Below are 144,179 nucleotides of genomic sequence, written 5' to 3' on the forward strand. Positions count from 1 at the left end.
CAAGGTGGGAAGTGCAGGTTTTGACTGCAGACAAGGGGTGTCTGGTAAGTGGAGGTAAGGGGATGTGCACAGAGCTGTGTCCCTCCTTGACATGGTCTAATTATGACCCTGTCAGGAGCTGGTAATTCTGGCACGTCATGCCACAGAGCAATTGCGCATGCAGGACCCACCACCCCGAGCCAAGGATTGGCTGACTGATATCGCACACTATAGAGCTACGGAGAAAAGTTTTTCAAATCCAGTTGTACACTCATCCAGGTCAATCGACATGTGCGTATTATACAGATACTGTATGCTGGGTTAATGGTTGGCACCACCGTCTTTTGTAGATCCTGATGAACTCTTAGATGAGGCTGTTGGGCCTGCACCTGTTGGTTTCATAGGACGCACATTTCCCCATTATTCTATGACGGCATACTACTTTTGTTGTAATGTTGCCTCTGCTTGTTGACTTAAAAATATTTATTGGTAGAATATATTTTTACACGTAATGTCAGATCAAAACTACTATTAATGGTTTTGTTTTTGTTTTGCAGGGTTACAACGAAGAGCGGTGATCAATATCTGATCCACAAAGGTTCTGATTTTGGTAGGAGCTCTAACACTGTGGTGGTTGAAGCTAACCATATGTCTGATAAATGGAAGGTTGGTCTCTAAAACATTATTTCACATAACCTAATACTGTTGGCGGCATGATTGTATTTCTTTTTTTTAAAACAAATGCATTAACAGTTGAGAAAGTTGAAGTGCATTTCAAGATTTAAATTGCATTCCTCCATTAAGTGTGAATCTTCTGGGCTCCATTCTGATAGGATCTGCTTTTCATTGGCTATTTCCGCTGGAGCAATATATCCTGTTGGAGAAATACCACAATAGAATAGGAGGGTACATCTGTGACCTTCTTTCTTTATCTGTGTCTTTGGATCGATAACTTTGATTCTGACCCAGAAGGAGACACTGTTCAGTCTAGAATTAAAGGTTATGCTGCAGTGGGTTGATGGATGTCCTAATAAGGTTATTGTGTAAAAATAGGATTTTCCCAACAGGCTATTAATGATCTAAATCCAATTTGTGTACTTTGCCAGCTGACGGACAGTGGTACTGCCATGCATAAGAGGTGTGAAAAATAACTAGGACATTGATTGAGTGCTCTCTTAGCTTCGGGAAGCAATGGAGTAATTGACAAGTGGCGAGGGTGGGGGAAGGAGGGTAGACAGTGAAGGAAGCAGATCACAAAGGATCATTGGTAGCAGGGAGGGAACAATGGGGGAGAGGGAGGGTTGGAAATTTGGCAGCAAAGTATCTAACAGCATCCAGGGGAAGAAGTAAGGGAGAGCAGATCACCCAGTCTTGGGTTAGGTGGGAAGAAAAAACATATCATTCTGAGGTGTGGGGAAGGGGTGGGCTGGGGCAAAAGTGGAATTGCTTCTGTAGGAAGAAGCCTCCAGTCCTGTGTATGAGCGAGTGGAAAATTAGAATGGGGAGTACAAGGGCGCCCTGCACTTTGGGCCATAGAGGGTTGTGATACCCATTTACTGGGAAAGGATTTTTTGATATTTTTCTAAACTATATGTATCGCATTATTATTACATATCGTATAACTACAGTCTTTTATTGCCATTAACATCCAATTCTTACTGGGAAATGTTCTAGAGGTACCAAGCATTTACATTGCTATTAGATGGTTAATAGTATAGATTTCACCACTCATTCTAGAGTAATACGGTTCCTCTTATTAAAATCTGTCTGTGGTAAGCAAAAGAACAGTTTACACGTGTCATGTCTGCAGGACCCTGGTTTTCTGTTTCTCCAGGCGTTATATGGTTTTGGTTTTATAATAATGGCAGAGGATCAGACAACATTTAGACTGCGTCTATGGTTCCTGGTTGGCTCCGCTTGGTTCTCTATCATCACAATGTGATAGTTATTTCCTTTCTGTAGTTAACCTTGATTTGGACAATAAGCTCTGTTAGGTATGAAGGTGTTGAGGTTGTATTTAGATGCGATGGTGTAGAGTGAATTCTGTACTTTTTTGGGAACGCAGGCAAGTTCAATACCCCAGTTGACTCCCTGGGTTAGTTATGGAGCCTTATTGTGGCGGCAAGATCTGCATTATCTTCTAGCAGCCTATGAATGGAAACCGAAGCACATCGGATCTTCATGTGTAGATGATTTGCCTCGGGACATTGACCAGTCTTTCAATCACGGATCAATGATAACCATGCAAAAGTTGCAGTTGTCGTAGATGGTATGTCCAGTCATTTGGACTTCACTATCGCTAATAATTTGTACCTCCAGTCGTTGTGTGCCTATTTATTGAAACCCTTTTAGACATCTAAAGTATTATAAAAGGTAAAACGAATATTAAAACCTATCCAAATAATTACATTTAAGATTGTGTCGAATAGACAACCAGACTGCAATATATTTTTTGCGATGAGATTTATTGAAGGGTAGTCCAGGCTAAGCATTAATGAGTCTTGGTGTCTCCACTATAGTCCTCTCTTTAGCCCAGTTTTCCCAAAGGGTCTGTGTGTCTTCCTTCTCCAGTCTCTCTGTCGGTTTGGTTCTCCTAATAAGCCAACTGAAGTCAGGAACTGTCTCCCGGGACGTCATTGTCCTGCAAAAGAGGAAGCGATTGTCAAACATTGAATGATTACCATCTGCTTTTACAGTGGGTTAGTCTTCCACTAATTCCCACTGTTCTTTTTTCGGAACATCCTGCAAACCGACTGTTACAGATGTCCTACCCCCTTTCCCTTCAGTCCAGTAGCGGCTGAAATCCCCCCAGGAATTACATTTTTGTTTAATAATGGATTCAAATTGTGCATTATACAGCACATTTTTCGTTAATCTGGTTCCATTAAAGGCTGTCCCTCTCCCCAGTCTCATGTCTGCTTTTCACTACTTAGCCCTGACGTCCCTAATTCCCAATGTCCTCACTAGAGATCAGTAACCCCTACGGTCCGGCTGGCTTCCAGTGAGGGGCTAGAGGCTATTGCCTTCTCTGGCTCCCTCTGGGAATTTCTAGGTGGATCCTAACTGGGCTCCCAAAAACTAAAATCTAAGAGTTGCCTTCCAATCACCCACATTTCAATTAGCCTTGTCCTTCCACGTCATTGTACTCATTGTGCTGATGATCTCTCCTTTCTTTTCCTTCCTCCTCTCCCCTTCTCATCCTCCCAGTGTCCTCCTGGGCCTCTCAAGCTCCCACTTTCCTGCCACACTGTCTCTTGCTCTCCTACTCTCCCCTCTCCACCTCACCATTATTCAATTCTTCCCTTTCTCCTAAAGTCACCCTTCTTTCACTTTCACCAGGTACACGCTCATACACCCCCTACTGTTACCCTGAATCCTATGCACGCTCTACACCCACCATACATGCACTGACATTCAAGTATCACTTTCTCTCCCCAACCAATACTTCACCTTGCACACACTCTTCATCATCCCCCTCCATGCTCTGCTGGATATATTCTTCCTCATGGTCTGTCGGTCCACCTCCTACTTAGGCCCCCCTGAACCCACACTGCCTGATTTCCCTTGGCCCCCTTTATGCCCCTCTCCCTCCTATTGGTTCCCAGGGCCAATCTCTATCCTCTCACCCAGGGACATGGCATATAGGTATGAGGCTTCAAAATACCCCTGAAGCTCCACCCCCACAAGCACAGGTCTGTGGTCTCCAAGCACGGGTTCGTCACACTTAATGCCAGATGGCCCGCAAGAAATATCATTCCCAAAGTCTTTGTGTGTCCTGGATGCCGGTCTGCGAGGCTCACCACTCTGGGGCTCTTCTATTCACTGCTGGCTCACTCCTATGTTGCTTGTCCTCTACTCCGACACAAGAACTTATTGGATGAGTATTCCTGAAAAGAGGAAAACACACACTGGCCATTATAGGACGCCGTAGACATGGGTTAATAATTGCTACTTGACACTTGTAGTCGGGCACAAGTTGAAGGAACAGACTATGGCCCTCCCACCCCCCGCCCCTGGGGCTGGACTGGCTCTGGAAGAAATCCTGGTAGGCCTCCCATCCCAGGTTGAGAGGGGTCTTCATCCCTTCTTGACAGGGTCAGGCCGCTGAACCAGTCGCATACCTTCACCCTTTCTCCCAAGTCTAATGGGTCATCGCTATACCTTTCAATTATGGGTCTGGTTAGCATGAAAGAGTGCCCCTCCCGGCCACCTGGACTGGCAGTGAGGGCCCCCTTGGCATCTCAGGCAAGGCCTTCTGTTGGAGGATTGCTCTAAAATAGTCACTTTCTGTGCTCATACTCTCATCATATTTTCAATAAGGACACCCACTGGGTTGGGTTACATGGAATCGGCAGAAAAAAACGAAGGAGAAACGACTGCATTTTTTTGGGCTGAAAATGGGAGGTATTTTGTATATATATAGTAACTAATAGGTATGGGGGTGGAGTAAGGGTGCAAGTTAGGGAAGGTGGTTGAGGGGTGTGTTTCGGTGTCTCCCCCACATTATTTCTTTAAAAAAACGAAAGTAGAAAAAGCAGAGTTCCACCTGAAACCGAGCAGGCTAGTCTCTTGGTCTCTTGGTTTTTGTGCCAGGCAGTTACTGGGAAAGGACCTGTCCTAACCGAAACTGAAAGCATGGTGGGGAGATAGATTGCATTAACTCAATGGGAACTCCTGGAGCCCTCCACAGAAACGGGGCCTCCTTGCCAGGAGATCAAACGTTCTACCTGCTGCTAGCTGACATTCTATCTAGCTTGTGTAACGGAGGAGCTATGTGCCATTTGCACAAGGATGCAAATTGATTTCTTTTGCACAGTATTTCTTTTCATATGCGAATTAGTTGTATTGTTTAAATGTATACTTTCCTGTGTTTATATTGTTTATATAGTTATTCATATTAGTCCTACTTTTATTTCAATTTCTTTTTTTGTCAATTTTATTTTTCTAGGTTGTAGAAACCAAGCCAGTTGATGGAAAAACCGTCAGTGATTTCGTGAAGAAAGGGGGATCAGACTATAGTTTTTACAATAACAATTGTCACAAGGCTGCACATGACATGATGGAATAAATATATGAAGTCAATAAGATCATGTATTTTGTCCTGAAATGTGATCTTGTCTCCTATATTCTTTTGCATTAAACGTATTCTACATCTGCATTTTATTGTCTGCATGCTAACTTTTTCATTTTTTATTAACTTGTAAATCCCAACATATAGAAATGATTGATCTTTGAACATTAAATGGAGAGTTCTTTCCAAAAAGTTTTAGAATTCGGCAACTCATTTCATGAATTTCATTAAATGAATTACCTTTTTCAAATGTACACAGATGGGCATTCAATATATTGATCATGGAATGAGGACTTCACTTAGGAAATGCAATATTAGTCGACAAAGAATTCAAAAACTAAACTTTCATTGTCAAATTAGTTACCTTTTTCAAAGAAGGACCTTGCAATAATATCACTTAGGAAATGTAATGATATTGGTGTTAAAGGAAGCAAGATAATGAAGGTGCTTATATGTCACTTGTCACCTATTCGAGGAGCCTACCCCGGAAAAAGCAGACCTTTACCGTGGATCCAGTTAGTTTCTTTGGCATTGTATAATGTGTATGTAGATCGAGGGCTCTCCACTTATTTGGGGGTCCGCGAAGGAGAGTGAGGAAGCCCTCTGACCAGAGTGTGGCCATATGCATGTGATGAGCCTCAGTTTGGAGAATCAAGGCAAATGATGGTGTGACTGCTCATCTACTGCCACCCACTTCTGCCACCCCCACACACCCGATCTCTTGCAATGCACAAGTGTGAGGCTCATTCTTGCCTCACAAATGGTTATTGCATGCGACTGTGGCAGCTATCAGGTGGTGGAAAGTTCCCATCAGTCATAGTGCGCATTCATGATGGTTTCGCTGTCTGCAGAATCCGCCATGCATGTCTAGTATTTGGATCTGGCTGCAATGTTCCTACATGTCTTAAACATTCAGTGGTTGTGTTGGTGCTCCACGGCCGGACCTGTCACACCCTGGAGTATTGCTGGAGAAGTGGGGAAACCCCTAGACATTTTGTGTGCCCTTTCCATCCATCTGCCCAGTGGGTGAGAGGGGGACTGAGGGTGTCCTAGTTTCCAGTGCTTTAGCTCTATTTTTATTTTCCTTATGACTCCTCTGGCAAATAGTCTTTTCTCTATAGTTTTAGATGAGTTTCCTCCTATAGATTAATTCTGTGATCAGAATTATTGTATTGTCTTTTAAAACTAGCTTAGCACAGAAATTAGGTGACACATGGTCCATTGGCATTATAGGTTTTGTACCTGTGTTTGCTTTGTAACACAATGGAGACATTTTAGCGAAATTTAAATAAATTGGCAATTTCAAATTATTGGTCAAAAGCAAGAAGGAAGTATTGTGAGTGGGGATTGGGAAGATATCGAGATATTTGAGACCACCTTGCCTTGGGGATGTAACATTCTGTGGGGTACTCCAGGGTTCCAGCCTTTATCCCATGTACTGTCACGTCTATCTTATAAGCTTGGATGTCCGCTTTTCCCCCCAAAGCTCAATCACGCTAAAAGTTCTTTTTCCTATCCAGCGGTAAGAGATCCTCCTGTGCAGGCCTTGCTCTCAGCTAGGGGTCTGAAAGGTTTTTCACTGACTGGTGCCATGCGCTAGATCAATGGATTTTGACATTGATTCCTATGTGGATTTTAAGTCCGTATTCCAAATACATCTCAGGTGGCATGGTATCATATCGGGTAAGCCCGTTATTCCAGAGCATAGCATTAGAGCACAGTTTGGGCATTAATTGTAATTGGTTATTTATAAGGCGCTTAATACCCAGAGGGGATCGAACCTTTGTTGCTCTGCGTCACCCTGCTTCCAAGGCGAGAATGGTGCCCCTGAGCTGTCCTCCCGAGATTAGTCTTATTGCATCAAGATGGTGGGAATGCTCTTTTGGCACATCATCAGGACACCTACCTGCTGCCACTAAAATACATGTTGCATGCTGCAGCCTGGTTAGTTTCAGGGAAGCAGAAGATTACATCCTTTGGTGGATGTCCTTACATTGGTTGCCATTAAAAGCCTGCATTCACTTTACGTTCAGTTGCCTTATTCCTAAGGCTTTCACTCTGAAAACACTGGTGTGTTACTAAATAAGCCTGTAAATGAGACTGAGGATGTAATGCACTTTCTTTTATTCTGCCCCTTATATCATTATGCTAGGACGAGATATCTCAAGCTGCTATTTAGGTGCAGATACATTGCAACTGGAAACGACGACCTAGCATTGCGTGGTAATTCAAAAGACGATTTAGCAGTGCACTCGGCTGTGAACTATTTGAGCGTACGGAGGTCAAGATTGCGTTGTATTATTGAATTCTGTCATTTGTATTCTATTGGGGGCGTAAATTGGGTGCCCCTTTGTAAAATAGTTTCTTGGAATCAAATAGCTTATGACTACATCTGACTCTTACTAACATTGAGCCTACAATAAACATCATGCACTTTAAGATACCTTTTTTTGAGGAATCTTCTGAACTATCTCAAGATGAAATTTTTACCAAGTTATCTTATCTCTGGTCCCCAACATTTGATGTATCACTTAATTTTGACTCCAGCTCACATATGATGGTGGAGATTGGGTGCTTGTTATTTATGCTAACAATGTGCCTAATATTCTTTAATACCAGGTACTTCTTGACCTTGTACCCAAGGGATTCTAAGCACCATATGTGCTTTGTATGCGTGTTTTAAAATCTGTTTATTTCTTAACTGTATTGAAGTGAAATATATTTTGTATATTATTTTGATAATGTATTGTGGAAACATTTGCTTGCAGTTGTGATTTGTATTTCCTTTGTTAGGTTTATGGTCTGTTGACCGAAACAAAGCTAAACTGACTAAATAAGCTTTGCCTATCTAGAGATAAAGGACTATATTTAGTCAGGATTTGCTCCACCTTGTGATTCAGTTGTGCAGAAGGGCAACACAACAGGCCTTTTCTATCAATGTCCAAAGACAAGGGAATGTTTTCCCTATGCCACTCTACTTAGCTCCTTAATTGCACAGCTCTATTTCATCTATCTAGCAGAAATGTGAACTTCTCCTGTATGCAGTACAAATACACCAGTACAGCTGAGAGGAGAGTGCCACATGTTGGATACAAAAGTTACAAGCCGCTTCAAAGTGACCATAAGAATTGTCCAGCAATTGGTCAAAGAGTTGAGCTGGTGGTGGGGCATTGTTTTTGCAGCACCAGTGGCCTCCTCCGGTCTTAGAGTTAGACGCTGGGCGGTGGGTCACTTTGTGCGGGGGAAGGCCTTCCCCCTTGAGAATCGGAGCGGGGAGGTGGGGGAATGGGAGGGGTTGGGCAGGGGTTCATAAGAGCAGTGCAGGGATCGGTTGTTTTTGGGCAAGCCAAAGTGCCCCTCTGGTCTGAGAGTTGGAGGGTCAGCGCTAAGCGGATGAGGCAGGCTGTGAGTTCTCTGGGACGGCAGGAAAGGGGGTTTGTAGGTGGGAGGGGGGTACACTGGGGAGGTTGGGAGAGGGTTAGGCAGTGGGCGAATCATGGTGGGCCAGAGAGCTCGTCTGGTTGGAGTTGGCGGTGAGTGGTGGTGGCGATGGGTTGGTATGTGTGTGGGGTTCGAGTGGAGGGCTTGGGTGAAAAGGTTTTGTGTGGTGTAATGCGGTTCAGAAATGAGAATGCAAGGGTGAAGGATGAAGGTCTGGTGTAATTGGGAATGTCTGAGAGCTCTGTGTGCATGAGAGTAGGGTAGTGTGGTGAGAGGTGGTGTGTATCTGAGTGATTCCGGGTGTGTGGTACTGGGTTCAGGAAAGATGGTATGAGGGTGAAGGATGATGGGCAGATGGAGTATATTCTGGAAGGTCTGAGAGCTTCTTGTGTATGTGAGTAGGGAGGTGTGTGGTGCGAGGCGAAGTGGGTATGTGCATGATTTCGGGTGAGTGTGGTACTGGGTTTGAGAGTGAGGGTGTGAGGGGGAGTGATGCAGGGCAGGTGTGCTGTATTCTGGAGTGCTTGAGAGCGGCTCTTGTATGTGGGAGAGGAGGTGTGGTGATTGGCGATGTGTGCATGAATGAGTCTGGGTGAGTGTGGTAGTGATGTATGGGAAGAGGGTGTGGAGGGTATAGATCTAGGTTGTCTGTGTGTCCAGTTTGAGTGTGTGCTGATCGCCATGGTCATGTAAGGGTGTAGCTGGGGGTGGGTGGATTGGAGGCCATGGGAGTGGCTATGGTTAGATACTACCATAGATGAGAAGGCTAAAATTGAGGTTGTCTGATCAATGTGCGAAGTCGCCAAGATTTGAGGCAACAGCAGCTGGTGTAAATAGCCTAATTAGATGCACCATCAATAAGTATAACTGTTTTGAGTAGAGGTACCTGGCTACCTGGATAGTGAGAAAGCACCTAAAACAGGGGAACAACAGTAAATGGCAGCAGCACCCACACCTGGGACACCTGGATAGAGGGGGAAAGCACCTAGAATGGGGGCACAACAGTACAGATGGCAATACCTAGATTTGGGACACCTGTAGCGAGGGGAAAAAAGGCCAAAAATGGGGGTGCAACAGTAAATGCAGTAACACCTAGATTCGGGATACCCGTAATGGGGGTATAACAGTAGACAATTGGCCTAGATGCAAATCATAAATGTACCTAAAACAATTTGCCCAAATGTGAGATATGGCTGGCTAGCAAAACCTTCCCAAATGTGAGATATGGCTGACTAGCACAATCTGCCCAAATGCGAGATATGCCTGACTAACACAATCTGCTAAATGTGAGATATAGCTGACTAACACACTATGCCATAATGCAAGATATGGCTGATTAACACAATATGCCTGAATGTGAGATATGGAGGACTAAAACAATATGCCTTAATGCAAGATATCCTTACCATACAACTGTGGGATATATGCATCAGACTACAAGCTAATTGCTAGTAACATTGGTGGGTCAGAATAATGTAGTGTAGTAAAGGTTATGCCCCCTGCCCGAACCACACTTACCATGTCAGTTGTTGCTGGTTGATGGCTGCAGGTCTCACAGGGGAACACAGGCAAGCACAACTGGAGCTGCTTCTTCAGGAGCTGCCCTTTGCCTTGGGGCCTTTAGCCGCATGGGGCTGCACGAGCAGTGGGCTGCCCAGTGTTCCTGACTTAAGTGGGGCAGCAGAGCCAATCAGGGCAGGGCACGGAGGAGAAGCAGCAGCCGGGAAGTAGGGTGGGGACCTGGAACAGGGATCACAGATGCTAGGGAAAATGCACAACACCTAGAGTGGCAAAATAGCAAACGCTGTACTATTTAAATCGGTATTGCAGGCAAAGTGAGCAAAGGCTTGCACTTGTATAAGGGCACTCACCAGCTCGAACGGCAGCAGCTCTAAATGCTGCGATGAGCAGATATGGGGATGATTACACCCGCTTTGTGTTTTGGATGGAGCTGCAGATACAATCAGGCATGGGGAGGAGTGGAAGGTGGGAAGCAGGGTGGGGAGCCAGGAGAGGGATCACAGAGGCTATGGAAAATGCACAACATGCTGAGCTGCAAAATAGCAAAATTTATACTATTTAAATCGGGATTGCAGGCTAAGTGATCAAAGGCTCACACAAGGATCAGTGTACCCACAAGCTTGAACGGCAGCCCAACAACCTTTAGGCCAAGCTGTCATGATGCCTACCCCCGGGCATCTGGACCAAGCCCATAAATCCCGGGAGCAAGCATCCAGACATTTATTAAAACCTCAGCAGCCCCGGCTAGGGGCTGTCTGGGTTCAGTCCTGGCACCTAAGGCGCCAGGCTCATAGACATTACTTGCCTCAGACAGACCATGCTGCAAATGAATCCAAGCCAACGTGAGGCCCGGATGGGACTATTTTACTACATGGACTATTTTTTACTCGGGTGTGGTTCTAGGGACTTCTTACCTGGGACTACTTTTGAGGCTATTTAAACCACGCCCGAACAGCAGCACACGCTTTGCGTTATTCTGCATCCAGCAGCGTAATGCTCACCGTGCCTGCAAGTCAGCATCCAGTCCTCTGCCATGCCTGTCCTGAATCCGGAGCTCCTAGAGAAAGAGGAAAGAAGAGGCAAGGTTGGAAAACTAACATTATTCCAGTTTCTCACCTGATTCCGGATCCATCACGTCTCTGCACCTGGAAAGGACATCAGTTCTGCACACGTCGCATCGCCAGCTGCAGCGCCGCGCCATACTCACCAGTCCTCACAGCATCTTTCGATTCAGCGCTGCCTCCATTATTTCTTCGCCGGTCTCCGGCATCTGGGGACAAAAGAAATAACAAGGTGAGCCGAGAGAGCCAACAAAGACAATCTCTCTTACCACCATAGACTTACCTGATTTACCACCGGAGGCATGATTCTTTAACTCTCCACTTCTTCATACGCCGCATCTGAAAACGGAGAGAAAAACAACACGTTACATGCATCATTTACCGGACAGCATCAGGTAATACAGACTCTTACCTGAACGCCATCAGCTGCCACGAGACCATCTTTTCTCAGACTCAGCTGCAAGATAAGAAATCAATGGGACAAGAGTGAACATCGGACATATTGAACTCTATGAACTTTATACTTACTAGTCTTCGCCAGGAACCTCAGAGTCAATTCTCGTCCGGAACTCTCCCAACGCCATCGAACCAGTGAAGCAACTGGTATCTACGCGCCCCTGCAATCCACGCAGGATGGTGAGCTCATCTTTCAAGAATATAAGGTGAGAGGATTGGAAGGGGATTTCAGAGGTGATTAGTGGGGAGAGCAGTGAGGTGCCATCACTAGAATCCACGGGTGGCTAAATCCCTCTCTCCACTTGCAGGAGAATACTTCTACGGGTCAAGCAGATGAGATTAGGAGGGCCAGTCCAGTCTGTCATCTCTGCACTACGCATCAGGTTGGTGGAGACCGCAGCAGTCCGGGTCCAACCGACACCCCTGTGAGAGTCAGGTGAGCGTAACAGAACGCGAAGCCTCTCTACAAATACCCACCCGGGCGCCATGGAAACCTCAGAAACCAACCAACTAGCCCAATTATTAGGGGAACTTAAGGCAGAAGTGCACTCCGCACGCCAAGAGACTCATGCCCTCAGGAGAGAACTCGTTGTGTCAAAGGAGCGCACTGATGATCTTGCTAGACAATTGCTGCAAAACCAAGCTGGGAAAACACCCCTACTTGGACTCGGGGGTAGCTCAACCCCTGCTTCATCGAGCAATCCGATGCAAGTAATTCAACCAGGGGCTATTCCATTAGCTCCGCCCGAACACTTTGCTGGGGACCCTAAAATGTTTGCCGTGTTTATGAACCAATGCTGCTTGCACTTTTTATGCAGACCAGGCGCTTTCCCAAACGACCAAGCCAAAGTAGCTTTTGTACTATCATATCTTAGTGGCAGCGCAGCCGATTGGTCAATTACACTAGTCAACCAGGATGACCCCCTTCTTCGGGATTTTCAGGGTTTTCAAATGAGCATGGAAAGACTATTTGCCAGACATTCACAGGGGCAGGCCCTGGATAACAAACTTTTATCCTTATGACAGGGTAACCAAGATCTGCTAACCTATATCGCAACCTTCAATAGGCTGGTGGTAGAAACCGGATGGCCCGAGGCAAAACGAATTACATTATTTCATTGTGGACTTCGGGGAGAACTCAAAGATGTTTTGGCTCAAGTTGTGAATCCACCTCAGGATTGCGCAGAATATATAGACTTAGTGGTTCAGTTGGACCACCGACTTTAAAATAGAAAGGCTGATCGAGCTAAGTTCGAGAATCGGGTATTGGTTAAACCCAACGTTACCCCCAAAGGAACAGATGCATCAGAACCTATGCAGATCGGGGGAGTTAAAGGACCCTTAACTCAAAAGGAAAGAGAAAAGAGACGGCAGATGCAATTGTGTCTGTACCGTGGAGCCTCAGGACATTTTCTACGGGACTGCCCTATAAAACCACCCAAGAAAGTGGTAGGAGTTGCGGACAAAAGCCCAAAAGAACCTGATTCGTGAAACGACCACACCCGACAAGTGTAGAGGTCCGCTTGCCGAGCTTAAAGAAGGACACTCAGATCTCGCACCTAATCATACCAATGGTCCTTATTGATCCAAGGCAGCCATCACGTATGCACGCAGTAAGGGCAGACATTGATAGTGGGGCCGTAGGAAACTACATGGACCACGAATTGGCCTCAAGGATGAATCTACCCCTTTGCAAAAAGACCACTTTGGATGTCATCACCACAGTCGATGGAACTGAAATTGCCTATGGGCCCGTAACCCATTCCACTACTGAGATGACATTGTTGGGTCAAGATGGGCATTGAGAAACTATTGTGTTTGATTTAATCAAGGCCCGGCAATTCCAAATAATTCTGGGAATGCCATGGTTGGAAACACATAATCCTTGTATAGAATAACGAGAGAAGAGAGTGACCTTCCCGGATTGTGCACACACCTGCTACCCGGAAAAAACCTTGAACAAAGGCCTGGCCACAGTCACTAATCCAGTCGTGCAGTTACCTCAGGAATATCAAGAATTTCAGGATGTTTTTCAAAAAGAACAGGCAAACACCTTACCACCTCACAGATCATACGATTGTCAAATCAACCTCATACCCGGTACACAACCTCCATGCTGTAGGATCTATGGTGTTACGGAACCTGAAAACCTTCACCTACGACAATACTTGGACCAATACCTTGCTAATGGCTTCATTCGTCCATCCATGTCCCCTGCATCCTCAGCTTTATTCTTCATGCCTAAAAAGGAAGGTGACCTTAGAACGTGCATAGACTACCGCGCATTAAATCAGATAACGGTAAAGAACCGATACCCATTACCTCTGATTCCCGAATGACTAGACCAAGTAAAGGATGCTTGTATCTGCACTAAGTTAGATCTCCGAGGGGCGTATCATCTGGTACGTGTAAAGAAAGGCAATGAATGGAAGACTGCCTTTCGCACCAAGTACGGGTTATTCGAATACCAGGTGATGCCCTTCGGGTTGTGCAATGCACCAGCAGCCTTCCAGTATTTTATGAACGATGTCCTTCGTGAAGTCATTGACGTCTGTGTTGTCGTATACATAGACGATATTCTAGTATACTCCTCCTCAGAATCAGACCATGCTAAGCACGTTCGTGCAGTCCTTGAGAAACTACGCCAGCACAAGTTGTACGCAAAATTGGAGAAATGTGTTTTTCATTCTACAGAAGTTGAATTCATTGGATTTATCCTGACTCCAAAAGGGGTTCGATTGGACTCTCGAAAGGTGGACGCAATCCTCAAGTGGCCATCACCCAGTTCATTTAAAGGTGTACAAAGCATGCTTGGATTTGCTAACTTCTATCGCAGATTCATTCCTGAATTCTCACATATTGTACACCCCATCACAGCACTTTTGTAAAAAAATAAACGCTTCTTGTGGACTGAAGAGGCTGAAAGGTCCTTCCAAGAGCTAAAATTAAAATTCACGTCTGCACCTGTTTTAAGGCATCCACGCCCTGAGCTTCCATACATAGTTGAAATTGATGCATCCAGTTTAGCCATGGGAGCTGTCCTGTCCCAGAAGGATCCTGAAACCGGTCAACTTCATCCAGTAGCATTCTGGTCAAGAAAGTTTTCAGCACCCGAATTAAACTATGCGGTTACCGATAAAGAGTTGTTAGCCATCAAATCTGCCTTCAAGGCTTGGCGGCATTACCTTCTCGGTGCCAGACATACCATCACTGTAATCACCGATCACAGGAACTTGCAGTATTTGAAAACAGCCAAGGCCCAATCATCGCATCAACTTCGATGGGCATTATTCTTTGCCGAATTCGATTTCGCAATTACTTATCGACCAGGTTGCAAAAATGGTAAGGCAGATGCCTTGTCCCGAATAGGGATGGGGGAAGCATATTCAAACCCAGAACCGGTGCCTATAATTTCAGAACAAAGAATTCTTGGTATAACTACTCTAGAGAGTTTAGAAGATATTCAGTTAAAGATCCAACAACTTTTCGACTCAACAGCCTTGCAGGACTGGGTGAAGAAAGGCCAAGATTATTCAGTCATCAATGACCTACCTTACTATCAAGGGCGTCTATTTCTACCACACAAGGAACTACAAGAACTAGTTATCTCCAATTACCATGACGCTCTGATGGAAGGACATCCAGGTATCGCAAAAACTGAAGCTAAAATTAAAAGACAGTTCTGGTGGCCCACCTGGCGAAAAGACGTAAAGTAATTTGTGCTATCTTGTGGTATCTGCGCCCAAAACAAAAGTCAGAAGAAAAAAACAGCCGGTCTTTTACAACCTTTGGATATTCCACCCACACCCTGGCACACTTTGTCTTTAGACTTTATTACAGATCTACCTCTGTGTAATGGATTTAACACCATTCTAGTTAGTGTGGATCTTTTTTCCAAGACGGCCCACTTTATTCCATTAAAGGGATTACCCTCCGCTTCAATTTTGGCCAAGAAATTTCTCGAAAACATTGTTCGAATACATGGATTTCCTTCCGTATTGGTCTCTGACCGAGGTAGTCAATTCATTTCGCAATTTTGGAAGAAATGTTGGCGCAAATCGACGTGAGGTTATCAACCAGTCACCATCCCCAGACTGATGGTCAGACGGAGAGGACCAACCAGACTCTTGAACAATACCTACGTTGCATGCTACACCAGACCGAAAACAATTGGAAGGATATTTTATGGATTTCCAAATATGCATACAATAACTCTGTACATTCAGGAACCGGACAAAGCCCCTTCTATACCATTCATGGACATCATCCTCAAACCTCAGAGCTCGATTCGCCTGAACACTTAGAAATACCTGCAGTTACTCATTTGCACTCTACTATTACACAAGCCTTTAAGGAAGCGATGGAACATTTGAAACAAGCAAAAGAGAAATACAAGAATAAAGCTGATCAACATAGAAGTGAAACTCCACAATAACAGATTGGAGATCAAGTTTGGCTGGCTACAAAACACATACCTCTAAAAGGAACTCACACTTTTAATCCTAGATATTTGGGACTTTACACCATTAAAGCCATTATCAACCCGGTGGCCGTAAAATTGGAATTACCCTCTAATATGCGGATCAATCCTGTCTTTCATGTTTCACTTCTAAAACCAGTTCAACCCGGGACAAGATTAATCAAACCACCAGACCCCATCCTAATAAATGGAGAACCTGAATTCGAGATAAAAAAATATCTTGGACTCTGAGATGGTTAAATCAAGACTTTGTTATTTAATCGACTGGAAGGGTTACGGACCACAAGAAAGGTCATGGGAGCCCAGTGACCACGTTCATGCACCTCGGTTGGCGAAGAAATTCCATCGGAACTTCCCAGACAAACCAGGGCCCAGGGGAAGAACAACTTTAGGAGGGGCCTTGGGGGGGGAGTGCTGTCATGATACCTACCCCCAGGCATCTGGGCCAAGCCCATTAGCCCCGGGAGCAAGCATCCAGACATTTATTAAAACCTCAGCAGCCCCGGCTAGGGGCTGTCTGGGTTCAGCCAGGCTCATAATAGAAATCAGTCCTGGCGCCTAAGGCGCCCAAGGCGCCAGGCTCATAGACATTACTTACCTCAGACAGACCATGCTGCAAATGAATACAAGCCAACGTGAGGCCTGGATGGGACTATTTTACTACAGGGACTATTTTTTACTCGGGTGTGGTTCTAGGGACTTCTTACCTGGGACTAATTTTGAGGCTATTTAAACCACACCCTAACAGCAGCACACGCTTCGCGTTATTCTGCATCCAGCAGCATAACGCTCACCGTGCCTGCAAGTCAGCATCCAGTCCTCTGCCACGCCTGTCCTGAATCCGGAGCTCCTAGAGAAAGAGGAAAGAAGAGGCAAGGTTAGAAAACGAACATTATTCCAGTTTCTCACCTGATTCCGGATCCATCACGTCTCCGCACCTGGAAAGGATATCAGTTCTGCACGCGTCGCATCGCCAGCTGCAGCGCCGTGCCATACTCACCAGTCCTCACAGCATCTTTAGATTCGGCACTGCCTCCATCATTTTTTCGCCGGACTCCGGCATCTGGGGACAAAAGAAATAACAAGGTGAGCCGAGAGAGCCAACAAATACAATCTCTCTTACCACAATAGACTTACCTGATTTACCACCGGAGGCATGATTCTTTAACTCTCCACTTCTTCATACGCCGCATCTGAAAACGGAGAGAAAAACAACACGTTAAATACATGCAGCATTTACCGGACAGCATCAGGTAATACAGACTCTTACCTGAACGCCAACAGCTGCCACAAGACCATCTTTTCTCGGACTCAGCTGCAAGATAAGAAAGCAATGGGACAAGAGTGAACATCGGACATAGTGAACTCTATGAACTTTAAACTTACTAGTCTTCGCCAGGAACCTCAGAGTCAATTCTCGTCCGGAATTCTCCTAACACCATCGAACCAGTGAAGCAACTGGTATCTACGCGCCCATGCAATCCACGCAGGATGGTGAGCTCATCTTTCAAGAACATAAGGTGAGAGTACTGGAAGAGGGGATTTCAGAGGTGATTAGTGGGGAGAGCAGTGAGGTGCCATCACTAGAATCCACGGGTGGCTAAATCCCTCTCTCCACTTGCAGGAGAATACTTCTATGGGTCAAGCAGACGAGATTAGGAGGGCCAGTCCAGTCTGTCATCTCTGCACTACGCATCACGTTGGTGGAGACCGCAGCAGTCCGGGTCCGACCGACGCCCCTGTGGAAGCCAGGTGAGCGTAACACAAACCCCCATCCATAACCTGAGGAATAAAATCTCCAAGAAAACCATTTTCAGTTCTAGTTTTCCTTATGATATGATATGGCTGTTATAACGCGCCTATACACAAGTGTTTCAAGGCGCGATACTTGTTGATACTTGATACCTTCATATAGAATTGATCTCCCATATGGAATCATAGAGAGGCTGCAAGAACTGCATCAAGAATCATCAATGGGCTACAATTCCCACAAAACCCTAAGTAATGAGATGAGGAGGATGAAGTGATTGATGCAGAGCAACAGGATCATCAAGCTCTGAGAGCATGCTAGTTGTTTGCTGAGAACACCTGTGTGCAAAACTGTTAAAAATGGTAACCAAACTGTGAGAAGGAGCTCAGAAGAAGACGTGGTATCCCCATTGATGGCAATCGAAGACTGGTGGCAGGAGCCAGTATGGCGAAGCAAAGGAGCTTGCCAGCAGAGAAGAAATGTAATGTGGTGAGAGCAGAGTGTGCCGTGGAGATGCCAGTAGTCATGAGAGGATTTCTGGGCATCCGGAAACTGTGAGAATTATAATTGTTATTTTATAACGCGCTTAATACCAGAGACCAGCCTCTAAGCCATGTTGTCTTCCTTCCAAAACAAACTCATTGCCCGTGAGCTATCATCCTGGCCCGAGAAACAGCGTTTTCCTAACCAGGAGCTGTAGAGAAGCAGGCGTGAACCAGCAGAGTCGTGAGAGAATCAGGGGAGACGTCAGAGCCACAGTGGGAAGGAAGAGGCAGAGGTACGCTGCACCAGAGAGAAACACCAAAGATGCTTCATAGAACCGGTGAGTCAGCCCAAGCAGAGTGGGGACCCCAGGGCATTTTGGCGATTGTGCCAAAGACAGTTTGAACATTATGAAGTTACAGAAAGTGAACTAAAGAGAGGAGTGATTGGGAATCAAAACGGCACAGAGCCAACCTGCACTCCATAAGAAACAAATACTAGAATTGTAAAAGTGGGGAAAGCTCAATAGAACAGTGAAATAAGTAGATACTTTAAATTGAGGAAGGTATATGCTACTTAGAAAAGAAGAGGAACTATAGCATATGAGAAGTCCTGGTAAGGATGTATCGGGCCAAAGAAGTTCTGGCAAAAGCATACCAGTCAGTTGAAAGTACAAGAAGAGAAATCCTGGCAGGAGAGTACAGCACGCAATTATGGGTGCAACAGACGTCCTGGCAGGAGAGTACACCAGGCAAGTGGAGGTGCATGAAGAGTCCTGGCAGGGGAGTATACCAGGCAAATTGCAAATTTACAAGGAGCGGTAAACAAAAAAGGAACCTTTTGCTAAATAGGAATTTACAAGGCTAAACTAGTTTTACCCAACAGGATTGTTGTGGGCCAAGAAAGACACACAGAACTGTTGGATAAAAAGACATTTGTGATACCAGTGAAGAATCCAGGGAAATGGAATCACCCTCTGGAACTAAGGTCTTTTCCATCTTGGAGAACATTTATGTTGGAGCTATTCTGTTTTTATTCAACCTTTTTTGCAAATATCCGGTTAAAGATACCTTTTCACTGTATTATTTTGTTTATAGTGTAAGGGTCAGGATAGAACATTTGAACACAAGGACGGCTTTTGATTTCTGACATCCTGACATAGACAGATCCTTAGTTTTTGGTTTTAGGTAGAGAAACTCCTCTTAGAGCAAGGTCAGAGAGGCATTGTCCCAAACCGTTTAAGTTAATAAAAGTCTTTAACCAAAAACATGACCACTTTGTGTCCAACTTCCATTTATGACCCCTAACAGAACTGTGTCCTACTTGGCCCACTAGGTCAGTGGTTGTACAACAATTTCCCCAGGCAAAGGTCAAGGCAGCTAAAGATTGGGACAGCTTGATGAGACCAACCTTGGTTTCATGAGTGCTATCATTTTTTTATCATTGTGAAGCAGAGGGGATATGGAATAATGTTATCACAGCCGAAGAACAATTCATTACCTTCATTAATTGATTGTTGACAAAGCGAGCAAACCCGGGCCACTGTTGAATAGTGGCACTTCCTGTTGTGGGGGTTTTCCAAACGTTGACACCATGCATCTTTGGATTTCACATCATGGTTCAGACCAGCCACAGGCCTCTCAGATCATATAATGAAATTCCCATGTTTGGACAGAGTGGTGTGAAGAATCCTACGGATCCCTTACTGAAACCCTGCCTAAAGTCTCCTCCCAGGTGGCCAGGGAGAGTCAGACACTTCCTGATCCTGACCTTGGGGGTATTGTACTGCGGGAGGATGACCTGGGAGGAGACAAGACCCAGGGTGGTGAGGGGATCCCATAGGATGAAACGCGGTATGTGTCCATTGAACAGGAACATCTTTCTAAATTTCCAAGGCAGGTATGGCTTATTGCTATTATAATTTATCTGAACCACACACATCTGTAGCTCTGGGTACAAGTACTATAATACCTGAACAAATCTTACCCACAGAAAGGCCCTTCAAAGTATTTCAAGATAAACACCCTCCTTACTGCAAAAGCTATAATGTTAAAGGGATCTAGAATGATTGCATTAAATAGACTGTTTTCCTCATTGTAATGATTTGTCCATAAATAACTTTAAGGTAACTAAATCTACCCTTAAAAATCCAAAGTTATTTAAAAGAACTAACTTTGTTGTTGGGGACTGAATGTCCCATAATCCTATTAGTACTGGGACGAGGAAGAGGGCAGAAGAGGCATGTTGTAGCAGTGGTAAGGCAATTAAGCCTAACAGCCCACACCTGAAAGAATCTGTGATGCATAAAATGCACCCTTGGGTGCAGGCACTCAGAAGGAGCTGAAAATGTGACTGGAGTGCGTACTGTATTAGCAGAAGCAGAAAGAAGAAGGCACAGAGCTGTCAAACCAAGCAGAATCGGGAGAACCAGAGGGATTCCAGAATGTGGATGCAGCAGATTTCACCTGCTTGTTCAGAGAGTCCTGTTCCCCTAAAACTCTGAAGTGCAGAGGCTGTGCAGTGGAAGACATACAGGAAGGCTGTCTTTCCCCATGTGAGCCTGATTGCTGTGGTTGCAGTGGAGAGAACGTGTCGGAGGCAACGAGCTGTTGTAAAGCTGTGGCTCTCAGGACCGAGATGGGCTCCTTAAACAAGTGGTCAGATTGGAAACACCTTCAGCGAGGAGGGGTGTGGGTCTCTGTGAAGCAAGAAGCAGTAGAAGGTGTGGCAGAGGTCATGAAACGCCCAGTGAGTAAACCTGGCAGTCTGATTCCTTAGCCGAGCACTTCTGGCAACAGTATCCAGTGTCCTATTCACTCGGGTATAGTCAGAAGCGAACTGAGGGGCGTGGCCTGGTGCTCATGGAGTGAGGAGGCTAAAACCTCGAGCTCCGGACGAGCCCGTAATCCGATCCTGCACAACGATCCTTACGACCAGTGGCGCCGAAACCAAGCTGGCTGATCCAGCTGAAGCCTGGGCGAATCTGCCCACTTTACAGCTTCACCCGACGAAAATCGGAGCTTGGGGACCGAGTGCGAAGCCTCGACTCGGCGTCCCCCTCGGCCTTGGGCGAGATACACAAGATGGCCGCCATGACCGCCTGATAAGACGGGATCGCGAGCAGTGAGGGCGGCGCTCTGTCAGCAGCAGCGGCCGACTAAGACCCTGCCTTGGCCACCGCTCGGAGGAGCACGGCGGGGCGAAGAAAGCGCTGGTCCGGCGCCGCGAGACTCAGCCGAGGTGCCCGGGGAGAGGCGGCGTTCTGCGCCCGGGCGGCCTTGGGGGAGAGACCGCCACCAGCACCTCGCACTCCGGTCCACCCGGGCAGCGGACAGCGGGCGGAGCCCCCTCTGGGGAGCCCGCGGTGGGAGCCACCCGGGGAGTCGGAGGAGACCCGGGGGCCTGGGGGACCCTTTGGAGGCAGAGCTGCCCTGGGTGACTCTGACCGGAGGCCGCCGCGCTGTGGGAGCGCGCACTACGAACTGCCTACGACTCGATGAACTGGGGGCCCGCCCGGGTGTGGCCCGATTCGCTGGGCTCAGACGGCCTGGACCCGGTGAACTGTCCCCCGAGGGCTCAAAGCTAACCGGCACACTGCGGCAATAGGCGCCAAGCGCCCCTCACCATCGGCACCGCCTACCCGGCCCACTGGGACACCTCTTCTGCCCGTCACGTACGCGGGCCCTGCACCTCCGGGGCGGATAAGCCCCCGGGACCTCACGCCTGCCGGGGGCTCTCTGGCCATAGGACCGTGGCAACCCAAGGCGGGGCTCCACCGAGGACAGCAATACACCCCACAAGCTTGGGTGGGACGCGGCCCTGGACGAGCCTATACAAAAACCCGGCCTGAAGAGGCGAGTTAGCCGCCAGCACCAACCGGAAGGCTCAAGCAACACCGCAATGTCCACCCTGAGAAACAAGGCCAAGACCGCCACGATGGACCCCTTCCTCACGACCAAGGCCCCCCCCGTCGCCCAATCCACCCCAAAAGGCGCGACGCAGCAGGCTACCCAGGAGGAAAGTCCCAAAGACAGTCAGGTACTGGAAGCAATAGCGGCCTTAAGGGAGTTTATAGACACTAAGATAGGAGAGGTAAAGGCCGACATACAGCTTATACGTCAAGACGCCCGCAACCTGACAGAGCGTGTCACCAATATAGAAACCACCCAGAAGGAAACGCTGGAAGACACGAATGACCTTAAAGCTGAGGTGGTAGACCTAAGGAGGAGGGTGGGCATCCTGGAGGCAAGGTCGGAGGAGGCGGAAGGACGCGCCAGGCGCAACAACATCAGAATCCTTGGTGTCCCTGAGGGGACAGAGACTTCCGACCCGACGGCATATGTGGAATCCTTAATTCAGCAGGAAATTGGGGCGGAGAAGCTCTCACAGGGCTTCGCCATAGAGAGAGCCCACAGATCACTACAGAAGAAGCCCCCTCCGGGTTCCCACCCCCGACCCATCATCGCGAAGGTCCTTAACTTCCGAGACAGGGAAGTGATCGTGAGATTCTCGAGAGAGAGAGGGTGGGGTGATAGACAGAAGTAACTCCAAAATCACCATATACCCGGACTACACGCAAGCGGTACAGAGAGCAAGGAACTCCTTCATCCCGATAAAGGCCAGACTGAGGCAGCTAAACTTGAAGTACATGCTGCTGTATCCCTCCAGGCTGAAAGTGATCCACAAAGGAAGAGCGATATTCCTTGAAACTCCAGATGCAGCCACCATGTGGATGGAACATAACAACCTGGCCGAGGTCCCCGAAGAACCCACCGCCGAGAACCGCGCTGTAACCCGCAAAGATAGATAACATGGCGCTGGAGCCCCTCTCTCCTGACGCGCACAATGGACTTCATCGTAAAAGGGTACAACAAACAAGCTGGAACACCACTATAATAAGAGATAGCAACAAGATTACGTGGCCCGCCGGGCCTCCCACACATGGGCACGCAACGACAACCCACGGAAGATCAGTGCAGGCCTGTTGCCAGCACAAACATGCTCGCGCCCGAAACCCTGACGGGGCCAGACTGCGCGAGAGCACCTGAGCACTGCACCTCACCGGCAGGAGCTGGGTGCACCAGTTACAGTTGTTTTTTTTCTTTTTTTCTTCTCCTTCTTTTCTTCTGTGTTCCTGTTGAGACCGTCCCTCTCCCCAGAACCACCCAAGCAATCAATGAGCACCCGACGCCGAGAAATGAGGCTGGCCGAGCCGCAAATGCAGAACAAGACATGATGCGCAGTAGCAAGAGATCTTGTGGGGGCGAGACAAGGGGCCAACCAGGACGACATCCACACCCAAGGGATGGCACCACAACTTAACATAATCACATGGAATGTCAGGGGGATGGGATCCTACATAAGGAGGAACCGTGTCCACTCATACCTGAGGCGCAAGAAGGTGTTGATCGCGCTCCTCCAGGAGACACACCTCCTGGCAGACACCACACACAAACTAGCAGACTACTGGGGGGGGCCAAGGCTGCGGCGCATCTTACTCCAAATTTGCACGGGGAGTGTATACATGGGTGAGCCCAGACACACCATTCCATCAAATGGGGACAGATGTGGATAAGGACGGAAGATACGTAGTGGTGTGGGGCATGATAGAGAACACAAGGATATGCATTGTAAACTCATACTTCCCCCAGCACGGCGTGCCTTCCCACCTGAACCAGCTATGCGCCAGAATTGCGCACCACAGAAACAACACCTTCCTATGGGGGGGAGACTTCAACTGCATCATGAACGAAGAGCTGGACAGGTCCAGGACGCCACGAGCCTCCAACAATTCCGCTTCGAGGGCACTCTGCAAAGCAGTGGATGACCTGGCACTGGTCGACATCTGGAGAGACCTACACCCAGCCGATAGATCCTACTCATACTACTCATCTCCACATGGCCTCCACACCAGGATAGACCACTTTTTCGTCAACGGCGAACTACTCCCACAGGTGCACTCCGTAAACTACCTGGGCAGGTCGATCTCGGATCACTCCCCTCTGCTCATGCAACTAAGTCTGAAAGGCCCGAGGCCCCCCATCCCGATGTGGCGTATGCCCACGGAAACTCTGGCTGACCCCTCCTTCAAGGACACCCTAGGGGAAAGGCTGGAAGAATATGTGAGGCTCAACAAGGGGTCGGTTGAGAAGTGGAGCACGCTCTGGGAGGCAATGAAGGTAGTAACCAGAGGCCAAGTGATAGCAGAAGCAGGCGGTATCAGGAGGCAACTAAAAAGGGAACTTGAGGCCATGGAAGAGGAGATTAGACGACTGGAAAACAGCCCGACCCCAACCAGCGAGAAGGAACCTAAGCTGGCAGAAATCAGGGACGGCTGCCGTCTCGCCTGGGAGAGGCTATCCAAATTCGACTTCTCCACACGCACTGCACAGGCGCACAAGGAAGCGGATAAACTGGGCAGGATATTGGCCTGGCTGTGCAGGAAGGAGCACCCAAGGCACACTCCCAAGGAAATCAAGGACGAACACGGCGCAACCCAGAGGACACAACAGGCGATCAACGATGTCTTCTCAAACTTCTATGCCAAGCTCTATGCTCATGATGAACAAGTCCCAGTAGAGGACATTTGGGACCCCCTGGCTGAAGTAGGCCTCCCCAAACTGAGCTCGGAGCAACGAGAGATGCTCGGCGAGGCCATCACGACGGAGGATATCTCAGAGGCAATCAGGTCCCTCTCCACAAGCAAGACTCCCGGAACGGATGGCCTCACACCAGAATTTTACAAAGCCTATGAGGAGATCATAGCCCCGTTACTCCACGGAGTATATGAAGAGGCATACGAAACTGGCATATTACCCGGCACCATGAGAGAGACGCTTATTATCCCAATGCTTAAACCTGGTAAACCCGTCGATGAGTGCGACTCTTATCGCCCTCTGGCAATGCTGAACTATGACAGCAAAATCTTAACAACCATACTGGCGAAAAGGCTGTCCAGGGTGATAGGGTCTATAATACACAAGGACCAAAACGGCTTTGTCCCGGGATGCAATACCACAGCCAACCTGAGGAGGCTCCAACATGTCATAGCTCAAACCGCAGAGTGTGAGGAGGAACTGTCAGTACTCTCGCTGGACGCCATCAAGGCATTTGACTCAATATTCTGGGAATGGCTGATTGAGACTCTGAGGGAGTTCGGGCTCGGCGAGCACTTCATCCGGTGGGTCAGAGTGCTCTATAATACCCCAGTGGCGAGGGTAAAGACGGGGGGCATGGTGTCAAAATCCTGGGACATTCAAAGAGGAATGAGGCAAGGATGCCCACTGTCGCCAATGCTGTACGTCCTCGGCCTAGAACCTGTAGCGATCTATTTCAGGAAGCAGCTTTTTTGATGCAGGGATCAGGACGGGCGAGACGGATAACATCATTTCGCTATATGCAGACGATGTCCTCTTGTACCTGAGTAACCCCCGAATGAATGCACCATTAGCATTAGACATTCTAGACAACTTTGCGAAATACTCCGTGATCAAGTTTAGCAGGCAGAAGTCATGCTCCTTTCCTTTGGCCGGGCTCCTGGGGAGGGGAACGGATGAACTACCTGAGATCGGGATCCAGTGGCAGACAGAAGCGTTCCGCTACCTAGGACTCACCATTACGCACACGCCTGCTTCCACACACGAAAGCAACACGGAGGCAGCAATGCGAGGGGTGCGCAAATCCACAAATTCTGGTCCAGACTCCCACTCTCTGTGATGGGCAGAGCGGCTATCACTAAAATGATAATACTACCGAGATTCCTGTACTACTTCACCAACATAACGTACTACATTCCTCTCCCCTTCTTCAGGAAATTGGAATCCCTACTCAGAGATTTCCTATGGGGCCCGGCCAGACACAGACTTTCGCTGAATACCCTCACACTTCCACACAGGGAGGGTGGAATCCAACTCCCCGATTTCCAGAAATACTACCTCGCAGCACAAATGACACACGTTGTCAAGTGGTTGTCCGATGAACCAACAGCCGAGACAGGCCTCCTTCGCCAACTGATAGCACCACTGTACCCCAAAGAAGTAATATGGAACTCACAGGTAGGGCCCCCCGATCCCCCAATGCTGGTAAAGCTGGGGAGACAAGTCTGGAACAAAGTCCGCTCATCGCTCGGCCCGAGCCCACCATATATGCCCGAAATCCCCTTGCTCGCCGGTGTCTGCAAGTCACCCACCGACCTACCGGCAATGAGGAAATGGGAGAACTCTGGGACACGTGGGGGGACATGTTTGCGGACGGAATATTCCGGGACTTCGACTCATTACAGACGGAAGAAGGGCTTGCCGCTGGCCAATTTTTATGGTATCAGAGGGTGAAACATGCTGCCAAGAAGACCTGGAGCACATGGCCCGAGGAACCGGAAACACACCCTCTAGTGCAGGAGATGCACAACCTGAGCGATGGCTGGAAACCCACGTCGAGACTATATGTCCAGGTAAATGACAGACGCAACCCGAGGAGTGAGCACCTGAAAGAAAGGTGGGAGGCAGATCTGGAGACCAACATCACAGAGAACGAGTGGGGCAGGGCCCTGATGTACCCGAAGGAAGTATCCCGCAATGCCAGGTTCAGGCTCATCCAGCTGAATGTCCTCTACAGGACCTACATGACCCCACATAGGGTGTCCACATTCAGTGATAAAGCCCCACCAGAGTGCCCCTGGTGCACCAGCGAGCCTGCAGACCTAATCCACATGTTCTGGACCTGCTCCAGAACTAAAAAACTCTGGTTGCTGTCAAGAGGACTTGCAGGGGGGCCGGAGTGGAAAGATACGAGTGGACACCCAAGGAATGCCTCCTGGGCACGTATCCCAGACTGAGCAAAATTAAGCATATAGTGAAATTAATGGACATGGCCTGCATTCTAACGAAGAGGACGATAGCAATGGCTTGGAAATCTCCCGGAGGCCCCAGATTTGGACCCTGGATCAGGGAAATGGAGAGATGGACCAGCGCAGAAACCAGGGCCTGGGAAGAAGGGAATAATCGGGGAGGCGAGGATGTGAGCACAGCACTGGAATCCTGGAAGGCCCTCCTGAGAGACATGATCTTCTCGACGGACTTCAAGCCCCCCTGAGCAGATCCATTGTCATAGACAGTTGCCATGGAAAAGACCGGTGAACCACACCCATGCTCACCCCGGCACTGCGACTCTTTGAGACAGCCAAGCGGTGCCTGGATCGCGGCCCGGAGCAGGGCTAACAAGTAACTCTATGATGGTGGGGGATGGGACGGCCAAGTTAATGTTCGTTTGTTCACTGTTATTGTTTTGCAATGTTTATTGGACAAATCTTGTAACACTCCGGATGCTAGGATGCATTCGTACTTAACTGCCTTTTTTCTATACAAAATGCCAATAAAAACTCTTTAAAATAAAAATAGTCAGAAGCGAACTGAAGTTATTCGTTGAAGCTTTAATAAGGGAACAACGGAAAGGTAGCACCCACGTGCATAGGGTAATTCCCACTTGCTCGCGTAAAACGCAAAGGCTCCGTAAACCATTGATAAACCCTTAAAAGACTGTAAACCTTATGAAGAAGTGTTCACGTGTCACTTATCACGAAGAGTAAATGTTGCAAAGGCCATTGCCAAACATTTAACGTTACTAAGACCATTCTTAAATCTTTAACCTTTCAAAACTACATGAAGAAGTGGTTGTGTGTACCTAAATTGTGCTTTTCAAAGGAAGACTGAACGCTATCCTTTATTTCATGTGAGCATTCATCTCTTATAAATAAAAGAAGTTAGGCAGTTAAATGATGTATCTACAATTGAAGAGAGGAGCAAGCATTGCCTAAGCAAAGAGTCTCACCATACCAAGATTGAAAGTAATGCTTTTCAGAGCAAAACAAAAAGCAATCTAACTATAACTGTGAACCCAATAGCAGTTCAACGCTGCCTAAGATACAAGTGTAAAAGCATTACCTGGAGCCAGGTGCGGCACCAAGGCGTATTGGTAATTACCTGGGCTAACAGTTGGCAGAGAGATGAAGGCAACATTAGGGAAGGGAATCTTGCTGTTGATGAACATTATTTGAAATTGTTGTTGTGGCAGAAAGAGAAGAGAGGCAAAGAGGCTGCTCATTTTGAAGAGATATTCAGAGAAAGAGTGCCTTGCCTACTTGAAGGTATTGAAGTGCTTTAAAGTGAATCTCGTCAAAACCTGTCTTGAATCCCAAATTACTGAAGCTGTGGTAGTAGTCCAAAGTACTGAAGCTGTGGTGGAATATCTGGTTGTCAGTAGAGCAACATTTCAGTAGCCTTAACGAAGTCGAGTACTATGAGGCAAAGGAGACTGTTCTCATGGTAAACTTGAGCAAGATGTGAAGTTGTTGAAGTGGTAGCAGCAGCACTGGGAAGTCATCCTGACAAACATCCCTACTGTGAAACCTAATCTTGTAACTAATGAAATAGTGTTAACCAAGAACTGTGTTTAACTGACAGTTGTAGAAGTTGTGTATGTTTTTGAACTGTGGCAAGTCTTCTTGGATTACTGAAAGTGGTGACATAGCATCGTACCTCGGAATACCATTGGTGCTGTTCTGAGGAAGTGGAAAGTCCATAGTTCACCAAGGAGAAAGGATTTGCTAGTGTTGGAACTTAACAAAACATTTATTTTGACATTGAAACATTAAGAAATATACTGATTTGAGACTATCTCTATCTTACATACAAGGATTTCCTTATTTGAACATTGGAGTAGAATCCTGGGGAAGGGAACTCACCTCAGGGTATTGAGAGCTTATCAAGAAACTGTGAATGTTGTTGATGCTATTTGTATTTAATTTTTAGTGTGAGGGCCAGACATCTTGTGTAAGAGTTTCCTTTTAGTTTTGATTAGGCAGGGAAATTCTCAGCCTAGTAGGGGTAGTCAGGCATTTAATTGTATTTGTACTTTAATAACGTGGCATGTTTTGAATAATCATCAAATAGTTGTCTGCCTCGCATTGGTGACCCCTTACAGTGGCAAGAGTCATGTTCCCATTCTAATGAGCTCCTGGCCCTCTCAGTTGAGTCACAGCGCAAAGAATTATAGGATGAGCTGGGCGAAGAGGGTGGGGGGGAGTAGTTGGGGAGAGACTACTGTAGAGGGGGAACACAAAGTAGAGGGCCAGATGGGAAGCTGCCAAACACCTGGAGGACAAGCAGTTGCAGTACCGAGATGCAGAGCATTTCCCAGACTGCTCAATCACCAAGAGAAAGAGGCTACAGAATATCCAGTGGATCATTCTCTTGAGGACACCTAATCCTTGACAAATTTCCAAATGCCTGTATGGAAAAACTCAGTGAGGACCGCTAGAAGGGGTGAAAAGCCTTTTCCAAACACCTCTGAGATGGTAAAGGTGTGTGATGGCCCTGAACGCCCCGCCAAGTTGAAACATTGAGAGAGGGTAAAAAGCCATAGTGATGTGGAAGAGGGAACGAGGATCTGGTACTCAAGGCCAGATGAGAACCAAAATCCTGAAAGAGGCTACTAGGAACATCAAAAGAAGTGCAAACGTAAGTAGTTTGCAGATGGCATTTACTTTTTTACAGGACAGAGAGCAAAATGGAGGAGTACATTTATTTCCAGACTCACCCCTTTCTATTTTCCAATATTTATGTAAATACATCTGGTGGTATCATTGACTGAACTGGTGAGTGAAAATGCAGTCACCATAAGTTAGAGTAGAAGATGGTCACAGGAAGGGACAGTTGTGATGAAATCACATATCCGAGGCAGGTAATTGGATTAAAGGCATCAAGGGGGACTGAGGTAAACTGTCCAATTCATGATGCTGACCCTGGAAGCAGTATATGGTGGATCCTAACTAGGGCCACCCATATCCCCAACACAGTCATTATTAGAGTAAGGGCCTTGGATGTGGGAGACCGAATAAACCAATTGTGATCCACTAGTCCATACTACAAGTATAAACAACATCCGAAAGAGTGGTTTTAAGCTAGCTTAGTCCATATGTATTACCATAGACATGATGGCAATCTTACCCAGTATTCATTACAGCATGGGCCACAGGAAGAGCAGTGGGTAGACTGACCTAGGAGACAGCGTTTTGATGACGTTGAATGACACACCCCAATCAGAGGAAACCATGGTGCAATCAGACAGCTGTCATTCCTCGGCTGCCTGAGCCAAGATGGAGTTTCCCCAATTTAAAGCTTTGGCCGGTGGAACCACAACAAACCATTCAAATACCATTAGGCACCTGGTGTGACAAGGTTACATATGTTAGGCTAGTGGTTAGTACTTGGGGAACCCTCTGGGTTTGGAACCACCACAGGCTTAATGATGTTGAGCCCCAGAAACCATACATTTGGCATCCCCAGGGCCTCTATCATTTGTAGCCGTGTGTGCCATGTCCCACATAGGTACTATAGAGCCCACCATAGCAATGCAATGTGAGATGCCGGAGAAACCTGGGGAAACAGTGGGAGGGTTTGTGGGGCTACAGGCATCCTCTGTGGGCAAAGCCACCTAGGATCATCCAATAGACCCTGGCGGTGTGGGTCCCTGGGGCCTCGGACCTCGACTCCCATGATGGCTGGCGGCAACATGCCTTACGCATGGGCCGCCAATTCCTGATAAGCACGCCTCTGCCTGTGCCAAATGCTGATTGTTTAACCTTCATGCCACAGGTAGGAAGCGGAGAGGAGACGGCAGCGTTACTCTCAGAAAACAGGGTGTGTCAGGTGTGAAGACTATGGAGTGAGAGCAGCTGCAAACCTGGATAGTACTGTGCAGGGCATTCAGTGCGTCCCATGTGGCCGCCATTAACAGAAGGATGCTCGCTGGCAACAGTGAGATCAGGGAAGCCTTGCGAGGCTCCTCGAGCCTCAGATAAATTCCATTTGAGTATAAACAATCTGCTGGATACCCTGAGCATGAACGTGTTCAACTTTCTAAACAAGCGCTTTGTGAAAAAAACAGAGTATCTCAAAACGCTAGAGACTATGGTCGCCAATTCTGCGGTGTGCAAACTATTTAATGGGTGGTGACCACCATTCTGGTCTCATGTGAAATCATTGTTTTGACCAACATTTGTTCTGTCAGTTTCATGTGTTCCCCTTTCAGGAACTTGTTTCATTCCATTTATTGTTTCATTTCATCATGTTTTCATTTCATTTGTTTAATTTATTAAGGTCGGGAGATACTTATTACAGGATGAAGGGTGGGTTATGAACACGCCACCCTATTAGAATGCATGGGCAGAAGTGTAGGCAACTGACCAGGGTAGGACAGGAAGGATAGGAATTGCTCAAGCACTAACTGGGGAGTGCTGGGCTATGCAGTATCTATCAGGACATAGGTGTGTGGAGCATTGCAAGACTTTCCCCAACTCCCCTTACCTATCCACATGTTACCATAAGCCTCTTTCCAGTGTTCCTACTTCCCCCTACCTATCCATGACCACCCTCCCCACACTGGCTGTCTCATGGTGTTCTGCAATTTAAGAAATCAGGGCCCCATGCACACCAAGGTGTGAGGGTGGTACGCCATTAGGCTTCCACGGTTAGGGAGCGGGTACGGATATCCCTCCGGGCATGACAACCAGTCACTGGCAACATCATGTGGAGGACTGTATAGAAGACAATGAAAGAAGGCCTTTCCGCAGGAGGGAGTCCCTGGGCTGGAAGGCTAAAATACTTGCTGGTTTAAGTCTGTCTTCTAGGCCAGGTGGGGCACTACTGCTTGGGAGTGATAATGTCTAAGCCTAAATCTGTACCCAAAACAACGGGAAAGAAATACTTGCTGGTAGGAGTGTGTCACACCATCTCATCATCAGCCTGTTAGGGCTATCCATGCCCAGAAGGTGATAATAAATTTGAGCCTATCTACTACCCCAAGGCATGGAGGTAGAAGCACTTGCTGGCAAATGCGCTCAAGAAGTGAGCGGGGCACCATCCAGAGGCATAGCCAGGATTGTCTAACAAGGGGGACCTTAAACTAATGTATTTGGGCCCACTGCAATGACCTTAACATCTGTAAATTCCCACAAATCGCTGCTGAGGCTATTTATAGATTTTGGATGGGCCTTGCCCGCTCAGCCCTTACCTTGTCTATGCCTCTGGCACCATCAACCTGAGAATGCAAGTAAAGCACACAAAAGCCACAGGGTGCTATAACCCTGCGTAATGCAAGAAAGCGACTGGATGCTAAAGAACTTAGACTGTGTTGTGACACAGAGAACCTGGTGTAGACCAGTACCCAGATGATAGGAATACCCTAACCACTGTTTTATTTGACCCATTCTGGCACTGTCAAGAGAGAAACTGTCCGTGACTGCCTTTTATGTTGTAAAATAACTCCAAGATCCTGTAGGCCTTCGCCCCAACCTCTTTCTACTTTTGGTCCAAAGCCAAGGCGTATGACAAGTGCTATACCCCAGAGACTGACTGATAGATCACAGAATCGGAGGGATACAATATTAAGTAAGAATGACTTTTTCACTTTCATAAAAAATAAAAAAGACTGATTTAGAAAGAACGCCCAGAGATCGCTCAGGGCGGTCTTTCAAATCTTAACTGTCATGCCCCTGCCGCTACAGGCTTACCGAGATGGGCAGAGGAACACGGGTTTCAGGTAATTGTGTATGAAAGGGGATAGTGTTTGTGGTGGGGAAGGGGCTGCGAAGGAGGAGTGTGTCTGTGTGTATGTGTGTGTGTGCTTGCATGCATTTCTATGTGAGATGGGGCTGGGGGAAAGGTGTGTGTGTTTGTGTGAGGTGGGGTTGCTAGGGCACAGGTTGAAGGGGGTTATGTGGTGAAACCCCCGATTTCAAAGGTGGGGGAAGGAATGAATGTATTTCGAATATTGACGACCGCACAAAACTGACCGAAAAAAACAAACTTTTTTGTGGGCGCCCTTTAATATTCGAGCTACTCACATAGAACCATACACATATCTCTATTGGATCAGGCAGCACAACACCCTATAGATTACCTCATCCTAACACTGCGCTCCTAAATTGTTCTCATAGAGGTATGTATGTATTTTTAAATGTATGTCAAGTATTAATTCTTGAGAACACGTCACAATCATTATCATTAATCACTCCCTCCAGCACTTCTCCCTCCTTCATCCTCTCCCTATCCCACCCCCTGTCCTCACCTGCCCCCTCCCTCCAGCACTTCTCCCTCCTTCATCCTCTCCCTACCCCCCCCCTGTCCTCACCTGCCCCCTCCCTCCAGCACCTCTCCCTCCTTCATCCTCTCCCTACCCCACCCGCCCCCTCCCTCCAGCACCTCTCCCTCCTTCATCCTCTCCCTATCCCATCCCCTGTCCTCACCTGCCCCCTCCCTCCAGCACTTCTCCCTCCTTCATCCTCTCCCTACCCCACCCCCTGTCCTCACCTGCCCCCTCCCCCTGCACTTCTCCCTCCTTCATCCTCTCCCTACCCCATCCCCTGTCCTCACCTGCCCCCTCCCCCAGCACTTCTTCCTCCTTCATCCTCTCCCTACCCCGTCCCCTGTCCTCACCTGCCCCCCCCCCTGCACTTCTACCTCCTTCATCCTCTCCCTACCCCATCCCCTGTCCTCACCTGCCCCCTCCCCCTGCACTTCTCCCTCCTTCATCCTCTCCCTACCCCATCCCCTGTCTTCACCTGCCCCCTCCCCCTGCACGTCTTCTTCCTTCATCCTCTCCCTACCCCATCCCCTGTCCTCACCTGCCCCCTCCCCCAGCACTTCTTCCTCCTTCATCCTCTCCCTACCCCGTCCCCTGTCCTCACCTGCCCCCTCCCTCCAGCACCGATCCCTCCTTCATCCTCTCCCTACCCCATCCCCTGTCCTCACTTGCCCCCTCCCCCTGCACTTCTCCCTCCTTCATCCTCTCCCTACCCCACCCCCTGTCCTCACCTGCCCCCCCTGCACTTCTCCCTCCTTCATCCTCTCCCTACCCCATCCCCTGTCCTCCCTCACCTGCCCCCTCCCCCTGCACTTCTCCCTCCTTCATCCTCTCCCTAACCCATCCCCTGTCCTCACCTGCCCCCTCCCCCTTTACTCCTCCCTCCTTCATCCTCTCCCTACCCCATCCCCTGTCCTCACCTGCCCCCTCCCCCTGCACTTCTTCCTCCTTCATCCGCTTCCTACCCCATCCCCTGTCATCACCTGCCCCCTCCCCCTGCACTTCTCCCTCCTTCATACTCTCCCTCCATCATCCCCTGGCCTCACCTGACCCCTCCCCCTGCACTTCTTCCTCCTTCATCCTCTCCCTACCCCATCCCCTATCCTCACCTGCCCCCTCCCCCTGCACTTCTTCCTCCTTCATCCTCTCCCTACCCCATCCCCTGTCCTCACCTGCCCCCTCCCCCTGCACTTCTCGCTCCTTCATCCTCTCCCTACCCCATCCCCTGTCCTCACCTGCCCCCTCCCCCTGCACTTCTTCCTCCTTCATCCTCTCCCTACCCCATCCCCTGTCCTCACCTGCCCCCTCCCCCTGCACTTCTTCCTCCTTCATCCTCTCCCTACCCCGTCCCCTGTCCTCACCTGCCCCCTGCCCCTGCACTTCTCCCTCCTTCATCCTCTCTCTACCCCATCCCCTGTCCTCACCTGCCTCATCCCCAGCACTTCTTCCTCCTTCATCCTCTCCCTACCCCATCCCCTGTCCTCACCTGGCCCCTCCCTCCAACACCTCTCCCTCCTTCATCCTCTCCCTACCCCATCCCCTGTCCTCACCTGCCCCCTCCCCCAGCACTTCTTCCTCCTTCATCCTCTCCCTACCCCATCCCCTTTCCTCAACTGCCCACTCCCTCCAGCACCTCTCCCTCCTTCATCCTCTCCCTACCCCATACCCTGTCCTCACCTGCCCCCTCCCCCTGCACTTCCTGATATTGCGCTTGGAAGATCTGAACGTCACAAGGCCTAGTAGGAACGGTATTGCTGTTTCTCATCTGTCCCCTCCCACTTTTTTGTCTTTTAGTGCCTGGAAATCCTTTCTGCTGTATAGGTGCCATACAAATGCTCAAGAAATACAATACAATAAAATAAATCAAAACAGACCATTACAATCAAGGCAGCCCATGTTAATAACAGTTAACTTTTGATAAATGAATGTCTGCTTACCAGGGCATACTTATATTTTAAGGGACAGAACTAGAAAGCAAGTAGCAAGGAATGATCACCTCTGCTATATCTGCAGAACTCGCATGTCTAGACTGGTCTGACCACCAGCTGTATGTTGCATTACCAGAGCAACAACTGCAGTCACACGATTTCCTGGAATCTCTCATTTAGAAGTGGAATTTCCCAGCAGAGCTAATGTAATTGTAACTTAATGTTTACTTTTGCTTTCACTTTTGCTTGCATTGTAAATAGCCTCTTCCTCTCTACGAGTTGAGCAATCCATCTCAGTTGGGCAACCCTGCAGAGAAAGGAAGACCATTACATACCCAATAGAAGTATGCCTGTCCGTAATACACATGCATATTATATTTAATAGGATTTAATTTGTCTGTATTCACCCTGAAGCAGTAATTCTTAAGAAGCATCTTTGTGAATGCCAAGAAGCACTGGCAAGGTTTTAACTCATGTCAAGTGCAGGGCCACATGTTCCATAATGCCCTCAAACGGCTGGTTCAGTCAGCATATGTAAGGCACAGGCTTGTAGGTGGCACCTATAGTTCGATTGCAGCCTTTAAAAGCCCATGATATGTTATATTTTGTGTATTATGTCGCAGGTGTTGCCATCAAACACCAGGTGCAACTTCAAGTGTGTTTCTTCCCATTCATCAATATGCTGTGCCGAAAAGGGAAATAAAGAAACACATTAATGTCTTGAAAAATCAGAATGTGAGCACTGGAGCCACAGAGCGAGTGACTTAATAAAATTGCTAAGCTGAGTTCACAACTTGTTACGCACACCTGTTCTCTGCGAAGGCGTTGGGGCACGGTTACAGACCTCCCAGGAATTAGATCACCCCTGTCAGGCCTCTCACTCTGGAGATAACCTGTGAGCAGCGGCAATTTGTGACACTTCTCCTGCGTGGATATGAGAGATGGTGAGTGCGCTGATCTGTGACTATTGTACCTCTTAAACTCTTCTCCCCAAGGTGTGGTGTCTGTGGGCATGTACCGGCCCATAAGGCTCACCTGTTAATTATTGATGATAAGCTCTCCGTCCTGCTACTTCTGGCAGGGGCGCTTGTCGATGGGACCTAGTTCCTTCACTGATCCCCGTTGAGTAATAGTCTAGTCCAGCTGTGACTATGCTTCTCCTGGTTGGTAGTAAGTGTCTCTCAATGTCTCTTTTCTCTTTCCCTCTCTGTTTCCTATTTGTCTCTTCTCATTTTTAATGTCTTTGTATTATTTCTCCCAATATTGTTGTCAATTCCTGAATAATGTTTCTCTTCTGTTTTCTTCCCAGTAGGTGGATATGCGGTCCAAGAGCAGGTGTGGGGCATGGGACGCAGCCTGGTGGAAGATGGATGAATCCGCAATGTCCGACAGCAGGTAAGTGATGGTGTAAGGAAAATTGCGAGGTTCGCTGGTAGGGCAACCTTAACTGAATCGGCCTCATTGCGCGGTGAGCGTTACGCTGCATAGAAGTGCAGAATAACGCGAATCGTCTGCCTTGGGGATTGGAGCAGCTTATATAGCCGTGATCGTGGGCACGCCCACTAGGCCTGGCTTGCCTGCCACACCCTGCCACACCTAGAGAGTCTGCACGTGCAAGGCAACCCAATAGCAGCAGCCACACCCAAGAGTACACGTGGGGCTGCTTTAGTGAATGGAAGTTCCCATGTTAAATGCACTTTGCACCCAAAATGAGGTGCTATGTCCATAATACAGCACTCTTATCCCAAATAAATGTTCTTGCTTGCTGTTATTCATGAGCCTGGCGCCAAAGGCGCCAGGTCTGTGTCCATCTGGGCCCCCTGTGAATGTGGCCCTTTAATGTTTGCGTTCTCGGCCCAATGACCATGACAGCACTCCCTCTCAAGGCCCCTTTCAAGGGTGGTACGCCTCCTGGTCCTGGTCAGGTGGGATTATTACGATGAAACTGCCTGATTAAACGTGGAGCATGGACGTTTTCACTGGGTTCCCATGTTCGGTCTTGAGGTCCGTAACCTTTCCAGTCTATAAGGTAATACAATTGGGACCGAACCACCTTGGAGTCCAGGATGGATTTGACTTTGTACTCTGGCTCCCCATCTAGTAATTCGGGCTCTTGTGGAGGGCCAATCCGTGTATTAGGGGTCATTGGTTTTAGAGGAGAGATATGAAATACCGGGTGAATCTTCCTGTTAGATGGTAACTCCAATTTCATGGCGGCAGGATTGATTATTCCTTTGATAGCATAGGGGCCCAAGTATCTGGGGCGGAAGGCCCTTGGCCCTTTCAGCGGTATGTATCTGGATACTAACCAAACTTTATCTTCAATCTGGTAATCGGGAGCTTCTTTTCAGTGCCGATCAGCAAACAGTTTTTGTTCTTTCTTTGGCCTTAGTCAGATGTTCTGTTGCTTCCTCAAGAACCTGAGTGATGGTTTTATGCAAGGTTTTTATTGCTGGCATTTCCAAAGTTTCAAGTGAATCACACACTGATGTCCGTGGATGTCTTCTGTGCACAGTATAGAATGGAGTTTGTCCAGTACTCGTGTGAACAGAGTTGTTGTATACATACTCGTCTACCCAGAGTATGTTTTTCCAGAGGTGTCCTTGGATTGCTGTAACATATACCTTAAATACTGTTCTAAAGTCTGATTAGTTTGTTTGGTTTGCCCATCAGTCTGAGGGTGATGGCTTCTGGACAACTGGAGGTCGATTTTGGCAATTGTACAACACCTTCTCCAAAAGGCAGAAACAAATTGAGTTCCATGATCAGATATTATTATTAATGGGAATCCATGTAATCAAAACATTTGTTCTAGAAACAGAGTAGCAAGAGTTGACGCAGTTGGGAGTCCCTTCAGAGGGATGAAATGGGCCATTTTGGAAAATAAATCCTCAATGACTAAAATGGTGTTGTGTCCATTGCAGGGAGGAATATCCGTAAGAAAGTCCATTGACAGAGTTTGCCAAGGTCCTGGCAGTACCATTAAGGGACATAGTAAGCCGGCAGGATTTTTCTTCTGAGACTTGTTTCGTGCGCAGACACCACAGGTTGCAATAAACTGGGCAATATCTTTTCTCCAAGTTGGCCATCAGTAGTTTTGCTTTATCTTAGCCTGAGTTTTGTCTATTCCTGGTGTAAGTGATTTCAATCCGTCATACACCCAAGTCAACGCCTAGCATTTAATGCACAACTGAAATCCTTATTTATTTGTCTAAAAGTTCTTTATTCTGAATGATATACCACTCATATCACGCCCTTCTTCAGGAACCACCCCCTCCCGGTGACACTGAACCAGGAATCAGGCTGGTTTGTAAAGGTAAAGATTTTTTTATGTATTTAAGATTTTATCACAAGATGTTTTAATAGGTACACAACAATCACCAATGGGGTGATGTAAAACTGAATGATCTCTTTAATACCCAAGGAGTAACCGTAAGCAAAGCAATTCAGCACAGAACATAATGCTTGTGTGTGATTTCAGACAGGATAGCACTGTGGTTAAAGGTTCCCCCTGCACACCCCTCAATCCCCCAATAGGCAATGTAAAGAAAAAGGAGGAGAGAGAAGGTATTCAGGAATGGCAGAATTCCAATAGAATATGAATCCCACTTTTCCCCTTTCAAAACCGAATTGACTGTCAAGCTGTCAGAAAGACTTTTAAAGTTATCTTTAAACTGGACTAGGCGAAAACTCCAAATATGGTAAAAATTTCTGAAATTGCTATAAATTCTTATGGGAGCCGCTTTGGATAGTTACACATATACACACGCACTGATTGAATACCAAGAAACAATTTGAAATCTTAACATTCAAGTCGGAAGCAATCAAAAGCTGTTTTACACGTTAAGAATTTCCCAAAACGAACATTTGCGGCAAACTTTTCACTGTGCGATATTCGCGATAACGGGAGAACTGTGTTGATTTGGAATGCGTTTTAGGTGCGATTTAAAGCTGTGGATGTTAGAGACAATCAGAAGTTAAAAATGTGTTTCTAGCACAAAAACTAAGGAAGTTATAGGCGTTTTAGTAGAGGTTGTTTTTTTGAGATAGGCGCAAGAATGGAAAACAGAAATGCACTTTTAAAATGACAAAAGGGTTTCTTACACTAGAGGATGATTATGAACAAAACCAATACCACACAGGAACTCAGTCACTTGATCAGAATGACTGCCTGCGGAGGAAACTCGCATTATTCAGATGGAAAAGATCAGCGCAAAGATAGTTTTAACAATACTAGTACGGGAGGAAGATAGGATGGTTTGGATAGAGAGTTCAGACAATTCAAAAATACTTCTAACAATACAGTTTCTGAATACAAGATAGGATGGGTTTAAAATAGAAATTGACTATGCAAAGTACATATGCCAGTGACACAATTCTTCCTATAGACTTCTAAGGTGCCAGGCCGGGCCCAAGTCGGGGCCCTTTGGACTTAGTCCTGGCGCCCTAGGCGCCAGGCTCATAGCGGACCCCAGTCCTGGCGCCTTAGGCGCCAGGCTCATAGAAGAGGATATGTGTTTAAGTGCTTGGGTGCACACTTACCTGATGCAGACCTTGCTGCTTCATCCAGGCCCTCTTGAGGCCTGAATGGGACTACTTAACCTGTAGGACTACTTCACCACCCGGGTGTGGTCGGGGAAGGATACATACCTGATTGGTGGAAGGATACATACCAGGAACTTCTTTCAAGGCTATTTAAACCCCACCCGAACAGCCACACATGGTTCGCGTTGTTCTGCACCTAGCAGCTGGACGCTCACCGTGTCAGCTCCTGCATCCTGACTTCAGCCACGCCTGCCAGCACCCTGGAACACCTCCAAGGGGAGAAAGGAAGAGAATAGGAGAAGAAAAGCCCTTACCTGCTAAATCTGCATCCCGGAGTCATTTCTCCAACGGCCCTGAAAAGGAAGACATCATTTTAAAGGCATTTCGTTTCGATCGCTGCAGCGCTGCATTTTACTCACCTTTGCAAGGCGCTCCCATCTTCAGCAGCGATCTTCTGGATTCAGCTACGCCCCGGCGCCTAGAGGAAAAAAGACAAGAACAAAGGTGAGAGGGAGAAAAGGAATAAGGAAAGCTCAGTTTCCTTTTAAGTCTTACCTGTTGGATTATTCCCACTGCATTTCGGGTCCTGCCGCTTCCTGGCATCTCCGGACCCCGGCCCCTATGGGGAAAAAAGACAAAGACATTGAATGAGCGAATGCAAAGACATTACCTGAGCGCTCATCCAGAGCTGTTTCGCTTCGGGTCGGCGCCATATCTCCGGCACTCCGAACCCCGGCACCTAAGGGGAAAAAGACATAAGCATTAGCGCTTGCTGCAATTAGACAACGAACATTATTATTAAGCTTGAACTTTTGAACAGAACTTTTACAGCGCCTTACCTGAACAGTCAAGCTTACCTGAACTCCCATCAATCCTCAATCCAGTGAAGTAACTGGGTTTCAACGCTCCCCTGCATCAGAAGCAGGATGGAGAGCTCATCCTTCCAAACCCTAAGGTGAGGCTTCACGGGGAATTGTGGAGGAGGTATCGTGGAGGGTTGGAAGAGAGTGGGAGGCTTGAGCATTGTTCCACAGTTGGTAATACTCCCTTTTCTCGCACAGGAGGGAATCCAACGAGCCAAGGAAGCCAGAATAGAGGGGCCCTTCCTGTCCATCTTCAGAGTTCTGCGCCTTCGATGCGGGAACCAGGTGAGCATTACAGATACTCACTGGATATATTTTTAAATGGACCGGTCAATTCAGGTCAGGGAATTGGATCTGGTTTAGGACAGACGGCTGGGCACATCGTACTGGGCAGGGTTGGCAAGGCGCTCTGGTCACAGCACGGCACAGGACTGGACTGGATCTGCAAGGCACTCTTGTCACAGCACGGCACAGGACTGGATTGGATCTGCAAGGCCCTCTAGTCACAGCATGGCACAGGACTGGATTGGATCTGCGAGGCCCTCTGGTCACAGCATGGTACAGGACTGGATTGGAGCTGCCCTTCTTGGTTATGATGATATTTATTTTCAGCAGGCAAGCAGTACAGCGCAGCCCGGCTGTCTTTTGATGCTTCCCCTTAGGTTGGTGGGGTTCTGGAATTTAAGGCCTAGCTGAAAATGGTTCAGCTATGCAATGGGTTTCTGATTTGCCAAGTTTATGGAGTCTGGAGCAAGGAAGATGTAGATTTCAGCATCAGGATAGTGAGTGAATCTGCCTGTCCTTTTGTGTGGTGAGCTGTCTCTTTATGCTATGAACAGATGTCATAAAGGGGGTGTGTGGGCCAAATTAGCCTAAGCTTGCCCCTTTTGACAGGTGATTGGGTCAGAGTCTACTCTCTGCCTTGATAGGAAGAGAGATACAGAGTGTCACCTTTATGGTGTGATTTTATGAGGCTGAGAATCCACCCCTAGCCCCTGGAACACAAAATCTACTTTTGGCACAATCCATATTTTCACATGTGCAACCTCTATAACAATCACATATACAAATTACATATTTTCCACATCAGCTACTCCTCAAAACCACACAGCTGTGGGATCTTGTCTCCGCTTTTCACAGAATTTTGCCCTTTTCACTAGGAACACAATGTCCAAGTTAAGTTAAGCACATTTCTACAAGTGTGCACGTTTAACATGGGCATGAATGTATAAAGATTTATAATTCTAGTGGTAATACAATTGGCGTAAGATCACATTTCTTGCCTTTTCTTTCCAGAACATGTCACACGGTTTTACCGCCTCTTGAAACGTGCAGCCAAAACTTAGATTCACAAATCTGTTAATTTTATATTTTTCACAATTTTGACTGGCAAGTCATAAGTTTTTTAAAACAGTGTTCTTTGTGAATGTTCAGGCACAGATGATTGTTTGGGTGTGCCTCTTTTTGTCTCCCTGCAGTCCAGGAGCAGTCTCCTCCCTGTTTGCTCCCGGCAGAGGCCATTTACAACTGTCTTCACACTTTGCATTTCCTTAGTTGCAGCTGGTCATTGTTCCTCATGCCTCTGTAGAGCAGGTTCTGTCCTACCCCCTACTTAGACCTTTTGTGTGATTTCCTGCTGGGGGGAAAGACCTTCCTTCTGTGAGACAACCTGTTACTCCAGTTTGGTAGCTTCAGCCAGGTTTATTTTAATTGTTACTTCTGTTGAATTTTTCCTTAGCTTAAAAAAAACTTGTATCAAATCACAGCTAAAATTCTCATTCAAGATTTTAAACCATGGGATCCAAACAATTATAATATGGGTTACCATCAGTAACAGGCCTCTTAAATTGAAAACATTTGATTTCAGTTTATACATGTTAAAGTTTAACCAGGCCGGCTCCTGACAGCTGTCATTCAGGCGGCCCAGGGTACTGCGGATTTTTGACAGATCCACAGACAGGCCACTTTTGCTGTGGAAATCTCTTTCTGGTCTCAGCTTTTCAGGACCTTTTAAGTTCACAATGATTTCTTAAACTAAGTTAATTGTAGCAGCCAGCAAGACATTTTTGATATTTGAGGGTGTTCTGTACCGGCTTTCTGAAGTTTCAGCAACAAAGAAAAAGGGATTTAAAGCAAGATTTTGGGGTTTCATTTAGCAAAGCACTGTTTTTTCCTTCTGTACTCCATTTTCAATTGTTGTGGAGCCAAGTGACACATTTCAGGAGTGAGAGCTCTTTTCCACCACTGACAACATGTGTGGCAGATTGGCAGCCATCCTTTTGTGTGTTGCAAAGCGTGATTTTCAGAGGTTTTGGTGTGCACAAGGGTTTTGCGGCCATTTTGCTATTTCTGGCACCATCATAGCACAGTGATGCAGCATAGCAGAGCAAAAGTGGGTCAATACATCCCACAGAGCCCCCCCTGCCGACTTGAGTTTGACCGCCCGCCAAGGGGGAGTCGGGAGATTGGGATGTTCTTTTCTTCTTTGGTCCAGGTGGAGAAATTCAGCTGCTTCTCCCATCAGTGCTGGAGGTGGCACGCTCTCCTCGCCGGCTATGGATGGGAGTATGGTGCGATACTCCGGGCTCCTTGGGTCTTTCCTCCTGGTCCCCGAGTGGTCCTCCTTGGTAATTAGAAATTCTTGGTTCCAATGCTATGAGACAGAACAGAGCATGGTTATGGACATTTCCCCACTACTACTCGTGTAGTGGGGTAGATGCATACATTGAATACAATTTACAATATTCCCCACCTGTATTTACTAATGGTTTTAACAGGTGGATTCTTCTAGGGTGCTGGAATGTCCCCCTCTAGGTTTCCAGTTGGCTCCTCTATTTTCCGCAAAGTAGGCCTGGGATGGCAACTCTTTAACTGGTTTATGTGAACCCACTTATCTTGCCCTTCTGCCAAACTGCCCTTGGGGATGCGGATTCTGTAGGCGACTAGTGAGATTCTGTCTACAATTTCAAAAGGACCCTGTCAAGTTGGGAGGAATTTGCATTGTTTGGCTTGGTTCCTTTGGAAATTGTACAAGTAAACCCGGTCTCCTAATTGGTATTCTTTTTTAGTTGTCTTAAGAACATAGTGGGTCTTCCTACTGTCTGCAGATCTTTCTAGATTCCGCTGAGCATGGGCAAAAGCATGTTGAAGGTGTTTTCTCAAATTCTCAACATACTCATGAGTTGTGGAGGCATTTATCAAGGTCTTCTCTTGGGTTCTGTGGAGCAGATGCTGGGGTAGCACCATCCTTCGCCAGTCATCAGCTCAAACGGAGACATTTTTGTTGCAGAAGAAGGGGTAGATCTGATGGCCATCAGGACAAGGGGTAATCGAATGTCCCAACTTGGCCCAGAATCTGCCACAAACTTTTTTAATATGCTCACAATAATCTTGCTGCATCTCTCAACTCCACCACTAGAGGATAGCCGGTAGGCAATGTGTAGTTTCCTTTTGAACCCCAGTATCTCCCACATCTTTGTCATCACTTCGCTAGTGAAGTGGCTACCTTGGTCTGACTCAATCCTTTGGGGTAGTCCAAAACGTGAGAAGATGTGATTGATCATCAGGGCAGCTGCTATTTCTGCCTTGCAATTTGGGGCCGGGAGACATTCCACCCATTTAGTGAACAAGCATGTTACGGTCAACATGTACTTCCGCCTAGAGGAGTGAATCACGGGCCCGATAAAATCGACTTGTAAATCTGACCAAGGCAGTGTCATCCCCCTCTTTTGGAGGGGAGCACGGTGTGTGAGTGATGTTGGCTGAAATTGTGCACACATAAGACACCGCTTCAAGTTTTGGTCGAAGTCCTGCCCCATGTGTGGCCAGTATGCAACCTCTCGCAAGATTACTAGTGTCGTATGAAACCCCTGTTGACCGGCTGTGGCCGCATCATGGTAGTGATTTAGCATCAGGCTTCAGAATGGGTAGGGACTACCCACTGGTCATGACCAGCTATGGATCTCCTTACCAGCAACCCTTCTTGGATTCGGAACATTTTTGGACATTTATCAACACTTTGAGGTCCTCTTTCCCAATGTAATCGGTATCCGTCAGGGGAAAGTTCTCAGGGTCCTCAATGTGTTGATAAAACTTACCAATTATTGGATCCCCTTTTTGAGCCGTAATCAAATCAGCATCTGGGGTCTCCTTACTCCATTGTGCAGATGAGAGTTCATTATAGATCCCCTTGGATGGCTCTGTTTTTGGTCAGCTGATCAGCTAGATAATTTCCAGTTTTGTCTGGTTGCTCTACTTCAGAATGACCCTTGATCTTTTTCCAGTAGATGGTCATCCCATTCGAGGTAACCAGATCATCAATATTTTGTATTAATTTCCCATGTTTTAAAGGTTTATTATTAGCACATAGAATGCCTTTGGTTTTCCAATTAACCAGGTGCTCCACGAACCCGTTCCATACATAATCTGAATCAGTGATTATGACCAGTTCGTGGAGTTGGTGTTGGACAGCAGTGAGGATGGCTTGATGCGCAGCCATCAGCTCTGCCACTTGACTACTTCGGGGACCGATTTTGTACCCAGCAGAGGTTTCTGGAGCATCATTCACCCATGCCTTCCCTACGCCGGCCACAAGTTCCTTTTCCCCATTGTTGTCAACATGGTAGGAGCACCCATCCACATAGACAGTGGGCATTCCCTCACACTTGTCTTCTTCATAGACCTTGTGTGGGGAATTAAGGTATGCCTCCATATTGTCCTTGATTTTAAGACTTTCGTCCTCGAGACAGTTTTCTCTGGCACAATCATGTAAATCAGCCAGACCTTGCGCGAGGGGACTATTCTTGTTTTGGCCATATCTGACCTCCACAGGAAAGTCTTGCATTGACAGAATCCAGGAAGTAATTCGGGAATTACTCACATTTCCGGCCCGGAATCTGTCACTTTGAAGATATTGCAAAGGTTCGTGTGGAGTCTCCACTATGATGTGTTCCCACTGGATAAACGGGCAGTAATTCTTCAATGCCCACACCGTTGCCAGGAGTGCCTTCTCACAATCGTTGAATTTTTCCTCCACAAAGGATAAAGTCTTACTCGCATGGGAGATTACTTTATTGACCTTGTCGTGCTTTTGATATAATACTGCAGTCAAGCATGTATTTGAGAACCCTGTCTCCAAGAAGAACTCCTTGTTTTTGACAGGGTAAGCTAGGCAAGGTGCTTGTGAGAGGCTTCTTTTGAGTTGTCTTACTGCCTTGGATTGTTCTGGACCCCACTCCCACTTAACCCCCCCCTTCAAAAGATGGATCAGGGGTCTTGTGATCTCTGCGTAATCCTCAATGAACTTTCTGCTGTAATTAGTTAGTCCAAGGAGGCTCCTTAGTTCCCGCAGAGTTGTGGGGCCTTTTATTTTCTGAAGGGCTTCTACTTTCTTTTCCCGGGGACAGAGACCCTGAGGAGTTATCTCATGCCCCAAGAAATTGACACGGGTTTTGTTCCACTGTGCCTTTTGAAAAGAGAGTTTTGCTCCGGCAGCCCTCAACTGTGTCAGGACATAACGGATCTCCGCTATGTGTTCCTCCACAGTTGAACTTTTGACTAGAACATCATCTACATAGGCCAGGTTACCCCTTTCACCCAAGTCGGGCATGGCCTTATGTAGAAAGATGTTAAATTCATTGCTGGAGTTGATGTATCCGAAGGGAGTCAGGGTCCACGTGTACTGCTGCCCCCCGAAGGTAAAGGCCAGCTTGTATTGGTCCTCCCTACTGACAAGTACAGTCCAGTACCCATTGGTCAAGTCAATGGCAGTGAATACCTAGGACTCCTGGATCTGGGCCAGCCCCTGGTCAATGTAGGGAAGAGGCCATCGGGAAGTATGGACCCATTCTTCAGCTCCCTTAGGTCAGCACAGGGTCTCCACTGGCTGTTTGGTTTCAAAATCCCCAGCACCGGATTATTGAAGGTGCTGTGGACTGGACGAAATTATCCCACGGGACTCAAGGTTCTTAATTATTTCAGTAAGGGACTCCATTGATGCGAGAGGCAAGCAATATTGCTTCACAAACACTGGAGTCATGCCAGGGTCTGTGGGAATTGTTGTTGTGTGGATTTCGGTGCGACCACAGTTATATGAGTCCACCGCAAAGTGATCTTGAAAATCTAAGAAAACTTGTTTACATTTTTGCTTTTGCTCAAGAGTCTCACAGGCATCAGCTAGGTTGACTCTCTCTTCAACCATCTGCTTGAAGCCTGGAAAGACTTCTGGTTTGGTTATCTCAGCGGCCTCCTCCAGCTGGGTGGAGAAGTCCCTGGTCAAAGTGCTGATTTGGACTAATGGCTTCAGGTGGGGGAGGCAGTCCTTGTGGACTTGAAAGATCACCTCATCCCTCCTGAAGTCAGAGGTCACATCTTCCTTACTATAAGGGCAGGAAGAGTACACCAGGAAATGACCCCCATTCCGGGTGAAGATCCTGTCTGGTGTTGTGTCGTTGTCGCTATCACTGTCAAAGCAGTCCTCAGGGATTGGTCCTAACAGTTTCTAACCTAAATCTATGGAAAAATGTCAGTCATCAACCGCCATTCCTATAATGGTGCCTGCGCCCAGAGTGATACTCTTTAGATAGCTGTTATCCACCTCTATTGGAATTGTGTTGTGTTCTATGTTGACTAGTGGTGTTGGAAATGAGCATTAAGATGAACATGGGCGTCAGGATTTTTTAGTTTCTTTCCTCTTTTAATTTTTACTTCCAGGGAGAATTGTCGGGTCCATTCTGGGATGGTGACTTCCTCTCCAATCTGAATTTCAACTGCATATGGCAGCAGTTGAGCTGACCGAAATGCTTTCTCACCAAAGTCCATGGGATTACCCGCTAATCGGGACCAAGCTTTGAAGTTTATTAGGTCTAAACTAATGGCAAAGCGATTGAGAATGTCACTGCCTAAATAAAATGCAGCAGGGACATCTTGCATGACACAACCATTATGGACTATGCTCTTGTTGCCTATGGAAATTTTGAGCATACACCTGCTAGGCAGGAGATGTCTAGAATTGGTTGTTTCCAGGTCCATTTCCCATTTGTCTAACAGTTTAAATGTGGGCATGGCTTGATCTTTTGGGAGTTTGTGGAACATGGCCTCGCTGATGAAGCTCTTACCGTTGTTCACACATACTCGAGCGAGAACAGAGTCCTTCCCCTCATTTAACTGAATAGGGATGAACAACTGCTCCCCAATTTTCTGAATATCAGCTAAGCTTTGAGCTGATTTCTCATCATTTTGGAGTATGGGAGTGGGATTTTCTGATTGTGAATTTGTATAGAATTTCAGAGTGTTTCCTTCCAGTGTGGAATGCCACCTTAGACTGGAAGGAAGGTTGATTTTCAGAAATAGAGAGGACTCCCCATCCCCAGTTTGTTGTCCTACTGCAATTACTGTCACGTCTGGGATTTGATTATTCTGGAAGTGGAACTCAATTTGGTCAGGTTTTTGTTCAACCATGTGGCATGTGCCATTTAAACCTACATGGTTGACACTCTGTTTTAATTTTATTGGTCGGTTAGTCTGGGTCCAGAGGACCTTGTTTACGCAATCTATGAGGGGAGACAATCTACGCAGGATGTCATTCCCTAGTAAACAAGGTGTGCCCTCTGGAGTCACAACTATGACTGGGTGCTTCACCTTGTGTTGCCCAATTTTAAATCCATAGTCCCCTCGACAGGAATTTCCTTCCAACCGAAGTTCTGAAGTTGCCCAGGAACAGGGGTGAGAGGGATTTGGTATTTATCCCCCGTTCCCAAATTCAGCTGAATTCAGCTGATCAAAGGCCCTTTTTGACAGAAGAGTGGCTTGGGATCCAGTGTCCATCAGTGCCAAAATTGTAGATTGCCCGTGTATTTGGACCGGGGCATAAAATCTTCCCTCCTTTTACTCAAGGGGGCAAAGATAATGCACATTTTTGGCCAATTGGTGGGTTCATTTCTTTTCTTTGGATTCTGACAGATGGGTGATTTGGGCAGGATTCTGTTTGGGATTTTGGGAACCTGTAAGAAAAAGGTGACAGCTAGATATGGGGGACGTTTTCGGCTCCCCTGGTTCTGATTCTGGGCTGCCCTCCCCTTTTTGGAGGCAGTCACCAGAATGGCTTTGAACAAGGGGATTTTCGTGCTGGTCATTCTGGGATTTGATGATGGGCGGTTTTAACTCGGTCCCCACATCTACCCAGTCTGGATTTGAATCCTTTGGAACCCATTTTTCTTTGGGAGGAGTTCCCCCATCCCTGAAGGAGAAGATCCTTTTCCCAGAATCCTCTGAGGACCCCTCTCCTTCAAACTGGAAAATGTACACCTCCTCCACAAATTGGGCCTTTTTAGTCTCTTTATTTCTCCTACCCCCCCCTCAGTTCCTTAGGTTGCAGATTTTCGGGGGCAGGAGGTTTTGGTTCTGGCTCCTGGGTTTTCAGGGGCTTTTCACAAGTGGGGAAGGAAGCTTCCTCTTGTGCCTCCTCCCTGGGAACCGGTGGGTTGTCGGGGATCTTCCCCGTCATTGTTCTGGAGCACCAGACCCTGGATTTAAGGAGTTCTGAGCCACCATGCCCATCTGAGGGTTCTGTTGAGCCCTCAGCATGCGACTCAGATCCTGTGCCATGTTCTGGACCTGGCACTCTAGTTGGGAGACCCGCTTAGGCTGGTACGGGGCCCTCGGGTCTACCCTGGGTTGATCCCGCGAAGGGTAACTATCCCTTCTTGCATAATACCCCTGGTTCGGATAGTTTGGGTACCCCTCCACCCTTGGCCTCCCCTCTCCCGGATTGGACTGTCTGGGCTCACGATAGTGGGGAAAGTAAAAAGGGTTGTTTTGTGGGTTGAAGTTTGGCGGGTATCGGAGAAAGAAACTTGGTCCGGCATTTGGAGGATTACTGCCCTCCTGGGAAAAGTGAGGAGGGAGGTTTCCTGGGTTTCCAGCTGTCTGGTTGGATCCCCCCTTGGGCTGGAGGAGTCCACACATAGCCCAGGATTCGTCTGTTGCCCTTGTAGTGTGGGCTGATGTAGTCAGGGGATTTTGGGGTCCCATTTGTGGGGTTACCTCCCTGGCTCCCTGTTTGGGATTGGCCCGAGGGCCTTCTGGGTTTGGGGTTGATCAGATTCTGCGCGGGAAGGTTTTTAGGCCCCCCCACCCCATCTCCAGATCTAAATTTGGGGCAACCATCACCTCCGCCACCTTAGCAGCAGCAGGGGTGTTGGTTGGTTTGGGACTTTTGCTAATATATATATTTTTTTAAACTTCAGCTCAGTGAGCCTGAAAGTGAACTAACAGGCCGCCAAACTTTTATTACGGCAGAACCTCATGTTGATTCATATTTCCCATACGAGCATTAGTAATTCATGAAGCGTCTTCCATCCTTCAGAGGATATTGTGTGTCATTACCATTAAGTTGACATTGGTTCATGGGTTCATATAGGAGTCATTTACTCATTTAAATGTAAAGAGTATAAAAAGTTCACGATAGCACAAGTCAACCTGATGTTGTGCCCAGCAACCGCGTAAGACCACCAATTCTAGATGTCTAGTTCAACAGGTATAAAGTCCCCTAGGTGGAGCAACCGTCGTGAAGTTATCACAGGGCATCCAGTGATTAGATGTTCGATGGATTCTATTTGAAGATTGCAAAAACGACAAAGATTGCCATTCGTTTCATTAATATGTCGAAGAAATTGTGTTTCCCTGGTGTTCAGCGTGTTTAAACACAGCCACAAAAATTGATCACGATGGTGTCGTGATGGACAAGTTACCAGGTATCGACGTTGAACATTAAGTTTATGCTCTCAGATTCCTGATCTTAAGAACGTAGGCTTCGTTTGCAACAGATCGTAGTTCTTGATCCAAAACCACGACTCAAATTTCTTTTTGACACATTGAGGTTGGCTAAGCAGATCAGCTAGATTTAAATCAGCGTTGATGAGGTCTGCTTCTAGAAACTGCCGCCAGTCTTCAAGGAGGCCCGGTCGCCCACAACCCGGGCAATGTTCAAATATTTGATATGACGGAGTCGATGGATTCAGCTTCATCTTGCGCAGCACCATCAGGGTTTTCCACATGACACAGCTATGCATTGAGTTTAATGAGAGTTCATAACGAAGAGACACCATTGAAATATAAGATGGTAGGTGCAGTACCCGACGCCAAGAAAGACCTTCAAGCTTCTGCCAGAACTGGGTGTCGATGTTCCAGCCCAATTCGGATCCCAAGGTAATGGCGGTTTGGACCTTTTGTGCATAAAAAAGTAACACTGATTCAAGCGAGAATTTTCCGTATTGCTTGTTTATTTTTGAAGCTTGAATACTGAATTGAATAATTCGGTTTACAAGGTCCAACTTCCAATGGTGTTCATTGTGTTGAATGTTATACCAAGATAACAAATGAAATTCACCAAACTCAGAGAGTTGCCATTAATTTTCCACTGAAAAGCCTTTTGTTTTTTGGTTCCACCTGCCCCAATGGTCACAATCTTGTTTTTTTCCGTATTTAATATGAGATTGTTCTTGTTGAGGTACTCATGCAGATTTGTTAGAAGACGTTGGAGACCAATCTGCGTGAGGTCTAGTAGAACAAGGTCATCTGCGTAGGTTATGCAACAAATTTCAGTATTGTTTATCTTTGACGGAAAGCATCAGACAGATTCCAGATATGTCAGGAGATCAGAGATAAACAGTTTAAAGAGTTCAGCTGCCTAGGGACAACACTGTTTAACCCCCTTATCGGTTGATATTTTCCTCGATAAGTCTCCCTGATTGTTTAAGCGAATCTGAATGGAGGTACTGGAGTGCAACGCCTTGATCGGTTGCAGCAGGTTTTGCGGGCAGTTCCAATTTAACATTTTCTGCCAAAGCTTGTCGCAATCGACACTGTCAAACGCACCCCGAAGGTCAATAAATGCCAGATGTAATTTTCTTTTTGCCCTTAGGGTTTCTGATTTCAGTACGTTTAGGATCAGTAGATGAACTTCTACTCCGACTCCTTTGGTAAAACCAGTTTGTCGGACATCGTAGATCTCTTCGCTCTTGGACCACTGCACAAGTCGTTGTCGTAAGAAAGAAGCAAACAATTTTCCTATTGTATCTAATGAGGCAATCGAGCGATAGTTGTTAGGATCTGCCCGATTGCCTTTCTTATGTATGGGCACAATGATGGCTTCACGGCAGGACTCCGGAACTTTCCTTGAAGACAGTAAAGAGAACAAGGCTTCTATGAATACTGACCATTGCGCTTCATTTTGTTTCAAATCATCTTAGATATCATGTCCAGACCGGCAGGGTGCGAGTTTTTCAGAGCACGTATTGCAATTTTGATGTCATCTTGAGAGATTTGTAGGTCCCATTGCGTCATGTTGTGGTGTGATTCAGTCGATGGTTCGCTCAAGGGAGTACTAAATATGTTCACAAAATGAGTCTCCCATGTTGTTGCTTCGATTTCATTTGACAAGGAAGGTAAGTGGCGCGAGTTTCCTGCGTTCAAAATTGCCCACATTTTGCGTGAGTTCTTTGAGAGTAGATGTTTCATCATTAATTCGGCTTTATCCTGTTCAATAATCATTTTTTGAGATTTTAACCAGGTCCTGTATGTTTGACGTTGAGCTCGAATTGCGCTTTCAAGATTGATATCACATAATCTTGTAAGAGACGACTTTTTCAATGCTCTTATGTCTCGACGCATCATCCTTTTTGCAGTTGTTGTTAATGAAGATGAAAGATGCCTGTGGGAAATGCCCATCACCCTGTCAGATATTTTAACAGTGAAGTTGGCCAAGAGTGGGGCATAATCAACCGACAAGACCTCATTCTGTTTGAAGAGTTGTTGACTCAGAGTGTGAATTTGAGAGTCGTTCATCCAAAGTCGGTTGCCCCCTGCATTCACTGATAACGGGAAAGGATATTTCTTAACAGATTGTGACCGTTCCAGCAAGCAGGAGAAGGACAGCAGATTATGATCGCTGTTTGTCATCGCGCGTACACTAGCTTCAAGTCTTGGGCAAAGAAGGTTTGAGATACCCAAAAATAGTCGATGATTGATCTTGATTTTGAGTTGGACCAAGTTGCGCACAGTGGTTGATCGCTTTTCACAATACCATTAACCATTTGGCAATTTTGATTTTGCAAGGCCAGACTCCACATATGACCTCTTACGTTTTCCTCTTCGGTTAATAGAGGAAAAAAGGTCTGTGAAGCATGATTGATTTTAAACCAGGTGCAGATTAAGTCACCACAGCATATGATAGAAATATTCGAGTACGATGTTATGACCTCGTCCATACAACGTGTGATAGAGTTTGGGAAAACCCTTGTGCTAATTGTTTCGGGATTCCAGTATCCATTTATAATTAACAGATGTTTCCTTGTGGATATGTTGTCATCACCAGTCCGCATCAAGACCACTTGAACAAAGGGATTTGGATGCGAGAGTTCACAATTGACCACTAGCGATTCATTTTTATTAATATCAAAAGGCCAGATGATGGTTACCCTTGTGCACTTTTAATGGCTGGATTAATTAGAGCGACATAACCATCCCTTGATGGAGCCTCACTTAACCAGGTTTCCTGAAGACATAGAGCAAAAACGTTTTCCAGTGAGACATCAAACCTGTTGACTAGATGGGTGAATCCTCTTGTGTTCCACGATAGGAATTTGCATGTTTGAACACATACAACCTGTCATGGCTCCTTAGATTTTTCCGTGTTCTTCCAGGTGTCATGAGTGTGGGAGAGACTCCTATGAGCATTAATATTAGTTTGGCCAAAATTGGCGGGAGCTTTCATAACTTTGCGTATCTCACAACATATGTCAATTTGAGTGTTCTAAGACTCAGGACTCGATCTCAGATTTCTTACACTTGAACGAGTGTTGGCCGGTTCCAGAGTTGGGTCAAATCCAAATACAAGCAATTCTTCTGCAGCCTTCAGAATTGTTTTGCGCACTGATGCAGATGCAATGTGGAGTAGTACTTGATCGCAACATTTCTCTGTCGCGTATTCGACTACTTTGATGTCGTCAGACGTGATGGTGCGAAGGGAGGGAATGCAGCAGAAAAGTTTCATCACGTTTCTGCAGTTCAAATTTAGATCCTCGTCCTCCAACTGGAGATTCTGTAGCCGCAGTTTACAATTAGTGGAGCCGGACCTTTCAGCTTGGTGAACACGGAAATATAATGGATTGAGTTGTTTTTCTGAACACTTGTTTGTTTTGGGTTCAGTCTTGAGATCACTGACAATTTGTACACCGGCGATCCTCTCTGTCTTACCACTTGCTTATTACACTGTTCAACCTGTTTTGTTTTTTGGTTAGTTTTGACTTTCTTTTGCGGCGCGGATAGGCGCCTGTTCACAACTTGTAGAAAGCTCAGGTGGGTCATCAGAATAGGTTGATAAGTTACAGAGGTCAGTGACAGATGACGCTTCTATAGACCTGTCAACTACAGAGTCAATTCTGCGTCGTTTATTTGAGGGTACTGTTGATCAACGTCTTTCGGCCAATGTAAGGCCCTCACAATCGATATCTGTGGGGGTCGGAGTGGTCAACGTACCTTTCCTACTGAACAACCCAGTTTAAGTTAAAGGGCCCATGTTTCTAATACATTTTCTTTGTTTCATTGATCCTTGTGCTTTTTTTGAAAATTGGATTCCTTTGGTTAGTGGTTGCTTCTGAGAAGTTTTTTTCTGTGCAGTTATTTTGAAGTCAAGAGACGTGATTGATTTAGCAGCGCCCTTAAAAATCCCAAAAGACGCCGGTAAACTGGCCAAGTTATTAGACGTACTTTTGCAAGGATTTTGTTGTGTAGCTCGACTAAGCTGGTCAAAGGAATCAACTATTGGATCTTTTTCAATCAAGGAACAATTGTCAGAGATGCTTTGCTGGGGCTCAGGAGTTGTTTGAGTGTTAGACAAGTTTTTGACGACGTTTAAGGGTCTTCCATCGGTCACGTCTTCTGAATGAATTGTTTGCTTTTCAGTGTTTGACGTGGCTTTTGACTTCACGCTCTTCATGCTCGGTCCAGAGGCATGTTGTTGATGGTCAATTTTCCGCGTGCCTCTGGACTCACCAGATGTTAGATCATGAGCTAATGAAGTTGGCACTTGTTGAGGCATCCCGGCCGAGGAATGTTGCATCCATTTGACGGCCTCAAGCAGGCCTTCTGTCAGAGTGTCATTCTGACGGTGATGTCGCGCTGCTAGATCACTCAGCCTTTCTTTCCAGCGAGTGGTTTGATCTGCTTCACGTAGGAGTTGGCTCTGCAGAAACAGGTTCACAGTTTCAAAGTTTTCAATTTTTTCTTTTAAATTTGATATTAGCGAGGTCTGATCTTTTACTGCATCAAGAAGTGATTCGTACATCTTCAAAAAAGGTAGCAACGCTGTAGAGGATGCTGCAAGGGCACTATTGTAAATTTGCAGGGCAGCTGCCGAGGAGAGGCTAGGTTTGGCACTACAGCCAGAGTTCTCATTTGTGGAAGAATGCAAGCTAGTGCCTGTGCCTGAGTGACAATCTCCTGTTATTGATCTATTTACTGATGGCGCCATACAGGGGGCACTCGTTGGGTTTAATGGTGTGGGTCGCAATCCTGTCGGACACGGAGTGCTTGAAGACACCTTGCAATTTCACAGTTGTTTAGATTTCTGACTAGTGTCCTGCTGTAAGGCATCGTCAAACATACGTACACCAGGTGCCTCAAAGCATATTTTGGGACCCTAATGACCAAGGAGCATGTTGTTGGTCGGAGCGTGTTCGGGTAATCGAGACTTGCATTTACTTGGTTGCCTCCCTGGACATTCCGACATGTGGAAGGAAAGATTTGCCGGCATCTTGTCTGTTGTCATTGTCTGATTTACGGTCACATTAGACTTTTTAGACACTGTGGTTTCAAGACTTGGACATGGATTGTGGCCATTAGAGGCCAATTGATTCTTGAATCTCGACTCAATGTCAATGGTAACAACTGTTTTTGGAGGGGATTCCATCATTACAATAGTTTTGTCTTTAGTAGGAATGCTTTTGTTGAGGTGGAACGTGATCGTGTCCTCGTCATCATCTTGAGAAGCCTCCATTAACTCTGCATCTGTACAATCAAAATGGGAAAAAAACACATGGGCTGTTTCAGGGGTAGGAATTTCTTTCTCCCTCTCGCTTGACGTGAATAGCATGGGAAAGGGAAGGGGAGATTTTAGTGGAACAATTGATAAGTCATTTAATGTGAGAGGTTTGAAATGTTGTTGCTTGTTCGCTGGTCCCACTTCCTGAGCAGCCTCGATTTGGGGTGGTACCGAGAGAGATCACCTCGCTCGAATGCATGACTGCATCAGCTTGTGATGAATCTGTTTCATTCACCGGGTTATCCGCCGTGTTGCACAGCTGTTGGGAAATTAGGAGCTCCTCTCTGCGAGGTCCCAACATTGCTGTGAATACAGTTACAATGGCGTCATCAGGCTCTCAGCACAGAGGTGTCGATGGAAATGACAGGGGCATGCTCATGCAAGGAGGCAGAAATGTCAAGAGTTATTTGCTTTGAGATGCTTACCTTCGATGTTTTAGTGACTGTGTCAGATTTCAAGGCAGTCCATGGATTCTGCATTCGGCGTTGTTGGAGCGGTGTGCGCCATGTCGCAGGACCCTCGTGGCCAGTATTTGCAGTCATTGCAGACCGCAGCAGACCACCGCGGACCGCGGCGGACTGGGGCAGACTGGGACTCTTCACCTGGACTCCCCGCCGCGCTCTGTGCGAGAATAGAGTTTTTAAACTCCTTGACAGATGAAAATAGAAACAGGACTTGCTTGTCGTGCAGCTCCTCTCACGCCAACAGAACAGGGAGACTGGGGCAGACTGGGACTCTGCACCTGGATTGCTTGTTCAATGACCCAGTCTAGTGATCTTTTCTCATGAAAGTCCCTCACTAGCTGGGTCATAATGTATTTAGGGAGGGCATGAAAGAAGGTGTTCCCAAATTCCTTACTGTCAGTGCGCACCCTTCTAATGGTCTGCGCGAAGTGACGTTCCATTCCTGATCAAATTCTTGTGGGGCCTGGTCTTCCACACATTGTAGGTTGTAGGCTGCCTTGCGGGCCACTTGAGGGTTCCTATGAATAGAAAAATGTTTCAGGATGGCCGCCTTATAGGCGGACCATCTGGAATGGTTCTGATCCTCCAGCTCCACAAAGAAGCTGGAGTACTCAGGAGAAAATATCACCTTTTTATACTGAATACAGCTTTGGCTGTCCTTCAGGTGGAAAGGCTCCATCATCTGCTCAAACAATTGAAGGTGCTCCCAAACTGAATATTTGGCATTTCTGTGGTAGGGCGTGATGACGTTCCTAATAGCTTTTATTTGCTTCAGGGGATCCTTGAGTAAAGCCCTCTTAACTTTGTTAGCCTTTTTAGTTCTTGTCACCCTGGTCCACTCATCCTCTGACCCAGAGGCACTGCTACCAGAGGAGGCTGTCTGATCTTCTAGACTCTCCCGGATTCTGCGAGCTTGGGAATGGCTAGCAGAATGTGGGGGCCTAGTCTCTTGAGACCTGTGGAGCTCAGAAGAGTCTTCTGACTCTTCCTTGCTCCCAGGATTGGTTGAGTACCCCCCACTGTCCTGGCTGGGAAGAGGTTTTTAGTATGCACTTGGTGGGCCTAGTCTCATGGAATTCCCCACCAAATTTTACTGCTTGATCTCTAGGTATGTGATATTTCTGAGGATCCAGTTCTCTGATTCTCCCCTCACTGGAGTCTCCCTGATCAGAGAAGATGGCCCTAGCATTTGGAAACCTGTACATAGATGCCCGCCCATCCATTTCTGGGAGGCGCTGACCTATTAGCCCCATACTCCCCATTGGGTTGAAGTCTACCATCCCCGTGGCCCTTTGTCCTTGTGAGCCAGTAGACATGGGGTTGGCAGAGTCCATGGAATTGAAGGGATTAAAGTCTCTGGCGAGAACAGGGTTCCTGAGGTTATGCTGAGGGATTTCCCTCTCCCATCTGACCTCATCTCTCTCAGCCCCTGCTCCCTGATGGCGTGGAAGAATCTGAGCCTTTTGTTCTTCTATTAAGGCCTTACTGGTCTCTATTAGTTGTTCCTGCATGGCTATCTGTCTATGGAGCCTGTCATTTTTTTTCACAGATTATCTGCACTGTGCAGGCTCTATTATAAATTAATTGCTGCTCTAGATTTTGTTGGCTCCGTTGTAGAGAATCCAACCTTTCTTGGCACTCTTTTTGCAGTATCAGTAATTTGGTATCTTGCTTTACCTTCTCTTGCTGCGGGGGATCCAGATCTTCCTTTACTTTTGTCAGGTACTGTCTGGTTTCTCTCTCTGATTCTTGGCTCTTTTGTAGCCTTTGCTCTGCAGAGTCCAAATCAGTTTGGGTTTTCTCTAGAGATTGTACTTGCCTCTTTGCCAGATCTAGGTTTCCGGCATATTTTTCCTGCATTACTCCGATGTGGAGGTATAGGTAAGCCGCTATTTTGGCAATCTTACATTGCTCTTCTTTTACTTTTGGGGCCATATAAAATTCACTAAGTGCCTGGTGTAATGGACCCTGGTCCTGCCATTTATCTAATTCTATGGCAGTGACTTGTTGTTTGATTTCCTGCAGCCAACATTCTCATCCTGTATTACCCATTCACCACTGACAAACAATTTGTGCAGTAGGTGTTCTTTTGTAATATTGATTTCCACTGGGGTCGCCATTCCGGAAATATTAATTTCCTTCTGACTTATCTCAGGGTTACTTTACTTTTGCAAAACATGCCCAACTCCTTTGAGTATTCCTATTGAAGGGTGTTTTTACAGTGTAGCACAGTATGGTAGCCAAGCAGGGTGTATGTACCCCGTCAGTTAGCACGCTGTGTTAGACTGTCACAAGTGTTATGTCTAATTCAGGATCTCATGACGAGCCCCCAAACTGTAAGTGATTTCAATCCAGCATACACCCAAATCAACGCCTAGCATGTAATGCACAACTGAAATCCTTATTTATTTTTGTCTAAAAGTTCTTTATTTTGAACGATATTACACTCATATCACGTCCTTCTCCTGGAACACCCCCCCCCCCGGTCACACTGAACCAGGAATCAGGCTGGTTTGTAAAGGTAAAGATTTATTTATGTATTTAAGATTTTATCACAAGATGTTTTAATAGGTACACAACAATCACCAATGGGGTGATGTAACACTAAATGATCTCTTTAATACCCAAGGAGTAACTGTGAGCAAAGCAATTCAGCACAGAAAATAATACTTGTGTGTGATTTCAGATAGGATAGCACTGTGGTTAAAGGTTCCCCCTGCACAACCCTCAATCCCCCAATAGGCAATGTAAAGAGATAGGAGGAGAGACCAGGTATTCTGGAATGGCAGAATTCAAACATAATATCAATCCTACTTTTCCCTCTTTCAAACACCAGAGAAAACGAAATTGACTGTCAAGCTGTCAGAAAGGCTCTTAAAGCAAAAATCCCAAATATGGTAAAAATGTCGGAAATTGCTATACATTCTTATGGGAGCCGCTTTGGATAGTTGCACATAAACACAAGCACTGATTTAATACCACGAAACAATTTGAAATCTTAAAATTCAAGTCGGAAGCAATCAAAAGCTGTTTTCCACGTGTAAGAATTTCCCAAAATGAAAATTTGCGTTAAACTTTTCACTGCACGATATTCACGATAACGGGAGCACCGTATTTATTTGGAATGTGTTTTAGGTGCAATTTAAAGCTGTGGATGTTATCTACAAGCAGAAGTTGAATTTCTGTTTCTAGCACAAAAACTGAGTAGGTTATAGGCGTTTTAGTAGAGGTCGTTTTTTTCGAGATAGGCGCAAGAATGGAAAACAGGAATGCACTTTTAAAATGACTAAAGGGTTTCTTACACTAGAGGATGACTATGAACAAAACTACTACCACACAGGAACAAAGTCACTTGATCAGAATGACTGCCTGCGGAGGAAGCTCTCCTTCTTCAGATGAGAAAAGATCAGCGCAAAGATAGTTTTAACAATACTAGATAGGAAGACAGGATGGTTTGGATGGAGAGTTCAGACAATTCAAAAATACTTCTAACAATACAGGTTCTGAATACAAGATAGGATGGGTTTAAAATAGGGATTGACTATGCAAAGTACAAATGCCAGTGACACAATTCTTCCTATAGATACTCACTTGATATATTTTTAAATGGACTGGTCAATTCAGGTCAGGGAATTGGATCTGGTTTAGGACAGACGGCTGGGCACATCGGACTGGGCAGGGTTGGCAAGGCACTCTGGTCACAGCACGGCACAGGACTGGACTGGATCTGCAAGGCCCTCTAGTCACAGCATGGCACAGGACTGGATTGGATCTGCGAGGCCCTCTGGTCACAGCATGGCAAAGGACTGGATTGGATCTGCAAGGCCCTGTGGTCACAGCATGGCAAAGGACGGGATTGGATCTGCCCTTTATGGTGTGATTTTATGAGGCCGAGATTCCACACCTAGCCCCTGGAACACAAAATCTACTTTTGGCACAATCCATATTTACACATGTGCAACCTCTATAACAATCACATATACAGATTACATATTTTCCATAGCAGCTACTCCTCAAAACCCCGCAGCTGTGGGATCTTGTCTCCACTTTTCACAGAATTTTGCCCTTTTCACTAGGAACACACTGTCCAATTTATGAGCAAATTTCTACAAGTGTGCACGTTTAACATGGGCATGAATGTATAAAGATTTATAATTCTAGTGGTAATACAATTGGCGTAAAATCACATTTCTTGCCTTTTCTTTCCAGAACATGTCACACGGTTTTGCCGCCTCTTGAAACGTGCAGCCAAAATTTAGATTCACAAATCTGTTAATTTTATATTTTTCACAATTTTGACTGGCAAGTCATAAGTTTTTTAAAACAGTGTTCTTTGTTAATGTTCAGCCACGGATGATTGTTTGGGTCTGCCTCTTTTTGTCTCCCTGCAGTCCAGGAGCAGTCTCCTCCCTGTTTGCTCCTGGCAGAGGCCATTTACGACTGTCTTCACACTTTGCATTTCCTTAGTTGCAGCTGGTCATTGTTCCTCATACCTCTGTAGAGCAGGTTCTGTCCTACCCCCTACTTAGACCTTTTGTGTGATTTCCCGCTGGGGGGAAAGACCTTCATTCTGTGAGACAACCTGTTATTCCAGTTTGGTAGCTTCAGCCAGGTTTATTTTAATTGTTACTTCTGTTGAATTTTTCCTTAGCTTAAAACAAACTTGTTGTATCAAATCACAGCTAAAATTCTCATTCAAGATTTTAAATCATGGGATCCAAACAATTACAATATGGGTTACTATCAGTAACAGGCCTCTTAGAGTGCATACATTTGATTTCAGTTTATACATGTTAAAGTTTAATCAGGCAGGCTCCTGACAGCTGTCATTCAGGCGGCCCAGGGTGCTGCACCCAGAGATTTTTTACAGATCCACAGACAGGCCACTTTTGCTGTGGAAATCTCTTTCTGCTCTCAGCTTTTCAGGACCTTTTAAGTTCACAATGATTTCTTAAACTAAGTTAATTGCAGCACCCAGCAAGAATTTTGGATATTTGAGGGTGTTCTGTACCGGCTTTCTGAAGTTTCAGCAACAAAGAAAAAGGCATTTAAAGCAAGATTTTGTGGTTTCATTTAGCAAAGCACTGCTTTTTCCTTCTGTACTCCATTTTCAATTGTTGTGGAGACCATTGACACATTCCAGGAGAGCTCTTTTCCACCACTGATAAAATGCGTGGCAGATTGGCAGCCATCTTTTTGTGCGTTGCAAAGTGCGATTTTCAGAGGTTTTGGCACGCACAAGGGGTTTGCGGCCATTTTGCTATTTTTGGCACCACCAGAACACAGTGATGCAGCATAGCAGAGCAAAAGTGGGTCAATACATCCCACACTGGATGTCCTTCCACTAATGAATCATGGTAGTTCGTGATGATTTGATTTTTCAGTTTTTTATCCTGAATATATAAGCGTCCTTGAAAATATGGTAGGTTGTTTTCAATGGTGTACCGGACTCCCTTTAAAAACCATTCCTGTTGTGTTGACTGATTCATCTGGAATTACAAACTGGTTTTTAAGTCATCTAAATAGATGGTGGCAGCGATCTTGGTTTGGATTCATTCTTCGGGAATGATGGCCACAGGATCGGATGTTATAAAAGCCTCTTTTTCTTCACTCATGCGTGATAGTTCGCCTGCCTTTCCATTCTGTACTCCAGGTCTATAGGTGATAATAAAGTCGTATTACATGAAAAAGAGAGCCCAAAAAAGCTGACGCAAGGATTGTGCTTTGGAGGTCTACACGTATTGTAAGTTATGGTGGTTCGTGATGATGGTGACCGTGTGTCTTGCCCCAAGAAGATAATGGGCCTCATTACGAGGTATGCCGGTAAGGTAAAAACGATGCCGGTATGTAAATGCCGGCATAGTCCATCGTCCCGTTGCATTCCGACGTGCAAACCCGGTATTAGCGGCACACTAAACAACGGTGCCGCTAATAGCGGCATAGGCACGTACACGCGCCCCTTTAGGGAGCAAATACCGGCATGCCGGTAATAGGGGGAAAATCCAACCCACGCATACATGCAAATACCGGCATCGCGTAGCCGGTAATCACGGGCAGCACAATGCTGGCCATACAGGCATCACGGACCACCCACAAACAGCAAGCAGGATACAAGGCAGCTGCCACAGGTGCACACACCACAACCCCCCCCCCCCGGTGTAGGCAATGTAGAGTGGCCCAGTACAAAAGGAGCACACCTGCACAGCACACCCCTTCCTACACCAAAATGCTACCACTAGTAGTTGCAATCATGGCGCTGGAGGACATGCCTATACTGCTACAACTACACCAACAACAGCAACAACAGCAACAACCATAACAACCACAGCAGCAAGAACAGGCAGCACAGAGGAGACGCAGGAGGAGAAGGAGGGTGAGACAGGCCCAGCAATTACCACCAGGGCAGCCACCACTGCCTCTCAGGCAACCACCAATCCCTCGCACCAGACCCAGCCCATTCAACCTAACCCCTGAGCAGATCCACACCCTATACCGGCTGGACCATGACACCATCACCACCATAGTGGACATGATACAGACCGACATTGCCAGCCACATAGAAATACGCACTGCCATCCCCCCACTACTAAAGGTGGTGTCCGTGCTACACTTCCTGGCCACAGGCACCTACCAACACACAGTGGGCCAGCTGCATGGCATTTCACAACCACTATTTTCACGCATGCTGAACCAAGTGCTGGATGCCCTCGTGAAGCACGCAAGCACCCATATATCCCTACCACAGACTGACGAGGAGATAGCCGAAACCAAAGTAGGCTTCCATGAACTGGCAGGCATGCCCAATTGTGTTGGTGCCATCGACTGCACCCATGTAGAATTGGTAGTCCCCCATGCCATAGAGGAGGTGTACCGCAATCGCAAGCAATACCACTCCATCAATGTGCAAATGGTATGTGACTCCAGCAAGATCATCACCCATTGCTGCGCTCGATTTCCTGGATCCACACATGATGCCATGGTACTGCGCAACTCCACGCTACCCTGTCACATGGAGCGACATGCTGGACCACGTGCCTGGCTGCTCGGTGAGTTGCACAACAGGCCCATGGCCATGCTGTGGGGTACAGATGTGTGCGGATGCAGAAGGGGGGGTGACCTACTGCACCAGGGTGGGAAAGGGGGGGTAAAAGGTCACCATGGTGCCAATAGCCAGTGAGTGGAGAATGCATGCAGAGCTAAACACTCCTCACCTGAACCAGCCAAACGGAACAGGACACATCACTGGGCCACATATCACAAATAATGCATATGGATGATAATAAGTAAGAGGCACAACCAGGGCACCATGCTGTTGGCAAGCAATGCATGACTGAATAGGATGGCAACTGTGCCAATGCGGCTAGTGTGACCATGCATAGCAAACAATATCCTGCATGAATTAGAGACTAAACATTGTCGCAATACCACAGCACTTCTGCCTCAGCATGCAGGAATACACCCTGCATCATCTAGTTAATCCCATCCAGTGCACCACACCTCATTACAGTATACATTGCATCTACGTGATTATTTTCTACATGTACAGGGACATGTGCATGCCCACACCAAGTAGCTGCTGCCATGACTGTGCTCCCTGAAGGTGGCAGTTCAGAGTAACACACACCGATTTGTTTCTTCTTGCAGGTGATGGAGGATATCCCTTGAGGCCTTGGCTACTTACCCCTGTGCGGAACCCGCAGAACAGCCATGAAGAGGAGTACAATTGTGTGCACACTCGCACACATGTTTTCATTGAGCAGGCCTTTGGCCTGCTGAAGGCGCGGTTCCGCTGCCTAAGCAGGTCTGGTGGGGCACTCCTATATAGGCCTGAGAAGGTTGCAAAGATCACCATGGCCTGTGTCATGCTGCACAACATGTGCGTCAGAAGGAATGTACCACTGCCACCTGACATTGACATGCATAGACCGGGTGAGGATGAAGGGGATGGAGACAGAGGCGAAGGAGCCTCCCTGCCAGTACGTGATGCACGGGATGGCCATGCTGTTCGCCAAGCACTAATTGACAAATACTTTTGAAATGCATGGACAAAATGTGAGTAATATGTCTACAACACACTGGCTGAATGTGGACATGCACACTTTTTTGTTTAGAATTGCCCCGCTGTACACCAACACACAATAAATGAACAATGTCCAACCAATGATTTGCTAGCACACAACGGTGTATTTTCAGCAGACGTGATATGGTGAACATAATCCCCTCACAACACCCAGTAAACTCCCTCACCCACCCCACAAACCCCAGAAAATACCCCTCTAAACTCCCTCACCCACCCCACAAACCCCAGAAAATACCCCTCTAAACTACCTCACCCACCCCATAGATCCCAAATATCCCCATATGTGCAACAAACAGTGTTCCCTTCACCAATGTAGTTCTTCTAAATGTCATTGCCTGTACTGTTATTTCTTGGCAATTTTTGGGTCTGGGGGTGCCATGGCCGAGCGCCGTGCACTCCTCCGCGTGAACCGCACAGGGCTCGATTGCGTCGAGGTGGAAGGGGTTGTTGTAGTGGAGGTGTCAATTGTCAGTCCCATGGCTGGCCCAAGGTGTGGCCGCTGCATTTGCGGGAGATTTGCAAGAAGGGCCTGTGTGAGTGACCCCGTGCACTCCCTGAAGGCACACGTAGATGCCTCCACAGCAGCAGTATTGGCTGCAATGGCCGTGGCAATGGCCCTCATGGCCTCATTCCCAGCGTCAACCTGTTGCCGCATGAGTTGCAGCATGGACTCTTGGCGGGCCTCTACCCTTGCCAGGCGGGCCTCGAAAGAGTTGTCGGCTGCAGTTGTACTGGTGGCTGGCAGGGTGGTGGCTGGAAGGGTGGTGGCTGGAAGGGTGGTGGAAGGCACCTGCGTGGGGCCCTCGTCCAGGGCACTGTCCTCCTCAAAGATGGCAATGTCTGATTCTCCTAGGTCCGAGTCATGGAGGCACGGATCGTCCAGGCTCTCAGACTCCGCAGGGGGGGGGGCTGGCAATGGGGCTTGGGGTGGGTGTGCCAGACATGATTCCAGCCTCATCATCCACCTCTGTGGACACAACGTCCGTGGTGGCTGGCGGAACGGCTCCCACTGTTGTGGGTGCCTGCTGCTGTTCTGTGGCTGCAGGTGTCCCCTGCAGGGTTACAGTCTTGCGTGGCACACTGGCTGTTGCTTCAGGCATTTTCTTGGGCTGGGGGTGGCGGTGGCCCTGGTCCCTTTGCGTGCACTGGATGTACTTGCACCCCTGTCCTGTGTTCCACCTTCCTCATCGGTGCCTGGGGGATAGAAGAGATGCAGGTCATCAGTGATGTTGTCAAATGGCAGCTATGATGTATTGCAGTGTGATATGTTCATACATTCAGGCATCATTTCATTTCTGGGGTGTGGCATTTGGTGTCCTGAGGGGACATGTGGCCAATCAATGCATGGCTGGTGGCATAGCATTGGTTTGGTGTCTGTGTGGTGGGTTCCATGGGCATGGTTGGGTCATGTTGCACCTCTGTTGGGATTGGGATTGTCACTGTCACTTAGCATGCATGTGGGGCAGGGTGTGGCACTCATTCTTCAATGGATATGTTGATGTAGCCTTGTGACATGCATTACCTTGCCTAGTCTCACTTCCACATCACTTGTGCAACATCATGGTTTAGTATACGTGGATGTGATGGTTCACTCACCTTCCTCTGTGGTAGATGCAGCGCCAACCTCCTGGTCTCCTATTCCCTCAATTGATTCCGGGTCAATGAATGCACTTGCGGTCTCCTCCCATGCCGTCAACTTCACAGGGGAGTGTGGGCCACCGCCTGTCGCCATTGCAGCCCTCCTGTTTTCCGCCAGGATCTTCCTCACCCGGAGGCGGAGGTCGTTCCAGCGCTTCCAACAGTCACGCACACTCCTTGGGGTGCTCCCCACTGCCGACACCCTCTGTGCGACCTCCTGCCAGACCTCTTTTTTTTAGTTTGGGCCGCATGCTTGAGGTCTGTGCTCCTGATTGTATCTGCATGCTGTTCGAGGGTGTTGACAAGCATGGTGAGTTCCGCGTCAGAATAACGCTGCTTTCTCTTCCTTTGGGAGGATTTCCTGGTGGCCTTCGACATCCTGCTTCTGTTGTGGCACACAACAACACAAGAGTAGTGGTGGTTATGGAGGATGGCAATGGATTGTGTTTTTAAAGATGGCCGCCGGCCCATTTCCCGTTCCTGCGCGATGACGTAATTTCCGGGTCCTTTTTTATGCGAACATGGTAATACCGTGCCGGTATTACCGTGCTGGTATTTAGTGGTTGTTATGACAAGGTTAGGATTAGGTGGCACCCGCAATGCCGGTATGGGGGTTGGTCGCCCGTTACCGGCATGGCGGTTTTGCCAATACCGGCATGGGGGAACACGCGTTCTCGCGCACTCATAATCACCCGCTGTTAGCGGGTTCATACGGGCACGGACTCGCACGTTCTGGCATGCCGGTATTGAACACGCTGTTACCGGGATACTCGTAATGAGGCCCAATGTCTCCATGCCTTAAATGCTGCTTTAATCGCCAGTAATTCCTTATCTATGATAGCGTAGTTAAATTCAGGGGCAGAAGATTTGCGGAGCCAGAATGCGACGGGATGGAACTGTCCTGTTTCAGCATCCCGTTGGGACAATACTGCTCCCATTGCTACGCTTGAAGCATCTGTTTCAACCACGTATGGCAGGTCTGGTTGAGGGTGTCAAAGAAGCTGTACTGTGGTAAATGCTAGTTTCAGCATCTGAAAGACTTCTTCAGCTTCTGTAGACCAATGGAATTTCTTGTTCTTTCTCAGCAGGGAGGCAATTGGATGTACGATTTGTGAGAACCCAGGTATAAAACGACGATAGAAAATGGCAAATCTGAGCACACTTTGTACTCCTTTCGTGGATGTTGGTGAGGGCCATTGGAGGATTGCGTCCACCTTTCGTGTGTCCATATGTACACCTTGTGGTGTGAGCATGAAACCGAGAAATTCGACCTTTGTCACATGGAAGAAACATTTTTCCAGCTTGGCATACAACTGGTGTTGTCGAAGCATCTGTAAGACTGCCCGGACATGACCGACAAGTTCTTCCTTGGAATTTGAGTAGATGAGAATGTCATCTGTGTAGACAAGTGCGCAATAGTCCAACAGTTCACGGAGTACAACATACATAAAGAATTGGAACGCTGCAGGGGCGTTACATAACCCGAAGTACATGACCTGGTATTCAAAGAGGCCATACTTCGTGCGGAAGGCCGTCTTCCAATTGTCTTCTTTTTTCACTCTCACAAGATGGTAGGCCCCTCGTAAATCCAGCTTTATGTAAATCTGAGCGTGTTTCACCTGATCCAGGAGCTCTTGTATAAGTGGTAAAGGATATCATTTTTTTACTGTGATCAGATTGATTGCTCTGTAGTTGATACAGGTTCTTAGGTTACCCTCCTTCTTAGGGACTAAGCAGAGGGGCGAGGAAGCAGGGGACTTGGATGGATGGATGAAACCGTTTGCCAGGTACTGATCCAGGTAAGCGTAAATCCAGCTGCAGGGGATTTGGGCTCTGGGCACGAGATCTATTTGACAATCGTAGGGTCTGTGCGGGGGCAAAACATTGGCTTGCTCTTTTTGGAAGACATCCTGGTAATCCAGGCATTCAAGTGGTAAAGAACCAGTGAGGCCCAGCACGATTCCTTTCTTGGGTTTCAGGTTGACAACGTCTTTGTTGTAGCAGGTATCGGCACAATCTTGAGGAAAGGTCAGAACTCGTTTTCGCCAGTCGATCCTAGGATTATGGGTTTCCAACCAAGGCATTCCCAATATCATCTGGAACTGAGGAGCACCGATGAGATCAAAGGTAATGTCCTCTTGATGCCCGTTCTGACACAGAAGCTTGACTTTCTCGGTGTATTGTGTCACCAGGCCCGATGATAGCTGAGAACCATCCACTGTAGTGATGTTTACCGATTTCAGCTTTTGTTGGAGAGGAAGGCCTATTTGGATAGCCAGATCTTGGTAAATGTAGTTTTCCACAGCTCCACTGTCAATGTATGCCTCCAAGGCATGTATCTTTGATGGTTGGTTGTGATTCACCAAAAGTACCGGAAGGACTAGATGTGAGGGCTGCACGGTTTTCTTTTTCTCGCTCGACAAGTGGACCCCTACCTTTGCCGGGCATTGGAGTTTCCTGAGTCCTGTACTTGTTCTTCTTCGTCATTTTTGTCCGTTGCTCCAACTATTTTCTTGGGTGGTTTTACCCGGCATTCATGGAGGAAGTGACCTGCTTTACACAATATAAGCAGAGCTGTTGATGTCTTCTTTTCTCTCTTTCCACCTTCGTAAGGGGACTCCGTAATCCACCGATTTGCATTGGTTCTGACTGTTCATCTGGTTTGGTCTGGTTCTCATGGGGTTGCACATAGACTGACCGTCCCTCTGTTCTGGCTCGATCCATTTTCCTATTCTGCAACCTATGATCGAGTTGCACTGTCAGGTCTATGTAGTCCGCACACCCCTCAGGTGGGTTCACAACTTGATCCAACACATCCTTAAATTCTCCACGTAACCCTCGATAAAAGAGCATAGTTCTCTTTTCTCCTGGCCAGTTGGTCTGGGCTATGAGACGATTGAAGGTTGCAATATAGGTTAATAGATCTTGATTCCCCTGTCTGAGTGACAACAATTCATTGTCCAGAGCTTGTCCTTGAGTATGTCGGGCAAACAATTTCTCCATCTCATGCTGAAAATCCCCAAAGTTCTGAAGCAAAGGATCACCTTGAGTTACCAATGGTATGGACCAGTCCACCACGTTGCCTCCTAGATATGAGAGTACGAATGCGACTTTGGCTTGATCGTTAGGAAAGGCTCCTGGTCTGGATAAGAAATGAAGGTGACATTGGTTCATGAATATGGCGAACTTGTTTGGATCGCCGATGAAGCATTCGGCTATAGGCACTGCCCTTGTAAGAACCACCTGAACCGGTGTTCATTGCTGTGGTGTGGAAGAATGGGCCATCCCAGGCAAGGGAACCTGTCTTCCTTGTGCCTGTAGCATCTGTCTTGCCAAGTCGTCCGTTCTTTCTTGAGTTAAATATAAGATCCCTCCTTAATGCACTGGTTTCCTGTCTTGAAGCCACAATGTACTTCATCCTGTAATTCCCCCAGTAATTGGGCTAATTGGTCTGTTTCTGAAGGTTCCATAACACCCAGGCAGAGAGTTGTAGAGGCTTCACGTTCTGTTACGCTCACCTGGTCTCTGTGGAAACGTTGGAGCACGGTTGCAGCACTCCCAGGAATTAGATCACCCCTGTCAGGCCTCTCCCTCTGCAGATAAGCTGTGATGGCGGCAATTGGTGACACTGCGCCTGCGTGGATATGTGAGAAGGGGAGTGCGCTGATCTGTGACTATTGTACCTCTCAAACTCTTCTCCCTAAGGTAAGGTGTGGTGTCTGTGAGCATGTATCGGCCCATAAGGCTCACCTATTAATTATTTATGATAAGCTCTCCGTCCTGCTACTTCTGGCAGGGGCGCCTGTCAATGGGAGCTAGTTCACTGATCCCCGGTAAGTAAGAGTCCAGTCCAGCTGCGACTATGCTTCTCCAGGTTGGTAGTAAGTGTCTCTCAATGTCTCTTATCTCCTTCCCTCTCTGTTTCCTCTTTGTCTCTTCTCGTTTTTAATGTCTTTGTATTATTGCTCCCAATATTGTTGTCAATTCCTGAATAATGTTTCTCTTCTGTTTTCTTCCCAGTAGGTGGAAATGCGGCCGAAAAGCAGCTGTGGGGCGTGGGACGCGGCCTGGTGGAAGATGGATGAATCACCAATGTCTGACAGCAGGTAAGTGATGGTTTAAGGAAAATCGCGAGGTTCGGTGGTAGCACAACTTTAAACTGAATGTCTTTTAAGTGTCTAACCTTGGCTTCCATTTTTCCTTGCAGGTGCTGCTGTGGCAGATGGAGCGTGTCGTGCTGCGGTGCCAAGATGAAGATATCAGCGTTCCGGAGAATTTGAAGATGAGCTGTGGTGCCAAGATCAAGATTTAAGCATTCCGGAAGATTTGAAGATGAGCTACGGTGCTAAGATGAAGATGTCAGCATTCTGGAAGATTTGAAGATGAATGCCAGAATCAACGAAGACGCGCACAGGTGAGAGCAGATTTCCCCAGGTGCTAAGTATGTTGGCAGGAAGCAGGATTTCCAAAGGTAAGTCTGATCCCAGATGGCGGTGAGCGTTACGCTGCATGGAAGTGCAGAATAACGCAAAGCGTCTGCCTTGGGGATCCGAGCAGCTTATATAGCCGCAATCGTAGGCACGCCCACTAGGCCTGGCTTGCCTGCCACACCCTGCCACTCCTAGAGAGTTAGCACCTGCAAGGCAACCCTATAGCAGCAGTCACACCCAAGAGTACACGTGGGGCTACTTTAGTGAATGGAAGTTCCCATGTTAAATGAACTTTGCACCCAAAATCAGGTGCTATGTCCATAATAAAGCACTCTTATCCCAAATAAATGTTCTTGCTTACTGTTATTCACAAGCCTGTCGCCAAAGGCGCCAGGCCTGTGTTCATCCAAGCCCCCTGTGAATGTGGCCCTTTAATATTTGCGTTATGACCTATGACCATAGCACAACTCAACATTGTGTTTTTCTAAAGCAGGAGTAAAGTTAATGTTTCTGCAACTAAGAGGTACTTTTCATTTCAAAATATGCATAGTTTAGTTTGACACAATTATTGCATACCTAATTTTCATCAGGCAAAATAAACTGACATTTACAAAAGCATAGGCATGGTAATTACTGTAATGCTGGAAATGCATCAGAGGGACAGGGCCTCTGAATCCTTGTCCTTTCTTGCCTTATCATGTATGTTCTGTGTTGTTTTCCGCGCAGCAGTTCATATGGGACTCCTGGCGGTGCGGCTCTTCCTGTATTTGGTTTGGTGAACAGACCCTTGGGATGCCGTTATGACAACCATGGGTGGGAGTACTTCCCTGTACTCCTAGTGTCTGTTTTTGGGCACCTGTGTGTGCCCCACAGAGCACAGTACAGGGTTGGTGGCAGCCCCATGCTGAATTGACAGGTGCCCTGAGCATCCTCCATGTTGGGATGCCGACACCCTGTCATTGGAATCAGTGGATTCCTGATAGGAAACAAGATGGCCCTTGTGGCCTCTTGCTTTCTATCACCTGTTACCTTACTTTACCCGAAGTCCTGGGAAGCCCTGACTCTGTCCCTTCCCCCTGACTGGCTGTTGGGTGGAAGTTCCATATATGGTGTTGTGGGGAAGTCCAGGCCAGACTGGCTGGTGCCTTCCCAATGACTGTATGTTGTGGGTACACCCGTGGGGTGGGACCTGGGTGAATGGAGTGTGTGACGAATACGCATTCTGTGTTATGGGTGTCTAGTATCTGGTGTTTGACACAATAACTGAGACAGCCCTGCCCGAAACTGGCATGAATCCAGTGTTTAGTGCTGAATGGCAGAGTGCTTGTCCGAATCCACATTATGGGCCTCATTAGGAGTTTGGAGGAAGCCATGCCCTTAATAAGGGCATGGCTTCCTCCAAACTAAGATCCGGGTCTGGGTTCCCTGAATGGGGAAATACTGGACCATTCCGACTTTGGAGGGCCCAGTATTTCCCCATTCAGGGAACCCGGACCCAGACTATCCCCATTCCCATTTGAGCCCCCATAGGGCTCAATGCGAATGAGGTGCATGCTCACAACGGGCCCGTTAATGACGGGCCCGTTGTTAGCATGCTGGGCCCCTCGCAGGACCTGCAAGGGACATCTGGTCCGACCGGACGTCCAGAGCAGGTCCCGCAAGGGGACCTCGTAATGAAGCGGTATGGGTTTAACGGCACCGGCAGCATTACCGGCGCCGTTAAACCCATACCGCCTCACTCGTAATGAGGCCCTATGTGTTGTGAGTGTCTGGATGGAGAAGAATGGCCTGAATGTACTGTGCGCCTGATTGGCTAACTGACTGCCTGAATGCCCTTCTGAGTGATTGGTTGCCTGAGTGTGACCCAGCAGAGTGAATGGGAGATCAACAGTATATCTGGGGGCCTCTCACTGCTAGAAATCATTCAGAAGCTGAAATTGATACTTGATGCTTACTCTCGAAGCCAAGCCGGAAGAAGAAGGTGAACCGCTGTTCCCATCCATGTAATCTGAAAGCTGCTGTGCCTCCAAGAACTGATCCAAGAGAGGACCTGATAAGGAGACTTCTCCCCGAGCTAGGAGGGACCATCGTGCACCAGCTGATATTTGCCAAAGCTCCATGGTAGACAGACCTACGAAAGGCTGCCGACCGTAGAAGGGAACTGCCGAGGAAAATGAAGAGAAGCACCGGACAGCCATCCACTGTCGACAACCGCCGTCACCGACCGGATCTGCCGTGCTCTTGTTGCCTAAGAACATTTTGATCCAAGGACTCCCTTGAGGAGAATGCGCTGGTGGGTTTCCCGCCACCAGAAGACCTCAGGGATGCAGACGAAGCTACTGAAGCCAGCCGTGGTCACGTCATATTCGCTGACGCCAGACGCCGATGACTCGAAGCCCTTGCCCGGCCAAATTTTTTCACTAACTCTTTGCGGCAACGAACCATCGTCGTCAAGGTGCACCACATGCCTCGCATGTTGCAAGACGTTTTCGATCACTCATCAACGCACACTGCAAGAACCGAAGCTGCTGTCTCCACGACAATGTTCACCCTACGGCTCCCGCTTCAGAAGGAACACCCTCAAGACAATATATGGACTGGGCTTGTACGATATATCTCTATTTACAGGTTGCCCAGGTGGGGGATCGTCATACGAAACTGCGCCTAGGGTAGGGGTCAGTATTCTGCCAATTATCTAACCAATTTATCTTCCTCCTAAATCTATGGTTGATATTGTTTTGCTATTTGAACTGAGTACAGTTGATGAATTTTAATGGAATCAGAGGAATCGTGGTACCATGTAGAACTGTATATATTTACCATTTTAGAATTGTCGGAGCGCAAAGTGTATTATCGTGATAGTGTACATAACACTGAACCTTATTTATATAAAGGCTGTGTTTTAATTAATGCAGTGTGTGGACATTCCTTTGTGGGTGCTTCGGGACTACACTGTACTTAAGAACCAGCCCGCATCACCTCCTGAAAAGCTAGGCCTTGATTTCTTGTCCCTTGCTACCGTAATAGAGAATCTTGGCTGGGGTCCTCTGTGCCTCTCCTCTACCATATATAAAGCAGGAGTACAGACACCCCCCCAGTCGCGGTTGCTTGACAGGTACCCCACAAATGTGCCCCCTAACTCTGCCAATTACATCAGCCCTAGGCACAAGGCAACAGACCCATTTTGGTGTATGTATGGACTCCCCTGGCCCAGGTGGGGTAGATCCAATCAGGTGAGTACGGCCCCAGGACACTTCCCTCCAAACTTCCATCAGGAGGGCAGTAATCTCCCAAATCCTAGTTTAAGCTTCTTCCCCAGGTACCCTAAAAAAAACCATATTTGTATTTTTGTATTTGTATTTAGAGATTTGTAGCGTGCACAAAACAGAATAAACCGTACAACGGCGCAGAGGACAACCATGTTGGTAGGTAAGGATGAATCCAAACCAGACCCCCAGAATACAAAGGTCCATCTACCAGAACAGAAAGGTCTTTAGTGCTTGGCGAAATTGAAAAAGTGAGCTCATTGTCCTTAGCTCTAGTGGCAGGGGAGTACCTCAGCCCTGGACCAAAGACAGAGAATCTTCTGTCACCTCCAGATTTGTAAACTGAATGAAGAATAACCAGAAGATGAGCATCACTGGAACGTAGCTGTCTCACAGGGTGATACGACTGAATTAGCTCTCTCAAGTACAAAGGTGCAATGCCATTTACACATTTGAAAACAGCACAGGCTGTCTTAAACTTGGTACAGTCTTCAATTGAGAGTGCAACTCACAGCAAAATGAAGACATGAGAGCAGTTTTGCTTCACTTAAATATCAATCTAACAGCTGCATTCTGTGCTTTCTGAAATTGTTGAAGTTGTTTGGAAGGAACACCCAGCAATTGACTATTGCAATAGTCTAGGTGGGCGTTAGTTAGTGCACCCACCACGGATACATGATCTTCTTTAGGTATGTAAGGAAGTACTTGACGTAGTAAGCTAAGAACAAAATAACACCGCTTTAATCTTAGCTCCCACCTGGGCTTCACTACTAATGTCCTCTTGCCATACGCAACCCACATTTTTTTTTATCTTGGATGCACATTTTAAATGTTTGCCTAAGAGTATAGGAATGGGCAGCTTCTTAGCTGTATTAAGCAAGTGCTTGGGTCCGAACAAGATAAGTTCGGTTTTAGCAGCATTAAGCTGCAAGTAGTTCTTTGACATCCAACCATTTATTTCTTCCAGACATTGGCCTTGTCTTCTAAATGCTTCCTCGAAATTGACAATTCGGATTGAAACCTCCGTATCGTCCGCATACTAGTGGAAATCCAACCCATAGCATCTCAGAATTTCCAGGAGGGGCCGAATGTACAGATTAAAGTGCACTGGGGAAAGGGAGGATCCCTGTGGGACCCCAGAATTCAACTTAATGAGGTACGGCAGGAACTCCCCCAATCTCACACGCTGTTGACGGTCGGTCAAAAAAGACCTGAACCAGTTTAGTGCGGAATCCTTACTCCCGCCGCTTTCAGGATTCCAGACCATCAAATCCGGGAGAGGGGAGGCCAAGGGTGGAGGGCTACCAGGGGAAACCCCAGTACCCAGGTTATTGTGGGAGAAGGGATAGTTACCCTTCCCGAGAGCATCCCAGAGTTCATTCAAGACCCCGGTACCAACCAGAGCGGGTGTCCCAACTGGAGAGCCAGGTCCAGAACCTAACTCAAGATCTGAGTCGCATGTTGAGGGTTCAGCAGAACCCTCAGATGAAAATGGCGGCTCAGAATAACTCCAATCAAGAGTCTGGCACCCAGGAGCAATGATGGGGAGAGAACCCTGATAACCCACCTGTTCCAGAGGAGGAGGCACGGGAGGAAGGGGATGTAAAGCCCAAGAAGAAGCTTCCTTCCTCACCCGTGAAAAGCCGCTAGACACCCCAAAACCGGAACTTGAATCTGATGCCCCCAAAGATCTGCAACCCAGGGAACAGAGAGTAGGTAGGAGAAACAAAGACTAAAAAGACCCATTTTGTGGAGGAAGTCCGTGTCCTCCAGTTTGAAGGCAAAAAATCCTTGGAGGATTCTGGGAAGAAGGTCCTCTCCTTCAAGGATGGGGAAATTCCTCCCAAAGAAAAATGGGTCCCAAAAGACCATAACCCAGACTGGGTAGGTGTGGGGACTGATTCAGAATCTCCCATCCCTGAACCCCAGAATTGTCATCCAGAGGACATAACGATAAATGAGGGATCCTCCCCGCAAACCGATTCTAGTGACTCTCTCCAGATAAAGGGGGACAGAACAGAGCTAAAGGAAAAAGGGGATTCCGAAATGCCACCTATTTCAGGATGCCAAATTTTCTTTACAGACTCCCGAACTCCGACACAGAAAACTGTCCAAATCCACACAGTGTCAGAGTCGAAAATAAAGAACGTAACCGCCTAGCTTGCCCAAAATGCCCATTTCCTTTGCCCCTTGGACGAGAAAGAAGGTAGGTTCTATGCCTCCATCCGAGTGCAGCGGCAATGTGCATTTCTGGCACTGGTAGACACTTGATCCCAAGCCACTCTTCTGTCCAAAAGAGCCCTTGAGCAGCTATATTCAAGAAGGTGGGAGGACAACAAATTCCGCTCAACCCTCCGCCTGGATAACTCCAGAACTTTGACAGAATGAAATTCCCGTCGAGGGGATTGCGGATCTGAAGATTAAAATTGGGTGACACAAGGTGAAGCACCCGGTAATAGTCGTGACTCCAGAGGGAACCCCTGTCTACTAGGAAATGACCTCCTTTGGAGGTTGTCTCCCTTGATAGACTGTGTGAACAAGGTACTCTGGACTCAGGCTAACCGGCAATAACATTAAAACAAATACTCAACTATGTCAGTTTAAATGGCACATGCCACATTGTTGAACAACTATCTGGCCAAAGCGAGTTCCATTTTCAAAACAATCAAATACCTGACATTATTGTAATTGCTGTAGGACAACACATTGGTGATGGGAACTCCTCTCCATCCCTGAAAATCAACCGTCCTTCCAGTTTTAAGTGGCATTCCACACTGGAAGGAAATACCTTTAAATGTTATACCGATCCCAATTTTGAAAGTCCTGTAGTTAAAAGTGATGAAAAACCACCTCAAAGCTTAGCTGATATTCAGAAAATGGGTGAGCAGCTGTTCCTCCCTATTCAGTTAAATTAGGGGAAGGAGCCTGTTCTCGTCAGAGTGTGCCTGTATAATGGAAAAAGCTTCATCAGCGAAGCGTTGTTCAGGAAACTCCCAAAAGTTCCGATCATTCCCACATTTAAATTAGTTGATAAGTGGGAAATGGGCCTGGAAATTCCCAATTCCAAACATCTCCTGTCTAGCAGGTGCATGCTAAACATGTCCATAGGTGATAAAAGCATCAAGCATAATTGTTGGGTTGTGCGAGATGTCCCAGCTGCATTCTATTTAGGCAGTGACATTTTCACAATCAGTTTGCAATTAATTTGGACCTTATAAATTACAAGGTCTGGTCCCGACAGGGGGGCAACCCTATGGGCTTTGATGATTCTGAAAAGGCATTTCGGTCATCTCAATTGCTGCAGTATGTGGTTGAACTTCAAATTGGAGAGGAGGTCACATCCCAGGACGGACCCGACAATTCCCACTTTACTTAAAAATCAAGAGAGAACAAAAACGCCAAAATCCAGATGCTTATGTACACCTCAATTCCCATCTCCAACAGCAGGTGTTGGGGTTGAACCCGACACCATTGGTGGACTTAGAACACAACAACATTCCAATATTGGTGGATAACAGCGACCATAGGAGTATCACTCTGGGCGCAGGCACCTTTATTGGAATGGCGGTTGAGGACCAGCATGTTTCTATGGACTGGGAGAATTAAATCATAGGACCAATCCCCAATGACTGTTATGACTGTGACGATGACATCCCGCCAGAAAAGGTCTTCACCCGGCAAGAGGGGAATTACAGGGGTTAAGAGGTGACCTGTGACAAAAGGAACGATGAGGTGATATTCCAGGTCCACAATGACTGCCTCTCCTACTTGAAACCCTCTGTCCAGGTCAACACCCTCACCAGAGATCTCTCCACACAGCTGGAGGAGGCTGCTGAGATTGCGAAACCCGAGGTCTTCCTAGGTTTCAGACAGATGGTTGGAGAACAAGCCAACCTTGCTGATGCCTAGATGTGCATTACGGAATAGTCCAAAATGTTGGTTATGTTTGATGTGTTGTTTAAAACAATAAAAATATTTATTTTTTTTAAAAACTTGCTGATGCCTGTGAGACTGAGGAACAAAAGCAAAAGTTGAAACAGGTGTTTTAGATTTTAAAGATATCTTTGCTGTGGACCTGTACGACTTTGGTCGTACCGAGATAGATTCGACCTCAATTCCCATGGACCCTGGAATGACTCCTGTATTCGTGAGGCAATATTGCTTGCCAGTCGCATCTATGGAGGAGTCCCTTACAGAAATCATAAAAAACCTGAGTCCCGTGGGATAATTTGTCCAGTCCACACACCTTTAATAATCCGGTACTGGGGATTTTAAAACCAAATGGCCAATGGAGACTTTGCGCAGACCTTCGGGAGCTGAATAAATGGGTTCACATGTCCCGATGGCCTCTTCCCAACATTGCCCAGGGTCTGGCACAGATCCAGGGGTCAAAGGTGTACACCGCCATTGACCTGATCAATGCATACTGGACAGTACCCGTAAGTAAGGAGGACCAGTACAAGCTGGCCTTCACCATCGGGGGCAGCAGTACACATGGACCTGAAGTCCCTTCGGATACATAAACTCCGGCAATTTATTCAACAGTTTCTACACAAGACCAGGCCCGACTTGGGTGAAAGAGGCAACCTGGCCTATGTGGATGATGTCCTGATGAAAAGCTCAACTGTGGAGGAACACATAGCGCAAATCCACTATGTTCTGACCCCGTTAAAGATTGCCGGACCAAAACTGTCCTTCTAGAAGGCACAGTTGTGTAGCACCCGTGTAAACTTCTTGGGACATGAAATCACCCCTGAGGGTCTCTGTCCCCAGGCGAAGAAAGTGGAAGCACTACTAAAAACTAAAAGACCCCACTACTCGGTGTGAACTAAGAAGCCTTCTTGAACTGACTAATTACAGTAGGAAGTTCATTGAGGATTACGCAGAGGTTACGAGACCCCTGGTCCATCTGTTAAAGGGGGGTCAAGTGGGAGTGGGGTCCAGAACAAGCTGAGGCAGTGAAACAACTCAAAAGAAGCCTCTCACAAGCACCTTGTATTGCTTAACCCGTCAAAAACAAGGAGTTCTTCTTGGAGACGGGGTTCTCGAATACATGCTTAACAGCAGTATTATATCAAAAGCATGACAAGGTCAATAAAGCCATCTCCTATGCAAGTAAGACTTTATCCTCTGTGTAGGAAAAGTTCAACGATTGCGAATAGGCACTGTTGGCAACGGTGTGGGCATTGAGAAATTACTGTGCGTTCATCCATGGGGAGCACATCATTGTGGAGACACTGCTGTCACCAGGTCCCAGACACTTGCTCACAATAAACTCTCAACTGCCCAGTGGAGCAGGGAGACCCCAGATGCTGACTTAATCACAGCACAAAAATGGGATCCAATTGTGGGGAAATGTTACCAACACATTGAGGAGCCTGTGAACCTTCCTGTAATGGAAATCAATTACATTGGGAAAGAGGATCTCTGGGTGCTGATGAAGTTTCCCAAAATGTTCCGAATCCAAGACGGTTTGTTGGTAAGGAGATCCATCTCTGGATGTGACCGGTGGGTGGTACCTACCTCATTCCGAAGCCTGATGCTAAATCACGCCCATGACGCGCCCACAGCCGGTCATCAGGGGTTTCATACTACTCTAGAAATCTTGCAGGAGGTTGCATAATAGCCACACATAGGGCAGGACCTCAACCAATATTTGAAGGGGTGTCTTGTGTATGCCCAATTTCAGCCAAGTTCACTCAAACACCGAGCCCCCCTCGAGAAGAGGGGGATGACACTGCCTTGGTCAGATTTACAAGTAGATTTAATCAGGCCTGTTATTCGCTCCTTTAGGAGGAATAAGTACATGTTAACAGTAACATGCTTGTTTAGCAAATGGGTGGAATGTCTCCCATTCCCAAATTGCAAGGCAGAAACAGCAGCTGCCCTGATGATCAACCACATCTTCTCACATTTTTGCCTTCCCCAAAGGATTGAGTCAGACCGAGGAAGTCACTTCACCAGCGAAGTGATGACAACGATGTGGGAGATACTTGGGGTAAAGAGAAAACTCCATATTGCACACTGCCACCTCCAGTGGGGGAGATGAAAGGTGCAATAAAACCATTGTGAGCATCCTTAAGCAGTTTGTGGCACACTCTGGGCCAAGTTGGGACATCTGATTACCGCTTGTCCTGATGGCCATCAGATCTACACTATCTTCTGTGACCAAAATGTCTCCATTTGAGCTAATGACTGGACGAAAAATTGTGCTACCTCAGCACCTGCTCTATAGAACACAAGAGCAGACACTGATTACCACCTCCACAATACATGAATATATTGAGAATCTAAAAACACATTCAGCATGCTTTTACGTACGCTCAGTGGAATCTGGAGAAATCGGCAGAGGGGATGAAAACCCACTACAAATAAAAAAACAATTAAAAAAGAATACCAAGTAGGAGGCAGAGTCTAGTTGTACAATGTTCAGAGGAAACAGACTAAGGAGCAGAAATTCCTGCCCCCCTGGTGCGGTCCCTTTGAAATTGCAGACAAAATTTCACCTGTCGCCTACAGGATCCGCATCCCCAAAGGAGAGCTATCAGAAGAGAAATGGATCCACATCAATCAGTTAAAAAGTTGTCACCCCAGACACACTCTGCAGCTGATTGATGAGCTAAAGGAAAATCAAGCAGAGGAACCATCGGAAGAATGAGAAGAAAAGCAAAGAAAAAGCAGAAAGAAGTATTTAGATGTATAGGTACATTTATATAACAAGGAGTATTTTTCTTTAGTGTTATTGTAAAAATGGAAGCAAAAAAATGTTTGAAAGTCAAGTGGTGTCCTTGTCCTGTTGAGTAAGTTGATGGATATTATTGTAAAAATGAAACCAAGGTCTAAAAATCAAGTTGTTGATCTGGTTCTGTTGAGTAATCTGTGTGATGTTATTGTCAAAATGTGAAGAAAAGATCACAGAAACATTGTAACTGTAATAATTGTTCCGCTGTTGTAAATCTTCCTGGAATAATGTCATTGTAAAATCCTAAAACTTGTTTTTATCTATCTCCTATTAGATAACTAACTCCATTACCTCCTAGCCCGGTGAGGACCTCCCCAGGGAGCTGGAAGGGAAGGAAGGAAAGAGGGTGCTGCTCCATACCCTCCAACTGAAAGACTTAAAGAAATCCTGGTGTGCCGCTCCCTGATGCAAGAGAATTCCGCCAAATGAACCCCACTGTGCCCAACTCTCCCTCAACAGAACGTCATGGCAGAGCAGGGAGGAAATCTGTGGGGTACATTTAAGGCCTAAGGCAGAACCCCCATACAACAAAAAACTGCATTGGAAATAATACCACAAAACGGCAGTGATTTTGTGAGCACTGAACACAAGAATGCCACCAAAAGAAGTGCTCTGCATTGTTTGACCGCCATTTAAATCATCTGAAAATGACCTACATGCAGAATCGCACCACATTTGCTGTTCTGTTTTCTGAATACTAAAGCTGCACACATGACATCCAAGACGGCATTGCAATTTGTCCTCCTTTCATTTTAAATACCAAAATGTTTTGCTCCATTAAACACAGCCCTGTTATGTATTTTTAATCCGATTGCCATGAAGCAAGGCAATTCCTCCCAGAATGGCATAGTTTTCATTAATAAAGTCCAGGAAGACCAATGAATGCTGTTTCAGTCCACACGGCTATGATTTCCTTTTGAAAAGAAGCAGTGCACCTGGCTCTCTCTCTTGCCTCATGTCAATTATAAAGAAACTCTTTGCAGCATCTCTCTGTGTCCAGAAACTGACTGTGTGCCTCATCATGACTTGGGTGGTAACGCCGGCGCTATTATCGCCGGCGCTATCTGCCCTACCGCCGAACCCCCCTGCGTTAATAGCGCCGGATCACGTGTTTGGCGGTAATGGTCTTCCCCATTCCCCATTCAGCCCATTCGGGAATGCCCCATTCTCCATTGGGCTCAATGGGGAAATTTTGCGCTCATACTGCCGGCGGTACGAGTGCAAATTTTCGGCTGATTTCCCCCCAGCTCAGAGCTGGGGCGAAATCTGCCGAAGCCCTAATTTGGCGGACCCCTAAATCCGGCGGTAATAGCGCTACCGCCGGATTTAAGGGTTACCGCCAAAGTCGTGATGACGCCCTGTATCTTTAAAAGCCTCCTAGAAAGTTAATTCAAAAGAAACTGTGTGCGTGTAAATCTGCTTTTGCAAAGCAGGTAAATGCCAGTTGAAAACTAAAATGTGAAATAATACTGTGGCTCGCACAGAAACACAATTATATATGTAGGTGGAGGGGCTGCAAAGCTATGTATATTATGCTCTTTCCCCGAAATTTTTTTTCACTCAGCCTGGCCGAGTTCCAGGAATTCCAGTCAAACCAGTTTGGCAGGAAAGCTTGCCTCCCAATTTCGCACTTACAAGTGAACTGATGCTGCAGGGACATGTGCTGAGATTAACAGTGTGATCATTACTGGTTCTGCCACACTGCCAGCCAGAACTGCACAAAAGGACCCAGATGTGTGTTTTCCTTCTACATCCCTTCCCAGCCCCCACTGGATGGCTTCAAAGGGAGTCATGCAAACCCTTTGTTCAGGCTGACACAGGGAAGACAATATGGTTGTGGGGGTGGCAGCACTGGCCACATCTATGGCAAATCTACCCCATTGCAGCAATGTGATATTATGACAGTTTTTGTGTGATTTTTAAACAAGCAAAATGAGACCCAGTGCATGCTGCTAGCACCTGGGGAACTGGAATGGCAGGAAAAATGCATTTCTGGGTGAAATATAAATGGCACAGACGTAAAACCTGGAGAAAATATGCCAAATACTAGTATGCATACGTGTAGCTCTTTGCAGAATTTTAAATATTATACTTCTCCTGAAAACTACAAAATTGTGCCAAATGGTGATGCAACATCACACAGAATTGGCATGTGAACAAAGCAAGTTGCATCATCCTTTCCAACGCCTTAATACTGTCAACATTGGATCCTGTAATGCCCTATCCCTAGGGGCCAACAAATATATATCCTAGATAAAATCCAAACACTACAGACCAATGCCCTTAGAATGGCCCTGAATATACCCAATAGAGAACATTTCTCTAACATTAGAAGAGAACACCACTGGCTAAAGATAAATGACAAGATCCCACTCAAAACAGTCTTGCTGACATTCGAATGCCTTAACAACGCAGCACCCCCATACCTAACAGAGAGAATGGTTAGGAGAACATCTACCTGCCCCTCCAGCGTGGTCAACTCCTTTTGCCTGGAGACACCCAGATTCAAGTTCAAAAGAAATCCGGAGGATGTTGCTTCCCGGAGAAAGCTGCTCAGGCCTGTAATGCATTACCTCCAGCTCTCAGAGCTGACCAATCCTACCTCAGTTTTAGGCGCAATACCCTAAACTGGCTGCGCTCCAATGACACATGATCCCTACTGGACCCATCCCTGATGTATATACCTATGTATCTGCTTTATGTAACCTACTGTACCTTTTTGATGTATTTCCTTGTATATTTCCTGTCGCCTTACTGTATCTATTTCATTGTGTAACCTAAGATTTAGGTATTCCTGTACCTCACTGTGCCCAGTTACCTACGGGTTTGGCACGCCCTACAGATCAATAAACAAACAAACAAACAAACAAACAAACAAAGAATTCAGTTAGCAGGTGTTTGGGGGAAGTGTTGCATGGGGAGTGCTTAACCTATGTGCCATCTGTGATTGTGAAGAAAAGTGATTTTGTTTCCATTTCTATTAAAGGTGTATGTATCTTGCGTTAGAAGTTGATGTAACAGTGTTATAAGATTTTGCATTTGTATTCTTACACCATGGTGGCTGCTGCCCAAATTTTGTTTTGCTCTGATTTGTCATTGAATTGTAAAAATAAATATTTGATTGTTACACACCGGCCTGGTTCATGGTCCATTGCGACGCAGGATATTTGTCAAGGTGGATGTGAGGCAGGTTAGGGCCTACTCAAACCAAGAATCCAGGAATCAAATAAAAATAAAAAAAAGTTTTTATTGTGCTACCACCTTTAGTGTCAGTGGAAGAAGTCCCTGGCTGCAGTGTGATATGTTATAAAATTATAACCCTGAAACACACTCACTCCACCTTACTTGAAAACATACATAAATATAGTAGTTTGCTCATGATCTCTCTCCTTCACCAGATCCCAGGCGGTTTCCCCTTACAATTCCCTCTGCTTCCATGAATTGAAATATGCAGCCAACTTTCCAAGTATGTTCAATAAATGCCTAGTCCCCTCTGCATCTTTCACTCTGCGTTGTCCAAATGAAGACACCATAGCCACAATTACCAACCAGTACTCAACCACTTTTTCTTGTCTTGTCTAGCAGAGGCTGATTAGCAAATCATGGTGGTCTACCGTCTCGATGTGAGCCCGGGCAACAGAATGTGATGAGGGGCAAGTAATGGGCTTGGTATGGTGGGCAATTAAAGGTGTTGATTGGCGAGGAATGTATTGGTGACTAAGCAAAGACGCCAGGGAAGGGGTGGGGCACAGTAAGGGAAGGAGATTGGGTTATGGTTTAACGGGTGGAGCAAATGGAGAACAGAGATCTATAAGTTAATTGTAAGGAATAGAGGGCATCAAGAATGTGGTGCAACGGAAGAACACTGGAGGGTGATGGGTAAGTCAAATAGCATAAATGAGACAGACTTGTACATCTGGAAAGATCATCAGGTGGATTGGCTTTTGCTGACATCTGTGACTGACCTGCATGCCACTTCACGTGATTATGCGACTGAAAAAACCCTTTCCTTTTCCTGATGATGTGATGTATACTTGCTTCATGAACATATGTTTCAATTAAGACTTCTCTTATATTTTTCAGGTTGCTTTATCATGTGACTTGGTCATTTTAAAATACACACATTTGTAGGATGAAAATGAGTGTGAATGTTCATTATAATCTGTGTTGTTACACAATGATTAATTTGTTTTTTAACCATTTATAAAATGTGCACTGGTGGGAGGATGGATAGCAAGTGAGGGTCTTATGTTGTGGGGGTGTAAGGTATGGGTTTTGTGTTATGGGCTGGTGAGGCAGAAATCAGTCATGGGTCTTTTGCAGTGCCAGCTCATGTTTGGCTTTCAGAGTGAGAACACTGTGATGCTGGAAATGCATTGGAGGGACAGGGCCTCCCTGTCCTTGTCCTGTAGTCCTTTTTTTCATTTGTGTTCTGTATTATTATCTGCCCAGGAGTCCATGTGGGACTCCTGGCAGTGCAGCTCTTCCTGTTTTTGGTTTGGTGTACAGACCCATGGGGTACCCTTATGGCACCCATGGGTGGGGGTACAACCCTGTGCCCCTAGTGTATGTTTTTGGGCACCTGTGGGTGGCCCACAGAGGAGGGTGTGGGCTGGTGGCAGCTCCATGCTGAATTTGACAGGTGTTCTGGGTGTCCTCCATTTTGGGATACCCAGGCCCTGCCATTGGAATCAGTTGATTCCTGATAGGGAACAAGATGGCCCCTTTGGCCTCTTGCTTTCTATTGCCTGTTACCTTGTTTTCCCAAAGTCCTGGGAAGCCCTGACTCTGTCCCTTCCCCCTGACTGGCTGTTGGGTGGAAGTTCCATATATGGTGTTGTTGTGAAGGCCCGGCCAGACTAGCTGGAGCCTTCCCAGTGACTGTAGGTTGTGGGTACCTCCTGTGGGTGGGACCTGAGTGAATGGAGTGTGTGACCAATATGCACTTCTTGATGTGGTGGTCTGGTTTCTGGCATGAGAGACAAAGACTCAGACAACCCTGCCCGAAACTGGCCTGAATGCAGTGTGTAGTGTGGAATGGCTGGGTACTTGTCCCAATCCACCTTCCTTGTTATGAGTGTCTGAGAGGGAGTAGGATGGCCTGAATGCACTGTGTGCCTGATTGACTGACTGACTGCATGAATGCCCTTCTGTATGATTGGCTGCCGAGTGTGACCCAGCAGTGTTGATGAGAGACAGAATAGTATATCTGGGGACCTCTCACCACTGGAAATTGTTCAGAAGCGTTCAGAAGCTGTGTCTACACTTTAAGAGTAACGGGAACTGCTGATCCTCGATGCCCAGCTGGAAGAAGTAGACTTGCTGTTGCACTTGCTTCGATCTGATCAGAAAGCTGCCGAAATCGTCGAAGACTGATCCGAGAGAGGACCTGGTAAGGCGCCCTCTTCCCGTGCTCCGAGGGACCATCGAGCACCGCTAACTTTTGCCGAAGCTCACTGGAAGTCAGACCCTCGAAAGGCTGCCGACCCGAGATCGGACTGCCGAGGAGATCGAAGTGAAGCACCCGGACTTCGCCGCCGGCGAAGTCCATTGCCGTCAACCAGGGTTCGCAGGTTTGTGTAACCGCTGGAGGCCCGTCGAAGTTGTGTTGCCCAGCCGTGGGGACTGCTTGACGCCGTGCCGCCAACGACCGGAGCCACCCGCTCCTTTGCCTAAGAACATTCAAATTGAAGGACTTCCTTGTCCGCACCGTCGACCACTTTTATCCCGCCGGAGAAAGTCGAGGACGACCAACGCACCGAGGAGAATCCACCAGTGGGTTTCCCGCAACCTCACGACCACAAAGACATCGACGACTCGACGCCCTTGCTGGGCCACAGTTCTTTACACTCTTTGCAGTCCAGAGCTATCGTCACCGACGAGCCCCGCACGCTTTTTCCTGGCAGGACGCCAACGCTCCGTCGTCGACGAGCACCGCTCGGATCGAAGCTGCCGCCTCATCGACGCCGTTGTACCCTGTTCACCATCGGACGTTCGACGACCCGTGACTCCTGATTTAAAGGGAGAGCACTCAAGAACGATCGTCGATTCCCTGACGCCGAATGCCAAGTTCACCTTCCTCGACCCCTCTCAATGATCCGTGACTCCTGCTTTAAAGGGGGTCACTCAAGAAGGATCTGTCGACGCCTCTTCGAAGAACTCTACTCCACCAGGTACATTGGGGGGTAAAAAAATTGTAGGAGGGAATAAGACTATTGAACAATATATGGACTGGGCTTGTGCTATATATCTTATTTTACAGGTTGCCCAGGTGGGGGATCTCCACACAGAACTGTAGTTAAGTAGCTGACTCAGTACTCTGCCTATTGTTTCAACCATCTTTCTTTCCTTCCTCTCTATTGCTGGTTTCCTCTTTATTGATCTGTGTGACATTTTTACATTGCTATGGATGCACTTTAATGAGATCTAATAATATTGGTGGTACCACTTTATAATTGTAGATATTTACCATTGTTGATTTCCCTGAGCACAAAGTGAGTTATTGTGACAGTGTACATACCTTTGAATATTAATTATATAAAGACTGTGTTTTCAGTAATACAGTGTGTGCACATTCCTTTTCGGGGGCTTGGGGACTACACTGTACTTAAGAACCAGCCTGCATCACCTCCTGAGAAGCTAGGCCTTTATTGCTCGTCCATTGCTATCATAATAGAGAATCTTGGCTGGGGTCTTCTGTGCCTCTCCTCTACCATATAGAGAGCAGAAGTACAGACACCCCCCTCCAGTCTTTACACTGGTGGCAGCGGTGGGATGCTCATGGTTTTAAGAATCAGTGTATAACCGTGCCACTTACAAAATATCTGCACTTTATTAAATTAAGGTTTGATTGTGTACAAAATAACTGCATTACAAGCAATGGAGTCCATTGCAAATGGTAAATTGACTAGGATGAGCTTAGAGGCTCTCCAGAGTTCTTGTGAAGCCAGGGAGTTAGACTTTGTGGATAAGTCTAGGGCTGAGCTGATAGCTGCCCTGGTAGACTACCAGACTGATGGTGAAACTCTTGATGAGGGGGGGGGGGGAATGCAACCAATGAGGATTCTGCCCCTGGGGTTTCTGCTGAATCTGTTTATGGGAAGGCCACCATTCCTGCTGCCTCTGTTCCAAACCCCAGCAATTCCTTGGAGCTTGAGTTATTAAGGATGAAATTGGCCTTTGAATATCGCAAGTTGGACATAGATGCTGAGCTTAAGAAGGAGGAGTTGGCTCAACAAGTGGAGCTCAAGAATAGGGATCTTGAACTCAAAAATAAGGACCTTGAACTCAAGAACCAGGACACTGAATGTCAGAGAATCCAGCTAGAGAAAGCTAGAGTGGAGACTTCAGCGAAACCCAGTGAGAGTGTCAGGTCTCCAGCAACTAAATTTATGAAAGATTTGGTTGGTGTGTTTGTGGAGGGTTCTGATATCCTCCAATGGATTGAAGCGTTTGAAATGGCTTGTGCAATTCATGATGTTGACAAAAGAGATTGGACTAAGTGTTTGTTAAGCAGAGTGCCTCAAGCTGGGTATGACTGTATTCTGAAGCTGAGTGTGGAAGAAAGGGGTCAGTATGAGTGTATGAAGTCTGCTTTAATTGCCAAGTTTGACAAGACACCTACCCAATACCTTAAAAGGCTCAGGGATTTTAAGAAAAGAGAGAAGGTGTCTTAGGTTGACTGGGTGAGTGCTGCGCACATGAACATGATGGGGTGGATTGATGGTTACAAGGTGAAAACCTTTGTTGAATTGTCCCACCTGTTGTTTTTTGAGCATTTTTCTGAAGCCTGTTCACCGGAGCTGCATCAGTATGTTGCTGACCATAACATTTTGGATCCCTTTAAGCTGGCTAGGTTGGCTGACAAGTGGGTCTCCCACCGGGTGTCCCCTGAGGACTCCAGTGGGAAGGACAAGGACAAAGAAAAGGGGGCCTCTCAGAAAGCTGAGGAGTCCCAAAAGCAGTCACAGTCGGGTAAACCTAAACCCTCCTTTCCAAAGACCCAAAAATCTAGTGGGGATAAGTCATCGGTGGGTTGGAATAAGAGTAGTGGTCCACCTGCTGCAAAGCAGGCTCCCAGTGGTTCCAGTACCGTACCCCGCACTCCCGGCACTTGTTGGGATTGTGGGGCTCTGGATCACAAGAGGGGTGACTCCAAGTGTAAAGATAAGGCACTTGGAGTACAGGCTGTCAGCCTGACCTACCCTTACCCCATGTCTGAGGTGGAGGCCACTGTCCTCCCCTCCTCTACAGGGATCACATTTGGTGCTCCTGTAGAGATTTCCTTAGTGTCCCTTGGTGCCTGGGACCAATACGCGGAATTAGTGGCGACTATCCCACAGAACACCTGTTGATCTTTGAGAAGTGTCCCCCTGAATGGCCAGCCTTCTACTGGTTTGAGAGACACTGGGGCAAGCATGACAGTGGTGGACAGGACCCTGCTCAAGCCAGAGGACTATGTAGGTGCTCCTCAGAGAACCACCAGGTTAGCTGGTGGGCCTCCCAAATTATCGCCTGTAGCCTTAGTCACACTCGTAATTGGAGACAAGACAGCAAAGCTTCCTGTCCTGGTTCAGGACAATGTCCCTGCTAACATTCTTTTAGGTAATGATCTAGTAGAGTTGGGATTGATCTCGGATGGTTTTCCCATGACTGCTGCTGCGGTCACTAGGTCACAGGTGACCCCGGGTCTGGCTGTGAGTCAGATACCCGAGCCAAAGGCGCGGCCTAAGGCAAGACGAAGGAAGAACAAGAAGGCCACCTCTGTGGAGGGAGCTCCTTCTCTTCCTGCTGTTCCTACAGCACCCATTGGGATCCATGCTCCGGACGGGCTGGGTCCAGTGGTAAACCCCGTCTCAACTCCTGTGGGAGAAGAGCCAGAAGACTCTCCTGTGGGAGAGGTTCTAAACCCAGAGGATCATCCCGATCTTCAATGCTTGTTAGCTGAAGGGGGACCCTCCCGGCAGACTTCTGTAAAGGACAGAGAGAGTGCCACTCTCTTGAGGGTCTGAGGAAACAGGCCCTGTCCCAGGCACAAGGAGAAGTGCCTAGGACATTCGGGATTTATTGGGAGGGTGAGCTCCTTGTTAGTGAGCCGACTAAGCCTGAACCTGGTGCCCTCAAGAGGTTGCTGGTACCCCAGGTTTACAGGCCCTTCCTAATGCAGTTGGCGCATGAGGTACCCTTGGCTGGTCATCTTGGTACCAAGAAGACTAAGCAGAGGCTCTCTGCCCATTTCTACTGGCCCCGGATGGGAGTAGAATGGAGTCCCACTGCAGGACCTGCCCAACTTGTCAGTTGTCTGGCAAGACTGGAGGCAGTGTCATTGCCCCACTGCAGCCATTGCCAGTGGTTGGCACACCATTTGAGAGGGTGGGCATCGACATTGTCGGTCCCCTGGATACTCCCACTTCAGGTGGACATCGGTTCATCCTTGTTTTGGTAGATCATGCCACGAGGTACCCTGAGGCTTTACCCCTTCGGACTGGAACTGCCAAGGTGGTTGCCAGGGCTCTCCTGGGCATTTTCACCCGTGTTGGATTCCCTAAGGAGGTTGTCTCTGACAGAGGATCCAACTTCATGTGTAGTTACATGAAGTCCATGTGGAAAGAGTGCGGAGTAACCTACAAGTTCTCCACCTCTTACCACTCCCAGACCAATGGTCTGGTTGAGATATTTAATAAAACTCTCAAGGGCATGATAGGTGCTTTGGAAGAGCCCCTAAGGAGGAAATGGGATCTCCTCCTGCCATGCCTGCTGTTTGCTTACAGGGAGGTACCTCAAGAGGGTGTTGGTTTCAGCCCCTTTGAGTTACTCTTTGGACATCCCGTGAGGGGGTCCCTTGCCTTGATCAGAGAAGGTTTGGAAGCCACCCCTCCAGGTCCCGCCAAGCAAGTGGGGGACTGTGTGTTAGGCCTCAGACGGAGGATGACACAGATGATGGGTTAGGCAACAGCGAACCTCAAGGTCAGCCAGGAATTGAACAAATACTGGCTTGACCTTAAAGCATCGCAAGTGGATCGGACTCCGGGACAAGAGGTCCTCGTGATGGACCCTACCAAGCCTCGGGCATTGGCAGATAAATGGACTGAACCCTTCAGGATAATCTCCAAGATGGGCGAGGTCAATTATCTGGTTGACATGGGAATCCCAGTGGTAGCCCCTCAGGTATTCCATGTTAATCGGCTCAAGCCTTTCCACAGGCGAGCAGAAGTCTCATATCTCTTGCTAGCTTCAGAGCAAGAAGAGGATGAGAGTGAGCCCCTTCCTGATTTGCTGCATAGCAACCCTCAGGATGGCTCAGTGGAGGGAGTGCATCTCTCTCCAGATTTGACAACAGAGCACCAGAGGTACTGCAGGACTGTGCTCCAGCAGTATGCCTCTCTGTTTTTGCTGACGCCAGGCCTTACACCATGGTGTAAGCACAAAATCGACACTGGTGACAGCGTGCCTGTCAAAAGCAGGAGCTACCGTATGTCAGACACTGTTAAGAACCACATCCAGGCTGAGGTCGCCATGATGTTGGATCTGGGTGTTATTGAACCCTCAACCAGTCCCTGGTCCAGTCCCGTGGTCCTTGTCCCCAAGGCAAGTTCCCAGGCAGGTACCAAGGATTGGAGGTTCTGTGTGGACTACCGAGGAGTCAATGCCGTCACCAAAACTGACGCGCACCCATTGCCCCAGGCTGATGAGCTCGTGGACACCATAGGTGCTGCCAAATTTGTGAGCACCTTTGACCTCACCTCAGGCTATTGGCAAATAGCTCTTACGGACCATGCCATGGAAAAGAAGGCATTCTCAAAACCAGAGGGATTCTACAAGTTTAGGGTCATGCCTTTTGGGCTGGTGGCAGCTCCATGCTGAATTTGACAGGTGCTCTGGGTGTCCTCCATTTTGGGATACCCAGGCCCTGCCATTGGAATCAGTTGATTCCTGATAGGAAACAAGATGGCCCCTTTGGCATCTTGCTTTCTATTGCCCGTTACCTTGTTTTGCCAAAGTCCTGGGAATCCCTGACTCTGTCCCTTCCCCCTGACTGGCTGTTGGGTGGAAGTTCCATATATGGTGTTGTTGTGAAGGCCCGGCCAGACTAGCTGGAGCCTTCCCAGTGACTGTATGTTGTGGGTACCTCCTATGGGTGGGAACTGGGTGAATGGAGTGTGTGAATATGCACTTCTTGTTGTGGTTGTCTGGTTTCTGGCATGAGAGACAAAGACTGAGACAGCCCTGCCCGAAACTGGTCTGAATGCAGTGTGTAGTGTTGAATGGCTGGGTACTTGTCCCAATCCACATTCCTTGTTGTGAGTGCCTGAGAGGGAGTAGGATGGCCTGAATGCACTGTGTGCCTGATTGGCTGACTGACTGCATGAATGCCCATTTGTATGATTGGCTGCTGAGTGTGACCCAGCAGTGTGGATGAGTGACAGAATAGTATATCTGGGGACCTCTCAGCACTGGATATTGTTCAGAAGCGTTCAGAAGCTGTGTCTACACTTTAAGAGTAACTGGAACTGCTGATCCTCGACGCCCGCTGGAAGAAGAAGACTTGCTGTTGCACTTGCTTCGACTTGATCTGAAAGCTGCCGAAATCGTCGAAGACTGATCCGAGAGAGGACCTGGTAAGGCGCCCTCTTCCCATGCTCCAAGGGAACATCGAGCACCGCTACCCTTCACCGAAGCTTCCTGGGAGTCAGACCTTCGAAAGGCTGCCGACCGGAGACGGGACCGCAGAGGAGATCGAAGTGAAGCACCCGGACTTCGCCGATGTCGAAGTCCATTGCCGTCGACCAGGGTTTGCAGGTTTGTGTAACCGCTGGAGGCCCGTCGAAGTTGTGTTGCCCAGCCGTGGGGACCGCTTGATGCCGTACCGCCGACGACCGAAGCCGCCCGCTGCTTTGCGTAAGAACATTCGAATTGAAGGACTCCCTTGTCCGCGCCGTCGACCACTTTTATCCCGCCGGAGAAAGTCGAGGACGACCAACGCGCCGAGGAGAATCCGCGGGTGGGTTTCCTGCCACCTCACGACCACAAAGACTCGACGCCCTTGCTGGGCCACAGTTCTTTACACTCTTTGTGGTCCAGAACTATCGTCACCGAGGTGCACCGCACGCATCTTCCTTGCAGGACGCCAACGCTCCATCTTTGACGAGCACCGCTCGGATCGAAGCTGCCGCCTCATCAACACTGTTCTAACCTGTTCACCGTCGGACGTTCGACGACCCGTGACTCCTGAACGATCGTCGATTCCCTGACGCTGAATGCCAAGTTCACCTTCCTCGACGCCTCTCGACGATCAGTGACTCCTGCTTTAAAGGGGGTCACTCAAGAAGGATATGTCGACGCCTCTTCGAAGAACTCTACTCCACCAGGTACATTGGGGGGGGAAAAACATTATAGGAGGGAATAGGACTATTAAACAATATATGGGCTGGGCTTGTGCTATATATCTTATTTTACAGGTTACCAGGGTTGGGGGGATGTCCACACAGAACTGTAGTTAAGTAGCTGACTCAGTACTCTGCCTATTGTTTCAACCATCTTGCTTTCCTTCCTCTCTATTGCTGGTTTCCTCTTTATTGATCTGTGTGACATTTTTACATTGATTTTACATTTTTACACTGAATTTCATAGGTTTTTAGTAGCGCAACTTAACCATAACGTCCCTTTAACAAACTTTTTTTTACTGAATATATATGTATATGTATATTCAGTAAAAACACTTTGTTAAAGGGACGTTATGGTTCCAAGTAAAATCGAAAAACCCTTGAAATTCGCCAGTGATGTCACCAATGACATTTCTGATGTCATGTTTGATGTTGTGGGTGTTAGTCTTAGCAGTGCACGGTGGTGGCGCGAGTTATGGTTGCTTAGCTTACCATAACTGGCGAATTTCAAGGGTTTTTCGGTTTTACTTGGAACCATAACGTCCCTTTAACAAAGTTTTTTCACTGAATTTCATAGGTTTATAGTAGCGCAACTTAACCATAACTTCCCTTTAACAAAGTTTTTTCACTGAATTTCATAGGTTTTTAGTAGCGCAACTTAACCATAACGTCCTTTTAATGAAGTTTTTTCACTGAATTTCATAGGTTTTTTTGTAGCGCAACTTAACCATAACGTCCCTTTAACGAAGTTTTTTCACTGAATTTCATAGATTTTTAGTAGTGCAACTTAACAATAATGACTTTGACTTTATATACATATCATATGGAACTGACTGCATCTCTTCTACTGTACTTGATGCCCGCGAACTCATTTAATGTTCGCGGACATGTTCGAAGACCAGTACCACTACCTAAAAACTCTGGGGGGGTATGTTTGATTGTTATATCATAACATAGGAACATTTAACACATTCAAAACGAAGCACACAAACACATTATATGTACTAATACATAAGAAATGTAACACATTTATACAACACACTAACCATTCATTTAAATGCACTATGTTCTAAAATGGAATGAACCAGAAGAAAATAAATTGGCTTCCAACATAATTACCTCACAAACACGACAGAACTGAGAACAAGAGCAGACCCACTGAGTACATAGGACATATCTTACCTGAAATAGTAAGTGTACTTAATTTTATTCATAAATTTATAAACTTTCTGTATTAGATAAAAAAATATATTATCTTTTTTTTTCCTCTCACAGAAATGTCTAGTACTCTGGAATGGCTAGAGGAACATTTCCCACATGAAGAAATGTCACAAGATAGTGAAACTAATGGTAAACACTTTATAATATAAACCATTTAATTATTATTATGTTGTATACATTTAACATATATATATATATTTTTTGTACAGAGCATACCAAAATAGAAAATACTTCAGAAAAACCTGTTATGGATAACACTTTTCACAGTATAGAAGAAAACATGGATTTATTGTTGACTAATTTTAATAATTTGAAAGCTTTTGTGGAAGACCATTTTAAACCAAAAACCTTGTACCATTGCCCCACATATACTTGTCCCTCCTCACCATATCCCAGTCAAGTATCCCCAAACCCTTTCCATAACCCAAAATGTTTTGATGAGACTTCCATCCCTTCTTCACTTAATAACAATCATGATCAAACCCCTAATTCTCCTGTTTTTGTTTCTGTTTATGCCTCACCTTCTCTGTCATAAATTATTAATATATGTTAAATAAAGTTACATTTTTATATTGTGTTGTAAATAGTTTAATTTTTTTTTTTTAAATCAATCGAGGTGTCCGCGGACAGTGCAGGTATTCTGAAATGTTCAAAAATAAACGAAAATGGAGGTGTTCTGAAGAACACTATACCTGCTCGTACTGTTCGCTAGCAAGATGAAACTATTCTAAGAACACACGCGGTGTCCTGAAATGTTTGTAAAAAAAAACAATTAAAGTGTCCTAAAGAACACTATATCTGTCCGTAGTGTTCGCTATCAAGTTTAAACTCTTCTAAGAACACAATTGGTGTCCTGAAATGTTCGTACGTAAACGAAAATGGAGGTGTCCTGAAGAACACTATACCTGTTCGTAGTGTTCGCTAGCAAGTTCAAACTGTTCTAAGAACACACGCGGTGTCCTGAATTGTTCGTAATTAAACAAAAATGGAGGTGTCTTAAAGAACACTATACCTGTCTGTACTGTTCGCTAGCAAGTTGAAAATGTTCTAAGAACACAATTGGTGTCCTGAAATGTTCGTACATAAACAAAATTGAACGTGTCCTGAAGAACACTATATCTGTCCTTACTGTTCGCTAGCAAGTTTAAACTGTTCTAAGAACACACGCAGTGTCCTGAAATGTTTGTTTCACGTGTGACGCAATTTTAATTAGTTCAGGACCCGAACAGTGTCCATAGAACATCAATGCGCATGCGCTAGCCAATCTCTGTGCATTTGGTGTCCTGTGGACATGCGCTTCCTTCACGGACATGTTCGCGAACGGATCATATGACCGCGCCCACGCAGATCGCGTGTTCTGAATGCGGACATTGTTCGGGTCCCCGCACAAATTAAAAGTACATTCTCAATGAATCCATAATATTTTTCAATAAAATCTCACCATGGCACAAGTCCCACATAGTAATCCTGAGTTTCTACATACCTTTTGAAACTTTACAAACTTTTTTTTGTGTTCGATCTGTCCGCGGACCGCGCACAAGCACCCCTATAAAAGATCACGCCCTAGAGCCTATTCTTATCGTGTTTCTGGCTTTTCTACAGAGCACAGCGAATTTTGCTGCCAACTGCAGATTTCCATCGCATCTTTGATGGCATCCCTGGCTGCTGAACTGCCACTTGGTGCTGCACCTGCTTCAGCACCACTCCCACCCCCTCCAACACCACCACCTCCCCAAGGGCCTGAAGAGGGGAACAGGAGTGAGGATTAAGAGGAGGAAGAAGAGGGTGATGAGAATGAGGTAGAGGAAAACCCTACTACCCGCACGAGGCATGAGTCTTGGGTGTGGCGGTTATTTACCATTCATGGGAATGTTCCTAAGGCTCGTGCAAACCGTGTTACCTGCAATGAGTGCAAAATGATACTCAGTCGCGGGAAGCACGGTAAGTACAGCTTTGGGACCACTACTATGAAGTGACACCTGAGGTCATTTCACTCTGGGGCTATTTGCAGGGTTGTACCTTGCGAAGAACGTAGCAGGTTGATTTCCTCTACTTCATCCTCTGTTTCTGATCCTGTCACCACAAGGACCACCTCTGTGGGACAGCATCTTCCTCAAGCTGCCTCACAGGCCATACAGAATGCTGATGACCCTTACCTTTCGAGGGTCACAGTTGTATGTATGTACTGTGACACAGTACTCTGCAGGGGGGAGCGACTTCGTAGTGCTTTTGAGACTATCGTCTCAGAGCACAAGAAGATCTGCTCACTACCCAATAAAACCCACTCTACATCTTCCTCTTTCAGCTTGCCCTTTCTTATCCCTGTGGTTGGTGTGTTTCCCCCCTTTACCTTCCATTCCCCTCCTCTCCTAGTGTGTCGTGTATAAAAAAAAACAAAAAAATACAAAATATCAAAAAAAAAATAAGGCTCTTTTCAGACCCGCCTTTCACAGTTAAAAAATAGAAGTGAAAATAAATGAAGCAGGGCCCTTTGTATTTTTTAGAAGTCTGCGGACAGTTCGCGAACATTTAAAAAATTGGGTTGCTACCCCATCACAAACATTGCACTTTTCTCTGGGAGGAAGTGGTGGCTCTGAAAAGAGCCTTTGGGAGGTGTTTGTAAGTCAAAAATTATAAATGCTTAACACCTACTTCAAAATGGATGTTCGTACATTTCTCAGAAAAATCTGATTGCCACCATAAGTAAGATGGACTCCATCTTTGCGAAAAATGTACTACGAAACAGAATATTTTCATTGTGAAAAGAAGACATGCCAAAATCTTTTAGGAAGGCACAAACAGCTTTATTAACATTGCGCCTTGCTTTTTCCATTTGTGGACCAAATGAAGAAGAACGAAGCCACATTTGTCTCTGCGCAATCCGTGAAAATATCACTTGAGAATTAGGAAACATGTCCATAACCTTCCCAAGTCCTTCTTTCATAGCAAATTGCAAAGAAATTCCAGTCACATGTCCTAAACTGTTCCCTCCACAATGAATTACAATTATGTCTGGATGTTGCTCTGTCTCCAAAGTAGCACAGACAGGTAGCAAGTCCAACCACTTCATTCCACGTACTCCATGCCAGTGTACTTCCACATGTGGGAATCCAAAATCTACAGCTACTCCACAGCTTTCTGCATGCACCTTCAACCAATATACCCATGAATCTCCCAAAATCCATACAATCTTTTTCCTAAAATACACAGACATAGCTATCTGTTGTTCTCTCAGCAAAAACAGCATATGAGAAACTCTCTTCTGGCACAACACACCCACTAAACTTTCCTGACCAATCCCTTTTAGTACTCATTCTCATTTGCATGACTTCTGAACCCAAAAATCCCCGGATGTAACTCCCGATGTCCGCGAACTACCGCCATGTCCGCGGACATATCGTAACATGAACAGCCCTTCTACCATTTCCACTTCACTCTCTCTGCCATTCCCTCATTGGATGTAGCTAAGAAATCACATGACCATGCACCAATCACATTCAAGACCTCTACATCTAACTGCATCATCATAGATCAGCACTGCAAATGTACTGTGAATCTCTCTGAGTACAATTGTCATATCATTGGCAAGCACCATCTACCAGAAATACTGTACAAGTCTCCAAGATTTCTACTTGCAGCTCCATCCATATCCATATGCATGAACACAAACTTCAGGTATGCATATTTTCTGTACAGTAGATGAACACATTTTCAAACAGACTTTTAGCTTGTGTAATCTGTAAAATGAATTTACTGTATTTTTTTCAATTTCCTAAAATCAACTATCACTTATAAACCTTTTTTTTACTATTTACTTTCTTTATACACACACACTCAAATCATGTTAAACTAACATTTTTTAAATGAAATATATAGACTACATATATTCAAACAAAATTGCATGCAAGAACAATCTTTGTTTAAATCTTTAAAAAAATACTTATACAATTTCATATTTTTTTGTTTTTATTTATTTATTTACTTAATTACTTTAATTTAGACATGACATTGAGGCGCTATTACCTAGAACAGCTTAGTTACAGAAATAGTGGTATTCACTGGTATATTATAAATTTCACAAGACATAGTAAAGATATTTTTTTTGCTACAGTTAGTCATTCAATACAATTTGTTCATTAAGAACATATCATATGTACTGAACTGATGCAATGTATCTTATGTAAATAAATTAGTTTAATGGTTTTAAAGAAGGCACTGAGGATTTCAATTAAAAAAATCAATATCTAAATTAAAAACAGCGCTATATACAAAGTTACTAATTTGAAGCTTTTACAATTGCAGTGAAGACCAGTCTCCTGAAAAGAAGCAGCCGAATTCGAAGAACAAAGAAGAACTAAGAAGTTACCTGTTAATTTAAGAAAAAAAGTAAGTAGAATATCACCATAATATTTGTATTATTAATCAAACATACTATAACGTTAATACAAGCTATTTCTGTGCCTAAAAATAGAGATTGTGTACCATTTTGTCAAAAAATCTCCATGTCTTAAACAGCGATTTACAGCCAGAATGGCCCACAAATTCCTATTTTTGGACACACAAATTTCCCAACTGAACCGCTACAATTTTCATATTATAGAACAAACAACTGTTTTAATTGTATACATTAGATTTACTATTTGTACTTTTCCACACCACTAGCTTACTTTTTTTTGTCATCTGAACCCCAGTTTAGTAACACATAAATTCAAGAATACCTGTCCCTACTAGTTGTAGTTCACAATGCACAATCACACACCATTACATGCATCTTTATCATCCTACTCAAACACTCATTTACACAGCACACACACATTCCAGAACACCCCAACCCATATCTTCTTTATTTTTTTCAACAGACCCTAAAGAATGCCTACCAAAAGTCAAGTCCGTAGAAAGCAACGCAAAAGCAGAGCAAATGAAAATAAAAGTGTCCAACATAAGCATCCATCTCTAGCAGAATTTGTAAAAAACAGCTAATACAGTCATTTAGTGAAACACAAGAAGTTTCAAGAACAAAAACTTTGCCTCCTCTATCAAAATGTAAAACAAACCAAAAAACAATTAACAGAAAATCAGCTATCACTACTTCTTCAAATTTTAATATAGTGCAAAGTAAGCATACCAAGAAAAGTATTTTAGCCAAAATGTACTGTCACAAAGTCCTTCAAAATCTTATAAAAACAGGAGAGAAATCAAATTCAATGCTTAAAACCTATCGTAGGAAATTCATCTTAGAAGCGTTGATGGACAGTGCAATTCTTCTCAAAAGAAAGTTATTTATTTTACTGTTCAACAAAATGAAACCACTAACAAAACTAATAACTAAATTACAAAAAAGACTTCTCAATAAGCGAAAAGTCAACAGAAAGAACTTCTTAAGTATCTGCGGATGTGAATGGAATCACACTACGAGCACAGAACCATATTTTAATGAAGAAGCGTACAAACAAAAGCAAACAAATACAATTGCCATACATAGCAGCGGTTGAGGTTATGAAAAAGTGAATAATACCATAATGGAACAAGAAGTACTCCTTACAAAAATATGCCCAGAAAACTTAGAATTACCCCTCCATTCAACTGAATCAGAACGTCTAGTGTACAAATGGCCATGCACGTCAATGTGTAACATTCCCAAACAATGTTTCAAATCTTTACGCCAATTCCTCAATAAATATGTAAAAAGCAAAGACAAAATCAAAATTAAATTACTGCAAAATATGGATACCTGTCCAGTGCGCAAATACACAGGACTACAAGGACATTCATTGGCCTGCGTTACAGGACCTACTTGTAAAACCACTTTCCATGATATAAAAAGGATATCAACACATCATTCAACTATAAGAAATCTAGTCTATAAACTGTACTATGCTAAAAGTCCTGCTTTAGCACTAGCAAAGTCAAATAACATCCTTCTACATGGTACAGCAAAAGACCTACTTGAAGAAATTCACTATATCCAGAAAAAATATTTTGGAACTGAAAGCCATTTACAGAATGAAATAGCTTTAAACCAATTAAGCAACAATTCTACACATGGCAACCTTTTGCTAAACACATACAAAAAATAAATACTAAAATTTAAAAGTACATCAGCTGAAGTACCAAACCATGTATGTGTATGTTGCCGTAGAACTTTTTTTATAAAAGTAACACAAAAACTGTAGACCTATCATACAAAATAAAAGACAATGAAGATTCTAAATGGTTTGAATTAGCTCTCTACCTTGTAGCAGAAAACAAATACGAAATAACTGAGCCCTTAATACTTTGCAGTTACTGCACTACAAAACTTGACAACAACCAAACTCCTTCACGTGCTATCACAAATAATTTGGAATTATACCCAGTACCAAACCCCTACAACAACTTAATTTATATGAGAGCATCATAATTCAAACAGTGCACCCATTTCAAGCAATAATATGCCTTCAACCAAAAACAGCAAAATTACCTCCCTCTGAATTGGTAACAGGCATTTGTGGAAAAGTAGTTTATTTACCATTAGATCTAAAAGAAAATGTGCATACTCTAGGAGTGCAACTTCCAATGCAGCAATCTTTAATTATCTTAGTAAATGGAATACCTACAAAAGACAAAAAAATATGGCAATAGCTGGTAGATTTATATAAAGTTAGACAAGCCTTCCAATATCTTAAAGAGAATAATGAATATTACAAAGAAATTGATATTGAAGAAAACTTGAAAGATACAACTGAAATAATTCAAGAAACACAAGCATCTGGTCAATTTGAGCTACTAGATCCTGCTACAATATCAAATACTTTAGACCATTATACAATTCATCCTTTGCACTGTAATGACACCGTATGTTGCGTAGTAATATGCGGTTCTGCGCATGGGCGGCCCATAACGAGGCTCGCGCATGCGGGTGAGAAATAAAGACAGTCCCGGCCGGCAGTTCGCGCCGGAGACCAGAGCAGCAACACGTCTCCGGCGTATTTCTCAGCTCGCGTCACGTGTGTGTGTGTGCGCGCCTCCAGGTGGGGTTTCCCTCGCCCCACACTATCACACTGGCGACGAGGACGGCGCAGGAGCAGTCCTCCGCTCTGGTGACATCCAGAGAGGAGAACGCTGCTCCGTGTCGGCACGGGCTCACACGTGCGGCCGGTGGCCATTTTGGATCGAGCACAGCACGCAGTGGTTGCAGCCCGCGAGGGTGCTCGTGCGCCACCTGCAATCCGCACCGAGTTCAGTGACTGTTGGACCCTCCACAGCCTGTGCAGCCGCAAGGTTGTGGCAGTTTGCCTTGTCAACAGTAGAAAATTAAAGGGGAAGAAAAGAGCAGCGACAGTGAAGATTTTGCGCCGAGGGTGGTCCGGGGCACGGTTTTGGAAGCAGTTCAACGTACTCCTGTAAGTACCACGTGAGGAAATGGGAGAAGATGAACAGGATGGTGCTCCTGCCCCCATCCCTCGCAGGGTGAGCAGTACACTGGCCCCCATGCCCGAATTTGATACCACGGGCCCACCCTCCAAGCTGGGGCCAAAATGGCTCCTCTGGGTGAAGAGGTTGGAGATGTTCTTCACAGCCTCGGGGATCACGGAGGATGAAGAAGGAATTGCAATCATGGTATACTCGGCAGGGGCCGAGGTGCACAAGATATATGACTCTCTGAACATTCCGGTGGCGACGTATGCGGCAGTGAAGCTGGCACTCCGGGATCATTTTCTGCCAATGGCGAATGTGGACTTTGATAGATTCGTTATGAGTGCAGAAAGACAGCGAGAGGAAGAATCACTGGATCAATTCTGTGCGCGACTCAGGGTTCTAGCAAGCTCCTGTAGATGGGGCAATGAAGAGGAGATGGTTCGGAACCAGCTGCTGCAGGGCTGCAGCTCGGGTAAACTGAGAAGGCAGGTATTGAGGGAACCTGGTTTGACCCTGCAACAGATTCTGGACACAGGATGGGCCTACGAGCTAGCTGGCTGACGCGAGGGGTGCCGAAATGGATGCAGCCACGCATGGGAGGAACGAAGGAGAGGCATTTGCTATTGGCCGCAACAACCCAGGAAGGTCAAGGTGGACGTCGAGAGGAGGTGATAACCCGGGGGGCCGAGCAACGCCCCCTCGTGCCAATATTGCGGGTATGACCTGCCACATGCGGGCGACTGTCCAGCAAAGTCGAGGACTTGTGGCCGGTGTAACACCCCAGGGCATTTTGCTAGGATGTGCAAGGCGTCAACACCTGTCGCCGCGTCGCGAGGGCCCGAAAGGGTCGCCAGAGGCGGCGCTCGGAGAGTGAGGGGTATGTCATCCATCGAACAAGGCGTGCAGGACCTGAACATCGCCGAGGAGGAGGAGGAGGAAGACGAAATCTTCTTCATCTCGAGCATAGCCGAAGGTCCAGGCAGGAGAAGACAGCCCAAGTGCACTGTGAACATTGGGGAGACACCGACACCGGTCTTGATAGACACTGGGGCATCCGTTTGTGTGCTGGCGATGGAACACTACAACGCACTCCCTGGTCTACCAGGCCTAGCACGGATATACGCTTTCGGAGGACACACACCGCTCCCCATCCAAGGAGTATTCGTTGCTCCAGTCGCTCACAGACAGAATAGAATAAGGGCAAGGTTCTTTGTCACAGATGTGAGCCTGCATTCCCTTATGAGTTGTGCTGCGGCTGAGGCATTGGACCTAGTACACTTCTCGTTTGCAGTCTATCACACCGACTTGGACAACCTGTTGAGTCGGTTCGAAACGATATTCCGAGGAATAGGGAAACTGAAAGCTGACCCGATACGCCTCCACATCGATGGGTCTGTGAGACCAACGGCTCTAAAGCACCGCCGCATCCCTTTCCATCTAAGGACACAGGTGGAACGCGAGCTGCAATCCCTGATAGGCAAGGACATAATCGAGAAGGTAGAAGGCCCCACCCCGTGGGTCTCCCCGATTGTGGTAGCCCCAAAGCCCAAACAACCGGGGGCGGTACGCATATGCGTGGACATGAGGCTTCCCAATTTAGCGATCAAAAGAGAGCGCCACATAACACCCACCCTGGACGGACGACATCATTGGGGAGCTTCAAGGGGCGAATGTTTTCTCAAAACTGGATTTAAGGTCGGGGTACCATCAGCTAGAGCTCCACCCCGAGTCAAGATACATCACGACATTTACGACGCACGAGGGGTTATACCAATATAAAAGACTCAGTTTTGGTATCTCCTCCGTGGCAGAGGTCATCCAGAACACCATCAGGGGCGCCCTGTCCGGACTCAAAGGAGTGATAATCATGTCAGATGACATTCTGGTTTTTGCCCTTTCCGAAGCTGAACACCTGAAGCGCCTGGAAAACACACTGGTGAGGTTGCGCGACCTAGGGCTGACACTGCACAAAGAGAAGTGCGAGTTCTTGAGGGACAGGCTGGAGTTTTTCGGGTTCACCTTCCACGCGGGGGGCATATCACCAGATCCCGAGAATGTGAAAGATATCCGGGAAGCGACCCCGCCAACAACACCTTCCGAAGTCAGAAGCTTCATGGGTATGGTGACGTATTGTGGTCGCTTCATCCGCGACTTAGCCTCCCTGTCGGAGCCCCTGAGAGCGCTAACAAGGAACGACATCGCCTGGAACTGGGGGGAGAAAGAGCAGAGGGCTTTCAACAACATCAAAAATGCCCTATCGGAACAAGAAACAATGGCGTACTTTCATCCGGATCGAGAGTCCAAAATTGTTGTCGTAGGACTGGGGGCTGTCCTCATGCAGGCCGACAATCAAGGAACCATGAGACCCATCGCATATGCCAGCAAAGCACTTACAGAGACGGAGAGACGGTACTCTCAGATGGAGAGGGAAGCTCTAGCCATTTTATGGGGGTGCAAGCATTTCCGTATATATAACCGGTCGTGGTGCTCACCGACCACAAGCCTCTCATCCCGATCCTGTCCGGAACGTCATCCAAACCACCGCCCAGAATAGAGAGATGGATGTTGTCGTTAATGGAGTACGGGGTCAAACTGCTGTATCGACCAGGCCCTGACAACCCGGCAGACTATCTGTCCCGCCATCCAGGTGCGGGAAAAAACAAAAGACTCAGTGGAAGTGACGGAGGGCATCGAAGCGATACATCTCGCGGTTCAATCGGCGCTGCCTGTTGCCCTATCCCGCCAGGAGATCGCTGAAGACTCCAACAGGGACGAGACATTTGCAAGGATCAAGGTGGCCATGACAGACAGAGAATGGCGTGAGGTACTCCAAGACAACTCACGAAGGAACGCAGGGGCTCAGAAAGACCTGCAGGCCCTCTGGAAAATGCGTCATGAGCTCCCGGTACCCGAGGATGGCCTCCTGTTAAGGGGTCACCAGATCGTCATCCCGAGCACACTGGTTGACAAGGTTCTGCAGCTCGCACACAACGGGCACCAAGGGATGGCCAAGATGAAGGCAAGACTGAGACTCAAGGTCTGGTTCCCCGACCTGGAAAGCAGAGTGGAGGAGTTTGTGCGAAGGTGCATCCCCTGCCAAGCAGCCCACCCGGTGGAGAGGGCCCCGCCGATCCAAGCCATGGAGAGAAGCGACCAGCCATGGGGGACGGTCCATGCCGATTTTGGATCCACCGGTCGAGGGCTCTACTTTCTAGTGGTGACAGACCAACGGTCCCGCTATCCGGAGCTTGAACTGGTGGAGTCGACGGCGAGTGACCACACCATCATGGCGTTGGAGAAGATGTTCGCCACGCATCGTTTTCCGGTGGAGCTCTGCTCAGACAATGGGGCACCGTTTCAGGGTCAACGGTTTGCTCAGTACTGCGAGGAGAGGGGAATCCGCCACAGGAAAGTCACACCGCTCTGGCCAAGGGCAAATGGCGAGGTAGAACGCTTCATGCGAACGCTAAACAAAGTGTTCCGCATATCAGCAGATGGAGGCGCAGACCTCCGACGCAACTTAGTGGACTTCCTTCGCGAGTATCGCTCGACCCCCCATCAGTCAACCGGGGTCGCCCCAGCCGAAGCGCTCTTCAAGCGGGTACCGAGAGGGCTCCTACCCGAAATGGAAGGCCGCCAGCCGGGAGAAATTGAAAAGGATCAACTGCGAACGGAAAGGGCAGTGAGGAATGAAAAGGAAACGATCCAGAGGAAACTCTCAGAGAGGCCGATTGTGGTGGGGGATACCGTACTGGTGCGAAACCGAAGAGCAGAAGGAAAGCTCTCGTTAACGTACGAAACTCAGCCCTTGGAAGTGACACATGTGAAGGGCTCGAGGGTCACAGCAGCCAACGCACGTGGAACAGTCACCCGGAATGTCTCGTTTTTCAAGCGAGTGAGGCCCGCCGAAACTGAGGAAGTCGACCCTCCGGCACCTGAGCCGAGCGATGAACAGCCCCTGAGACCTGACAGACTGGCCAAGGGACACAAGAGAGATGCCTCCGGCCGAGGCACGCAGGTACCCGACCCGGGCGGGGCGTAAGCCGCCGCAGAGGTTTCAAGACTTCATCATGGACCCTGCCTAGGCATCTAGGTCGTATTGGAACGTTTATGGTTGAAGAACATGTTGTTAGGTTCTACTGTTGATCAATGTTCGTTGTTTGGGGGAAAAGGAGGGATGTTGCGTAGTAATACGCGGTTCTGCACATGGGCGGCCCATAACGAGGCTCGCGCATGCGGGTGAGAAATAAAGACGGTCCCGGCCGGCAGTTCGCACCGGAGACCCGAGCAGCAACACGTCTCTGGCGTATTTCTCAGTGCGCGCCGCGTGTGTGTGTGTGCGCGCCTCCGGCCGAGGCACGCAGGTACCCGACCCGGGCGGGGCGTAAGCAGCCGCAGAGGTTTCAAGACTTCATCATGGACCCTGCCTAGGCATCTAGGTCGTATTGGAACGTTTATGGTTGAAGAACATGTTGTTAGGTTCTACTGTTGATCAATGTTCGTTGTTTGGGGGAAAAGGAGGGATGTTGCGTAGTAATACGCGGTTCTGCACATGGGCGGCCCATAACGAGGCTTGCGCATGCGGGTGAGAAATAAAGACGGTAAGTTCCTTCAACAATTGACAAACAACAAACTGTCAGCTGTTGTCACTGCCCCCACAGGTTTAGCTGCCTACAACATAGGTGGTGTTACATTACACCGATTACTACTATTACCAGTAGAACACCAGAACAAATTAGACTATTACAAACTTTCTGCAGAAGCTGCAATGGAATTACGCAGAGTATTGAAACAAATGTAAATGCTATTAATAGATGAAGTGAGCATGGTCTCCAACCTGATGTTAGCTTTGATTCACCTCAGATTACAAGAAGAACTCAAAACAGACTATGAAGAGCTCTTTGCAGGAAAACACATTGTTTTTGGAGATCTGCTTCAATTAACACCAGTAAAAGGTGAGCCTATTTTTAAAACATTAGGACACAAAGTCTGCCGTAAACCTGTGGCAGCATTGGAAATGTCAACCTTTGGCAACATTTCCAATACAAAGAATTAACAGAAAACATGCGGCAATCTGCAGATCACACTTATGCCAACATTTTAAAAAGTATCAGAGTTGGTATACTTTCTAAATAAGCAGAAGCAATATTGAAAACCCGGCACATTAATGCACTTTATGGCGATAATGCATGTGCTACAGATGTTATGGAACAATTAGCCCACAAAAATGTCAATTGTATGGCCTTAATGACAACTCTTGCAAGCTGTTTCAAATTCAATGAAATCATGAAATGCAACCAATCATGGAAATTAGTGCCACAGACAAACTAGATGTACATGGTATGACACTACCCATGTGTGACCAAGCCACAACAAGACTTAATAATTTAGAAAAATCAATCTCAAACACAGCAGGCTTAGAAAAGATATTAAAAGTATCCTTAAATTGCAGAGTAATGCTTAAACGTAACCTTGACGTGGACCAAGGACTAATTAATGGAGCACTGGGTACAGTTGTTGGCTTTCAAACATACCCACACGACAACAAAATTCAATTTGTCAATATACTCTTTGACAAACTTTCAGAAGTAAAAAGGATAGGACGCTCAACAGCTAGATTCCTTCTCTTCAAAGATATGTATGTACGCAGAGAATAATTTTCTCTAACTCTTGCATACGCAGTCACGATTCATAAATCACAAGGTCTTACCCTAGACAAAGCAATGATAGATATTGGTAACACAGTCTTTAAAGAAGGCATGAGCTATGTAGCACTATCACGCTTACATACACTTGACGGTCTATTTCTAATCAACTTTGATGCAAGTAAAATAAACGCTGATATTCCTTGCATTTTAGAATACAATAGACTTCGCTCACTATACACCCCCCACCTAAACACATATTCTGTTCCACAAAAAGTAAAACGTTATAAAAGAAAAATAAATCAAACAGAAATGCAACAGGATGTCACTGCAAATCCTCCAAAGAGAGTAAAAGAAACTAATACTTCATCAAGTACCACAAGCAAAAAAGAATCAATTAGGTAAAGTAAACCAGGTACTTCTTTAAAGAAGGAAGACAAACTCCAAAAAAAGCAGTTAGATACAGAACTACCTGGACCATTTAAATTCTCAAATATAGTTGGTGTAAGTTGCTACGCAAATGTAGCAATGAATATTCTATTTCAATTACCACCAATTGTTGACAACATTTACTTACACAGTACAGACCCATTGTGTTTGCAAATGTTAGTACTTCACAGAAATGCAGCAAACAATCCTGACAACACGTATAGTGTTTATGGAATAAGACAACAATTGGACTACTGTGATGGAATGGTGAAATTCACTATAAACTCACAGGAAGATCCACAAGAATTTCTAATGTACTTACTACAAGTACTGGAAAACAAAAACATACCTATAAATGAAATCTTTCAGATTTCATACATGTGGAAACATACATGCACTCTCTGCAACAATGTGACACAAGAAGAAATCCCCAATGAACGCTTCACATATATATCAATACCAAATTGTGAATCCATTCCATTTCAGCGACTTGTACAAAATGCAAACCATGGTAGATTATGCTCTACCTGCAATTCAGATAATCACTCCACGTTAGTAATACAAACACATAGTAAATACATAATACTAATGCTTCTATGTTACAATGCAGATGGTACCAAAAACAACTGCTAGCTGACTGGATTCACACATGGTCAAATATCACTTGGTAAGAAAACCTTCACAACAATAGGTATAATCTACCACGCAGGAGCCACAGCCAATTCAGGGCACTACACTGCATATATAAAAAAGAAATGTGGATGGTTTGAATGTAATGATAGTACCATTACTCTAAAGCAGAGATTACCAGGAAATCTTACAAACGCTTATTTGATGTTCTTAAAACCAGAATTTGATAACTAAACTGTATTTAAACCCTAAGTAAACTTGTGTTAAAAAAGTATAAACTGTTAGAATACTCCAAAAGCTATCTAACTGCTCAAAGATTCTACAACAACTAATCAGATAAATGAATACCACTAACTTAGACCAAAAAATACACAGTTAGAATACGCCAATTGCTATCTAACTGTCCCAAAATTTAACAATATCCAAATAGATAAATCAATACCACTAAAATATATCAAAAAAATAGACAGTTAGAATACGCCAATTGGTATCTAACTGCTCCAAAATTTTATGATATCAAAACAAATAAATAATATGTTACTGCTCCAAAAAAATACAACAAGCCAAAGTATAAAGCATTAGCCAGAAACAACAAGTGAACATTGAAAACAAACAAACAAATAAACTGTAGCATAACAGAAAAAGGTTTTTTTTAATCCAACATGGATTTTTTTTTCTCCCACAGACCCAATGATTTTAGCAACAAATACAGAAACTGAGCAAATTGCACAGTACTCTGATTTGTAATCTACTAAATATGAGGGTCCAAAAAAAAAAAAAAGTATATTGATTATACAATGTAATAAGTAATTACAAAATACTAATACTAACATGCTATTTTCTTTTATCACAGAAATTAACAAGAAATACATGTACTCCGGTTACTAGACCAAACAGTAAGTATACAATAATAAGGAGACCCATAGCAGCATATCACATCCATAGTATCTAATACCTTTGTTCCTTATAGATTTGTTTTTCACCCAAAGTTATAAGCAAATATGAATGTGATATGCTGCGGTGGTTGTTGCCAGGGCATAGAGTCTTGGATGCATGGCCAAATATCAACTATGGTCTATGGAAACTTGTAATGTTCGCGGACATTATGAGTGTTCTTAGAACACTTTCAACTTGACAACGAACAATACGGGCAGTGTCCTCAGGACACACCCATTTTGTTTATTTGCGAACATTTCAGGACGCTGCGAGTGTTCTTAGAACATATTCAACTTGCCAGCGAACAATACGGACTACGCCTCAGGACACCCCCTACGAACATTCCAGGACACCGCAAGTGTTCTTAGAAACGTCTTCAGAACACCCCCATTTTGTTTATTTGCGAACATTTCAGGACACCGCAAGTGTTCTTAGAACACATTCAACTTGACAGAGAACAATACGGACAGCGTCCTCAGGACACCCCCTACGAACATTCCCCGGACACCGCGAGCGTTCTTAGAAGCGTCCTCAGAACACCACCATCTTGTTTATTTGCGAGCATTTCAGGACACCGCGAGTGTTCTTAGAACACATTCAACTTGACAACGAACAATACAGACAGTGTCCTCAGAACACCCCCATTTTGTTTATTTGCGAACATTTCAGGACACCATGAGTGTTCTAAGAACACATTCAACTTGACAGAGAACAATACGAACAGCATCTTCAGGACACCCCCTACGAACATTTCAGAACAACGCGAGAGTTCTTAGAACACATTCAACTTGACAGAGAACAATGCGGACAGCGTCCTCAGGACACCCCCATTTTGTTTATTTGCGAACATTTCAGGACACTGCGAGTGTTCTTAGAACACATTCAACTTGCCAGCGGACAATACGGACTATGCCTTCAGGACACCCCCTACGAACATTCCAGGACACCGCGAGTGTTCTTAGAAACGTCTTCAGAACACCCCCATTTTGTTTACTTGCGAACATTTCAGGACACCGCGAGTGTTCTTAGAACACATTCAACTTGTCAGCCACAACCCCCATTCATATTTGCGAACATTTCAGGACACAGCGAGTGTTCGACACGTCTTCAGAACACCCCCATTGTGTGTATTTGCAAACATTTCAGGACACCGCGAGTGTTCTTAGAACATATTCAACTTGACAACGAACAATACGGACAGCGTCCTCAGGACACGCCCATTTTGTTTATTTGCGAACATTTCAGGACACTGCGAGTGTTCTTAGAACAGTTTCAGTTTGCTTGCGAACAAAACGGACACCCCCATTCAGTTTATTTAGAACATTTCAGAACATCCGTGATGTCCGCAGACAAATCGAACACAAAAAGAACGTCTAACACATAAAAAAACACAACTTTCATCCTATCTCATACACTCCCACCCTCCCCAAACACTCTTACACACCAGCACACTCTACTAAATAAAAATTTTGAACAAAGTTTCACCGCGCTGTCCGTGGACGACCGCGAACCCAAGATGGCGAGCGCTACCGAAAATCTGACGCACTTCACGCTCCACGCCGTCCAATCAGCGAACACATTGCATATCCGCGAACATCACGCAAGCCGATTGGCCAATCAGGACACTGTCCGTGGAGCGAACAGGGAAGTGTGTCCGCGGACCGAACACAGATATCACTAATTTTTTTTTACCTACTTTTTGGTCATTTTAAAAAAAACTACTGGACGGATTTTCACCAAATTTGCAAAAGCACGATTTCGGGACCAAGCCGCTGCTCCTGGTCCGAATTTGGTGAAAATCCGTCCAGCGGTTTGGGCTGTAGACGCGAGCAACATTTTTTTCCCATTCAGTCTATGGGGGAAAAAAAAGTTGCTGTTTCCATAGGAAGAGCACTTTTTGGGCGGCTTATAACTTTGCCCCCCCTGGACGAATCCTCACCAAACTTTGCAAATAAATTTAGAGTGAGCCAAATACTTTTTTTGCAAAGTTTGGTGAGGATCCGTCCAGGGAGAGCGAAGTTATAAACCGCCCAAAAAGTGCTCTTAAAGTGCAACTTACCCATAACTACATGGCCACTACCGTGGCCAGGTAATAGAAAGGATCATAAAATTCCTGGTATATATTACTGAAAGTCCCAGTGTTTCTGTGCAGACATGAGCTCCTCTAATGATGAAGGAAGGGCTAGCGTTAGCCAGAAGAGGAGCCATGCGGAGATGACTCAGGTCCTCCAAAAAGCCCTGGGGGCCTCGTTGGGACACGGGCCACAGCAGATAGCTCTGATGGAGGACTGGCTCAAGTTCTCACAGGGCCTGGAGGAGATCAGAGGGCTTATGGCACAGGGGAAATCAAAAGGGGGCAGAAAAGCAGCCCGCAGGGAAGAGGAATCCCACCCTCCCCCGGGCACACCACCAAAGAAGAAGGGTGGTAAAAGAATGAGAATAAGAGTAAAGGTGGGGCCTAGCAGGGGACAGGATAAATCCTCAGACACCTCTGATGAGGGTGAGGATGATTGGGAGGAAGAATACTCAGAGGAAGAAGATCTATTTTCTATAGCCTCCTCAGAGAAAGAAGGCCACAAAGCGTCAAAGAAAAAGCAGGAGGAGGAGACAGAGGAAGATGGGGCAGGTGATGATGACTTTGATCCTGAGGCACTAATCCACCCCAGTTCTTCTGAATGGGAGCCGCCAAAAAGAATAGCGGCCTACTTAAGAAAGCGCCTGAGGGTGCCCCTAGCTAAAGAGGCGAGGCGTAAAATGGGGGCGGAATGCCCTAGGCCTCACCTCCCAGAGGGTGCAGCAGATACACCCGAAATAGATGACAAAATGATCATGTTTATGAGCATGTACACTAAAGATGTGAAGAAGGGTCTAGATAGGTCCTGGCATTCATCCCAAGACTAAATGCTGGACATGACACGACCCCTCACTAAGATTCTTCAGATTGGAGAGGAGGCCAGAGAAAAGAGAGAGCCGGTAGACCCGATGATCCTAATCGGGTGGGGCCAGAGGGCAATATGTATGTTGGGAAATGCCAACCACGCTATCACCAAAGAGAGAAGGAGGTCTCTGTTGGTTAAGATAGACCCGAAGTTGAGCGAGTTAGCCTCTTCGGAATCAGCATCAACTGCAAAAGTAAAATTATTTGGGGACTCCTTTATTAAGGAGCTAACCAAGTTTGCAAATTCCTATGCGGCGCTGGACAAGGCACGGGCCTCTCTCAAGTGAGTGTTTGGGAAGCAAATTTTTGGACGGGCCAGCAGAGGCAGGGGTCGCTCAGCTGGCCGATTCCACTATAATAGATCCTACTAAGACAGAGCACAGTGGCAAGAGCAGGAGGATCAAAGACAAACGCCCTTCTTTCCATCAAGGGGTAGAGAAAGAGGCAGAAACTGGCAACATGGGAAGCATCAACAAAACAACCCAGGTGAGAGCAAGCAACCCACACTTAATTACCCCGGAAGTAGGGGGGAGAACAGCAATTTTTTTACAAAATTGGCTCCCTATATCGTGGGATACCTGGGTAATACAAACCGCACAAGGTTTTCACAAAGACTTTCTAGAGAAACCTCATCAGGAGAACCCGTCAAGGGGTTTAGAACTGAACAGGGAAGACAAATTATTGCTGGAAAGAGAGCTGCGAGGACGAGAAAGCAAAAAAGGCTATACGACCAGTAACAGATCACTCAAAAGGTTATATAAGCAATATGTTTCTAGTAAAAGGGAAACAGAAGACAAGACCAATTATAAACCTCAAAGGCTTAACCGAATACGTGGTGTACAGACACTTAAAGATGGAAGGGATACACCTGTTAAGAGATACCTTCATTCAGGGAGACTGGCTAGCCAGGATAGATTTAAAGGATGCATACCTGACCATTCCCATAGCAGAGGAACACTGCAGATTCATGAGGTTCATCTGGGGAGAAATGACATGGGAATTTCGATGTCTGCCCTTCGGCCTGGCATCAGCACCTTGGTGTTTCACCAAGATGATGAAACCAGTAGTGACGCATCTCAGGAGTCAGGGGATAAGGCTTATAATCTATCTAGACGACATATGTCTGATGTGTCAAGAGAAACAAACACTACTAGATCAGGTACAGACGACATTAACATTGTTAGAGAATCTGGTGTTTTTAATAAATTGGGAAAGATCCAATATAGTACCAGATCAGTCAATGGAATTTCTGGGGTTCATAGTGGACTCTACACAAGGAACTCTCAGTCTACCCATTCCCAAGGTGAACGAAATCAAAAAACAGCTAAGACACACTCTAGCGAAGGGAGAACCGTCTCTGAGGGACATTGCAAGGTTAATGGGCCGCCCAGCAGCATCAATCCAAGTGATATTCCCAGCAATATTTGGTTCATCCCCGGATCTGGTCATCAAATCCAACACCAACTGATGGGGCTGGGGAGCCTGATGTTTCACCCGGAGGGATTCCTTGATTTTTAGTAGGGTGTGCACTCCATCCTGCATTCGCAGGGGTGCGATTTACTCATGTGATTGATGCCCATGTCTGTTGGCCGAGTTCAGATGCCACATGCTGTTCTATGCCTTCACAGCGAGGCTGAGTGTTCAAGGCGCCAGTTTCTTCACTGTGTTACTCACCAGTCGGGGGAGCACATAAGACAGCGAGCCAAGACTGCTAAGAAGGCAAGTTGTTGATTGAAGAGCTCGGTTTGGAGCCTCCAACTGAGCCTCCTCTCTATGAGGGAAATAAGATGTTTTCAATGATATGACACCTTGCTGTGTATTTGTACCAGACCAGGCGGCTGATCACTTAAAAGAGCGGGGAGAACGCACCGCCACGGACCCAGCTGAAAGAATAAAGACAGCAGGTAAGTAACAACAACACCAAAACGAACCACCCCAAAAACCCAGCAATTAGAGGAATACCTTAATCAAACTTTCCTCAATTCCCACAGAATAGACTGGAAGCCACCCTATAATTACAAAAAGGAGATTGGGCCTCATTCCGAGTCCGGCGCTAACCAATGGCGGTAGTAGCGCCTTGGTCGGCACCGGACCCGTACCGGCACCGCCCTGGTGGAATGGGAAATTACCGCCCTATTCCGAGTTGACCAGGGCGGTAATTTCCCATTCCCCAGGGCTCTTCCCCATTCCCAAATGAGCCCCCATAGGACTCAATGGGAATGGGGAAATTGCAAATAATGGTGACCGTACTTTACGGTCACCGTTATTGGCTAAAAAGCCCCTTTGCGCCCTCGTCCCTAACGCCTACTAAAAGCAGGCGTAAAGGACGAGGGCGCAAAGGGAACTCGGAATGTGGCGGTAAGGGATTACCGGCACTGGTCTCGTTAACGGTGACCGGTAACCCTTACCGCCATACTCGGAATGAGGCCCATTGTGTTTTGAATTAGGAGATATGAATAGGATACACAAGTACAACAGGATTGCTTATGACTTACCACTGGTGAGAGCAGGGATGCCCAAAGATAAGCTAGCAGAAACAACGAAGGTGTAAAACAAAAAATGGGAAGGTTAGCACAGGGTACTATACCTGGGCAGCACGAGGAGCGCATTAGGTACGGGAGGGTGCACTTGCCGCAAAGCGTCCCCGTGTGCACTTGTAGCAATGAAGAAATCCGAAAGTAACGAGAAGCAGTCTGTTCTACAGTAATCAGATGAAATGGCCAAGACAGTACAAACCCAGGAATTCAGTAGCAAATAAATGGCATTAAGGTAGTCATACCAGATGAAAAGCTGAAGTCATTCAGGTCCAGGCTGCGAATAGTACGCAGAGATAGAAAGGCATTGAGGTCCAGGCTGTGAATAGTACGCAGAGATAGAAAGGCAGCAGGCAGAATGCTCCTCTTTTGGCAGGTGTGTGGTCTGATCTCCAAGGCAGATTGCAGTTTAAGGGAAAACCGTGAATAGACAGTTCTTTATGCAGGCTAGATGGTCAGGTACACAGGCAGGCGGCAACGGAGACAAAACTGACGCAAGGCAGTCCTTGGGCAGGCAACGTGGTCGGTTTTCAAAGGCAGACAGTAAACTGTGTCCAAACGGAATCCAAATCAATCCTTTTTTCGAGCCGAGTGAAATGGTGCACGAACTTGTAAACAGGCAAAAGGGAGGAGCAAGAAGGAAGTCCGAATAGGCGAAAATGGGGTCTGGTACACAGGAATGACAGTAGAATCAGGAACAACGAGTGACTTCAAAAAGATGCCGAAAGTAACGGTAATCGGAAGCAGCTATCAGCAAACTGCTGCAGATTATATTCCCAAGAGGGGCGTGCCCTACTGAAGGCGAGGCGCCATGCTCTGATTCCGGACTACATTGAGAGGGCAGGTTTTCTGGGTAATGTAGTCCGCTTTGTTCACAATAGGCACTGCTGCAGCTATCTTCCAGGGCAGCTGCCACCGGGAATAGAATGGGGCCGTAAGGCGCCAGACACCTTTAGGGAGAGCTATAACCCTCCTGATAGATCTATTTGATGTATCTGGCAGATTCTGCATGCCCTTATTGATTGTGAGAGCAGGAGAGGCATGTGGCAGAGATCGAAGTGGACGCCTAGGTGTGACACACTGGCTAGAAAGTCTGCCTGGTAATGTCTCTCCTTTTCCCCTTCAGGAGTGATTATGTGGTATTAGCACCTCGAGTCCGGGTTCGGCGCTACTGGAGACTTGGTGGTCTGGTAAGTATCCATGGAGGCTTTGGTAAGTATGCACCGCGTTATGAGTGAGAGCGCAGTGAATTAAGTCTCTGCGTTATTGGGGCGAGTGCAATGAATGATGTCTTTTCTTTCTTTTGCAGGGGTTTGTGCGCTCGTACAACTGACCTGGATTCCAGCGTCGCGTGATGATTCGTTGAGTATGCGCAGCGTTACTGAAGTGCACGTGCTAACGCAGTTCTTCTTTGTTCTTACAGGTGCCGGTGTAGAAGTCCCCTCTTGACCGGCGACAGCTGCGGCGTGGAGTAAGCACGGAAGTTCCTCCGGAGCAATTAAGCAGAAGCAGAATGATCCAGAGTGGGTAAGCAGAAGTAGGATGATCCGGAGCAGGTAAACAGAAGTAGGGTGATCTGGAGCAGGTAAGCAGAAGCTGGATGATCCGGAGCAGGTAAGTAGAAGTACGATGATCCGGAGCAGGTAAGCAGAAGCAGGCTGATCCAGAGCACGGCATGTGTGTTGCTGATACAACTCACAGTAAGCAACACAAAGCACTGGAAGAATCTTGGGTGTGGTTTATATAGCCAGCCACACCCAAACACTAGAGAGCTCATGAATTGTCATGCACTTCCTGTTTGGCAACAGGAAGTGGTAACCAGGAAGTTACTACAAACACTAGGGAGGCATTAAAAGGAGGTATCTGCTATGGGTTTTTTGTGTGCCTATGCCAGGCCTGCCAAGCCTCCACCCAGCTTGCCCCAATTACCTGCCTGGTACCCATAACATGCGGGAAACTGTTGAAAGGGGGCAGGTGGTTGGATCAAGAGATGACACTCCATATCAACTGCCTGGAGTTGCTAGCAGGATCCTTCGCAGTGAAATGCTGGACGCAAGAGAGGGCACAATTTGTGTCCTGCTAAAAATTGACAATGTCTTGGCAGTCAGGTACATAAACAGACTGGGCGGGACAAGATCCAGACTACTGGCAGAACTGGCAAAAGACTTCTGTGAACTCTGTCTTCAGAGGAGAGTCTCAGTGACGGCGGAATACCTGCCGGGCCGTCAGAACGAGGTGGCCGATTGGAACTCCATATACCTCGGGGATGCCAGCGATTAGAAGCTGGACGAGGTAGTGTTTCAAAAACTAATGACTCGATGGGGACCATGCCAGGTCGACTTATTTGCATCAAGACTAAACAAGCAGTTACCCCGGTTCTTCAGCTGGAGACCGGACGCAGAGGCAGAGGAGACAGATGCATTCCTACAGTCATGGGGCCACCAGACGAGCTACGTGTTCCCTCCTTTGTCCATGATAGCGAGGACGCTAGCCCAGGTGAGACGCCAGAAAGCATCCCTAGTACTAGTTACGCCAGACTGGAGGGGGCAGGTGTGGTTTCCCAGCCTACTGGAATTATCACACCACAACCCAGTGGCATTGCCCAACGACAAATTCATTGTTCGAGACCCCAGAGATCTCAGCCATCCACTAGCGAGGTCAGGAAGACTCAACCTAATCGCATGGGCGATTTCAGGAGATCTTGGGTTAGGCCAGGACTATCGAATGAGGCTGAAAACATCATTAGCGAATCCTGAGCTCCACGGATACAGAAGCCTTATAAATCAGCATGGGCTAGATGGAGTAGCTGGTGTCTGGAGAGGAATATTCATCCCAATGGAATGGATGTAGTACACATAGCTAATTTCTTAGCACAGCTGGCAGCTCAAGGAAAGGCATACAGAACTATCAACACGGCCAGGTCTGCGCTATCAGCAAGACACCCTAGGGTAGAAGGCTTAGCGATATGTGAACACCCCTTGATCCGTAGATTAGTAAGGGGGGTAAAAATGATTAGACCTCCTAGCGAAAAGTCTAATCAATTATGGGATGTAGACAAAGTTTTGAGATTATTGCTATCATGGCCAGATAATCAGGATCTATCCAGGAAGCCTATTTCAGGCAAGCTAGCCATGCTTTTATGCCTTTTAGCTTGTAAGAGATCATCAGACGTTAGAGCACTAGAAATCAACTGGAAAAGTGTATCTCCGAACGGAGTGACTTTTCTCATAACGAGAAGGACCAAGACAGGTTTAGATCCATATCTTGCGAAGCCTTTCCTGGACAACCAAAATTATGTCCGGTCAGATGTATAGCAGCATATGAGGATATTACAAGAGAAGTAAGGCATACATGAGTATCCCAGTTATTGATAGCAATTTGTAAACCCTTTAAGGCCATTACACCGGCTACGATGGCTTAGATGGGTGATGGTACAGGCAGGCATTGATATAGTGAAATATGGCACTCACTCAGCTAGAGGAGCGATGGCTGCCAAGGCTTTCAACATAGGGGCCAGAGTAGATGGTGTTATGAGTTCGGCAGACTGGTCGAATGAATTGACTTTTAAAACTTTCTATTTCAAACCTATGGAAAGTGCGACATCGTTAGTGGTAAGTACGCTTTGAACAAGCATAATCCGAGCCTCCGGTGTTGTCATAGAATTCAGATTTTCAAGACATCCGTTCCAGAAAGTCATAATTCTATTAAAGACACAGAGGCGAAGGATTATCTCACCCTATCAATCGTAATAAATGTAAGGGAATGGAAAAGTACTGGAATGTTTTACATGTTTTACTGCTTTGTCTGAAATATTTTCATGATGAATACATTAATGTTTTACAGTTTGTTAAAGCACAAAGGATAATTTATTGAAATTGTGGTTGAGTTTTACGATTGTCCCACCCTTTTCGATTTATGGTCACCTATTATTTTATGTTCTGTAGGTACGCTGGCGGACAAACAATCTGGAAACTGAATTCACATCGGCATGGAACAGACGGGATTGCAAAGTTCACTGGACGAATTCTCGACTGGCAAAGAAAGAGGAAGAGAGAAGAAGGATAGGGTGATTTATGGGCAGAGACTATAATGATTGGTTGAGTTTATCACGTGGTCAGTTTCAGGACCAATGGGAACAGAAATACCAAAAGCACAAAAACATGGTTATTGTAGTTTATTGAGTTTGCTATTCATGTTCATTGGTTTTATACTTTGCTGCTGATCAGTAAAATGAGAGAGAAGCATAATCCTTCGCCTCCGTGTCTTTAATAGAATTATAACTTTCTGGAACGAATGTGTTGAAAATCTGAATTCTCTATCTTTGCCACACCTTTACGTTGGCCTAAATGTAAACACAGAATAGGAAGAAATGTATCCTGCTATCAAATTGCAAACTGGAGCACAATGAAATGTTAGCTCAAATCCCAGCTTTTCCAATTCAACAATTATATTATTCAGGTGAAATCATTTTGCTGTTTACTTTGTGGGATAGTTTCCTGGGGTTTGGGTCTCTAAGAAACCACAAACATAACTAAAATATATGCAGTGGTCGAAGTGAGTGTGATGCTGGAAATGCATTGGAGGGACAGGGCCTCCCTGTTCTTGTCCTGTAGTCCTTTTTCATTTATGTTCTCTATTGCTTTCTGCCCAGGAGTCCATGTGGGACTCCTGGCAGTGCAGCACTTCCCGTTTTTGGTTTGGTGTTCAGACCCATGGGATACCCTGATGACACCCATGGGTGGGGGTGCACGCCTGTGCCCGTAGTGTATGTTTTTGGGCACCTGTGTGTGGCCCACAGAGCAGGGTATGGGTTGGTGGCAGCTCCATGCTGAATTTACCAGGTGCTCTGAGTATCCTCCATTTTGGGATACTCTGGCCCTGCCATTGGAATCAGTTGATTCCTTATAGGAAACAAGATGGCCCCTGTGGCCTCTTGCTTTCTATTGCCTGTTACCTTGTTTTCCCAAAGTCCCGGGAAGCCCTGACTCTGTCCCTTCCCCCTGACTGGCTGTTTGGTGGAAGTTACATATATGGTGTTGTTGTGAAGTCCATGCCAGACTGTCTGGAGCCTTCCCAGTGACTGTATGTTGTGGGTACACACTGTGGGTGGGACCTGGGTGAATGGAGTGTGTGACCAATATGCACTTCTTGTTGTGGATGTCTGGTTTCTAGTTTGAGATACAATGACTGAGATAGGCCTGCCCGAAACTGGTATGAATGCAGTGTGTAGTGTTGAATGGCTGGGTACTTGTCCCAATACACATTCCTTGTTGTGAGTGTCTGGGAGGGAGGAGAATGGCCTGAATGCACTGTATGCCTGATTGGCTGACTGACTGCTGAATGCCCTTCTGAGTGATTGGTTGCCTGAGTGTGACTGTTACACTCACCTGGTCTCCACAGGGGCGCCGAATGGAACTGAACGGTCCGATGTTTAATGGCTCCTCGTACCCCCTCTGATTCCCTCTTCCGTCACGAAAACAGGTTTGCCTAAAAGGTTAATGAAATGTTACCGAACCGTAAGAAGGAGGGCGAACTCCCGCCTCCCGTGGCCTTCCTGTGCACCCCTCTGCTATGCCTCACCTTAGTGTTATGAATGGCAGACTCTCCATCCTGCGACTGTATGCAGGGGTACGTAGTAGTTCAAGGATCTAGTTACTTCACTGATCCAGCAGAGTTCCAGGCAACTACGACTCAATGGGGTAAGTCTTTATACCAATGGTATGGATTGCTTTAGAGTTCAAGTTGCCCAAGTTCACTTCTGTGCCTCTTTCTTACAGATTTCCCCTTGGTTCGAAAAGATGAAGCCGACTTCTTCCCAGGAACGATGAGCTGGATTCCAAGGTAAGTTCACACCAGCGTTATGCGATAAAGTCTTTACATGCAGAATTGTTCTTCTGTGCGGCTAACCTGCTGTTCTTTTGTATTCTGCAGGTGCTGTATCTCCGGGACAGAGATCGCATGGTGATGCCTTGCGGTACTGCTAGGAAATGCAGCCTTCAGGTAAGTGGTAGCGCTGCGCAAGAATTAAATGTCCAATGAGGCCTTTCCCCAATGCACAGCTAACCTGATGTTTTCTTTGTGTTCAACAGGTGCGGCAACTCCGGAGCAGTGATCGAGTGATGTGGCAATCAGGTGATGGTGCTTCGCTGGATTGCTGGGATGAGCTGCTCTCTGGTGAGTATTAGCGTTGCGCAGGATAGCAATGTAGTTTACGTGATCTGCGCGGCTAACCTGATGTCTTTTCCTTTTCAGCTCAGCAGAAACGGAAACTCCAGAGCGATCGAGACGGTGCATCAGGTAAGAGCCTTGGTCTGATTTCTCCTCTCTCTTCCTTCCTTTGCAGGTAGTTTGTGAAGACCTGGAGGGGCGTGGCTGAAGACAGCCCTGAAGATAACACACACAGTGAGCGTTACGCTGCAGGAGTGCAGAATAACGCGAAGAGTGTTCTGTACTGAGGGCGTGGTTTATATAGCTTTCAAGAAGTAGTCCCCAGGTAAAGTAGCTCCTCCAACCACACCCAAGAAAGTAGTTCCTCAGGTAAAATAGTCCCTTCAGCCTGCCTCAGACTGGTCTGCACGTGGTTCTCTTCCTTTGAAACCTGCCTTACATGTGATGGCAGCATGAGCCTGGTGCCAACAGCGCAGGACTGAGTATAGGAAGCCCTTAGGGAATCCTTTGGGGCTTTAAAGGTCCCCATGGGTGCCAGTAACCTGGGCAGGTTGGTCTGTTCCTGATGTCTGGGGGCAAGTACCATGACAGCACCCCCCCACAAGGCCCCTGCCAAGGTGGTTTGTCTCGCTGGTCCGGGCTTGGTCGGGTAGTTTCGATGGAACCAGTTTACCAGACGTGGTGCATGTACATAGTCAATTGGCTCCCATGACCTTTCTTGGGGACCATAGCCTTTCCAGTCAACTGGATAGAAAACTTTTGATTTGACCCACTTTGAGTCCAGAATGTCTTTTACCTCGAATTCTGGTTCACCATCTACCAAGATAGGTCTTGGCGGTTTCGTTATCCGAGTTCCTGGTTGTACTGGTTTTAAAAGAGCAATGTGAAATACGGGATGGACTCGCATGTTCGGGGGTAGCTCCAATTTTACTGCCTCTGGGTTGATGATGGCCTTAATGGTGTATGGTCCCAAATATCTAGGATTAAATGTGTGGGTTCCTTTTAGTGGTATATGCCTTGAGGCTAACCAAACCTCATCTCCAATCTGGTATTTTGGAGCTTCACTCCTATGTTGATCTGCATATTTCTTGTATCTTTCTTTAGCTTGTTTTAAATGTTCTGTTGCCCTCTTGAAGGCTTGGGTAATGGTTGTGTGCAGACCGCTTACGGCTGGCATTTCCAAATGTTGAGGTGGGTCGAGTTCTGAGGTTTGCGGATGCATTCCATATATTGTATAGAATGGACTCTGCCCTGTGCTGGAATGCAAAGAGTTATTGTAGGCATACTCAGTTATCCATAAAACGTCCTTCCAATTGCTTTCAGTTTGATGTAACATGCATATTAGGTATTGCTTCAATGTTTGGTTGGTTCTCTCGGTTTGACCATCCGTTTGAGGATGGTGGCTGGTTGAAAGCCTTACGTCAATTTGGGCCAACTGGCAACATTTTCTCCAGAACTGTAAGATAAACTGACTGCCCCGATCTGAGACTAGGACGGAGGGGAATCCATGTATCCGGACTATTTGTTCTAGGAATTCCTTTGCCAAAATTGAAGCTGAGGGCAAACCTTTTAACGGAATGAAGTGGGCCATTTTAGAAAATATCACCACTAATATGGTGTTAAAGCCATTACAGGGAGGAAGATCTGTGATAAAATCAAGGGACAACGTATGCCAGGGTGTAGGTGGAACATCCAGAAGCTGTAGTAGACCTGATGTTTTCTTTTTCTGGGCTTTGTTCTATGCATAAATGCCACATGATAGCACAAATTGTTTGATATCCTTTCGCAATGTTGGCCTACAAAAATGTCTCTTGATCTTGGCTTCGGTTTTTGCAATTACAGGGTGGCCTTCCACCAACGACTCATGATAATTTGAGATGACCTGTTTCTGAAGTTCCTTACTAGGTAAATAGAGACGTCCTTGGAAATAAGGCAAATGATCAGCAACAGAATGATATCTGCTTTTGGTCGACCAGTCTTGTAAGGCCTCGGAATTGAAGAGATGTAAAATTTCCTTGTGGATGTCATTCAGGGTCAGTGAAGAAGTGATTCCAAGGATTCTTCCCCCTGTGATGATGGGTACAGGATCCGGATTAGAGTACGCTTCTTCCATCCCTATGCGGAACAGAGCATCAGCCTTGCCGTTTCGGCACCCAGGGAGGTAAGTAATCACAAAATCGTATTCTGTGAAAAATAACGCCCATCGGAGCTGACGAGAGGACTGGGCTTTGGCCGACTTTAGGTATTGTAAATTTCGGTGATCTGTAATGACAGTAATGGTGTGTTTGGCTCCTAGGAGGTAATGTCGCCAAGCTTTGAATGCTGCCTTGATGGCCAGAAGCTCTTTGTCGGTTACAGCATAGTTCAGTTCAGGTGCTGTGAATATTCGTGACCAAAAGGCCACCGGTGAAGTTGACCTGTCTCAAGGTCTTTCTGAGAATGAACCGCCCCCATCGCCAAACTGGACGCATCGGTTTCTACCACATACGGGAGATCTGGGCGAGGATGCTTTAAGATTGGGGATGAGGTGAATTTTCTTTTTAAGTCTTGGAAGGCCTTTTCCGCTTCATCCGACCACTGAAAGCGTTTGTTCTTTCGTAATAAAGATGTAATGGGATGCATCAAATGTGAAAAGCCTGGGATGAACCTGCGATAGACATTTGCAAATCCAAGCATGCTTTGAACTCCTTTGATTGAAGTTGGAGAGGCCCATTTGAGGATAGCGTCCACCTTCCTCGAATCCATACGAACACCACGTGGAGTTAGAACGAACCCAAGAAACTCGACCTCTGTAATGTGGAAGAAACATTTTTCTAATTTGGCATACAGCTTATGTTACTGAAGTTTTTCAAGTATGGGGCAGACGTGTTTCACATGATCCCGCTCGGAAGCTGAGTACACCAGGATATCGTCAATATATACGACGACACAAACATCGATTAGCTCTCAAAGGACATCGTTCATAAAATATTGAAATGCTGCCGGGGCATTACAAAGCCCAAAGGGCATCACTTGATATTCGAAAAGCCCATACTTAGTGCGGAAGGCGGTCTTCCATTTGTCCCCTTTTTTAACTCGTACCAGATAGTACGCCCCCCTCAGATCCAACTTAGTGTAAATTCGAGCTTCCTTTACTTGGTCCAGCAGTTCTGGGATCAGAGGCAAGGGGTACCGATTTTTTACTGTCACTTGGTTTAATGCGCAGGAGTCGATACAAGTTCTTAGGTCTCCTTCCTTTTTAGGGACGAAGAATAAGGGCAAGGCCGCCGGAGACTTTGACGGACGAATGAAGCTGTTAGCCAGGTACTGATCTAAGTATTGCTTTAGATGAAGGTTTTCGTGGTTCTGTGAGGGCGTAACTTCTGCTGCATCGGATCTGAGCACCAGGTATTAGGTCGATCTGGCAATGATATGGTCTATGGGGTGGTGAGATATTGGCTTGGTCTTTCTGAAAAACATCCTGAAAATCCAGGTACTCCTGGGGTAGCTGATTTACCAGACTCATTACTGTTGCGATTGTCTTGGTCAGTGATTCTTCTGGATAGCAGGTATAAGCACATTTTGAGAAGGTCAACCTCTTACCATGCCAGTCTATACAAGGATTATGCATTTCTAACCATGGAATTCTCAGAATCACTTGAAATTGCGAGGCCTTGATTAAGTCAAACACAATGGTCTCTCGATGCCCGTCTTGGCACAACAGTGTCATCTCCTTTGTCGAGTGCATTACAGGACCAGAAGAGATCTCTGTTCCGTCGACGGTGGTGACCAAATCAGTTGTTGCCTTTTGGCAAAAAGAAAGACACATCCTTGAAGCCAATTCTTGATCCATATAGTAACCTATAGCTCCACTGTCGATGTAAGCCCTGACTGCGTGAGACAAGACGGGTGCTGGTGACTAATGAGGATTATTGGTAAGGTTAGATGCAAGGTCTGGGAGTCCTTCTTCTCGCTCGACAAGTGGACATCTACGCTTGCCGGGCGGGGTAGTTTTCTGGCTCTGGTTCGGCACTGACCTTATCGGAGACACCGACTGCCTTCTTGGGTGGTTTCACTGGACAGTCTCAGAGAAAATGGCCGGCTGTCCCACAATATAAACACAATTGTTGTCGTCTTTTCTTATCCCTCTCGGATTTAGACAGTGGCCCCCATACACCTCCAATATGCATGGGTTCAGATGTGTCTGTGGTCTTGGGGGTGTTGCCTTTCTGATGCACAAACACTCGATTCTCCAGTCTAGCTCGGTCGGCTTTCGGTTCTGCAGTCTGTGGTCTAATTGTACCACAAGGTCAATGTATTCCTCACAGTCTCGGGGTGGGATCACCACTTGAGCCAAAACATCTTTCAATTCACCTCTCAGCCCACGATGAAATAACGTAGTCCTTTTGTCATCTGGCCAACTGGTTTCCACGACTAATCTATTGAAGGTTGCAATATAAGTTAACAAATCATGGTTCCCTTGACGAAGAGACAGCAGTTCGTTATCTAAAGCTTGACCTTGGGAGTGTCGGGCAAACAGCTTCTCCATATTCTGCTGAAACCCCTGGAAATCTCAGAGAAGGGGGTCATCTTGATTAACTAGTTGTATGGACCAGTCTGCAGCACTTCCACTGAGGTATGAAAGAACAAAGGCCACCTTTGCTTGATCGTTCGGCAAGGCCCGTGGCCTACAAAGGAAGTGTAGGCAGCACTGGTTCATAAAAACCGCAAACCGCTTAGGGTCTCCCGCAAAGCGTTCTGGTGGAGCCAAAGGTATGGCTCCCCGAAGGACCACTTGCACTGGATTACTTGACTGAGTTGGGACTGATACCCCCATTGCGGGTAACGTCGTGTGGCCAGCCTGTGCTTGGAGTAATTGTCTGGCTAGGTCATCGGTGCGCTCTTTTGCCATGATTAGTTCTCTTCTTAGAGCGTTGGTCTCTTGTTGAGCCGAATGCACCTCTGCTCTGAGTTCCCCCAAAAGCTGGGCTAGTTGATCAGTCTCTGAGGTTTCCATGGTGCCCAGGTAGAGGTTTGAGTGAAGGCTTCGCGTTCTGTTACACTCACCTGGTCTCCACAGGGGTGCCGAACGGAACTGGACGGTCGGATGTTGAATGGCCCCTCGTACCCCCTCTGATTCCCTCTTCCGTCACGAAAACAGGCTAGCCAAAACGGTTAATGAAATGTCCCAACAGTAAGAAGGAGGGCCAACTCCCGCCTCCCGTGGCCTCCTCTGCTATGTCTCACCTTAGTGTTATGAATGGCAGACTCTCCATCCTGCTACTGTATGCAGGGGTGCGTAGTAGTTCAAGGATCTAGTTACTTCACTGATCCAGCAGAGTTCCAGACAACTATGACTCAATGGGGTAAGTCTTTACACCAATGGTATGGATTTCTTTAGAGTTCAATTTGCCCAAGTTCACTTCTGTGCCTCGTTCTTACAGATTTCCCCTTTGTGTGAAAAGATGAAGCGGACTTCTTGCCTGGAACGATGAGCTGGATTCCAAGGTAAGTTCACACCAGCGTTATGCAATAAAGTCTTTACATGCGGTATTGTTCTTCTGTGCCGCTAACTTGCTGTTCTTTTGTATTCTGCAGGTGATGTATCTCCGGGACGGAGATCGCGTGGTGATGCCTTGCGGGACCGCTAGGAAATGCAGACTCCAGGTAAGTGGTAGCGCTGAGTAAGAATTAAATGTGCAATGAGGCCTTTCCCCAATGCGCAGCTAACCTGATGTTTTCTTTGTGTTCAACAGGTGCGACAACTCCAGAGCGGCGATCGAGTGATGGTGGCGATCAGGTGATGGTGCTTCGCTGGATCGCTGGGATGAGCTGCTCTCTGGTGAGCATTAGCGTTGCGCAAGATAGCAATGTAGTTTACATGGTCTGCACGGCTAACCTGATGTCTTTTCCTTTTCAGCTCAGCAGAAACGGAAACTCTAGAGTGATCGAGACGGAGCATCAGGTAAGAGCCTTGTTCTGATTTCTCCTCTTTCTTCCTTCCTTTGCAGGTAGTTTGTGAAGAACTGGACGGGCGTGGCTGAAGACAGGCCTGAAGATAACAGACACGGTGAGCGTTACACTGCAGGAGTGCAGAATAACGCAAAGCGTGTTCTGTACTGATGGCGTGGTTTATATAGCTTTCAAGAAGTAGTCCCCAGGTAAAGTAGTTCCTCCAACCACACCCAAGAAAGTAGTTCCTTGGGTAAAATAGACCCTTCAGCCTTCTTCAGACTGGTCTGCACATGGTTCTCTTCCTTTGAAACCTGCCTTACATGTGATGGCAGCATGAGCCTGGCGCCAACGGTGCCAGGACTGAGTCCAGGAAACCCTTAGGGAATCCTTTGAGACCTTGAAGGTCCCCATAGGTGCCAGTACCCTGGGCAGGTTGGTCTGTTCCTGATGTCTGGGGGCAAGTACCGTGACAGTGACCCAGCAGAATGAGTGAGAGATCAACTAGTATCCCTCACTGCTAGAATTCGTTCAGAAGCTGAAGTTGAAACTGACGCTTGATCTCAAAGCTGAGCCTGAAGAAGAAGGTTGACTGCTGTCTCCCTTCGCCAAAATCCAAAAGCCACCAAGCCGTCGAGAATGATCCAAGGCCAGGCCATCAACGCGTCGAGGAGCATCATCAGTGGGTTTCCTGCCACCCAAAGACCATAGAGACGCCGGACGACTCGACGCCCTTGCTGGGCCACAGTTCTTCACAAACTCTTTGTGGTCCTGAACTCTCGGCATCGAGGTGCCCCGCACGCCTCTTCCTTGCAGGACCTCTTCGACTCGTCGTCGACGAGCACCGCCAGAACCGAAGCTACTGCCTCGACACCGGTGAACTTCCATCTAGGATTCTCGACGCCGAGTTTGCTTTGTTCGAGGTCCATCGACGATCCGTGGCTCCTGCTTTAAAGGGAGTCACTCAAGAAGGATCCCTCGACGCCTCCTCGAGGAACTCTGCTATTTCAGGTACATTGGAGTGGTAGTAACATTATAGAAAGGTATAAGACTAAACGATCAATATATGGACTGGGCTTGTGATGTATCTTTATTTTACATTTTGCTCAGGTGGGGGGATCTCCACACAGAACTGTGTCTAGTGGTAGAGGCCAGTATTCTTCCAATTGTTCTAACCAACTGTTTACCTCCTATGTCTATTGTTGGTTACCTTTATTAACCCTTTAAGTGCCACCGACGAGCTGGCTCGTCAGTGGAAAGTGCTCCAGGTTGCCACCGACGAGCCGGCTCGTCGGTTTTGGCACTCTGCTTTGCTCGATCCCTGCAATGCAGGGATCAAGCAAAACTGTAATCCATTCCCCAGGCTATGTGAGGGGGAGGTCCCCCCTCACTGCCAGGGGGGCTGGATTACCTTCAGTTTCACGTCGGCGTGCGTAAAGGTTTGAGCCCTTCTTTCTCCGCGTCAAGCTGGAGATCAAGGCAGGTATCGTTGGAAAGGGGAGATTCTCCCCTTTACAACGATTCCCATTGTGTGACATTGCGCCCGCAGATGATCACTGCCTCCAGGGGTGAAAAGGAAAAAATAAATAAAAAATAAAAATCGAAGGAAGGGGGGGTGGGAGGGGGTTTGGGGCCCTGGGGCCCACTAGACCACCAGGAATATGGCAAAAAGTGTTGTCCTTGGAAAGGGGAGTTTCTCCCCTTTCCAAGGACACCACACATATGAGTCATTGCTGGTCACGGATCGGCGCCGAGTGCTCGATCCGTGACCAGCAACCCACTAGACCACCATGGATCCATTTGTGAGTTGGGGGGGAAGGGGGCTGCTTCAAGTAGGCAGCCCTCTCTCCCCTCCCGGCCCCCAAAGCATGGGGGCACATGCATGTGAAACCTGGGGCAGATGGCTGACCATCTTGTAAAGACTGGAGGGGGGTGTCTGTACTTCTGCTCTCTATATGGCAGAGGAGAGGCACAGAGGACCCCAGCCAAGATTCTCTATTATTGCAAACATAGTCGAGCAATCAAGGCCTAGCTTCTCAGGAGGTGATGCAGGCTGGTTCTTAAGTACAGTGTAGTCCCCGAACCCTCACAAAGGAATGTCCGCACACTGTATTACTGAAAACACAGTCTTTATATAATTAATATTCAAAGGTATGTACACGATCACAATAGCGCACTTTGTACTCGGAAATCAACAATGATAAATATATACAATTCTAAAGTGGTACCACCAATGTCATCAAATCTCATTAAAGTGCATCAACTGTACGGTTAAAATGTCGCACAGATCAATAACAAGGAAACCAGCAATAGAGATAGGAAGGAACGCAGGATGGTTGAAACAATAGGCAGAATACTGGCCCCTTCCACTAGGCACAGTTCTGTGAGGAGATCCCCCCACCTGGGCAACCTGTAAAATAAAGATATATAGCACAAGCCCAGTCCATATATTGTTCACTAGTCTTATTTCCTCCTAGTAAGGTTTTACCCCCCCAATGTACCTGGTGGAGTAGAGTTCTTCGAAGACGCATCGAAGGATCCTTCTTGAGTGACTCCCTTTCAAGCAGGAGCCACGGATCGTCGAGAGGTGTCGAAGAAGGTGAATTTGTCATCGACGGCGGCGATGAGAAGTTCAAGGGTGCCAAGACACCGATGTCGATCCAGGCGGTGCTCGTCAGCGACGTCCTGCGAGGATGAGGTGTGCGGGGCACCTCGGTAATGGATTGTTCAGAACCGCAAAGATTTTCAGAAGAACTGTGGTCCAGCAGGAGGGTTGAGTCGACGAAGTCTTTGTGGCCTTCAGGTGGTAGGAAACCCACCGGCGGATTCTCCTCCGCGCGTTGGTCGTCCTCGACTTTCTCTGGCGGGACAAAGCGGTCAACGTTGCGGACAAGGGAGTCCTTGGATTCAAATGTTCTTAGGCAAAGGAGTGGGCAGCTCCAGTCGTCGGCGGCACGCGTCAAGTGGTCCCCACGGCTGGGCAACACAACTTCAACGGGCCTCCAGCGGTTACACAAACCTGCGAACCCTGGTCGACGGCAATAGACTTCGACAGCAGCGAAGTCTGGGTGCTTTGCTTCGTTCTCCTCAGCAGTCCCGTCTCGGTCGACAGCCTTTCGAGGGTCTGACTTCCAGAGAGCTTCGGCGAAGGTTAGAGGTGCTCGATGGTCCCTCGGAGCACGGGAAGAGGGCGCCTTACCAGGTCCTCTCTCGGATCAGTCTTCGACGAGTTCGGCAGCTTTCAGATCAAGTCGAAGCAAATGCGTCAGCAAGTCTTCTTCTCCCAGCTGGGCATCGAGGATCAGCAGTTCCAGTTACTCTTAAAGTGTAGACACAGCTTCTGAACGCTTCTGAACAATTTCCAGTGGTGAGAGGTCCCCAGATATACTATCTTGTCTCTCATCCACACTGCTGGGTCACTCTCAGCAGCGAATCATACAGAAGGGCATTCATGCAGTCAGTCAGCCAATCAGGCGCACAGTGCATTCAGGCCATCCTCCTCCCTCTCAGACACTCACAACAAGGAACATGGATTGGGACAAGTGCCCAGCCATTCAACACTACACACTGCATTCAGGCCAGTTTCGGGCAGGGCTGTCTCAGTCTTTATCTCTCATGCCAGAAACAAGACAACCACAACAAGAAGTGCATATTGGTCACACACTCCATTCACGCAGGTCCCACCCACAGGAGGTACCCACAACATACAGTCACTGGGAAGGCTCCAGCTAGTCTGGTCAGGCCTTCACAACAACACCATATATGTAACTTCCACCCAACATCCAGTCAGGGGGAAGGGACAGAGTCAGGGCTTCCCAGGACTTTGGGAAAACAAGGTAATAGGCAATAGAAAGCAAGAGGCCACAGGGGCCATCTTGCTTTCCATCAGGAATCAACTAATTCCAATGGCAGGGCCTGGGTATCCCAAAATGGAGGATACTCAGCGCACCTGTCAAATTCAGCATGGAGCTGCCACCAACCCATACCCTGCTCTGCGGGCCTCCCACAGGTGCCCAAAAACATACACTAGGGGCAAAGGGTTGTACCCGCACCCATGGGTGCCGTAAGGGTATCCCACGGGTCTGTTCACCAAACCAAAAGAGAGAGAGCTGCACTGCCAGGAGTCCCACATAAACTCCTGCGTGGAAAACACGACAGAACACACAATAAAAAGGCAGTAAAGGACAAGGATACGGAGGCCCTGTACCTCCAATGCATTTCCAGCATCACAGTCACCCCCCCAGACTGCGGTGGAGGGTGCCTAATCTCCCACGGGATAGACACCCTCATCCAGACGGTCAACATACCTTCTGGAAAGGCCATCAGCATTATCGTGACTCTTCCCTGGTCTGTGCTCTATGGTGAAATCTAGCCCTTGCAGGCTAATGGACCACCTGAGCAGTTTCGGGTTTTCACCCTTCATCTGCATAAGCCACTTCAGGGGCTTTTGATCTGTTTGGACCTTGAAGGTAGACCCCGTAATATAGGGCCTAAAACGCCTAAGGCTCCAAACTATACTGAAACATTCCTTCTCAACAGTAGCCCACCTAAATTCTCTACTCTTGAGTTGTCTACTGATGAAGATGATAGGATGTTCTCTCCCTTTGTCATCTAACTGGGACAGGACAGCTCCAATTCCGGTGTCGCAGGCATCCGTCTGGACGATAAAGGGTTGGCTGTAGTCAGGTGCACACAACACAGGTGCCCTACACAGACTTTCTTTCAAGCCATCAAAGGCCATCTGACAGTCTTCCGTCCAATTAACCTTCCAAGGTTGTTTGGGGGAAGTCAGAGCTGTCAGTGGTGCAGCTATGGTTCTATAGTCCGCCATGAAATTGCGATAATACCCAGTGAGGCCCAAAAAGGCTCTCACCTGGGTTTGAGTAGTGGGAGTCTCCCAGTCCTGTACATCCTGTACCTTACTGGGGAGAGGTTGGATTTGACCCCCTCCTACCTCATGGCCAAGATATGTGACTTTCCCCTGAGCTATATGTCACTTGGTGGCCTTGATAGTGAGGTTAGCCCTTTTCAAGGCCTGCAACAGCTTACCCAGATGTGTCAAATGCTCTTCCCAAGTGGAACTGTAGATGGCAATGTCATCTAAATAAGCCACACAAAAGGCTTCCAGCCCACTGAGCGCATGGTTGACCAATCTCTGGAAGGTGGCAGGGGCATTCTTCAACCCAAAAGGCATGACCCTAAACTGGTAGAGTCCCTCTGGTGTTGATAACGCCGTCTTTTCCTTGGCATGGTCCGTCAGAGCTATTTGCCAATAGCCTGAGGTGAGGTCAAAGGTGCTCACAAATTTGGCAGCCCCTATGGTGTGGTGCCCACAAGCTCATCAGCCCGGGGCAAGGGGTGCGCGTCAGTTTTGGTGACGGCATTGACTCCTCGGTAGTCCACACAGAACCTCCAATCCTTGGTACCTACCTGGGAACTTGCATTGGGGACAAGGACCACGGGACTGGACCAGGGACTGGTTGAGGGTTCAATAACACCCAGATCCAACATCTTGGCGGGCGACCGTAGCCTGTTTGTGGTTCTTAACACTGTCTGACATACGGTAGCTCCTGCTTTTGACAGGCATGCTGTCACCAGTGTCAATCTCGTGCTTACACCAGGGTGTAAGGCCTGGCGTCAGCGAAAACAGAGAGGCATACTGCTGGAGCAAAGTCCTGCAGGCCCTCTGCTGCTCTGTTGTCAAATCTGGAGAGAGATGCACTCCCTCCACTGAGCCATCCTGAGGGTTGCTATACAGCAAATCAGGAAGGGGCTCACTCTCATCCTCTTCTTGCTCTGAAGCTAGCAACAGACATGAGACTTCTGCTCGCCCGTGGAAAGGCTTGAGCCGATTAACATGGAATACCTGAGGGGCTACCCCTGGGATTCCCATGTCAACCAGATAATTGACCTCGCCCATCTTGGAGATTATCCTGAAGGGTCCAGTCCATTTATCTGCCAATGCTCGAGGCTTGGTAGGCTCCATCACGAGGACCTGCTGACCCGGAGTCCAATCCACTTGCGATGCTTTAAGGTCATACCAGTATTTGTTCAATTCCTGGCTGGCCTTGAGATTCGCTGTTGCCTGACCCATCATCTGTGTCATCCTCCGTCTGAGGCCTAACACATAGTCCCCCACTTGCTTGGCGGGACTTGGAGGGGTGGCTTCCAAACCTTCTCTGATCAAGGCAAGGGGCCCCCTCACGGGATGTCCAAAGAGTAACTCAAAGGGGCTGAAACCAACACCCTCTTGAGGTACCTCTATGTAAGCAAACAGCAGGCATGGCAGGAGGAGATCCCATTTCCTCCTTAGGGGCTCTTCCAAAGCACCTATCATGCCCTTGAGAGTTTTATTAAATCTCTCAACCAGGCCATTGGTCTGGAGATGGTAAGAGGTGGAGAACTTATAGGTTACTCCGCACTCTTTCCACATAGTCTAGGTGGATCCTCTGTCAGAGACAACCTCCTTGAGGAATGCAACACGGGTGAAAATGCCCAGGAGAGCCCTGGCAACCACCTTGGCAGTTACAGTCTGAAGGGGTATAGCCTCAGGGTACCTGGTGGTATGATCTACCAAAACCAGGATGAACCGATGTCCACCTGAAGTGGGAGGGTCCAGGGGACCGACAATGTCGATGCCCACCCTCTCAAATTGTGTGCCAACCACTGGCAATGGCTGCAGTGGGGCAATGACACTGCCTCCAGTCTTGCCAGACAACTGACAAGTTGGGCAGGTCCTGCAGTGGGACTCCACTTCTACTCCTATCCGGGGCCAGTAGAAATGGGCAGAGAGCCTCTGCTTAGTCTTCTTGGTACCAAGATGACCAGCCAAGGGCACCTCATGCGCCAACTGCAGTGGGAAGGGCCTGTAAACCTGGGGTACCACCAACCTCTTGAGGGCACGAGGTTCAGACTTAGTGGGCTCACTAACAAGGAGCTCACCCTCCCAATAAATCCGGAATGTCCTAGGCACTTCTCCTTGTGCGGGTTGAGAACCTCTCCCACAGGAGAGTCTTCTGGCTCTTCTGCCACAGGAGTTGAGACGGCATTGACCACTGGACCCAGCCCGTCCGGACCATGGATCCCAATGGGTGCTGTAGGAACAGCAGGAAGAGAAGGAGCTCCCTCCACAGAGGTGGCCTTCTTGGTCTCCCTTCTTCTTGAGTTAGGCTGCACCTTTGGCTTGGGTACCTGACTCACAGCCAGACCCGGGGTCACCTGTGACCTAGTGACCGCAGCAGCAGTCATGGGAAGACCATCCGAGATCAATCCCAACTCTACTAGATCATTACCTAACAGAATGTTAGCAGGGACATTGTCCTGAAACAGGATAGGAAGCTTTGCTGTCTTGTCTCCAATTACGAGTCTGACTAAGGCTAAAGGCAGTGCTCCAGATAATATTTTGAGGTGGGAGTATTTTACTCCCTGTGTTTAAACTTTGAGAGTAAATGTGATTTTAAGAGAGTAAAAATGACTTTTCTCCTTTGCAAGAGAGTAAAATGTATGTGACATCCAGCGACGCATGCACAAACTGTATGGAAATCCTTACCGTACGGCAGCTTTCTGCATTGTGACAGAATACACCTTTTATTATTTCTCTAAGGTCTGGCCATTTGATCTCTCCTGTATATATTTAAATGTTGAAATCACAAAAACCTAGCCGGCTTCAGAGAAATACATTCTGTTGGCTTGCAATTACATCCATGTAGATAAAAATCAAAAGAAGCCTTCTGGTTTCTGTCAAGTAACCTGACCTTTGCAATGCCCTCTGCTCTAAACCTGTGTGTAAATGTACGCAGGAAAATAATAAAGCTGTCGTATTTGCAAGATTTTCATGCGTAAAAAGGCCTAGTACGCACCTTATCTGGAGGCCTGGCTACAGGCGATAATTTGGGAGGCCCACCAGCTAACCTGGTGGTCCTCGGAGGAGCACCTACATAGTCCTCTGGCTTGAGCAGGGTCCTGTCCACCACTGTCATGCTTGCCCCAGTGTCTTTCAAACCAGTAGAAGGCTGGCCATTCAGGAGGACACTTTTCAAAAATCTACGGTCGTCTTGTGGGATAGTCGCCAGTACTTCCGCGTACTGGTCCCAGGCCCCAAGGGACACTAAGGAAATCTCTACAGGAGCACCAAATGTGATCCCTGTAGAGGAGGGCAGGACAGTGGCTTCCACCTCAGACATGGGGTAAGGGTAGGTCAGGCCGACAACCTGTACTCCAAGTGCCTTACCTTTACACTTGGAGTCACCCCTCTTGTGATCAAGAGCCCCACAATCCCAACAAGTGCTGGGAGTGCGGGGTACAGTACTGGAACCACTGGGAGCCTGCTTTGCAGCAGGTGGACCACTACTCTTATTCCCACCCACAGATGACTTATCCCCACTAGATTTTTGGGTCTTAGGAGGGGAGGGTTTAGGTTTACCCGACTGTGACTGCTTTTGGGACTCCTCAGCTTTCTGAGAGACCCCCTTTTCTTTGTCCTTGTCCTTCCCACTGGAGTCCTTAGGGGACACCTGGTGGGAGACCCACTTGTCAGCCAGCCTAGCCAGCTTAAAGGGATCCAAAATGTTCTATTCAGCAACATACTGACGCAGCTCCGGTGAACAGGCTTCAGAAAAATGCTCAAGAAACAGGTGGGACAATTCAACAAAAGTTTTCACCTTGTAACCATCAATCCACCCCATCATGTTCATGTGTGCAGCACTCACCCAGTCAACCCAAGACACATTCTCTCTTTTCTTAAAATCCCTGAACCTTTTAAGGTATTGGGTAGGTGTCTTGCCAAACTTGGCAATGAAAGCAGATTTCATACACTCATACTGACCCCTTTCTTCCACACTCAGCTTCAGAATACAGTCATACCCAGTCTGAGGCACTCTGCTTAACAAACACTTAGCCCAATCTCTTTTGTCAACATCATGAATTGCACAAGCCATTTCAAACACTTCAATCCATTGGAGGATATCAGAACCCTCCACAAACACACCAACCAAATCTTTCATAAATTTAGTTGCTGGGGACCTGACACTCTCACTGGGTTTCGCTGAAGTCTCCACTCTAGCTTTCTCTAGCTGGATTCTCTGACATTCAGTGTCCTGATTCTTGAGTTCAAGGTCTTTATTTTTGATTTCAAGATCCCTATTCTTGAGCTCCACTTGTTGAGCCAACTCCTCCTTCTTAAGCTCAGCATCTATTTCCAACTTGCGTTATTCAAAGGCCAATTTCATCCTTAATAACTCAAGCTCCAAGGAATTGCTGGGGTTCGGAACAGCGGCAGCAGGAATGGTAGCATTCCCAGAAACAGATTCAGTAGAACCCCCAGGGGCATAGTCCTCATTGGTTGCATTCCCCCCTCATCAAGAGTTTCACCATCAGTCTGGTAGTCCACCAGGGCAGCTATCAGCTCAGCCCTAGACTTATCCACAAAGTCTAACTCCCTGGCTTAACAAGCACTCTGGAGAGCCTCTAAGCTCATCCTAGTCAATTTACCATTTGCGATAGCCTCCATTGCTTGTAATGCAGTTATTTTGTACACAACCAAACCTTAATTTAATAAAGTGCAGATATTTTGTAAGTGGCACGGTTATACACTGATTCTTAAAACCATAAGCATCCCGCCGCTGCCACCAGTGTAAAGACTGGAGGGGGGTGTCTGTACTTCTGCTCTCTATATGGTAGAGGAGAGGCACAGAGGACCCCAGCCAAGATTCTCTATTATTGGTAACGTAGTGGAGCCATCAAAGCCTAGCTTCTGAGGAGGTGATAAAGGCTGGTTCTTAAGTACAGTGTAGTCCCCGAACCCTCACAAAGGAATGTTTGCACACTGTATATATACTGTATACTGTATTATATAATTAATATTCAAAGGTATGTACACGATCACAATAACGCACTTTGCACTCGGAAATCAACAATGATAAATATATTCAATTCTAAAGTGGTACCACCAATGTTTTCAAATCTCATTAAAGTGCAGCAACTGTACGGTTAAAATGTCACACAGATCAATGACGAGGAAACCAGCAATAGAGATAGGAAGGAACGCAGGATGGTTGAAACAATAGGCAGAATACTGGCCCCTACCACTAGGCACAGTTCTGTGTGGAGATCCCCCCACCTGGGCAACCTGTAAAATAAAGATATATAGCACAAGCCCAGTCCATATATTGTTCACTAGTCTTATTTCCTCCTATTAAGGTTTTACCCCCCAATATACCTGGTGGAGTAGAGTTCTTCGAAGACGCGTCGAAGGATCCTTATTGAGTGACTCCCTTTCAAGCAGGAGCCGCGGATTGTCAAGAGGCGTCGAAGAAGGTGAATTTGACGTCGACGGCGGCGATGAGAAGTTCAAGGGTGCTGAGACCCCGATGACGATCTAGGCGGTGCTCGTCAGCGACGTCCTGCGAGGATGAGGTGTGCGGGGCACCTCGGCGATCGATTGTTCAGGACTGCAAAGATTTTCAGAAGAACTGTGGCCCAGCAGGGGCGTCGAGTCGACGAAGTCTTTGTGGCCTTCAGGTGGTGGGAAACCCACTGGCGGATTCTCCTCGGCGCGTTGGTCGTCCTCGACTTTCTCCGGCGGGACAAAGCAGTCGACGTTGCGGACAAGGGAGTCCTTGCATTCAAATGTTCTTAGGCAAAGGAGCGGGCGGCTCCGGTCGTCAGTGGCACGACGTCAAGTGGTCCCCACGGCTGGGCAACACAACTTTGACGGCCCTCCAGCAGTTACAGAAACCTCCGAACCCTGGTCGACGGCAATAGACTTCGTTCTCCTCAGCGGTCACGCCTCGGGTCGGCAGCCTTTCGAGGGTCTGACTTACAGGGAGCTTCAGCGAAGGTTAGCGGTGCTCGATGGTCCCTCGGAGCACGGAAGAGGGCGCCTTACCAGGTCCTCTCTCGGATCAGTCTTCGACGAGTTTGCCAGCTTTCAGATCAAGTCGAAGCAAATGCGACAGCAAGTCTTCTTCTTCCAGCTGGGCGTCGAGGATCAGCAGTTCCAGTTACTCTTAAAGTGTAGACACAGCTTCTGAATGCTTCTGAACAATTTCCAGTGGTGAGAGGTCCCCAGATATACTATCTTGTCTCTCATCCACACTGCTGGGTCACTCGCAGCATCCAATCATACAGAAGTGCATTCATACAGTCAGTCAGCCAATCAGGCGCACAGTGCATTCAGGCCATCCTCCTCCCTCTCAGACACTCACAACAAGGAAGGTGGATTGGGACAGGTACCCAGCCATTCAACACTACACACTGCATACAGGCCAGTTTCAGGCAGGGGTGTCTCAGTCTTTGTCTCTCATGCCAGAAACCAGACAACCACAACAAGAAGTGCATATTGGTCACACACTCATTTCACCCAGGTCCCACCCACAGGAGGTACTCATAACATACAGTCACTGGAAAGGCTCCAGCTAGTCTGGCCGTGCCTTCACAACAACACCATATATGGAACTTTAACCCAACAGTGAGTCAGGGGGAAGGGACAGAGTCAGGGCTTCCCAGGACTTTGGGAAAACAAGGTAATAGGCAATAGAAAGCAAAAGCCCACAGGGGCCATCTTGTTTTCCATCAGGAATCAACTGATTCCAATGGGAGGGCCTGGGTATCCCAAAACGGAGGATACTCAGCGCACCTGTCAAATTCAGCATGGAGCTGCCACCAGCCCATACCCTGCTCTGCGGGCCACCCACAGATGCCCAAAAACATACACTAGGGGCACAGGGTTGTACCCCCACCCATGGGTGCCGTAAGGGTATCCCACGGGTCTGTTCACCAAACCAAAAGAGAGAGAGCTGCACCGCCAGGAGTCCCACATAAACTCCTGCGTGGAAAGCACAACAGAACACACAATAAAAAGGACAATTATACAGAGGCCCTGTCCCTCCGATGCATTTCCAGCATCGCACATCTGCCCCCAGGGAATGTAAAAAAAAAAATGAAATGATGGGAAAAGGGGGTGGGGTAGTGGTGGGGATAGGGGTGGGGGTAGGGGTGGGGATGGGGTGCCACTAGCCACCATGGATTGTTTACTGAATGAAAGGGGGGTGCCCCCCCAACCAAAGTAGAAAGTGGGGCACCCCTTGTAACCCTCCCTGGGGGCAGATATCTGCTCCTAGGAAGGGGCATTTGACCCCAGGGAGGAATGCATGAGGTGCCCCCCTATATGCTCCCAGGGAGGGTTGCATGAGGTGGGGCCCTCCATTTGGGGTGAGGGGGTGAGTGCCACCGCCGTTGCAGTACAAGATTCGCTGCCAATTTAGGGTGGCCCTCAGCCCCCCTAAAATGCAGTCTACAATTTTGTATTATTTTTTTTGTTTCCCAAGTTCGCTTGGCGCAGATGGCCACATTAGTGTGCCAATCTGCCCCCAGGGTGCCCAAACCCTACTGCCCCATCTATTGGGGGTCCTGCCCCACCTTTTGTGGTGGTTCTCTCCCCGCCACCCCAAATGGCTGGTGGGGACACCTCATGCAGCCCTCCCTGAAACTCCTAGGAAGGGCTGCATGATGTGCCCCCCCTCCGTTCGGTGTGGGTGAGGAGAGGGCCACCACAAATTGTGACAAAGGCCCCCCAATAGATGGGGCAATAGGGTTTGGGCACCCTGGGGGCAGATTGGCACACTAATGTGGCCATCTGCGCCAAGCGAACTTGGGTAAACAAAAAAAAGAATACAAAATCGTAGGCTGCATTTTAGGGGGGCCTGAGGGGCACCCTAAATTGGCAGCGACTGACGTACTACAACGGGTGGTGGCCCTCACCCCCCACACCCCAAATGGAGGGCCCCACCTCATGCAACCCTCCCTGGGGGCTGATATCTGCTCCTAGGAAGGGGCATCTGACCCCTCGGAGGGTTGCATGAGGTGGGGCCTCCGGAATGCGGGACGGTAGGCCATTTGTTGTTGGGGCCGTGTTGCGAAGGGTGAGCCGAGCGAAATGTGCGGAAAATGCGTTTTTTTCCCCACATTTCGGACTTTGCGGGGGTGTCTGGGTAATACATTCTGGGGCGATGTGCGCAAATCATACCTCTGCGGATTCCCACGGGTGTCCCCTTTTCGGAAATGCATGGGGTTCCCTATTTTCCTTTGTGGCTTGGACACCCAATGCCCATATCTGTCTGTTATGCCGGTCTGCAGAGCGTCTGAAATTCCGGTCTGAAAACAGACTTGGGGTTACTTGTGTTTTAGGCTTCCCCCTTGGCGGCCAGGTAGGTGCACCCAAACATGTGAGGCACCGTTTTCATCGGGACACCTGTGGGAACGCGGGACGGTAGGCCATGTGTTGTTGCAGGCGTGTTTCGATGGGTGAGCTGAGCGAAATGTGCAGAAAATGCGTTTATTTTTCCACATTTCGGATTTTGCAGGGGTGTCTGGGTAATAAATTCTCGGGCGATTTGCACAAATCATACCTCTGCGGATTCCCACGGGTGTCTTCTTTTCAGAAATGCATGGTGTTAGGCAGAAACCTGTGCAATTCCCTTAGGGAACACTGCAAAAGATTTAGGACTACAGGTGGTTGGCAGTAAACCCAATTGGTAGCAGTCTGTACCACCCAAATTTACCTGGTAGCTGTGGCTGAGGAGTCAGACTTCTCTCAAGATGAGTTATTCAGTATATAGAGTATACACAATAGGTACAGAGATACAGTAGCACAAGCAAACACTGACCAGAGCTTTGGTGTAAAAGTTTATAATTATTTATTTAAAGACACACTTGTAAATTACACTAGCACAAAAAGAGGTAAGTAAATTCAACACACAGTCACTTTTATATATATACAATCCTAATTACTTATTAGACAAGTCTTAGTGAGAAACACCACTTATTTTCAGACAGAGGTGAGCGCTTAACCTAAGATGGCACTCTAATAAGTTATATAAAAAGGGAGGAAAAAGGCAGAGTTATGGAAGCACACAATTTCAATACTTTTCAAAGAACCACAGTGAGGCAGGTTAGGCAAAATCTACTGGAGAGCAAGGAAGTTCAAATGCCAGGCACACTCTTAGAGAGAGCAAGCAAAATGTGTCCAGGATCAAACAGTGGGGTTATGCCCAAAGAGTCTTTGTAGAGAGTTCACAAAAGATTGAGATCAAGTCAGGAAAAGTTAGTTAACAGGCCCCAGGCTAACCCAGGTTAGAAAGTCGAGGATTTCCTGTCACTCCGAATGATCTGTCGCAAGGGAAGCCAGGCGGGACACAGTACCTGAAAGGGGAAGAACACTCCAGCAGGGGCCGTTGTTCCTGGCAGCGGTTGCAAGTCAGTGTTTCATCCAGAGGAAGAGGAGTTCTCGACGTGGAGGAAAGATGAAGGTCGTTGCACTGCCAGGGAAGAAACCAGCCGCAGAGTTTTCTGGTTACAAGGTACTGCCCTTTTCTTCGCGGTAGTGGTAAACCATGGTATTCCGGTTGCTGGGGTGCTTGGCACGGGCAAAGCGGCCACGAGATGGTCCAGGAAGGCAAAAAGACGGGCAAACTGGTTATCCCCACCAGTCAAAGGAAGAAGACTCTCCGGACTGCAGATCTCCTCTGTCGTCGGGAAGAGTGGTGAGAGGGTTCAGCAGGGCTCCACCAGTGGTGTCGTCGATGCAGGTTGGCTCGGCTTCTCCCTCCTCGGATTCTTTAGGTCCTGTGGTGACTTCTGAAGTTCCAGTCCCCAAAGCCCTGCTTTTATGCAGAAAACCCCATTCATTCAGCCTAGCTGTCTGTTTGTTTTGTTTGTTTATTTATTTATAGGGCGCCAGAAAACCCTCGGGTAGCTGGGCGCGCAGAATAACAGGATTACTTAGAACTTGGTTACAGGTTGCAGATTACATATTACAGGTTATTGGTATCATATGTTATATACAGTCATTACATTATATACATTCTTTATATTTACATGTAGAGAGTAGAGGGTAACATAATATAAACAGTAAATACATTATGTACAATTTACATGTGAGAGTGGATGGGTACATGTGGCATCAGAACACAATGTACAAGGTCTCAGGTTTCAATGGTCATTGCGTCGGAGCCAGGTGCGGGTATGGTGCCTGAAGTTATTGTAGGACTGGTCCCTTCTTAGTTCAACTGATAAGGCGTTCCAGTACTGAGCGGCTTGCACAGGGAAGCTATTGCCACCTGTTTTTTTAGTCGGAATCTTGGGGTTTGGAGGCAGAAGGAGTTGGCTGTTCTGGTTGGTCGTGCAGAAGTTTTTCTTATTATTCTGTCCCTGAGGTAAGGGGGGGCAGCATTGTTCAAGCATTTGAACGTTAGGGTGACAATTTTGAAGGTGATCCTATTGCTAATTTTTAGGCAGTTGTAGTTTCTACACGCATTTTAGATGTGCTCTCTGACTTGGATGTTCAAGGCCGTTCTAAGCGCGTTGTTTTGCAGGGTTTGGAGTTTATTGATTATGTATTTTTTGGCGCCTGCATAGAGTGCATTGCAGTAATCCAATTTTGAGAGGATCATTGCATTGGCTAGGATAATGGAGCTAGCTGGTGAAAGGAAGGGTCTGCATGCTTTGATGAGTTTACCCGTATGAGCAGTGGATGAGGCCAGGGAGTTCACTTGTTTCTTTAAGGACAAGGTAAAGTCCAAGTAGAAGCCAAGGGTCTTCACCTCTTTGGCGATGGGTATTATATTGCCATCGATATTGAAGGAGCTGTAGTTGGAGTCAATTTTTTTTAAGTTGTTAGGTGAGCCTAGGATAAGGATCTCTGTTTTTTTGTCATTAAGACAGAGGCCATGGGTTGCCATCCATGCCTGAATGAGGGTGTACATTTTGTTTACTAAAGCTGTATCCGTAGCGAAATTGCCCGAAAGGGGGATGAGGATCTGAGTGTCATCTGCATAATTTGTGTAGGTGACACCCAGTCTGTCCAATTTGTCGAATAGAGGTTTAGTAAACATCGTTGGCGAGACACAAGAGCCCTGTGGGACTCCACATGTTGTCTGGATGGGGTCTGCAGAGTCTGAGGTGGAGAAGACTCGCATACTTCTATTGTCGAGAAAGGATTGAACCCAGGCTATAGCTTCACTTGAGAAGTGGACGGCTGATGCTAGGTGTTTGCAGAGTACTGCGTGGTCCACTGGGTCAAAGGCCGCCGACAAATCAAGGAGGAGTAGCATAGCTGTGTTTCCTTTGTCGGTGAGCTCGTCGATTTGGGCTTTGAGATCTATGAGTGCGGTCTCAGTGCCGTGCTGAGGTCTGAAGCCCGATTGCCGAGTGCCAAGGAGTTGGTTAGTCTCCAGGTATTTTTGGATTTGGAGATAAGCCACTCTGTCAATTACTTTCAGAAGGAAAGGGACAGTGGTGATGGGCCGATAGTTGGTGGGGACGGAGGGGTCCAGGGTTTGTCTTTTTAGCAAGGAGAGAAACCAGCATTCTTTTAAGCTACTCGGGACTGTGCTAGATGAGAAGGAGGCGTTGATGAGTTTCGTGACGAAGGGGGCTAGGTCTCTGGCTCCATTCTCGATTATCAGGGCCCGGCAGTAATCGCCTTTGCAATTTGAAGGTTTTAGTGAGGCAATGATTTTTTCAGTTTCAAGTGTGGAAACTTTAGCGAATTTGAAAGGTGTTAAGCTAGGTTTGGGCGTGGGCTTGGACGTGCTGGGAGTTTCGCTGCAAGGGAGCGAGGATTTTTCTATGGTAATTTTAGATTTTAATGTTTTCACTTTATTTGCGAGGGCGTTTTGGATATTAGTACACCATTGCTTGTCTTTGGGTACGTTGTCGGGTGGTGGTATGGGAGATTCAAGTTCACGCAGGATTGCAAATAATTCCTTAGTATTGGAGCATGCGTTGGAGATTCTATCGTTATAGATGTCTTTTTTCGCTTGAATGATTGCTTTCTTGTAGTTAGTAGCGCATAGTTTGAGTTTAAGTTTGTTTTCAGCTGTAGGGGTGTGTCGCCATACAGTTTCAAGCTTCCTTTTTTCTAATCTCAGTTCTTTTAGGTGAGGGGTGAACCAAGTATTGAGGTGGGATTGTTGTTTACTTTTACAAATCTTCAGAGGGGCAACAGGGTCCATGTCTATGGCCATGGTGTCGTTGTATATTTTGACCATGGTATCTGGGTCAGAGTCTGTTGGCAAGGCATTGATAGTTGGGAGGAGCAGGGGTAAGATATTGTCAGGTGTGATATTTTTTCTGGATCTAGTGGGCACCGATGGAGCCATTATTTTTTCAGTCCTGAGCATTTTGTTGAATGTAAGATAGAAGTTAATGAGGAAGTGGTCCGTCCACGGCTGGGGTGTAATTTTGGTGATAGTAGTAGGGCAATTGGAGGTGTCTACCCAGTCTAATATTCTCTCTTTGTCGTGGGTGGGAGTGAGAACTTTTTGGGTGAGTCCGTGTCCCTCAAGCATGGTGGCAATAACTTGCGCTTGTTTGTCATCTGGGTCATTAAGACCTAGGTTAAGATCACCAAGGATCATTGTCTGGGATTACTTTTTTGTGCTGCTCGCTAAGAGGCTGGATAATTCCTCTTCGAATAGGCCTAAAGGCCCTGGTGGCCTGTAAATGAGAAAGATAGTTAGGGTTTGGCATG

Source organism: Ambystoma mexicanum, chromosome 5q, assembly GCF_040938575.1.
Source record: "Ambystoma mexicanum isolate Mex_15411 chromosome 5q, UKY_AmexF1_1, whole genome shotgun sequence".
In the NCBI taxonomy this organism is placed as follows: Eukaryota; Metazoa; Chordata; class Amphibia; order Caudata; family Ambystomatidae; genus Ambystoma; species Ambystoma mexicanum.